Source organism: Mercenaria mercenaria, chromosome 10 (assembly GCF_021730395.1).
Source record: "Mercenaria mercenaria strain notata chromosome 10, MADL_Memer_1, whole genome shotgun sequence".
NCBI lineage: Eukaryota > Metazoa > Mollusca > Bivalvia > Venerida > Veneridae > Mercenaria > Mercenaria mercenaria.
Genome location: NC_069370.1, coordinates 78,427,828 through 78,560,970, shown reverse-complemented (window position 1 = coordinate 78,560,970; position 133,143 = coordinate 78,427,828). Strand labels below are relative to the sequence as shown.

General features: G+C 34.4%; 6 protein-coding genes and 1 long non-coding RNA gene across 10 annotated transcripts; all 7 read right to left on the bottom strand.

Annotated features, from left to right (window-relative positions):
- Positions 1-15,230: 15,230 nt before the first annotated feature.
- On the bottom strand, positions 15,231-21,965 carry LOC123561065 (hemicentin-1-like). Of its 2 annotated transcripts, XR_006688301.2 has the most exons (8): positions 21,711-21,965; positions 20,842-21,135; positions 19,895-20,203; positions 18,734-18,871; positions 18,202-18,238; positions 17,036-17,054; positions 16,758-16,828; positions 15,231-16,010 (listed from the first exon to the last, which is right to left on the bottom strand). XR_006688301.2 is itself a non-coding variant. In XM_053516759.1 (6 exons), the coding sequence occupies exons 1-6, from the start codon at positions 21,904-21,906 to the stop codon at positions 17,684-17,686; spliced, it is 1,116 nt and encodes a 371-aa protein (XP_053372734.1). In that variant the 5' UTR covers positions 21,907-21,965; the 3' UTR covers positions 17,074-17,683. The 2 variants fall into 2 exon arrangements, 1 of the variants encoding a protein (XP_053372734.1); XM_053516759.1 differs by lacking the exons at positions 15,231-16,010; positions 16,758-16,828; positions 17,036-17,054 and adding an exon at positions 17,074-17,825.
- A 626-nt stretch (positions 21,966-22,591) lies between these two features.
- Positions 22,592-25,541, bottom strand: LOC128546340 (pregnancy-specific beta-1-glycoprotein 2-like). Its single transcript, XM_053516758.1, has 2 exons — positions 25,349-25,541; positions 22,592-23,153 (listed from the first exon to the last, which is right to left on the bottom strand). Exons 1-2 carry the CDS (start codon positions 25,449-25,451, stop codon positions 22,843-22,845), a joined length of 414 nt encoding a protein of 137 aa, XP_053372733.1. The 5' UTR covers positions 25,452-25,541; the 3' UTR covers positions 22,592-22,842.
- Positions 25,542-26,500: 959 nt separating this feature from the next.
- LOC128546021 (uncharacterized) lies at positions 26,501-45,101 on the bottom strand. The gene is made up of 4 exons (XM_053517010.1): positions 44,947-45,101; positions 41,946-42,287; positions 30,685-30,890; positions 26,501-26,710 (listed from the first exon to the last, which is right to left on the bottom strand). Exons 1-4 carry the CDS (start codon positions 45,014-45,016, stop codon positions 26,501-26,503), a joined length of 828 nt encoding a protein of 275 aa, XP_053372985.1. The 5' UTR covers positions 45,017-45,101.
- Positions 34,705-36,687, bottom strand: LOC128546263 (uncharacterized). Its single transcript, XR_008365903.1, has 4 exons — positions 36,641-36,687; positions 36,040-36,138; positions 35,548-35,632; positions 34,705-34,941 (listed from the first exon to the last, which is right to left on the bottom strand). It is a non-coding gene; the product is annotated as an uncharacterized LOC128546263 (long non-coding RNA).
- A 14,865-nt stretch (positions 45,102-59,966) lies between the features above and the next one.
- LOC123560150 (uncharacterized) lies at positions 59,967-62,205 on the bottom strand. The gene is made up of 3 exons (XM_053516757.1): positions 62,066-62,205; positions 61,174-61,485; positions 59,967-60,912 (listed from the first exon to the last, which is right to left on the bottom strand). Exons 1-3 carry the CDS (start codon positions 62,199-62,201, stop codon positions 60,836-60,838), a joined length of 525 nt encoding a protein of 174 aa, XP_053372732.1. The 5' UTR covers positions 62,202-62,205; the 3' UTR covers positions 59,967-60,835.
- A 22,185-nt stretch (positions 62,206-84,390) lies between these two features.
- On the bottom strand, positions 84,391-103,238 carry LOC128545882 (uncharacterized). Of its 2 annotated transcripts, none has more exons than XM_053516563.1 (5): positions 103,085-103,238; positions 90,647-90,916; positions 90,008-90,165; positions 89,159-89,306; positions 84,391-84,731 (listed from the first exon to the last, which is right to left on the bottom strand). In XM_053516563.1, exons 1-5 carry the CDS (start codon positions 103,137-103,139, stop codon positions 84,406-84,408), a joined length of 957 nt encoding a protein of 318 aa, XP_053372538.1. In that variant the 5' UTR covers positions 103,140-103,238; the 3' UTR covers positions 84,391-84,405. The 2 variants fall into 2 exon arrangements, with proteins under 2 accessions (XP_053372538.1, XP_053372539.1); XM_053516564.1 differs by lacking the exon at positions 103,085-103,238 and adding an exon at positions 95,403-95,583.
- Positions 103,239-113,050: 9,812 nt separating this feature from the next.
- Positions 113,051-131,360, bottom strand: LOC123561063 (uncharacterized). Of its 2 annotated transcripts, none has more exons than XM_045353230.2 (6): positions 130,900-131,360; positions 122,104-122,367; positions 120,799-120,980; positions 118,778-118,925; positions 116,607-116,924; positions 113,051-115,158 (listed from the first exon to the last, which is right to left on the bottom strand). In XM_045353230.2, exons 1-6 carry the CDS (start codon positions 130,946-130,948, stop codon positions 115,091-115,093), a joined length of 1,029 nt encoding a protein of 342 aa, XP_045209165.2. In that variant the 5' UTR covers positions 130,949-131,360; the 3' UTR covers positions 113,051-115,090. The 2 variants fall into 2 exon arrangements, with proteins under 2 accessions (XP_045209165.2, XP_045209166.2); XM_045353231.2 differs by lacking the exon at positions 130,900-131,360 and adding an exon at positions 129,886-130,023.
- Between the last annotated feature and the right edge of the window lie 1,783 nt (positions 131,361-133,143).

Genomic DNA, 133,143 nt, shown 5'->3' with positions numbered 1-133,143 from the left:
GTAAAAACGGGGATTGAACTCATGACGAAAAGGTATACCGGTAATACAAATACAGTAACTGCTCAGCCAATGAGGGTTAAATTGTAAACTTAGTGTATTGACTGAATTCTATGTTATTGTTTTGTTTTCACTTCTAAATGCCATAATTCTGTGCGCTACCTATATTTTGGTTTTGCGGTGAGTGATGTTTGTGTACTTTTAATAATGGAACAGTCCGTTATTTAGGTAGTGTTATGTACAATAAGACTTAATGTTTCTTATCTAAATAAGGCAAAGTAAATTGTGCTTACTTCCCTAATCGGTAAACCAATTGACCAGTCAAATTTCATGCGCACTTCTGGTTTGCTGCCCACATGATGATAGCGTCTAAATTTACTGTCGCATCTCATTCTATATTTATCAATGTTTACAAAATAAAGTGTAACGGTTTATAAAAGTTCATGAAAAAAACTGCAAAAATTCGAATGTTCCTGTAATTCTGGAAACTATAAACTGGACAGCCATTTTCATGTAAATATATGAAATAGTGGCAGAATTTTGCCTAATTTACAATGTGTGGGTTAGTCGCTTTAACATCAACATTCAAGATTTCGTTTTTTATTGTCCTTTAATAATTGATGTAAAAATCAAGCACTTCATGGATCTATGACCGAGGGTCGCCACCAGGGCAGTTGTGTTCTTTGTTCCTTTTCGGGTTGGAGAACTCGCTAGGCAGTGTGCCCCAACATAAAAGTCGAGCCTAGACTTATACTGGTATGCTGGGTTGTTAAAACCAGTGTACAAATGTACAACAGAAGTATTTATTCTTTCCTAAAACTGGACATGGTGATAGCACACAAGTGTTGAAAGTTACAAAGCTATTTGACAAAATGTTTTGTCAAAATGTGGACTGGTCATTGATTCTACGTCGAGTCGTCAAATTACGATTTCACTTTTTACGCTTATGTTTAGTCATTCATCAACAGCAGTTACATAATTATATAGCCCAGTTTTGACCATTTTTGCCTGTCCCTAGCATAGTTGTATATAATGCAAGCTATTTTGCAAGGTCAGTGCGTACTGTACACTTGCGCATAAAGCCTGCAGAACTAAAAGAACTAGGGTGTGGATTTTAAAACAAAAAATCTTACTGTATTGAGTGATATCCTTTTTCATTTTCCGATAGTCCTATGTCCTGATTCTCAAATAAGATACGTTATGCAAATTTAACTGACAAAATAACCAATGATTTAAGTTTTATGGAACCTCATAAGTTTTAAATGGAACACACAGCATAGCTGTATATAGTTTGTAAGTTATTTCATAGTATCATTATTCTTTTTAGACCCAAGTAAGTTGATCAGCCGTCACTCAGGAATTCTTCAATAAAAACATGATATGTTATACAGAGTTTGTAAGAAAATGAAAATATCTGAAATGGTGACCACAAACCGTATTATCAAAGGCCTGAAGGGCCTGAGAGTCGGCTAATGATTGATGTACTGGTAGTATAGTCTACCAGTTTCAGTTTGGTTTTAGTTTTTTTCCCCAACTGAACAGAGATTTTGTTACAATAGATGAAATGGACATTCAATCGATGCCTAGTAAAACTTTGATTGACATTATACAAGTATTTAAACCAAATATATTTCTCTAAAATTGAAGAGTGGTTCGCAAAAATAAAAATGTTGAAAGTACAAACTACAATTTGACAGGTGACACTAAGATACTGCCCATGACTATAAATATTTTTCCAGTAAACATTTGCCTCCGGCATTACCAAAACAGGCAATTATCGGCTGGTATATATTCGCACATGATAAAATTTGAATATGAAAATTTATATATTGAAATTTTATAGCGCGGATTGCCACATACAATTTGTAACGGATGGACGAAAGAACTGTCCAGATATTTTACAGATAAGGGGCCTGGCAATAACCGTGGTCACACGCTAGGTATTGTTCAATCATATTATAAGGGATGTGAATTTAAAGTATACTTACTTTTGCGTTTAAAGATATGTAAATGTTGCTGAGTGTCAATATATAGTGTCACGAATGTTTACACTGACAGGAAAATTGCGCATTCGAAACTAAGAGAAGTTACTCGGACTAGCTACCAATTTCGGAAAAGATAACCAATATTAATAAATGCAGTTCTTTTTTAGTTAAAACCATCATTTATTGTATTTCAGACCTGTTAACCCCTTCAAAATCATGTCAGTAGTCCCCAAGTCTATGTACTTTCAATTATCCGTTTTGATTCATGTAGACAGACAGGCCCAGACTGGGCTGAAAAAATGTTTGAGCCATTTTTACGTGGTCGGTAGCAGGGTGGGTTTGGGGAGGGGTGTTCCTTCCCGCTTTGAACTGCAGTCAGATTTTGAAATGGGCATTGTGGCAGGTGGTAAAAGGGCAAATGTATCAAACTGTAAAGTGGCAATATGGGGGGAGGGTGTGGGAGGATACCCCCTCCTGCAATTAGGGTTTGGGGTATCACCACAAGGAAATTTTGAAAATGTAGATCCTTGATACAGCCTTTGGTGCGATTTCTGACTGAAAATTTTCTGTTTCAATTTCTAAATATTACCTCTAGATTCTTTTTAGTATTACAATATTCAAAGTATGAATGACTGTCACTTCATATTTTTACTTTCAGGTCATGCCTCAGCACTAGAATGTAAGTCTGATATTGATTCTATGTATGTATTATAAAAATAAATTCTAGAATCATTTCTGTTACAATAATATCTATCATGTCTGTTACTTTAATGTTTAAATTTCATAACACAGCTCGATATTTACCCAAAATATTATATCTGGATATGATTACACTTTCTTTTATACCGCCAAAATCTCCAGTTTCAACAATATGTTTTACAAATTGTGATGATATGAAGACAGTTTAGCAGCAATTGGCAGTATCTGACATTGAAGTTTACGGTGAAATTATTTAAATCATTTCATAAAAAAAATTGTTTCGTTTCGTCAAAGCACTCTAACATAGATGATCTACTTTCGATTTCAAAAACTACAAGAAAATACAATTTAATATTTCGCCGATTTGTTTATTTCTCGAAAAATAAGAAATAAAATCATTTTTAAAATCAGTAGTAATTAAACAAATCAGTAAGAGCTCTTTCTCGGGATAATTTATCCGCTTACTGACTGCAAAAATCAAGCCATGTGTCATCATGAAAAGCAGAATGGGTGACGGTTTCATTTTTTTGCGAACCAGAATCGTAAGCAAATTATCCAAACCAGTCAAAATTCCAGAAAGGTTACGATCTAGATTCTTTCTATTATTACAATATCCAAAGTATGACTTCACTTCATCTTTTTACTTTCAGATCATGCCTCAGGACTAGAATACCAGTCTGACATAGATTATATGTAGGTGTAATAAAAATAAATTCTAGAATCATTTCTGTTACAATAATATCTATCATGTATGTTACATGAATGTTAAAATTTCATAACACAGCTCGATATTTACCCAAAATATTATATCCGGATACGATTACACTTTTCTCCATTTTCAACAATATATTTTACAAATTGTGATGATACGAAGACATTTAGCAGCAATTGGCAGTATCTGACATTGAAGTTTACGGTTAAATTACCTCTTATTTAAATCTTTTCATAAAAAAGTTGTTTTGTTTCGTGAAAGCAGCCAAACATAGACGATCTACTTCGATTTCAAAAACTACAGTGCTTAGGGTATAGCGGATTTTAGGGTATAGAGGATAGATTGATAAATTTTATATTTAGACTTGAATTATTGTATAAATGTTCATATTATTCTTTTACTGGCATGCAAACAGACATTCTGACATACATTTTAAATATTTGCTTGTTGTGTTATTTTTCATATGTCATCAAATGTAAAATAAATCTATCCCCTATAGACTAAATCAGTGTATAAGTAAAAAACGTCAGTGAATGAAAAGTATTTGATAGAAATTTAAAAAGCTGAATGTTTTTGAGAAGAGAATACATTATTATTCTGATTTATAGTAAAGAAATCTTGGAAAGTTTGTTAAGATGTGGATTTTAAGCTAATAATGGAAAAAATGACCAAAACTATCCTGTACACCCTAAATCAGCTCATATGTAAACAATGGCTTGGAGAGAAAAAACATGAATTTCTATGAAATGCTGAATGTTTTAAGAAGAATAGATGTTTTCTGCCTGATATACTGATAAAAAAAACCCTACTATTTTCATTTCTTTGAATTGGAATGCAGGAAAAATTAGCTATCCGCTATACCCTAAAGCACTGTACAAGAAAATACAATTTAATGTTTCGCCGATTTATTTCTCGAAAAATAAGAATTAAAATCATTTTTAATATCTGTAGTAACTAAACAAACCAGTAAGAGCTTCTTCCGATAATTTATCCGTTTACTGACTGCAAAATTCATGTGTGTGTGTAGACACCCACGCAAAGTTTATAGAAATCATACGATGCGTGTATACGTTCAATGTGGGAGAATTAAGGCTGATCGGGATCGGCTATGTTACCTAACGCATCCAGACGATTCAGATTTTGTTTTTAAAAAAGCATTGTGTGCATTTCTGTAATTTTATATACGTTTTTATACGCTTAGAAATTATTAGACATGCGTATTTGCATTATTTCTATACGTAATTTACGCTAATACGCATCTTATCTGGAGCCCTGTGGAACTATTTTTTGTCTTTCGCTGGATGTTACGCAAGCTTTGTAAGCCTGCGCAATTCATAAAATGCACATTTATGCTTAATGAGTTACATTCGAGTACAATCTGACTTAAGTACTTGATCTTCTAAACGAAGATCTGAAAACGACCCATTCACATTCGTCTTCTGTATATTTTGGATTTCCAGTATTGCTATTTTTATTTTATCCAATCAGACGACTTGTTCGAATGTCAAAGAGTAAGAAAAATGTGCAATCATTTCCAGGGCTCGAACCCGGGACCCCTATCTTACAAAGCGAGTGGCCTACCGACTGAGCTAACCGGCTATTTGATACATTATGATATAAGAATTGTAAATATCAAAAGTCAAGGCTACAGGTAGATTTGCAAGATGTTGTAAGTTAGGCTCTGATTGGTTAGCGAAAGGGTCGTCAGAACGAGGCAATGAATAGGTCGTTCTCAGATCCTATGCGTAGCGTTATAGGATATGTACTTTAGTCAGATTGATTCGAGTATTGCACAATTACAAGTCATAAATATGACAGATTACATCGTATATTGGTCATAGCAAAGGGAATTCACACAACTTAACTTCATTCATGCAGTGAACTGTTTGAAGTTTGAGAAATCTAATGGAACTACATCCCTTCACTGTGTTATTTGGTCCATTTAGACTTAGAGAATCGCTGGATAGCAAGGACTCGTCAAAACGATTTCATCGTTTAGCCGACTCAATAAATAAGCCAGCTATGCCTTCTTTATATATGTGAAGAAAATGTAGTAAATAGACGACCTTTTTTATGTGGGGTTCAGTTTCATATAAAGCACGGTCGGCATTAAATTAGATCTACATTTATAACTTTATATGAACCTAAAATTTTAATAAATTGTAAGTGTGTAAACCATCATATTTAGATTTTCTTAAGAAACAATATGTGAATGAGATCCTGATCGTGACGATGTATTGTTAAAAAAAGTTGGAAAAACATTACCTGCGTATCGTTTTAAAAGTAAATTCGCTGAACATGTAATATCTAATTCTGAATAAATTGTTCACGTTTTTCCTTGCTTTTGTATGTGTCACTGAAGGTGATAGAGTGTAAATATTTTAAACAAATGAAAGAAAAGCTGTAACCAGTAATATTTGACTTTATTTAAATGGTTTTGGACTGTTGTTTTTTTTTTTTTGTTTTTTTTTCGTATTAGACAGTAATAATTATCTTTAAACAATTTAAGAAACATATCACATAAGGCATATTAGATACGTTATATTAGTGACAGTCATGTTATATCAGATTTGCAAGGTTTGCAGACGAGTTAAAAAATTTACTTTCAAAATACGCATTGCAATAAACGGATGCATCTTGAGTCTCGATTGATTTTGATATAAAATCATTGGATTGATGTATTTTTTCTTAAAAACAGTTTGTTTTGGGCTTAACACCGTTTTTCAACAGTATTTCAGTCATGTAACGGCAGGCAGTTAACCTAACCAGTGTTCCTGGATTCTGTACCAGTAGAAACCTGTTCTCTGCAAGTAACTGCCAACTTCCCCACATGAATCTGAGGTGGAGGACTAATGATTTCAGACACAATGTTGTTTATCAAATAGTCACAGAGAACATACGCCCCGCCCGATGATCGAACACGCGATCCGTAGACCGACAATCTACCTACTGAGCTAAGGGTGCATTAAAACTTTTAGAAATTGAAAGTAGATAGTTTTAAAAATTCCATCAATCAGATCTGTCAAATATGAAATATTTTATTTTTATTGTTATTAAAATTTCTTATAGAATTGTTCATTATAGAGATAGACCCTAACATTTTCATTGATAGAAATATGTTAAATAAAGTCTAGAAATTAATTTCCAAGTCCTTGAAATTAACAAAAATGATTTCACAAATGTGAAATGTATGATAATTTTGCTATTATCAATAACAGAAATTTTAATATTTAATTCAAAGTTGTGATCCGCAAAGAATGTCAACTCTTGCCTTGGGCTAGTACTTTAAAGCAGATATATCTGTTAGTTTACTTCCCTTGCAATTACACAATAGAGTAGAAAACGAAAACAGTTTAAGACAAAATATTATACATTTTTGCACAACAAAATCATTTAAGATTTATTAATATGTGTTTGATTTACACCTGAAACACTGGTTCCTATGATTTTGTCAACTTACTTATGGTAAAAATTAACTTTTAACAAGCCGATAATAAAATGAAATACCAGTAAGTATTTTATAGTGCAGATAATAGTTTTATCACACTTTTTATTGCGTTAATTTTCAAAACATTCTGAATTTGTAACAAAAATATTTGACTTTTGATACTATGAGCTCAGTGTGTTTTGAAAAACTAAAAGTAGTGGCTGATATTTTTCCGGGGCTGAACAAAGAGGGGAGGCGGTGCTTGACCCCGCAGTTGAACCACTATCGACTCCGCTTTCTGGAAAAACAATTTTTAGTGTCATGTGACAATGCGTGGTAGTGAGTACCAGTGACCCCAACAGGGCTCGAACCCCCGAACTCCGGCTTTTCCACTAGACCGCCGCTCCTCCTTAAATTTCAAGATTTAAAACGTAGTCTAATCTGCACTTTACACAGTCAACATATTGTAAATTCTGCATATATTTAAACTTTAAAAATTACCATTATCAGTTTCTAATTACACGATAAATTATAGTTATATACCAGTTCTAAAACATAATAAATAACATGTTTTGCATAGTTAATCGTACATCTATCAAAACAGAAATCAAGAATGTACCTTGAATAAGAAATAACGATACAGTCATCAACTTGTTCAACGATAACATGGTGTCCATTATTAAAACTGAAATGAAATCCGATGATGCGTTATATATCATCTCTTAACCCGCACCTCACTCCACACCTCTTCTATTTTTAGCTTGACGAATCCATGTGATGAGAGAAGGTAGAAAAAGTTGTAACACTGCGAACACAACATAGCAGTAACGCCGATAAAATACCTCAATATAAACGGATTCGTCCATGTTTTTATTGGATGACCTTATTTGTTTCTATTGTTTATTTACATGAACGGTATGACATCCGTATTTTAAATCATTTCAACATCGTAAACAGGAATGTAGAAGGATGGTCGAACCACTCTGTGTTAAAAATGAAACGTACATCATTTCGCAAATTTAGAGCAGGATCGTAGCTGGTCCTAACCCCCCAAGTAGATCAGTGTTTTAAAAATGTGGATTGATTATGATAAAAGTGTTATTTCGGCAGCTGTACTTGTTTGCATTTGGCCAAAATTTAGACTTCATCAGAGTCGTAGCTGGTCCAAACCCGAAATGTCCGTGGAAGTTAAAAATGCTGAACAAGCAAGGGCAGGATATTAGATTTTATCTTTTATCATGCATCTACTACTACACAAAGTGCCTGATATCACTTGCCTGATATTATATAGAGACAGAGGCAAGAGATATTGTAAATTTTTTCAGAAAGTGGTATCAGAGAGGATTGATTTTATGGCCAGGTGCTTTACATTTAATGACTCTAACGACTGATGCCAGTCTACAGTCCGAAAGCAACGCGAATATCTTGGAAAAAAGAAGCAAGCACAAATCATTTCTCAGCATTAAGCATGTATGAATGTCAAAAAGAAACACGCAAATATAAGATGCACCAATGGTCAATGTGCTAGACTACAAATCATAAACTGTTTTGATGTTATTTATAAATAAACAGAATGCCGAACGTTACAACGAATATAGGCGACCAAGTCTGGTATGATGAACTGTTCGATCGTAAGTATGAGTTTCATATTTTATAAGAATGCTAAACAAAAATGCCGTATCTTTGTGTCAAAACCAGCACTGCACCCTCACAGCGGTAAATAACTTTAATGTTGTTTCGAAGCTTTCAACTCATATTAACCGCGACGAATTATCTATATACACCGCCTTTAAAACCTGTTCATCCAAGTAAAATTCAAGAGGGCGCAGTAACAGAACGGAGATAACTGCATTATACACTGCATGATAAGGACGCCAGAGTTGTCTCCTCTTCCCGCTAATGTTACACATGAAATGTACCGGATGATATTGATGATGTTTTAGGTGGCAGGGTTCACTTAGATTCGAAACTTTTGGGCATGGACAGTCTTACATGTAGCGAGTCGCAATATTGCAGTTCCCTTATGAGCAGAATCAGGGTGGCCATTTTATAAATTGCGTGCATGTTTTGTGCTTTTAATTAATGGCAAGATCAGAATTCTCATACAAGAATAAAGAAAAGTATCAAAACGAAAGTTTTACACCATCCATTAAAATAGCATGCCAAAATCATCAATTTTGCAGTTTTTGAACAGCCTGCAATGATCCCGCTGCAAGAACAATGCCCAATTTCACTGCATTTCTCAATTTAATAGTCCTTACTGAACTTCAGGATATGAACGGAATGGGGGCCCATCCAGCTCGTTTTTTTCCCACAAAATAGCGAAAATGATCCTAAATACCAATCAACAAGCACAGAACCCTTCCGTGATTTGAATTTTTCCGCGAAAAGGTGTCTCATTGATTCACACAAAGCTAGCAGCAGTTAGTTTTACAACTGACATCAGAATTTTACATGTATCGGCTGTATAAATTTCCTAAAGAATTAACAATCATTATGTCTCATTTGAATTTACAGACATCCAAAATCACGAAGTTCTAATTATTAAAAATATTGACGGGGGCCAAAATTCGAAGTGTACCCTGATACCTTAAGATTTTTCAGTTAATGAACAAAAGAGGGTTTTACTAGTTCTGAACTTTTATATGTCTTTCTCAAATTAAACCAAATAAAAATGTTTTCAATAGCATGAAAAGAAATCTGTATGAGAGAGTCTAAACTTGCCCACCCCTAATGCGCAAATTTAGTCAAAATTTACAAATTGTCGCTACGAGACAAAGAACGTACAATACATCCGTTTTTACCATTTTCTGGCATGCTTTAACGTATTTTGTCATTAGGAATGATATAAGGGCAATTTTGTAGCATTTTGCGAAAATAAAATGTCCCCACCCCTTATTTCCCTATTTCATGGGGTCCCCACCGTCCGAACATCCCCCTGATTGACGAAGTGCATAGCTGGTGGGCCAAATATACGCTGTGTGGGTCAATAATGATAGAAATGATGTTTTTACAGTACCAGGACCCTGTTACTGGAGCTAAAATCTAAAAAAAGTCAGATGCGTGTATATTGACTTTTATGCTTTTATGTGTCCTCACCGTAACATTTTTGAGCTGCTGTGCCGTCAGGTAGCGTTTTAAGTCCCCAGAAAGTTTAGAATATCGAAGAAGAGGTTCTCAACTATTTGAATCTGCACAAGTTTAAGAGTTCCTTCGAAATTTAATTTTGGCAGATTTCCCTTAAGGTAGCAGGGTACACTTAGATTCGAAACTTTTGGGCACGGGCAGTTTTACATGTAGCGAGTCGCAATATTGCACTTCCCTTATGAGCAGAATCAGGGTGGCTATTTTATAAATTGCGTGCATGTTTTGTGCTTTTAATTAATGGCAAGATCAGAATTCTTATACAAGAATAAAGAAAAGTATCAAAACGAAAGTTTTACACCATCCATTAAAAATAGCGTGACAAAATCATCAATTTTGCACTTTTTGAACAGATCCAGTCATTTACAGCTTGTCTTTAAATGAGTGCAGTTACATGTATCTGGTTCCCATTCAGTATTAAGGGAGAAAACTCCTCCGGGCTTGTTTGCTTTGGTCGCGTGCAATTTGTGATGTCATAAATAAGTGACGACATCGAGATCAGGCGTGAAATTGTCCTTTTCCACGCTGGATTCAAGCAGGAAGGTCGACTATTTTCTTTCTCTTAAAATTTTTAACCCTCCCATCCCAAAAACCCATTAGTATTGAAAAGTTGCTTCGTTCTGTTTCTTTATATTTTCAGGATAACACGTTCACTTAGGTCTACTTTATGCTATTCGTCGGTACACTCATATGCAGTGTGTACATACCACGTGGTTTGTGACGCCATTTTCGGGTATTACGGCAAGAAAAAATAAACAAATCCGTCGATTCAGAACTTTAAAACACCGTAAGTATTTCATTTTTTCGCCGATTTTAATTATTCTTTTACGAGGCTCAAGCAAAGATAGTGGGCTATAAATACAAGACCAAGATTTTCTGAAATTCAAAGCAGTTTTTGCAAAGGTCCGTTCCAACCCTGAAATTCGACAAATTTTTGGAGGGTAATACGTCAAGAAAACTCCGTGTTTTACAAAATAATGCAGGATTGTTTTCCTTTACATTGTTGTGCCTTTCACCGCTGTTTATTTCGGCTCCAAGAAGGCCTGCGAACTATTTTACTTGAAATAAAATGGTAGGTTTCTCTGTGAAAAATATTTCTTCAGAAAATGCTAATACGACAATAATGATATCACGGCAAGCAGATTCGTGATTAGCCAGAGAGCACACATAAGTGCGATATTGATCTGCTCCTCAGTCATACCTATCTGTTGGTAAATAAAACATAGTAGTCGCCGAAGGAATCAAGGGTCGATGTAACATCTTCCAAATACAGGTCATGTAATGAAACAGTTGTTTACTAAGTCATGACCCAAGTTATCGTAAGGATCGAAGAATCATTACTGAAGATAACTTGGGCTTATCATAAAGCTTAAGAATAATATATCCAATCATATAAAGATGAAACCAGAAAGTAATAAAACTTTATGCCCTAAAAAGGGGGCATAAAAGTAAAAGTATGAAAAAGAAAAGCTGGTTTATCCTGTTCGCTATACGTAACATTATAAATTTGAATTTTCTTAAGATTTTGCTTAATTATAATCAAGAACATGTACACTGTACGTATGTTGTCATAGTATCAAATTATTTTTGATAAATGATAAATATTTTTTATGAACAATATTACAATCGTTCAAAATATCGTTTCAGAATCATGGTCGTAAAATGGAATGTAAAACTATGCCTATACAATCACTTTACTTAACAACAATATTCGTAAAAAGTATTTTCAAGTCGTGTTAAACAAAGAGACTTTGAAAGATAAAATATCGAGACGGCAATGACAGTCCTTCATCGCTCACATAGTACAACTGCTTGTACAGCAAACTCCCACCCTTCCTATGGACTGAAATTGCATGGAAAATTAACAATAATTTTGAAAACAGACCACTGAATTATTCTTTCCAATAAATCTCAGGCATACGGAATTATGTTTTGTCAATACTTCAAAAATGAAACAGGGCTTTACTGTTTATACCCGGTTCCGTAGTAGTTGAGAGTTTAAAGAATAAAGTCTCAACTGCTGTTAGGCACAATAGGTGTATTCATGAATCTGCTTGCCGTCATAACATTCTTGCCGTATTAGCACTTTCCGAAGACACATATTTCACAGAGAAACCTACCATTTTATTTCAAGTAAAGGAATTCGCAGGCCGTCTTGGAACTGAAATAAACAGCGGTAGAGGGCACATCAATGTAAAGGAAAACAATCCTGCATTATTTTGTAAAACACGGGCTTTCGTGACGTATTACCCTCCAAGAATTTGCCGAATTTCAGGGTTGGAACGGACCTTTGCAAAAACTGCTTTGAATTTTAGAAAAACATGGCCTTATGTTTATAGCCCACGTTCTTTGCTTGAGCCTCGTAAACGAATTATTAAGATCGGTGAAAAAAATGAAATACTTACGGTGTGCACAACAAAAATGAAATCAAAAGAAACATATTTATGAACAGATAATAGAAAAAAAATATATAGAAAGAAAGAATATGAAAATGTGTAAAAATACTAAGGAATGGGTAAGGGAGAGCAAAAAGGAAAATATGAAGAAAAAAAAAACGTCAATCTAACCAGAGTCAAAACGGCCTGTCGCTTCGATGAATTTCTGGGTTTTAGTACTATCACTTTATTTTGATCGAAAGCTAGGTGTTCTTTACTTGACAGAACGTTCTAAGCTGTTAATGGACAAGGAAGATGATGTCAGGATGTTGTGTCTTTGTTGTGTGTAATTAGGACAGGATGTTAAAAAATGACTTACTGTCTCCATTGAGCCACAGCTACAAAGAGGAGCTTCAACTAGAGATGCTTTTGAAAAAGGCGCATGTCTCCCACAACTGCCCCTATGAAAAATGACTAGTTTCTCTAGATGGTTTAGACGAGTGGATCCAATCAGATGGTCTGGACGAGTGGATCCAATCAGAAATTCAAGGGCCATAATTCAAAAGTACCTGGGGGATTTGGCTAGTTATCGAATTTGGCTGAGGTCTTATGGCCAAACACATTTTGTTCAAGTTTGGTGAGAATCGGATGAGAAATTTTCGTCTTAGCGAGCGGACAAGAATAAAAAGGTCGATATTTCGGTAATTCAAGGGCCATAACTCCAAAATGCCTAGACCGATTTGGTTAGTTATCAAACTTGGCCGAGGTCTCATGGTCAAACACATTTCCTTCAAGTTTGGTGAAGATCGGATGAGAAATGATTGCCTTAGACTGCGGAAAAGAGTAAAAAGGCCGATTTTTCGGTAATTCAAGGGCCTTATATCCCATAATGCCTGAACCGATTTGGCTTGTTATCGAACTTGGCCGAGGTGTTGTGGTCAATCACATTTTGTTTAAGTTTGGTGAAAATCGGGTAAGAAATGTTGGACTTAGTGTGCGGACAAGCTTTGTAAAAGACAGACAGACACACAGACAGACAGACACACAGACAGACAAACAGACAGACTGGAGTAAATCAAATCAAAATGTCTCCCACAGTACTGTGTGGTGGGAGACATAATGAGTGAGCGCCGAAACAGATCATGTTTGAGTGCACTACAGGACATTTTAAGGCGTGTATGAAGTATTTGTAGCTTCCACTGACCGATTTTAAACAAAGGGTTGGGTGGTGAGTTGTTGCTTGCGTTTAGATGATGTTTGAATGAATGTAAGGTTGTTTGGTTTGTGGTAGTGGATGGTAAATTGTTCTACAGGGTAAGTAATAATGGTAACCTCTCGGGTTGTCTTAGGTCAAACCTGTGCTGGGTACGTTCGGGAAATAGACTGCTTAAATAACTATGAGTTAATTTGAATGGATACTAATTCAGATTTTAAGTAGTCGGAGCAGATGTCCCATATAACATCCCCGTATTCCAGTAAAGGGCGGATAAAAGTAATGTATAAACGTTCAAGATTATGACTAATTAAAAGATATTTAAGAAAGCGTAAGAGTCCGAGTCTTTGCCAGGTCTTATTAATAGTGTATGCGATGTGTGCATTCCATTTACAGTTTTCAGAAAATATTAGGCCGATATGTTTATGAGTACTAACAGGTTGTAGCAAGACATGATCAAAATACAGATCAGGGTGTACAGGCTTCACTGTTTTCCTGGAGAAGGTCAGGGTATCAGTTTTTGAAGGATTAAAGGTTACTAGCCATGTTTTTGACCATTTAGAAATTGTTTCAAAGTCTTTGTTTAGGGTTAGGGCAGCTGAAGCAAGGTTATGTACAATGATATACAGGCTGGTGTCATCTGAACGTTTAAGAATAGTATTGGCCCTAGGATCGAACCTTGAGGGACATCAGCACTTATAGATGACCAGTCAGAAGATGTATTTGCAAATACTACCCTTTGTTTTCTGGAAGTTAAATAAGATTTAAACCATCGGAGTAGATTCCTACTTTTACCAATTGCTGAAAGTTTAAACAGGAGACCTTTATGCCAAACCAGTTCAAACGCTTTGGATATATCGCAAAAGACTGTTGGAATTTCCTTGCGTTCGTCCATCGCCTTGCAGATGTCATTATAGATATACACATTCTGATTAATTGTGGAATCACCAGGTATAAACCCTGATTGGTAAGTACTAAGTAGTTTGTTTCGAGTAAGGTAATTAACAAAATGCTTGTTGATACATCGTTCCATTAGCTTCCCAACACAACTTAGGAGGGATATTGGTCTATTATTCTGTGGGCCAGCTGGACTGGCTTTTTTATAAAATCGGGTTACATTTGCCTCTTCCAGTTTAAAGGGGAAATAAACTGATGAGAAATTTTTGTTGAAAACTAAGACAGGGGGTGCGGGCAAGACGGACATTCTTCCTTTAAAATTTTTAGGACTGATCAAGTCACAGGACTTAAGGGTTACTTGAGGATATTGTGTCCTTAATATCTTGTTCTGAAATGTGTGTTTAGTAAAGGATGTGTGGCGGCTGGTCGAATTGGTCTGGTATTGAGTTATTGCTTTCGTCAATGCTGCTGTTTATTCTACGACAAATCACTGTTTCAAATTTGAAGCTTTCTGTCTAACTGGAGTGGCAATGGCCGCAAATGCACAGCTTGTAAAGTTGGCTAGATAAGGCTCTTTTTGCACCTGTTCGGTCTTTATATGAATTCAGTTATGTACTAGGGATGTTGAATATACACCCTAAAAGTACTCTAATATCTTTATTTCTGGTCCTACTTTAATGAAATTTGAAAATGACAGATAAGAACATACTGAATGTGAATACTTAAACTATATATTTCAGGATATAAATATTATTTATATACCGCTCCTAAAGCAAGGTTACTATCACTATGGGAATTTTTAATTTTCAAAAAGTGACTGCAAGTTAATCTGAGCCGTTAGTCGTCATCGATACTCTCCCGCCTCTACCTCTGATTAAAAGTGATGTGATTTAAAGGCGCAGAACTGTTCCAAAGCAAAGTAAACTCTGGTCCCTTTGTAGAGCCCTTACTCAGAATATCAGTAAATTGTAAATCGTTCTGTAAAGGAATATATGTTTTACATCCTCCTTAACACAAGAAGGATACAATTCACATATTAGGCATAAGAGCACACATATTATGAACGAGAAATAACGATAGTGTTAACATAGGCATCTATATAGCATTGCTAGCAAAGCTAACATAAAACATTATAACTATATTGTTTTGAAAGGTTATAATTTTAGACATCTATACAGCATACAACATAACGTTACTCTTGTGCGGCATCGTTAGGATATAAAACTGTTTTTGTTCAATCAAATATTATGCTATGTTATTTTAACAGGTATAACTCGGGAGGTTTTTACACGGCAAATATAAAAAAATACTAATAATTACTTCTTAGAGAAGTATCAATCTGTAGTATTTTGCTCATATATTATACATTTCTATATAATTCTTGACTGCTAATAAATAAGTTGCTATAGACAAAATGTTAAAAGCTCAAATATTATTTCCAACGTAATCACAATATTCATTCCCTTTCACATTCTAGGCAAAGAGAAAGCTAATGACGTCTTTCTTTATTTATTCATTTTCATTTACGCATTCTTATCCTCCCGCTGCATGTAATTCTATTCTGAAAAGACAGACAATATTTGTTATATCAACCCCGTCAATTAATTTCATTTAATTAGCAATGTGATCAATAAAATTCAGAAGATATAATCATATTAACATTATATTTCTGCTTTAATTAAGCTATATTTTTCCATTTGGGTTTCATCTTTGCTTTTCAAATTGTCAGTTTAGAACATTCTGTATAGAACGCAGGGCATGTTCATGCTTCGATCCTTTCTCAAACACTGACCCGTTAATAATTGGATGCTCAATTTAGATCTTATACAAGCGAACGTAGGTGGCATTATCATGCATTATTTTAAAATGCATGATTTGCATGGCCTGATAATTTTCTAACAATAATAAAATCCTGCAAACCTAAAATGTACCGTAAAGTTTCAGAAGAATCTTCCTTTTCATAAAAATTAATGCAGTTTTATCTTCTGGCTTCAATAGTACCTTTTTTATTTCTGTACAATTTAGTTGCACCTCTTTGCTAAAAGGATGCAGTTAACTTTATGTATCACTAAAATAAGTAGTGGTTATACCTGAAGTTGAATTATAATAAAGTGATGTTTGCATTTGATTCCATTTGTTTTAGGAAACATTAGGGTAAACTATTTTATATTTTATGTTAAGTTTTATGTGATTGTGATACATATATAGTTTTAAGACTAGAAATCTGCATTTTACATCAACATTCTTGGCTAGCTTTCGGTTATAAGATTAAGTATAAAACTGAAAAATGTATTACCATAAAACACACCTATTTCATGATAAATATGTTCCTTCTTGTTATCTTCAATAGACTGGAGCTCTGTGTATGTTTCTTGCTGACTGTAAGGAATAGTACATATCAATAATGAAACAAGATAAGAAATGAATAACAATGAAACCATGACAAGGCTTCGTAGAGAACTGTGTTTGTGGATTGTTTTTATACTATTTTAAATTAATTCAACTTTTACTAATCAAAAGAGCTAACCCGTCATTTGTTGTTCTTAGCCAATAAAAAATATCCAAGGAACAAATTTATATTCATACCTGCCAGTTGAATTTTTACCTGAAATGAAATGATATTTTACAATAGTTATTTCTAAAGCTATTTCTATATCCATACAAAACAATCTTGTTATACTGCTACAAGTTTTACACTTCATCAGTTCTTACTACATTGTATAGAACTTATGAAATGGAATAACTTTAGCATTCTCAGAACTGTTGAGGGTTCAAACAGATTTATACGAGAGTTTCAATGATCTTCTGAAAAATACTGCACATGTAACATTTGACATCGGCAGAAACTCTTCAAATCAAATAAAGAGAAAACTAATGACCATAAGCAAAACAAGCAATGAACCAAGTTTTATATTGGTGTTTATGTAATTACTGGACCTAATAGCATGGTCTACTTTTAATGTGTTACTGCGTCTTTCGTAAGTTGATCACTTTAAGCGTTCAGTAAGTTGGATTTCTTGAACTATATAGCCAGCTCCTTAATTCAAATAGCATATTCTCCTACTTGTTTGCAAGACACTAGAACTTCTTTTTATTTAAAGTAATTTATTTTGTAACAGTTTAGGAGGCAGTGATTCGTGAGCACATTGAATATTGTTCGATCGTGACAAAAATGCCTTGTACTAATTTCTTTGTCTAGTATTCAAATTGAAATGAAACACTTTTTGTAGAGCTTTAGTAGTGTTTGCATATTACGTTTGACTTATTTGTTGATTGTATAACATAATAACAGAGTACCGTGTGAACATTTGCATACTCTGTCGTTGCCTTGGAACCCGTCTGTATGTTCTGCAGGTCAACAGGCGAACTATGATCACTGAAAGTGTTATAGTGTATAGTTCAGTATGCTATCTGTGCAGTAACTTAACAGTAAACTGTCAGTGTTTCTGTATATTTGGTATTGAAATGTTAATTGGATTATTTGTCGTGACAGTATTTGCATGTACTTCAAAACAAAAGAAAAAAAAAAAGAAAGAAAAAAGGGACACAACAAACAGAATAAGCAATCAAATAGAAAATGAATGAATGACATTACTAATTTCCTTTTGTTTATATTCGATTTATACAGACTCACATACTTGCCACATCACAAGTAAACAGTACTTCTGTGACTTATTTTGATTAAGAGCTTTCAGTAAGGTTTTAACACGCATGAGTGTTCATAGATTCATGTTAGAATAAAGCTGCATTACCCGAGTCTTAGTTCTTCTTTTCTTTCCAGCTCTTTTCCTGGAAAATTGAAAAGATTTATTAACAGAGTCGTACAGAATTATTATTTTCATTCGTAATCGAAACAAGTTTTACCAAGCCTATTTAACGAGAACTGTTTTCATTTCTTTTAAGCTCTTTAAATATTTACCTAAGACAACGATTTGCGCAGGTATATTGCAATTAGCTATAGCCAGCCCTCTTTTAAAAAATAGGACCTAGTCACCTTTACACTGACAGCAAGTTTGTCAATTTTAAAATACTAGAAAGTCGACATCACTAAAATATAGCAACAATTTGAAGATTTCTTTTCCTTCGGTTATCTAAACTAAACATTGCAAAGGAGACCACCGTTGTTGGTACAAGCACTGATAAATATAGACTAAAGCTACCGGTATGTTAAAAGCCATGATATCATGTCATTTATGCACATTTGTTCACCCTATTCATCATTTAAGTACTTCGGGAAGGTCTTATTCTTTGTGTTTTTCTAACGAAAGATCAATTTTCTCTTACTTTGGAGAAAACGCGACCTTCGTAATATACAAACAACCGCAACAGCTACAACAAAGATGATAACCACAACTCCACCAACAATACCACCAACCATACCACCATTCACAACTGCTTTAGCTTCTGTCTTCGTTGGTTCCGCTGAATTCAAATGTAAATAAGAATACTTTAACGAAACACCCTCTAACATTAAAATATTAATCTACATAAATGTATATTTAATTGTTATAAAGAGTGAAGACAAAAACCTATAGGTAATTATAAATGCTGTCAAGTTCTTCTCAGCATAAAAAACATGGGAAAATAACTTTCTAAAAGGCTTGATCACTTTCTTAATCTAGCGATTTCTGTTTAGTATCTGTGTTTCTTTGAATTTACTGATTTCGGTCTGTCTTTCAGACTTAACACAAACACATGCTATATAGCTTAAAGCACCGTTCTAACTGCAAATATAATTGTGACCAATTTTTTGTTTAGTTCACTAAACACGAAATCAATTCCATGTGTGAAAGATTTAACTGATATTGTGAAACCATAAATATTCTCGGATACTAATTTTCGTGGTTTTGAGAATGCATTTGGATTAACAACTCTATATTGTCCAACAAAAAGTACACAGCTCCGTTGTGTAGGTGATAGTACAGTTGATACCGTGGGAAGGGCCTTGAATCTAGTCTTAACAATGTCCAAATAGTAGCTTTCGTTTACGTCTTTACAATCTAACTTTTGTTATTTTCTTTTGATATTTTTTAATATATATATTATGCTTATGCATAAAATTTTGATAAAAACAACTGGCATACTAAGTATCATTTATCCAGCGTTTTTGTTGTCACAATAATTTCACTAATGTAGAAGCCGTATAGGAAACGGTTCATGTCATTAAGCAGTTTTAACTGTACCTTTTTTCTATGACTCTAATGTGTCAAGTCAAAACATCTTATACAGTATATAATTATATTGACCGAAGCAAGATATTGTCAAATAGCAGTAGTATCAAAGCAAAATAAGAACCGAAATACAGCAAGTCTTGATGCTGAAAGTGCAAGCAACGTTTTGCTAGGCAAACACTAAAACTTCCATATTTTATTTTGTTTTTATTACAAATGATTTGAGACCGTTGAGGTCTTAGAGAAAGCCAAAAGGAGAAGGGATTCAACAAACCTTGCCGCTCTAGAAAGAATTCTTGCTGGAATTGTCCAACACTGTTTCTTACGATCACTCTATATCGCTGAAAGTCAGACTCTTTTACACGCAGAAATATCAGAGTTGATTCCAAACCATGAGTGTTTATTATTTTAGTGTTATCGTTTGTCAATGTCTCCCATGTGCTCCCATTCCATCGGAACCAAACAAAGTCAGAATATTTCGGTACGGGAAATGCTATGACTGTTATCTTTATTCTTGTTACTTCATCTAAGGAACTTGTAATAGTGCTCTTAAAGTCTTCTGTAGATGATAAACGGGGCGAACCTGCAATTGACCACAGATTATATTCAATGAAATTCAGTTCATTCTATAGAATATTATATAAAATTATATATATAAACTGGTACGAATGTGAATAGATAGAAAATATTAACAAATAGTACATAGACATAATATGACACTATTTGAACAATTTAAAGACCTGCTTCAGTCCTGCCTTTAAACCTTAAATTGTCACTGAAAAAGCATGAAAATCCTGACTATGAACTATGAAATGAAGTGCGACGCGTGACCGTTAACTGTTACCTAATGTAATCATGGATTGCATACACACAATAGAATTTTAATAGCCGTGGAGCAGGGCTTTAAACCCACGTCGATTGATAACATATATGTTGACATAATGCTAGACTTCGGTTTTGACCATAGTTTATCATAATAACAAAAACACTAGTTGAACAAGTTAACATCCTATTTTGTGTAATACAAGTAACTTAGTGGTTAGACAGAATAACACGTTGAATGGACACGTTCCTACGTTAGACAGTTGTTACGTTCTATAGCAAACATTCGGCCTAAGATGTCTCGCTTAGATATCTAGAAAATATGCTGCTCCAAATATCATTTGCATCATTGCATGGAGTTCAAAATGTAAGTACTTATTGCGTTTATGTACTACTTACATGTAACAAAAAGTTTCAAATCCTTAGATGCTTTGTTTTCTTCCGTGTTGTATTCGTTAAAACCAACACAGCTGTAGATGCCCGCGGTATCACAAGCTACTTTTGAATTTGTAAATGAAATCTGACTTGTATTTTCGGTTGAGTTTTGAGTCTCACCGTCTTTCAAAATTCTAATTCTTGATCCTGGATAACTATCTACTTCACACTGCAGACGAATTGAAGAGTTTTCAGATACTGTTACTTCGTGCATAGTAGGGTGATTAACTTCAGTAAAACTTGAGACAGAAGCTTTATCTGTTATAAAGACATAATATTAAGACTGACACATTTGTTGAGAAGTCATCAGCTGGCTTACGGAAGGTCGGTGGTTCTACCAGTATTCGTCGTGCTGACCTCAAATTTATAATTTACACGGAGGGGCACCTGGGTATTCTTCACCATCAAAGTGGAAGTTGCCATATGGCCTATGATTGTATCGGTGCGACGTTACTGCATCTGTTGAAAACAAAACTACATGTATTTCTATTATTGCACGTGCAAAGATTATTATACATATTTTCCTGATAATCCATCTACTTCAAACTTTCAAATTACTTAAATTTGTTATCTAAGCATGTCATAGTTTCATGTACTATCAGCCTTTAGAAGTATATCACCTGATACGTAAACACAAAGGACAATGGTCTTATATACTTTTTCCCTTTTATAAGTACGGCAAGCGTTTTCAGCACTTGTATACATGTTGATGTAGCCCCACCAACCACTGGAAATAATTTAAATATGTACAAAATTTGAAAACATTAGTCATAGTCTTCAGTGTTCCCAACAACGTTAAGTTTAACTCAATCAAGCAAGCTAAAAGTACTTACATAAAACTTTGAGAATAAATGTCCGTGAGCTGAAACCTTCCTGTGACTGTCCAGCGGTTGGTATTATCATATTTGATGCCGTACATCTGTATGTTCCAGCATCATTCCTGTTTATGTTTTGTTTCCGTAGCTGACCGTCAGTTACAACTGCATCAGATATATTTTGCCAAGTGTTTCCAGATAAACTACTTGACATTCTCTGCCATGTGTAAAATGTTCTTGCTGGGTTACCGTAACAACGTTACATTCAACTGTCAGTGCGATCTATCATTAATAGGTACAACATTCACATAGGTGGACAGAGGGAGCATCTGTTAAAATGTAGTGTCAGCTATGTCGTTTGTGTTCTACTGTAAATCAGTTCACTTCTCGCATATGTATTCATCTTATACTTTGCTACTGCTACATTAGAAGTTTCAATTCAATAATGTTGTTGTTATAACCATTACAAATTTGGCTATGCAGATTCCTATAGTTTAGCGGAGTACTTTAACAATTTACAGTTACAAGAACAAGATTCCTCAGTCTAGTTCCAAACTTTTGTAGTGAATAGAGCTAAAGACGTAAACATAACCTTAAAATGAATAAATACTATGATGTAATAATATAATGTTTACGCACTCTACTTGTGGAAGTTGAAAAATAAATAAATATTACGTTATAGTCAGTTTTCATTTATTTTCTAGATAATAATGATCCTTTGATTTGTAAAATCCATCATTGATACTTGACAAGCACTTGAATTATACGTACGCAATACAAGAATTGTCATTATTTGCAATCACTGGTATAGCAACTATTCAAAAGGATCCTTTATTGACATAAAAAGAATTTACACAAATCACAAGTAAAATATTATTGGTACTTAAAAGGATTAAAACACCATTTGTAGCGTTGTCATGTGTTCTTTAGGTACTGCTAAATGCGTAGATCATACTAAATCTTTCAGATGGCATGAAGGACTGTCTTCTCAACCTCAGTGAGGACAATTTTACCAAAGTCAACAGCTAACTTCAATGGGTACAGTTATTAGAAAACTGTCTTTAACAATATTTCAGGTAAACTCAATTATAAAACCAATATGAATTTTTATATGAAAACGTAGAGCTATGCCTCATTGCTAAGTCTAAAGCTACATACATAAAACCTGTATCTGTAGACTTGTAGCACTTTGTCCTACTTCCTGTGTTCCAAACGTTCGTTCCATATAATTTCTAGCTGTACAGTTGTATGTCCCATCATGACGTTCTTGTATGGAAGTAAATATTAATGTTCCAGAACTTGATGTTTGAGGTCCTGTCCATGACAGTGTAGAAGGTGGTACAGAATTAGCTATACACGATACATTAAATGAGTCTCCCTTTATAACTTTTAATGTGGTGGTAACAGATATGCTGTTAGTTTGACCATAGTGACAGATTACTGCTGGGTGTGTTGGTCGAGCTAAAACAGCAAGAAACATGTAAAATAGAGATAAATTCAACAACTGCAAGATCTGATTTTGCATTTGGATTGTTTATTGAAATATGCAAGTCATGTTTATAGGTTGTTAGATTTGTATTGCGGAATATGCAAGAGATCTGTAGCGCATTCATATTGCGCTACTTTAGCAACGCATATTTCTCAGTGACAAATCTGATAGTCTTTTTATTACATACGCAATTACATCCAAAATAACCCAATAACAATAACAACAACAAAACAATAAACGGAGAACTATCATTTAATTTTCAAATATTATGTAATCAACAAGAAAGGGGTTTCCCCCCCACAATCATTTTGAAACTAGGAACTAGGTCTTTGTGTGTCAATACACACCAATAGAAACTAGGATGCATACTTTAAAGCGAAGACGTTTGGAGCAAAAACGTTTGAGGACTATTTATTTCATTTGAATGTGTAGATTGAGTACTTGGATGAGCAAGCCATGTTGTAGATTTTTTGCTTTTGAAGTAGCGATATCCTCTGCTGACATTTGTTAAATCGCAGCAGTTGCCTCTGGAACAAGTGGAAGCAAGTATAGTTGCAAACAGAAGTGCAGAATTCGTATTTTACGCATCTCGGCTGAGAAGGATTCGCCCTGGTTTATTTTCATCGAGATACGCTTTTTTATCCATTGAGAGTACAAAATCACAGGATGAAATATATTTGAGGATAAATATGAAACATTTTTTGTTTCGCGATGATTCTTTTCAATATTTCAACAGATTTGTTCGTTGGCAAACTAATATAACATAAAAAAAAGCTTTGTCTAGCCTGAATTTGCTTTTTCGGTTTAGGAGTACTGTCTGGATTTTTCATTTCTACAGGTCTTTTAGCAGAGTAAATCTTAAAAAGCTCAAGGATTTTTTCCTCTCCAGTTGAAAATATACTTGATGTTGCCTCACGATAATCTGGCTGCTTCCATCACGTGTATTTTAATTTGTTTCTCAATACTCGAGATAGTCATTTTTGTAATTGTTTTATTACTTTTATTACATTTTTATATTACATTGCTATGAATTTTAGAACTATGTTAAATTTGCTTCTCGCTTAAATAACAAATAATGTTTTTCAGACTATAAATTTGTAGTGTTTACACATTTACATATCTTATAGTTTTTGTATGCAAAATAAGCAATTTATTTTAAATCATAAACATTTGACGTCATTTCAATTTATCTCGCCATCTATAAAGGAGTGCTTTGAAATACAATTGATTTATTCAGTTCTATGCACCTCCTATGCATTCGATTGATTAAAAAAGTTGTTTTCGGAGTTTTTCCAGTACAGCAACCATTAAAAACTGGAAAAAAAAAAAATTGGCAGGGTACACACATGCATGAATACTAGAACACAGTTTAATCCTATAAATTATGTAAGCGCCTCTTCAAAATTGCTCGTTGCAGTGTTTTATCAAATCATCCAACGGGAGATATATAAAAAAAAATTATCCCATAGCAGATCCCCCCCCAACTAGCGCCGTGATATGCGATATTAAAATTTCTGGATAATAGAGATTAACTATCTGGCCTGAAATATTGCTTCACTGCGGGAATTGAAAATATTATCCAAGTTATCTGCAAGGGAATTTATGTGATGTTTAATATGAAAACTATTGGACGTTGAGGTTACATTGTATGTCAATGGAGAATGAAAATGCGTATGTAATAAAATCTATATCTTATTGTTTTCATCGATTTAAACAGTGATATTACACAATGAATGTATATTTTCTTATATTGTTAATGTGGTGGTTACAGATGTGCTGCAACTACACTAACATAATATAAAGTTATAACATTTTGGAAAGTATTAAAAGTTATACAGTAACATTATAGATTCTACTGTCTTTCAGCATTTCAATTTGTCAGAAATGTTTTCTATTATCAATAAGATATTTAAATTTGTTTAGGTAGTAAATCCCGTAATGACAGCCGGTAATTTCCGTTCTATTACGCATTTTTCGTACGCGACTTCGGCATTCTCCGGTATGAACGGAAAGCCAGGTTCTCGTATGAGCTACGTTATCGTCCAAAAAATGCCGAAACGCCATACAAAAACAAGTGATCACAAGAACATTACCGACTGCAATTACGTCTCCAAAAACACTATTATTTTAATTGCATGCAGGGATTCTATCAACACGTAAAACTTACATAAAACCAAGACTGACACAGTTGACGAAGAAGACCCAACGACTGTATTTAGGGAAGTTGGAATCATTGTATTTGTCATTTTACAGGTGTAAGTCCTGTCCATTGTTATAGCCGTTACAGGAATAACCTGATTCGAAACGTTTCTTCCATCTCCAGTCCACAGGTAATTAGGTGATGGGTTTCCGGCGTGGGAACAATGATGTTGAAGTTGTCTCCTTTAACTTGAAAACTTCTGGGTAGAATTGCTCATTTCTGACCGTAGTCAGCACGGTTTAGTGGTGGGACGATAATAAAGTGAAATGATGGAATTGGAAAACAAATAAAATGCCGTGTTCTTCAATATTGCTTTTAGAATGGATATAAGCTGTTCTTTCTGTATCTTATCCCACCGTTTTACAAGCCAAGATATTACTACTCCATACTCAGAGATTGCATATATTTAGGATGGATCAATGAAACTGGTCGCCTTAGCTGTGCTCCAGTAATTCCAAAGGTTTTTATACATATTTTTACCTTTCTACATACCCTTTTAACACCCAGCAACGGTTCGCTTGGATATTACATATTAACTTTACAAAAAATATACACACAAAATAAACCCATAGACGAGGACGGAACAAACAAATAAGAAGGCGATGAATGAGATCCCTGACATTAATGTTTACTCTTACAGTTTAACAGTTATTTTATAAAATGGTTGATTATAACAACGTATATATAGACTTACAAGTTTTCGTGCTTACGCTTGAAATTTTATCAGTTATCATTTTGAGAAAAAACCTTAAATGCCGTTCGTAACACGAGTCTCAATTGGATTCTGGTTAAATTTGGAGTGTCTGATTCACATAAATATTAACTCAGGGAATTTATCTGGTATAAAGTACAATGTTTCATAAATAATGAAAATGAAACTGGCGTGAAACAATGGAGTGTTTCTTTCCGATAGTAGTCCTATAGTGCCATAATTATAGTCACGTGTACTGAGTACTTGATCTTCATCCAGAATATAGAAATTTATGACGACTGTATGACATGATTCTGCTGTTAAAATTGGCAATATAACTGTAAAGAAGTGACTTACAGAGAACTGTAACATTAAGCTGAACTGTCTCCTTTTCACCTAAATGTCTCGAGATACACTTGCATGTTCCACTATTTGACGTGTACCAAGTCCATCTCTTGAAACAGTCCGACCAAAGCTCCAGTCTTCTTCACTTCCTGTGAAGCCGACCATGATAGTGAAAGACCAGGGGATGCCCACCAATTACGGAGCGTGGAGGTCTGTTGCATGTTTCGTATTGCATAGTAATTGTGTTGTTGGTGTGGAAGGATCATGATCAGAGGGGCTATGTTCTGGTTTGTCTAAATTCAAATACAATACTTATGTATACAATTTAGAGAAATATTGCTCATGTATAATAGGATGTTAACACTTCTTACACTCTTATCAAATACGGCGTGAAATGTCCGTTGGTTTCTAATTTCTGCTAGAAAATCGCTCTAAATGAAGGTCAGTGTATGATATATGCAATGTTATCTCAAAATGTGCTGGGTTTACTGACCCGTTTATTATTATAAAAGTGTGAACACCATTAAACAGATGAAGCTGTAATGTGGCGTTCAGTGCATTACACAGCTGGAAACCTAAATTCTTAGTACATATACAGTCAATAGCTGGTGTCCAAATCATGTTTGTCTGTACCTTTCAAACAATCATTTACTTTCTCTAAATTTTCATTGATGAAGTGTATTAAGTTAATGTTTTCTGTAGTTTATTGAAATATAAATCGAGGGAATACCCTTCTAAAGTGAGATGATAACGGTGGATAATATTTCAGAAACTATCATTGTTTCTAATGGCAAGGACTTTCATAATATTTTTTTTCAGTTACAGTACATTTGAATGCGAAAGAATATGAAAAAATAAATAAATCAGTCAGTAAAGATATAGCAGTGTAGATCTATAAACATATACATAACTATGCGATCCGTCGCATTAAAATGTAAAAGAAATCGAAAAATATCAACTATGTGACTTTATGAATTAGCATGTGACGTTGTCCAATGCAGTGACGTCCTTTGACACGGGTCAAACTAGTACAATTTGCAACTAACATTAAAAAATGCAATAAAAGAAAACGTGTTTGTTCCACATATACGATTGAAATATCTATCACTACTATACTCCTAAGCACCAAATTCTAAATTTGCACTCCGATGGCTGTCCAACGAACGAAAATATCTCTTCTGATGCTCACTTGGAGACAAAACTTCCGTTCTGGCACACCGGACTTGCGTTTCCTGTAATTTTACCAATGCCGGCAAAATAGATTTAGCATTCACCCACTTCAGGTGCCTCTCGTGCTGACAGTGGCAACTTACGATCAGAGCCACTGTGTGGTTAACCGATATTTGACTATGTTCTATTATACTTTCATTTTTGATATTATGTTTAATATAAGTCTATGAAAGACGACTTTCCACTGATTGCTTTCGCCAAATTGAATTAGTTATAACAGTCACCTTGTAACAGATCTATCACGTTGATGCTAGACTGGACAAGGTCAGGACTATGGTAAGCCCTGAATGCGTTTTCAAAGAGGTTACTCTGTGTCAGGTATCGTTGAAAATTGCAGGAATTGAATTTTACTGATGGCGTCACATATGCAATCCAGTGGCCAGGTGTTTACTGTCAACTGCCTTGCAGATTTCATTCGAGAAAACAACCCAATATCAGCTGCTTGCAGACTGTGAGGGGAGTCTTGCAACAAACAATAAAGAAAAATATCATACTCATGTGTAAATGTTGTATTCTGCTCAACCCGGGGCTAGAGGGCATAGACAGTAACTTGCATTTCCATTACCGTCCATGAGCATTCTCATTCAAACGAGCCTGCAACATTTTCGTTTTTGTCGTGTTGGGTGACCTGTGGTTTTCCACTTTGTTATTTTATACGTGTCCTATGTCCAACCACGAAAAGTAGGATGGGAACTATTATCCTCTTGGACTTAGTAATGTCATAGACCAACCTTGACTATGCTACAAAGGCGTCAGAATTCATCCATCCGTTGGTTATAGCAGCAAAAGGGGCCTATATGAAATTGGCCAGACCAATATCTCGAATGCGATCACCTGGAAACAAGATCATTGGTGGTGGGTACTCGCCAAAAGCTTTAAAGCCTGCCATTATGATGATGATGATTTGAGTTTCTGTGTTCGTATTAACTATATACACGTGGCAGGCACGTGCTGGTGCCAGGACCCCCCTTGTTCTGTATATTTTGTTTAAAAAAGAACCCAGATCTCCACGCCGTTAGTCATTCAGCAGATCTTCATAATCCTAAAATTCCTTCTCCATACAGTTAGGCACAACAGAGTACCAACCACGAACCATTTTTATACTTATAATAGCTTGATCATGTCCCAAAACCATATGCTTCCTTAGTGTTACGTCTGAATGCCGTTTGCAAAACCTCTCAAACTAGTCCCGCCTCGGCATATTCTTTTTTAAGGGAGTAGTGCGGTCATCCTTGTCTAACACATTTTTGACCTTTCGTAATATCTCTGTCATGGTCAGAAGTATATACACCATCACAGCGGTAATATGCTCCATGTTCCCTGTTCCCGAGAATATAGTATAACCAAGCTAGCAGTGAGAGACATGTGTCCATATTTGATCCTTGAAGCCTCCTCCAGTCAGCCTTTCTTCTATGATCGGAGGTGATCAGCCATCATATCAGGATAATCTCACACAAGCTAATTTATCAATCCAGCGTAGTCCTGCGGGAACCATAAGTTGGGATCTGCTGCATTTTTGCTCAAAGCCCCATACGAGCACATTGGAAAGCATACATAGCTTCAGGCTTATATTTGACCCTCTTCTTCCCTAGCATCTTAGCGGATATTTCTGTAAATCTGTAAATGCAGAAAGAAATGATAAATAGACACATATCGTGAATATAGGTGTCGCATCATATTTATAAATTGTTTTGATGTGTTCTATATGTATATTATCTAGCTTCTTTGATATTTTACATATAGAACGATGACTATGTATTTTATATTGCAAAAACATAGTGAAAAGGAAGGTCGAACATTTGATTGTAAGGCAATATCTACTCTGTCTGATATATTCAAATTTTGCAATAGAACGCCAATAAAAGGGTTAATAAACATAAACACTCTTCAAAACATTTCATGGTAAAATCCCACAGATTAGTATTGTTGCTTAAAATACAATCAAAACTTAGAATCCATAAAGGAAATCACCTACCTCTAACCAAAGTTATATTTACTGAAAACCATTGTCATGGTTTAAACGTAAAGTAGTCACAAAACTTGGCGTCAGAAACATCGTCACTTATGACGACATTGTTCTTGGATAACCGTAAATCAATTTGGTCGACAATTAGAGACAATTACCAATAATACAAGGAAAGGTCCATATTAAATGCGGGTCGACATCAGCTGACTTGCTCTATTAGAAATATGTGCACTTAAATTAAAAATCAAATACCACGACTGTTGGCTCCGTGTCCGTTGCAGCACTGTGGACACTCCATAGTTTTTTTACTACGAACAATAACGTTACGCGTACAAAAGATACCCATCCATTGGAATGTTTGGTTTTTTTGTTTCTTTGCGTCATTGAAACGTCATGACGTCATTTCTGTTTACGGACGTTCGCCCCGCTTTTTACCACGCTGCTATAAGAAAGAGTGCTAAAAAGAAAGCGTTTCATTTCTATAAATTGTAATTTACGGTATGCAAGAAAAATAATCGACTGCTGGTTGTAGGTGCAAAGCCTATTTATTGCCAGAAAAAGATACACTTACCCATCTGCATCTACAACTAGTGAAATATTATAATGCGATATAGGCATGAAAGTGTAGAAAATTTTATTGGCTGAAAGGTTTGTGAAAGGCAAACACAAGTCATTAAATTAATACAACTACAGGGATAACAACAATGAACGAGTAACAACTTCAACCAATGGATATCGTCATATATTACACATCCAATCACTGCTGTAAGCTGTTGTTCTTAAGACGCGACTATCTTTACTGAATATTTGTCTTGGTTTACATTTTGCTTTTAAAAGCAGGGATACTACATGAGGACGGGTCAGTTACAGAATATGCCAAACAATTAGTAAATAAATACTTAAAGTAAATAAGGTAATTGTCATTGTATATTTCTTACAAGTAACGTTTAGTAGTATCTTCCTCTCCGATAAGACAGTAAACCAATCATGGTCACTTGACTTGCAGAAGACTTATTTTTCCATTTGCAGGCTCTGATGGTTAGTATGTCATGACCATTGTAGCAAAGTTACCTTAAAACCAGCAGAGGTGACTGTGTGGACAACATGAGATATGAGTTCATCATCCCATCTTGTTGAAGTACCTCCATCTATAAGCCAGGAGACTGTAGGCACGGGTCGACTACGGGATGCTTTACACCCAAACTCCACGGACGAGTTTTCAGACATCGTTACTGAAGAGCTTCCGGGATAACTAATATTCACTGATGAGACAGGCACTGAACATATGAGTTATGTTAGGTTAATTATGAAGAATGTCCTACAACTTATGATGGAATTCATGGTCACAAGGGTATAAAAAAAGAGAAAATTTCAAACCAGTTTCCGTTTAAATTAGTCATTATTAAACTATAAAATAACAAAATATATCTTTTAAAAAAGGATGGTCGGCATGGCCGTATCAACCAAGCATAGTTAGATTTTGTGTTTTAAATCATATATATATATATATATACTAGCCAGTTACCTACAGATCACTTCCAGGCGCGTAACGCGGCACACTCAGTTACTCTGCTAATTGATGCGGACAGTTGCAGTTAAAGCCAAATTTCAAAAAGGTTTAACAATTAAAGGAAGCAAAAAAACAAATCGGTAGAGTCAGTGTTTTCGCATAATAATTTATTAGACGTTTTTGTAGTTTTGTAAATTTTAGAAGAAAAATACAGGGCTGTAACTTGCTGTTTCAAGTATTTAGTGTATGGGTGTATGGTATCGATATATAGAACTATAAATGAATGTCAGGTTAACATATTTTGATATTATTTCATGATTCAGACATTTAAGTGAAGTTCGAAAAATTTCCAAGATATAATACTGAATCATGTTTTGCGGTTAACGACTGGGTATTGTATTATTTTGATACTAAGTAATTCATGTAATCAAATACCCTTGTATCGTAATATTTATAAACAGTGTATCTACAATACTTTGGGAAAATAATCCGCTGAAAGATAAACCTTGGTAAATTAGAATTATACTATTTTTTACAATCACATATCCAGTCTTTTCAGCAAGTTTCAAGTTTATTCATATTTCTTGCATACCAGACGGGGATTTCCGGTATTTTTACCGGTGCTTGAAAAATTCATCTTACACCCCGGGGTGTAAGATGACTTTCGTGCTTTAAATGACGTATTACGAACTACATATATGTAGAAGATTTATGTAGTTATTTATATTTTATTTCGAAAAACGGAATAAAAATCCAATACCTTGAGAGTTCCTCTTTGTTCCTGATAGTATATTTCCCGATTCAAAACATGTTATTTTATTAAAAATTCATAACGTTACGCTGCAACTGATAAAACACAACCGGAACTAAACATTGTTATTTGTCTTTGAAACGTCATGACGTCTTTCCTGTTTACTGACGTTGGTTTCCCGCGCTTTGTTTGAATACCCTGCTATAAGAAATAGTTTTAAAAAGAAAGCCGTTCGATTGAATTTATTTTTATTATTATATCTTGATATCGGTATGCAAGAAAAAGATTCTGTCACTGGTTATAGGTGCAGATGGGAATTTCCGGCTCTCGGGTAACTGTTTAGGCGGTAACTCGGTAGGAACCTCGTTACCGCCTAAACAGTTACCCTCGAGGCCGGAAATTCCCATCTGCACCTACAGCCAGTGAAAGAATCTTATAATATTCCACTGGACTTTAAGTCCATGGTGGCAATATTAACATAATATATAACAAACAGTGAATACATATAAGTTGAGAAGGTATGACATATTACATTTTGACATAATAATACAGTTACAATTCATATTATATATCAATCTTTACAAATGAAGTATATCTAAATTGTTAGACAATATTTCTCACTGCTGAGAATATGGCTAATTATACCGATACTAACGTACGAGTGAGCAAAATTACTGAAACTTAACATTTATTTGCTAATAAGGTAAGTGTCACATTTAATGAACTTCATTTGTGTTAAAAAGTAGATACTATGATAGTAGGCATTGTACCTAATTTAAAGAATATTTAAAAAATGAAATAAAAAAGTAAATATTGTCATATATGATGCCATTGCATGATACAACAACTTTTATTTTCAATGTTCTGTCATCAGTAATGGAATAATGTTCAAAAGATGATCAACAACAAATAGTCCTACCTGTGTAAAGGGAAGGTAACTGTGTAACTAAATACTGGTTACTTAAGACAGTACTAGTTATCTCCCTTATCAATTTGCATATAAAGTGTTAGAATTGACCCTAAATTGACCTATGGTCTGTTTCATGTAGCAATCAAAGAAAACACTGATGTTCTTAAATATTTATTTAATTCTGTTTATATGAAATATAATGATTTATATAATGTTTTATGAAAATAGTACAAGTATGTTAATAAAGTGATAAGTATGTGGTATTGTTGACAGTAAAAAATATGAATTATATAAAAATGGACATTTTCATGAGAAAAAGAACATATAGCTACAATTCATTAAAAACATAAGATCATAAAAAATAAGCCAACCAATTTCTAAGAAAAAACAACTTCATAGTAACAGAAATAAAAAAGTACTGGAAAAGAGGTCAAATGTTGCCTTGTAGTACTACTTCTTAATGTTTGAATATGCCAGTTCAAATCAAAATACAACATTATTGGAAACTTTTATGAGTTTTTTATAAGTTTTATGAAGGCTGCAAAGACCAGTAGCCTGTAATATGACATAAAATCTGAATACAAAACGTTTGACTAGTACAGTGGTGACATCACTTTTAAAGTAACCATGCCACTATCAAAGTTGACAGGAACTTAAGGAAATTAACCTGCAAAGTTTCGTGAAGACTAATTAATAATATATTGTCCAGACAAACAAATCAGAAACAGGCACAGGCACACCATTTGGACAACTAAGTCTTCATTCCGTAAACTCGCCACAACAAAAAGTAATGACAATATAAAATACTGAAAACATACTCATGATAAGTACAAAAGGGCCAACATTTCTGAGTCATAGAACTTTCTGATCTTATGATGCTTAATGAGGTAACATGTTACACAAAATATTGCTATGGTAAGAAAAGGGCAATAATTATGAAAAAAGCCAAATGCAGTTATGTAACTAGTGCATTTAATGTCAGATTATTACAGTTTGCAATTGTAAGAAGTTTAATACATTTTTCATTAACAAAGTGGAAGGTGTTCTAGGTATTTTTATGACAAAACATGTCTCCCACCTATGTATACCTTTATGCTATGGCGGCTATTTTGTGCAGCAAAATGGAAAGTGTTGCTGATGTGCAAAAATATACTTGGTACTGATCACTCCTGTGAAGTTTCATCAAAATCTGTTAAGAAGTTTTGACCTGTGAAAGCCGACAAGATTTTTCTACTTTTAGCTCTGGCTGCAATTTAGTGCATCGAAACGAAACGTGCAATCGATATGCACAACACTATGCTTGGTACTGATCATTCCTATGAAGTTTTATCAAAATCTGGCCAGCAACTTGTCCTCTTAAAGCCAGACAGGCTTAATGCGGATAGACCAGAAGGCATAAACAATACCTCTCCCCACCTTTAGATGAGACATAATTCCGAGATAAAACCTTACATACAACACTTTACAAAATCAGGATGCTAAAAAATGGATGTGCAATACCTCTACCTATCCTTCAGTGAAACGAAAAATGACAAAACACAAGTAATATGGAGGAGTTATGGGTCATGACATGTACGATAAACAAATGTTTTAAGACTGAAGAAAATGCATTGAATAGTTCAAAAATATACATTAGCGTTTTAGTCCAATATAAACTTTGTCACACTAAAATGATATTGCAATTATAATGACCAATCGCTTTTTAGATTAATGAAGGAGAAAAACAATTTATGCCAACTTTAAACTTACAACTTTAAAAACGAAAATTATCAAACGTTTTACTGTGGTATTGCATGAAATTAAATTTTGTCACCATACAAATAATTAATGATTTAATAATACTGATAACTATGATCTTAAGTTTGATTTGTGAACATACTGTGCTATAAACTGAGACAAAACAGTACTGACACTACAAGACACAGTATTTTGAAAATTATAACAGTGTAATGTTTACATATTCTCAAAGTTTCTGAATCACATTTACATGCACAGTTGGACAAGACTTGTTGCTCTCTACATATGCGTCCTACAATAACAGCAAATATGTAACAAAAATTGATTCAGAAGGTTCCTCTATACTAAACTGTGCAAGCTGCAGACACTGATCTTGAACAATAGCTGAACGGTGACACTGAAGATTTCACAGGTATATATCTGAAGAAAGAAATGCATAATGTAGTAACTCTGTATTCGAGGTGTCTGCAGTCTTTAATATTCAAAATATGTATATTTCTGAATAACAGGTTAGAATAAAAGTGTTACTGGATTAATAAACTTCAACATATCTTATGCATAAGACCCATTTTAGTAGAATATATCAAGAGGCCAATAGTGACCCTAAGTCACTCACTTGACCTTACTATTTGACCTAAAATATATGTATGACACACTATATATTTTAGAATATTATGATGGCAGGCTATATTTTATTCTATATCTTAAATACTTTGAAAATAACAACCTTATACTTGACATTTCATAAGTTATATCTTACATTCACCTTTTAAGCTTATAACAATAGAATTGTGTTTACCTTTTTAATTAATTTCAGGAGAAAAATGTAAGATATTTGGAAAGTTACATTCATAAGTCTGTAATTATTTGGTACTGTTTAATTTCTTTTTGTAAGTGTAAAGTTTATATATCATACTTGACCCTTGGTCTCATGTGAAACAAACTTTACACAAGCCTCTTGAAGTGATATATGCCAAATCAATAACTGAATTACATTGTAACTCTTTGAATATTGTAAACAATTACCTGAAGGTATAAACATCTGTGTTTCATTAAGTCATACAGATCAACATTGGCATTCTCAACATATGAATCCACAGAACATTTTACACTGAAATAAAGAAATAACTTTCTACAAATTTTGTACTTCCATTACTGAAATTTACAGACTTTACATTAAATTAGGACTCTAATCCATTGAAAACATCAAGTGACAGATATCAAGAAAACATTGCATTAAAGATATTTAAACAAAATGGTTATTGCTATAGTGTGTTTAAAAGCTTTGAAACATGGTTAGTGGCCGACAATAGTAGTTCTTTTATCTCTGTATCATATGAAAGGCTAAGAGTTAAGGAGTCAGAATAGATATCTTTACCTAAGTCAAAATTTCTTGATTCAAAATGGTTGGCTGTACCATCCTTCATGAAACTTCATAAAATCATATTAATTACATTTACAATGTGTATCTGTTAAATGTTTATGGGAATGTAATTTTAATAACTGGCATTATATTACCTTTGACATGTTAAACTTGTTAAAGAGTATCATTTGTACATCATTGTACCATCAGACCATCTTTCACTTCTGTCAACCTGACTAACCATGCTGGACACCCTGAAATATATAAATGATAAAATCTGTGAAAAGACTCATCATGCAAAAACCATAACACCATCTTTATAAAATCACCTTAACCTAAAAAAAAAATATCATTATTTCAAATTATTATTGTCCATAAAAGTATAATGTATCCATCCATAATCATTACATGACTCCTTATGTAATTTACAGTTCATAGTTTGGAATGGCTTCCAGTCTAAATCCAGAAGTTGGAAGAAAAACAAATTATGAAAGTTTATTTATGGTGTCATTTAAAAGAATGACCTGCCTGTTAATTGTCAACTGTTTGCTCTTTTTAATATTGACAGGCAATTGCATTTTATCAAATGCTGTCTAATATATATATCAACTGTCAATAGTTTACAAGTGTTAATTAGATGTCACTGAATTGTGTACTTGTTTCAACATCATAAGAGAGATAAAACTACATGTAAATTGTAAAACATTGTATGAGATACCCTTCCATCATGTATAATTGCCTTTAAAAAGAAATTACATAGAAGTATTATCCCACAGTTTTTGACTGTCCCTGCTCTATCTAACTTTCAAGCTTCTGCAGCACTTTAATGTGTCATCTGTTCACTTGTACTTCTGTCTGAAATGAGGTAATTATATATTTCAATAACTTATAATTATAAATATATTATGTTATTCTTTTCCTACAATTTGCAACAGTTTCTTTTGAAAATTCATTTTATCTCAATTACATTTGTTCTGACTACAGCTAAAATACATAGACAGACTATAAGCTATTATAAGGTCAAAGGTCACCCTAAAGGAAAAATCGGTAAACTTAGGCCCAGTTAATCACAGATGCTTTAAATAACCTGTCATTTCACACAATAATTTGCTATAGGGTTATGTATCTACAAACAAAAAACAAGAAAAAACAAATTAATGGAAAGAACATTTTTGGGCAATTTAAAAAGCGACAATGAAAGTGAAAGTAGAAAGTCAATATTTTCTTATCGACTTTTCTTTCATAATATCCGTTTAACAGGTAACAGTTTACTTTCATACTGTATTGAATAATCCATAAACATTATACTTACCGTTTAAATGCATGAAAAATCCTCATGGTACCCGTAAACTTATAATTTGTCGATAACCTCTCAGTTTTCGGCCGATTTCACGTGAAAATACGAAACCGGTGTTGACATAAATGTTCTACTTCCGGCGGTATTCGATTGCGTAAATCGGCTCTAGTACTATGTCTATACTATGATTTGTATAGATCCAGGACTCTAGACTCAAAAACTGCCGCACTAACCTTACCGAAACGAAATGTAAGGTAATAACGGTCTAATGAATTAGACTTTGTAAATATAAACTAAGCCGCGTAGAGCCAATCTTACAAACTCGAAACATTGATGTAAGATTGGTTTCACGGTCGTGCATGTGTATATAATAATATTCAGCTGTATTTAAGTTTAATTGTTTAGGAAGTTGAATTTACTGTATTATCTGTCTGGTTTCATAATTGTGACACTTTTCTAATACAATAATACATTTATAATACTTTACGTGCACGTAAAGATACAGTCACGTTAAATGTTGTTTGTACCATACACTGCTTCATTTCGAATCACAAAAGCATGATAAACATATTTACCTAGGTTTTTGATTTGTAATGTATTATTACAGCTATACAGTTCTATCAATTTAAACATATTTGGATATTTCCAATATTTTTCATGTATATACTGTTTTCTTATGTCATTATATAGTTGGCATTCAAACAAGAAATGAAATTCGTCTTCTAAGACGTTGCACATTGAACATTTTCTGTCACTTACTGGTGTACTTGTCGGCCTTGTCCAGCGCCCATCTTCTATTTGTAATCTATGTGACGATACTCGTAATCTGGACAATGCTTTATTATATTTATCTACAGATATGATATTTAGATATTCATGAAATTTGAAACAAGATATTGTTCTGTAAAATAAATCACTTTTCAACATTTGATATATTTTATAGACATATTTCCTGTCATCACTATGAATCAATTCCAGCCAATATTTTATAATGTTATAATGCTGCATCGTTTGGAATGACATTCTATCTAGTTCCCCATATATAAAATCGTTTTGTGTATTTTTCTTTACCCCTATTAACTTTTTACAGTATTGCAAATGTACTCTTTCTATAGCATTACAATCACCAAATCCTATAACTTCGCTTCCATAGTTCAAGATAGGAGAGACTAATTTATCGAATAGATCTAATTTATGCAAGGGCGTTAAGTATGTAAATTTATGTAAATATTTAGTAAATGTGAATATTGCTTTCTGAGCTTGTCCAGCTAATGTAGTTTTTGCAGCACTAAAGGAACCACCACTAGAAAAAACAATTCCTAAGTACAACACAGTATTTACCCTAAGGGGTACCAAATGTTTAAAGACTCTATAGTTCTCACTCAGTTTTATTAACGTTTCGGCTATAAGGCCTTTATCAAATGACAAATTCCGAGAATTACTCTACATCATGGCGTCTCATAATATAACAACATTTGAAATACAAAACCGGAACTGACGTAACGTTATTAAACGTCAACGTCAAATCCCGCTAAAAATTCTGCACATTAAGTCTTTTATTTTTTAATCATAACTTCATTAGGCCAGAAGACAGTCCTTGTGGATCATAAATGTGTATCGATTTTTAGCGGGATTTGACGTTTAATAACGTTACGTCAGTTCCGGTTTTATATTTCAAATGTTGTTATATTATGAGACGCCATGATGTAGAGTAATTCTCGGAATTTGGCATTTTGATAAAGGCCTTATGGCCGAAACGTTAATAAAACTGAGTGAGAACTATAAATTCCTAAGTAGGTAAATCTGTTGACAATTTCGATTTCACATTTATTATAATAGAATTTAAGGTTTTGTGGTAGTCTGCCGCCTCTTCTAAAAATCATAATCTTCGTTTTTTCTGTGTTTACTTTAAGTTTCCATGTACTACAATAATCTTGTAAAATCAATAGACTATGTTGTAATTCTTCAGCAGAATTTGCAAATACAATTATATCGTCTGCATATAACAGAAGAAACATCTTAAACATATTAATATCTAACCCTTCAAGGCCGCTATTTATAAAAGTATCTTCTAGATCATTAATATACATTGTGAATAAAAAGGGAGATAAGCATTCCCCTTGTCTAACACAGAGTACACATGTAAATTCTTCACTCAGCTTATTTAAGTACTTTACTCTTGACTTAACAGAAGCATAAATTGATTGAATAATAGCTAATAGTTTACCCCTTAAGTCTAGTTTAATAAGTTTGTACCATAAATTATCTCTTACAATGTAATCAAATGCCTTGCTGTAATCTACGAATAAACAATAGAGTTGCTTCCCTTGATTAAGTATATGAGATATTAAACCATGTAGAACAAAAATATTATCGATAGTGCTCATATTTGATCTAAACCCTGCCTGCGCTTCGATATATACATTATACATTTCAGCCCAATTTTTCAACCTATTATTAATAATACGTGTAAATAATTTACCAAGGCAACTTAATAACGTAATTCCTCTGTAATTATCTACATTGTTAAGCAACATTCTATCAATACGTCGCCATACTCGGTGACTTATAATTGTGTCGGTGCGACATTAAATCCAACAAAAACAACAACAGCAAAAATTCATTAAGCTACTAATCTATTCATTAAGGATAAACGCTTTGTCTGACGATTCACTCAGCCTTGCACAATCAGTAAAGAGAAAAAAATAGACACTCTCGTCCAGTCAGGCAGATGGTTGCATAAATCTTTCATTTTGATTTATTATCTATAATGCGTTATCAAGTAATCTCTGATTTGCAAACGTAAGTTACGTGGCATGGGTCAGTCCTGGTCACGAATTCGTTCTTAGTATTGCATAAAGCTATTGAATTAATAGCAGATGCTTTGATCATACATATGTTAATTTGAAGTCGTGTAAGAAAAAATCTTATCACATGCCTGACGTTGTGGGAGTGAAATAAAGTCATTACATAATTTTGATATTACTATAGTGTAATGAAGCTTTGATGTTGACGTAGTTTTAAGTATAAAAGACGTTGGTGGAATTTATTTGGTAATAGGTAAACGAAGATAAGTTTTAAATGTTTCTGTAACCGGTTGACAATTTGGTATCTTTAACATTACTTGTTCATATTGTTTGATTTAGGGGTGTCTGACCATATTAAGACATAGTTCCTTCCCTTTGACCAAATAGTTCTGTTATTTATTTTCCCATTAGAGTTACCTTACTTGGAATAGTTCCCGCCGTAGGTGGCGTTTTCAGTCATTTTGCACAGAAGGCTTGTTGAAATCACGCAGAGTGGTTGAAAAGTTTTGTGTTCTGTGTTTTAATTTAAGTTTTAAGGTTTTTTATTGGAATAAATTATGGTTAGTATCTTTTGCATTGTTTTGCAATTGCTTAGTCTGCGTTTGAAGCAAATTATTATGTATTTGACTTCGTAATACATGTATTTGCTTTACTTTAAAAATCTGAAATTTTGAGTAAGAATTGCAAAACTTCAAGATGGCAGCATTATTTTTTAATAAACTATAACATTCGCGGCTGTCAGAAAGCATTCATATCTATTACACTGTTTTACCATTGTAGGCAGTAACCTGGGTATTATGTGGTAACCGCAGTTTGGCTGTTTTCTTTGTAATCAGCACCAGTCAGAAATAATGAGTGAAAAAGTAGACATGACAGCCATTCCATAAATGGTAAGTTTCATGTATTTTGTATATTTTTGTTATGCATTGTGTAAAGTATTGTTTTGTTCTATTTTCTGTTTATATGTTTTATTTATAGTGCAATTTATTAATTGCCACTAGATCCATTGAATAAGGCATGTAATAAGGTATTTAATGAATATGCTATATTGTGTTTATTATTATACATTTATATATGTATTTCAGGACGTAATTATATTCTACACCGTTAACTGTGATCCTACGATGTACGTTACGGCCTGTTAGTGTTCTACATTACATTGTATTAATTCTGCAAGTATTATCAAAATTCAAAAGGAAACTGTGAATCTACCCTCGCTCTAGTCGTTTCTACAACACAGAACTTTATGGACAGTTAATATAATAGTCGCAATTTGACCGCGATGGGTGACCTATGGCTGATTATTCACATCGATTATTTCATTGTAGAAATAAGGGAGTGCTTACGGTAGCCGTATATGTTTATATAAATTAGTTTGTATACAATGCAGTATCAAAGTACATGTATGTATACTTATATTTGATCAGTTAAAACTTTCCAATACACTAATTTATATTTACACAAATTTATAATTCTATTTTTTTTTTCTCATGCAGCTCGTGTTTTTTTTATGCATAGAGGTGAATCGTCTTATGTACATTCCTTTTCAATAATAGGTTGTGCCTCATTTTTTATTATAATACAAAGGTCAACCATCGGGGTCAAGTTGCGTCCACTATACCCAAATAAACGATATGCCAAAATGCCCAAGTTATATTTCTACGATTCAGAGATCTATTTCTTTAACAGTATGCGTTACTGGGTCAAATAAGTCAATTTGAAATAGAGACAAAACAAAAATGTTACTATTAGGAATGAAAGGTGGAAGTATTTACCATCTGGATATAAAATAAATTGGAATGTATCAAGTACGCGTGCAAACCGTCGGTCTACAGACATTTTTAACAGCCCAATGTATTTTATACATATAGTTACTTTGAAACCGTCATATGACCGCAATTTAGACATTAAGTGCAGGCTACTAATATTCTTTTTCAGCGAAACAATAAACACTAACCTTTAACGAAAACTGTTGTTGAAGCCCATTTAGTGTATCTGCCGTTGAAAAGTAGACAACAACTCCAGTACGCCAAATGATCATGTTCCTTAATAGTCAGTATAGTCAAAACAAACGTACCATTTTCTAGACACTGTACATTGTATAATGAAGTATCGTTCAAAAGGTCGAAAGCAACACACTCATTGTTTACTTTTCGAATGTACCCAAGGCTACCATTTATTGCCCAGGCACTGTATGTTGAAATGTTGCCATCTGAGAAACATTGAAAGGTAAGGTTCTGGTCCGTAAGCGCATAGGCTCGTGGGTAAGGAAGAATATTTACATTTTGACAGCAGTAGCCTGAAAATAGGTAGAATATGATAGTGATAATAATAACAATGATGATGATGATAATAATACTAATACTACTACAATTAATAATAATATAATAATGATGATGATGATGATGATGATGATGAGTTTATTTTACTTTATGAACTTCTTATCTTATAGGTTTTCTCACAAACAGTAGTTATGATAAATTTGTTTCGTCATGAAAAATAATATTTCCATAATACGTGAGAGAATAGTGATGAAAATCAATACTATCTGGAATTTAATTAATTAATTACTATTGGATTTTAACAATTTTCAAAATATACATTGCGATATTTAGATATATTAAATATATTTATTTTCGTTTTATTTGCACGAAGCTATATGCTTGCAAACGATTTTTCCTTAAAGGGAAATTATATGGACTAACGGTCATAGCTCTAGTATATAAGCCGTTGCGCACGAGTTTTTGTCATTCGAGGTCTAAACGGGCATTGGGAACAGGTTTACCCTCCCATCCACCCTTATGTGTGAAAACAGTCTGTGAATGCGGAGATATTCAGGAAGATGCTGAACATGTTTCTTTAAATGTCCAAATTTTGTGTTTCAACGTCGACAATTGTTTATTAACACGCGACATATCATCCCATAAGTACAAAAAAAAAAAAAAAAAAAAAAAACCTTTTTGGCTGGGATAATTTACCAGATGAACTAAACGCTATAATTTTTCGTCAAGTACATAACTATATAAAGCCAACATTGTTGCATCGGGGGCGTGCAGAGCGAACAGAACATACATTTAATTTTTTTTAAATTAAACTCGATATTATAATTTCATAGTTTATCTTTGTTCTTTTTTCTTCTTTTTTCCAAAAGTAAACAAAAAATTGCATATATAACATTTACTTAGTATGTATTTATATTGAACACAACTCGGATCATTTTGTTACATTACTTATTTCAGGGGAGGGCCGTCATTAATGTTAGTAAAACTTGTGGCCCAACCCATTTGCTTTTTACCTAAATCATCTTTATCATATGTGTGTTTGTTTTAATGTGTTATACGTATTATATTTTGCATGTTCCAGATTAGCAATAAAATATGATTAAATAAAAAAAACCTTCTGTTTGTAGGGCTAAAAGTGAAATTATGTTTTGGATAAAGAGTATTTTGCCGCCTTCGGGTTGATAAACAAATACCGAGGTACAAACTATTACTTACAGACAATTATAATCTCTTTCCACAAAAATGATATAAGCAGTCTTCGAATATGGCTGGATTTGATTTCCATTTATTATAATAAACAAAGTAGCATATTTAAGAAATAATATATCTCATCCAGTGATTTGTCGTTGAATAAATCATTGTTTGGAGTTCAGATGAGAAGGAATTATATCACGAAGGCGCAGCCCGAGTGATATAATAATACGCATCTGAACGACTTCAAGAGCAAATCACTGAATGAGATATATTATTTCGATTCTAACACGTTATCAAGGATTTTCAAGTACATCCTTGACAACCTTCATTAAATATTTGCCCGTTTTCAATCGGTTTCTTTTCCAGCGCGCCGCTATGCCGTTTGACGCCATGACGTAATAATTGTAACGTCAGAACAGTGATTTGTTGTATAATAATTCACTTTTTTCTGCCTTCTTTGTTTAATAGGAAAATGAATCGGATCGTGTTAGAATCTACGATAAACAACGTTTGACGCACGGACCGGTAAGAGAGCATTATGGCGTCAAATATGACGTCAAATTGCCGTATAACGTCCAGTTTATTACTACTTGAATAAATGAATCATAGGGAATTTTTTTGTTATAAGACTTCAATGATCTAGTAAATTGAAAACAGTCAAGGTCTTCTTATGGTTTGTCGTCTAATTTACCACGGTTTATCGTTCAGATGCTTAGAATATTAACCAGTCGGGCTAACGCCCTAGTGCTTCAATTCCTTCGCATCTTTACCCTGAACCGTGATAAATCTGGTGACAAACCACTCGGAGGCCTTGATTATTTCTTAAATAAACATTTTACGAGCTCATTTGGTAGTTACTTTGTAGATATAATGATTTATGTAGAAAAATAGGATATTACTGATTGATAAGATATTTTGTTGATATAAATCAATGAATTCCGGATTCCCATCCCCGGATTGCTCCGGGTGTGTCAGAAAAAGTGGATTTTGCGAATTTGTTACGTTATAGATTTCTAATGCAGTCGTAACAGAACCTTAAGTAACCTTACTTGAACCGGAATAAAATCGTAATAGCTCGTTTTTTTACCACAGTGATTGTCTTCCGGACTGTTCGATATTTTAAGATGTGTTACGATCTTTTCAAAACTGTTACAGATTTATTATGATTCCTAAAAGGTTTACTGTTATCCGTGGCAAAATTTTGAGCATGTTCAAAACTTCGCACCCTTGTCCCCGAATGCCTCCGATTTATGAACGGATACACCGGATGACTCACGAGTGAGTTTGGAGTTTTGTGCGGAGGTGTTACGGATGCTGAACTCTACCCGCAAGTCAATCCGGGGCTGTGTGATTCTAGCTCACAATACATTTCAAATATAAAATATCTACTGGATTGAAACACTGTTCAGCCTTAACGGCCAAATATACATTTAAATATATGACAACTACAATTATGGATATAAAGAGGGAATAATACATTACCTGGAAGCATGATAATTATTCCAAACAATACAATAAAATTAATAGATATCCATGACATTGTACCTGCCATTATAATATTTATTCAATTTCTGATTAATTACAAATAGCAGGAAATATGAACGTCAATGTTTACGCTAATTAATGTGCAGGATGCATCTTAATTAATTTTTACTACCGTTTTGTACGGTGTACTGTTAGGGCCATTGTTGTCTTATCTCTTTGCTTTGTGGATTGGTAAGGGCACCAGTTCGATCATAATACGATGCGAGGCTACGATGCGAAAACGAAAACACAGTGCAAAGACGCGATATGAATATAACACTTTTGCATCGTAATTTCATGTGTTCGCATCGTATTATCGCGATATCGCCCTTCACCTTAAGGGCGTAAATACGATATTACGAATTAATATTACACTATTGTACTTTCGTAATGTTGCCATTCGGTTGAAAGGACGACTATGTGATAATATGATGCGAAAACAAAGCGAAAATGAGATATTAACATCGTACCTTCGTAAGGAGCGGTAGTGCTATAATTTCATGCGAAATCATGATGGAAAGTGTGTCTTCACCTCGTAGTTTCGTGTTTTAGCATCGCATTATTGGCCATCGCATCGTATCTTCTCGTCTTCACATCGTATTATACAGGGCAGAGGGACGTAAAAATGGTGTTTCTAACGAAACGCAGTAGTTTTAAAAATCTAATGAATATATAACTTAAGAAACTGGAGGAAAACCATGGTATACCGGCTAGAGTAACCCTTTAATTCTTTTTTTTTGTCTACATATGTACTTTTTTATGTACCCTTTTGAATACTGGTATCCGCAACTCTCTAACAATGTCTTCCTTTAAACGTAATTCAAACAAAAGAAGCGACGCACTCCAATGTACTATGACGCGGGTATCTGAAAAAAAAACTCAGGTGCTCAACACGCGCCGTGCTCAACACGCGCCTCTTTACCAAATGATGTGCACTAAATCATCATCACTTGTTGCTTCGAAATAATAACAATTATCAATATAATCTACGGAATTTCGATATAGACTTTGATACTGTTTTTTTTTGACAACTGAGACCTTTCTGATTAGGATAACATGACTATATGTTTCTTGACGTACAGCCCTACATATCGGACAGTAATAGATCTTTATATCTCAGTCGACTCTTTCATTTCAGACAACATTCTACCCTTTTTATCTTTACAATAAATACTGATACGCACTAGGTAGCATTCTTTAATTTTCACTATATCCATCAATACCTAACATCTTGTGTTAACTTTTCATATCTCTTAAAAATACTGACGACATATGTTTTTTTTTTTTTTTTTTTTTTTTTTACTTTTTTGCCGATTTTCAGACTATTGTTTTCTTGTCCCATTACAGCTTTAAACGCACCATATGTCTAAAAGTTTTTCCGCTAAGAAGACTTTTTTAAGACTTGCTTAAGGTATAGTGCGATCAATTCGTAACAGAAAATGCCAAAATACTTCAGAAAATGGGAAAAGCACAAAAATTGGCACAGCTATTTATTAAAGCATTAAAAACATTTTTTTCATGGGACCCACTTGATAATCTGTCAAGATGGCTGATATGGCGGCCATTTTCCAAAATGGCTGCCAAAACTCAATATTCCTAGAAATCTAATGAAAGGTCATTATATTTACATTCACCCCAAAATGCCTAAAATAAATGTATATAATAAAATAAATCCTAAATTTGCATCAAATGCAAAAATAACAATTCAGATGATGTTAGTTTCTTTCTGTTTTTCCCTGGTAACGGCAAAAATCTAACCTTTAAACTTAGTTTAATATTATCATTGTGTAGTTTTCATATTTTAAAGAATATTTTGTTTTATATATTAATTTATATTATTTCACTTGAATTCCCTCCACAGCAGCATATTGAAACATTGTTGTTATTCTTTACCAGTATTTAGCCAGATGGTCTTATGGGTTTGCCCCGGAAAGCATGTCAATACGTCAGCCATGCAGAGTGGGATACTGCAATAAATTTGAAAACTACAGCAGAATTTTTCATGATACATGGTAGATGGATAGATGGCAATGCAGAGAATGCCAATGTCATTTAAATTTGTTCCTATGGCAACAAATGTTGTTGCTATGGCAACAAATAGTGCACGAATATGACACAAAGTGTCATCCTGCATTTCTTTCAAAAAAAAGGAGAGATTGTTTCTTGAGAATTTACATAGACCCGAGGGACAATTAGAAACATGCTTGTTATCTTATTTTTTCCTCTTTTACATCATTCTGTATGTCGGTCCATCATTTGCCAAAGGCGGGTTCTTCAATAACTTCAAAATTGCAAATTCTAAAGACTTCTTTATGAAACCTTGTTTTTAGATGTTAAGTAAATGGAGAATTGAAGGTCAATTAACTTTGTTGCTATATAATATTGTAGTTTTTTGACACCAAGTACGACAACTACCCCTTTCAGTTTTGGGGCTTCGAAATGCAAGAATAGATTTTAGTGACGGGCTGTAGGGTCAAAAGAAACAATGTTCCTTATTATGCACCCGCAGTCACCCAAAGTCCCGTAATAAATTGCTAACTGTGTAACAAGAAGAGTAAGGCTGAAAATATAAAAGTTGCTTTATGGACAACACATAGTAACTATTCTGTGAAATATATTACTCTGAACAGTCAGCTGAAATCTGAAATAAGGTACATGTCAGATACTTTTTTTCAGTACATCAACCCCGAGATTGTCGACAACTTTAGTTAACTTGCATACGGCAGTGCAGAGCATTTCAGCACGTTTGACAAATTACGTCTTCCTTGAAAAGACTTTATCGAGGTTGCAAATGGACTTGAGGAGCTATTTTGGGACGAGACTCGGGTACTTGAGACAAAAACTATTGGAAGGGTTTCCAAAATATCAAAGATCTCTCTGGTCAGCCTTATTTATCTTGACTAGGAATTTTAGGAAAGTGAAGAACACCCGAAAACCCATATGTGCCCGACCTAAAGGGCAACTTTTTTAGTATGTTCAAGAGGTGTAGTAGATGATGCAGGAATGCACATTTTAGCCCTAATCTATAGTGAACAGATGGTTGACAAGCTACCTGACATGTTTTGCTGTAAAGAAGAGTAACGAAAGCCTCCCTTTATACCTAGAAATATATTACGAACAGTTTGCTTGTAGGAAGAGTAGAAAATGCATTTAAAAGCTTGATTCCCGGTAAGCGCGAGCTGTACTGGTTAGTTTTGTTTGACAAGACAGTGTTATTTTTTACATTGGAACTGCTTAAATGGAAGTACACAGTGGTAAATAGATAATATTTGTCATCTTAAAACTAGTGATTTAAAATTTGGGATTAAAATTTTGCTTCGAATTTCCTGTGCTCATTAGAAAAATCCTCAAGTACCACATTTAATTTAATTTTAATTTCAGTAAAATGTCCAGAGTAGATATTGAGCACATTTTTCTTGTAGAAATGATAGATTCTGCTCTTAATTTATACCCCCGTTTCACTCAGCCACGTTTTCCCCCTACGGGTTTTAAAAACTAGCAGGACACAGTAAAACTTGTACAATGTAGAAGAAATACAGTAGACTCCGATAAGAACTGATAATTAATAATTATGGTCTCCATGAGTGTAGAGAACGCGGTCGAATTTTGGACATGTCAAACAAATGTAGTGAGAATGGCGGTCTAATCAGGAAGGACGTATAATGATTAACTAAAACCTAGTAGGACATAGTACAGCGTGGTGCGGACGGGAAAGGCTGCATGGCATTCTCACTGCGCTGTCATTGGGTTACATTGCGTTCTTGCTACGTTTAATGGAGTTCTCACTACAACTTATCTACGCTGTGTGTGCTATACATGCTACGGCAAAGCCACATTGTAGTTAAATGCATAAGGTTATTAATACGTTCTTTCGTTCTTAACACATCTGTGTCACGTTTGCAGCAGGTTCTCGCCATGATTGGTTCAGATTCTGAAAATTAAGTATAAATACGGATCCGATTCCCAATCACTTTCGTTTTCATACAATGGGTATCGAACATCATCAGGAATTGCCACATAAACATGGACTCAGCAGCACTGGGAGCTTTTTAGTGGACTTTTGGGCCTCCGTATATACTTCACACTGCTTTTGCTTATTCCACCGCAGTCTCTCTATAAGACTGCTCTTTTTTTTTCATTGGGGGTTGGGGTGGGGTGGGGGGTGTCGTTTATTGTAATTTATGGTTGTTGAGTGTAGATGCGGACACAGTTATGTCAATATAACTTGCAGAAGGAAGGAAAAAAAGAGGCGCATGGCGTAGTATTTATAAGTAGCCTACAATGCAGTGAAAAGGTGATAAGCATATGGTTAAAGCATGGTAAGCGAGAGGGGCAATCTGACTGATTGTACTAAGAATTAGTAAAACAACACTGGACGTTTAAGAAGCACGTGGTAAGAAAAATTTGTGTGAACGTGTTAGACGCCGTGGGGAACCTGGCAAGGATGTTAAAAGCGCGCAGTATGAACTTTTGAACTGCACATTTTTCGATTTGATCCCTGTCCCCACCGCGTCAAAATTTTCAGGAAGCAGTATGATCTTTATGGTCTTTGCCTGAGAGTGATCAGGGCATTAGTGACTGTACATTATATGCTTATGACATTAAACTTAAAACCATTGTTATGGCACAATGTGCTACAATTTGACAAAAACAGAAATTACAGGGACATTTCAAATGTAAATTTGATTACGCTGATCAACCGGCAATAGCTTTTTCCCAAAGAATCATGATGACTGACAGGCCTGGGATTTCACATGGTCTATCACATTAACATAATTTATGAATTATATAGTTTAATTAAGTGTCATTAGTTCTCTTAGTGTAAATAAATTGAAATGAATACAGCAACACTTACAATTCTAAGTCACGAAAACTAATGACAAGTGAAACACGTCATTTATTCACTAATACACATTACAGACTAAAACTTTGTTTTGGGTCAAACTCTGATAATTCGAACACCATTCTTCAATTAATCTATCGTCAGGTCCCAAACAAATTCCTTTATAATATATTTTTCCGATCACTCATAAATACTGATAATTCGAATAAATTTTTGTCGGTCCTGATGGGGTTCCAGTTACCGAAGTTCGAATGTATTTTTAATAATTAATTTACAATTGTTGTAAAGTTTCTGCACAGACTGTTGCCATTTTAAACATTCTTTATATGCCAGTTACCATTATATAAATTAATTTTGATTCATATAAATTGCATTAATGACTTTTCTTCTGCTTAATAGCACAAATTTTATCCAAGGGAGACAACTTTTTTCATTTTTGTTGGAAGAGCGGTATTTTTGTTAATATAATATGTTTGGATTTATTCAGGCAAGTGGTTTTAGCTTTTAAGTGCTTGTAAGTGTCAATAGAATTTTTTTATATAATATTATGTATTTTTGAAAATATATACATATATGGCGGCCATCTTGGATTTTTCGGCCATATTGGATTTTTCAGAGTGGGTCTCAAACTCATTTTAAGTATTTTGCCCTAAAGTAGTTAACTACCAAGTTTCATGCTTTTCCCATTTTCTGAAGTATTTTTACACCATTTTACTGTACTAGTAAATGAACAACTAAACTGGACGTCTTTTTCTCAAACGCCACGACCTCATGTCTGACACGATTAATGTTTAGCCGCCATTGAACCGAGGACGCGTCCACAGAAAGCATTGAAAGGTCCTTAGTTTACCGAAACTGAGATTTTTATTTATTTTTTACAGCAAATGTAATATTGCCGATGTATAGCTATTGACCTTGCCTTGCTTATTTGGTTTATCGGGATGACATCTTATAATGTGATATTTGACCTTTTTTTGGTATCGTACACTATATATGTATCCGCTGTATTTGGCGTATTTTCATTTTTCTCCCCTTTTTGGGCAGAACGCTGACCTGTCAGCATCTACTGTTTTGTTTATCGAGTGGCCCTGGTACATGCTTAAATAAAAATGTGCATTTACAGTGCGAGCGCGAGAACTTCTCCGTTAATGCGTGTTTTCTTCCTTGTAAATGCACCCCTGAGAACGCACTTTTTATGCAAGAATTAGGGTTTGCGCGGGGAGAAATATTGGAACAATTGTCTATGCCTACACTGTATAGAGCATACGTTCAAAAACGTATTCTGTAACATTCATAAAGAGTGCACAAGAAATGCTGAACTTAAAAAAAGACTTTGAATTTGGTCTGATGAAATTCGGCTTTGTCAGTATAGGTAGACAGAAGGTTCTTTTCCAGCCAAAAGAAGTTGAGCGGCAGGCTTACAGCCTCCTGCTGAAATAGGAAATGCAAACAGTATTTCAATAGGACATTTCTTCTGCCAAAATACACTTAACATAATGTTCCCTGTCGGAAGATCACACGCACTTACATAATCTAATATATTGTTATTTTATAAGATATAATGTGTAAATATGTTTTCATAATATACATTATATATAAAATAAATATTATTTCGGCCACATCCATTTAACCTTTGTTTTTAATGCCGTTCAACAGCTGAAGAAACAAAGCACTTTGATAATTATCGCAAAAAAAAATTTTTTTTCAGCAGTTATGTGGGAAAATCCAATAAAATCAGGTATTTTTGCATAACACTATCTGTATAGCTTTACATAACACTCAACAATGTATCTCCAACCTAATAGTAAACCACCTAATCACTACAAGCAAAACATTTATAACTTGGGCACGAAAATAGCCGAAAAACACCTTAGAAAACATTTTTATATGAAATAATTGTAGCATTTTGAAAATAAGTACATCTTTAATCGAAACGTGGTAATGTGATGTTAATGTAATACTGCTGTACTGTCGACCTCAAGCTACGACAGCACAGTTCTATTGTGCGATATTAATGTCGTACTTTCGACCGCGATACCACGATAAAAAGATGCGACAGTAAAATACGATGCGACAGCACGACAATTCGATGCGATAACACGATATAAATGCCGTGATTTCACATCGTATTATCGTACTATTGCATCATGCTGCAGTATCGTGTTCTCGTGATGTGATATCGTGTTATCGTGGTGTCGTATCGTGGTGTTGTGATGTCGTATCGTGTTATCGTGGTGTCGCTCTTACTTCTGCTGTGGTCACGATAGCCCTATCAGAACACCATACAAAACTGCTGTGCATATGTCATATGATGTAAGCAAACAGTTTACAAATACTTTTATAAAGTATAATATATGGGCAATAATCGTTTAATCCATGATGCGTTATAATGATATCACGTGCTTAACAAAGACACAATCATTAAAGCGTATCCAGCGTACGATGACGCTGTTTGCATAAAATGTCCTGAAAGATAAATTAGGTAGTATTTTTTTCTGGTAGATATTAAGGAGTTTGCTTACGAGTAAAAGGATTTTTCTTTAATTAATTAGTGTCTTACGGGACAGGTGGAAGACTCAATGAGAGGCATTTTTAAAGAGATGTTTTAATACTTGTATTTTGGTCTGTTACGTCTGGTTCTCAATGATGTTTATTTTGTTGCTTTGAGTATATACATACATGGTAGGCACTATTATTATAAATACGAACTTCATGTAGCCACTACTTATCTTTATGGTTTGTTAAAATACAACTTGCCTAATTATTTCTCACGAGCCTTTGCTTGTTACTTTTATCGTGCCATTTGTTATCAAAGTCTGCGCGCGCAGTTACAAAACTGTTTAAAAACCTCCAATGCATGCCTTTGGTAGTGTTGTTGATATGTGGGCCCCGGTTTTGGATATTTAAAACATGTTTTCCGTATCCAAGAGCAACAGAATGGTACTTAAAAACTGTAAAGTCATCTCATACGAAAACAATAAATTTAGTCGTAGTGTAATGTTATTCCACAGGAGTTTGAAGCTCTATCAATAAAATATATGTGCAGGTTAGATCTCTTGAAGAGATCGTAGATCTCTGAAAGAGACTGTACGATTTCATAGTATATTAGGTGGGTGGGACATGGTAATGCATATATTTATTGATAGAGCTTCAAGCGCCTGTGGTTATTCATGCAAGAACAGCGACAATAGACGTTTGTTAAGTGTATTAAGGTCTGCGGAAGCTCTTAGGACGTGTTTCAGTCTCGGTCACAAAAATCTGCGGGATTCTGCAGACGTTCATATACACAAAAACTATTATTCTCTTAATAGCTCGTAATTTTGACAAGTAAAGGTTAGACGTCTATGTAATGTAAGTTAAGCATTTTTCGACATTTTTATTCACATCGCCGACGACATGTCATAATATGGGTGTATAGTTTTGATTAAAAACAACCGATATTTTCCACAAATCTTGAAATGCGACATCGTTCAGCTCGATTTTAATTTCAACACATTTTGAAAAAAAACCCAAACAAAACAAATACTTTCCCAACTTCCCATATACGCTTATCTCCCCTAAGCCCTGCAACAATCACTACCATCCACATGATACCGTTGGAAAGAAATTCAAATATCGTTTTATTATTTTCAGTTTTGTTTTCTCATTTTATCACTCACATTTGTTCTAGATATATCATAAATATTCAAAACAAGTTCAATAGCTAAAATATAATATAAAATGATGAAACATAAACGATTTATCTAAATCTTCATAAAAAAATGTTTGTTATGGCAGAGGTCTCTGTAATGTCAGACCACTCCGCGGGAGATCGAAACTGTTTGATCGGCATCAGTTCGCCAACATGGAACGTACACACGCATTGAATGGTACATTATAAACCTATGTTAAATCTAACCCTAACCTTTAGTCAGTACATTATACGCTCAACACGTGCGTGGATGTTTGCGTTTGTTACTCTGGGGTTAAGATTGCGATCACGCACAGTACTTTTTTTGTGCCGTTATGTTTGGACCTTATTAGTCCCCGTTTGGTAGAAAACCCGTTTCTGAGACTATAGAATTTCGCTTTTCCGCCCGTCCGTCAAAGTTCAACAATCCAGGAAGAGATTTTAATACTACTTGGCACAAGTTTACACCAATAAGACGATGACGTGTCAAACTCCTGGCTTAAAGGTCAAGGTAATGCTTGGCAGTCAAATGTTAACATTGCATGAACAGGGTCTGTTTCGTGTCCGGTCCATCCGTCAAGGGATTAATATATAAATATTTCCCGTAATCATACAACATGTCCTGCGCAAAATTCAGACCCCTAGCTCAAAGGTCAAGGTTACACTTTGAGATCAAAGGTCAATAGAATTTGTTCCAGTCTGGTCCATACCTTTGTCATCCAAAACAGGATTTAAATATCAATTAGCACAAATATTCCCCTGGATAAGACAACGTGAAATGTGTTTACTGGAAGGTCAAGGTCACACTTGGAGGTCAATAGCCAACAGGGATTTTTCCATAATGCCGCAATGAGACAACATGTCTTACGCAACATCCTTATCCCAAACTCAATGGTCAATTAGACCTTCTCATGACGCCTTTACATCTTTACGTTTAAAAGAAGTGGAATACTGTGTTACTATAGCAGTTTCAAATTTGTTGGATTGAAAACAAAAACAAATATTACAAGAGCCACTCAGTGACGTGTGCTTTGTAGCATACGTGGCATGCTGAAGAATTTATATTGTTCAGTAAGAATGAAAACGTAGACTTCTTACATTTGCAGATATGCTTTAAACTTAATTGTTGCTTGTCTTGTATTGTAACATATTTTACTCTATTTCTGATGCAAATATTGAGCATTCCGACGGGTTCTGAACACCTTTCGATCGCGACAATGATCGTCATAAAAGGTAACCGTACATACAGAAGCTTCATATCTTGTAATTTTTCAATTGATCGACCTTTCGTGTTTTTTTCTTACTTTAATAAATATCAACTCTTTCGTTAACTGTCATTACCTGATTCTGGTTTAACAAGCTTTTTCAATCAATGATCATAATATATGTATTTATTATATGCCTTTATAAGTTCTGTAAAACATCGGCTTGTATTTCACAATCAAATCTGAACAGGTAGAAAAAAATCCGTGTTGTACCTTTTGAATTCCGTATTGTTCCTTCCTTATTGTATGCTGCCGGACTACTTTCACTAAAATACATGACTTGACACAGTTCTATAAATAGCGCACATAAAAACTTCATTAAGTTTCATTTTAATATCGATAAATATTGAAGATGTCGTTCAATAACAATCAGGGATTTTGCAAGGTGAGATCCGATCTGCCAAAAATCCACTTGAGCCGAATACAGCATTCCAGATCGAGCTACTGTTATAATTCTATAAATTTGAACAGTGTCAGTCATGGTTCTGAGTATAATCTTTCTGTTTTAAAACCACATCAGCGTTTTTGTGCCTTGTTGCAGCTGTAAAAAGTCTCCCTGTAAATTCCATCATGTAATGTTATTAATCAAGCGGGTTCATATTGACATTGTTATTTTCCAAGGGATGTCGTATTGTCGAAAGGCCATAGGCCGTTTGCCAATACGACTGCCCGAGGACTAATACTAGCCAAATATGAAATCGAATACAGCATCCCAGATCGAGCTACTGTTATAATTCTATAAATCTGAACAGTGTCAGTCATGGTTCTGAGTATTCACTTCTTTCTGTTTTAATACCACATCAGCGTTTTTGTGCCTTGTTTCTCCCTGTAAATTCAATCATGTAAAGTTATTAATCAAGCGGTTTCATACTGGCATTGTTATTAAATTTTGTCCATAGGTTGTCGTATTTTCCAAAGGCCGTAGGCTGAGGGCCAATACGACTGCCCGAGGACTAATAACTAGGCCAATATGAAATCGCTTGATTAATGATAATTTCTTCTCCTGAGCTCCCGCCGCGCGCACATCGCGGAGAAGGCATGCAGCTCCACCGGAAGTCGTCATAAATATTATGAAGGTCAGCTGTTGGAGTTGCAGCGAAGGGCGGGAGCAGTGGTCCTAAGAAGGGTGGTTTTACCTCCTCAGTTCAGAGTTGTCTACGAACGCAGAACATGGTAAATCCGAGAGGATTACGACCGATCAGCATGAAAAGACGCCCGTCGACACTCTACGATGAAGACGATGGCGCAGATATTCTCGCTCATATGGAACTCCCGGCAGCGAGTATAAATAAACTTATACGAAGAAAAAAAATGATAATTTTATTACTCAACTTTTGGACATTGACGGTAACATAATAAGAACTTTTGTGTTACCTTACGGAAGTCATAAATGTTGAAGATAAAAAAATGTGTTTTAAGCATTATCATTTTAGCTAGTAAAGCAGAATGGATTGTAAGTAGGTATGTGTGAATAATTTTAAGAGATATATGTCTTGACATAATCAGCAATAACTGGAACTTGCTGTATTTTTTATTTTTATTATGTCTCCCCCAGGAGACATATTGTTTTTGCCCTGTTCCCTCCGTCCCTCTGTCCGTCCGTCCGTCCTTCCGTCCGTCCGTCCCTACGTCACACTTCATTTCGAGCAATAACTGGGGGAACCATTTGACCTAGAACCTTCAAACTTTTTAGGGTTGTAGGGCTGCTGGAAGTAGACGACTCTAATTTTTTGGGGTCACTCTGTCAAAGTCAAGGTCACAGGGGCCTTTAAAATTGAAAACCATTTCGATCAATAACTAAGAAACCACTTGACCCAGAATGTTGAAACTTCATAGAATGATTGGTATGAAGAGTAGATGATCCCTATTGATTTGGGGTCACTCCGTCAAAGGTCAAGGTCACAGGGGCCTGAACATTGAAAACCATTTCGATCAATAACTAGAGAACCACTTGACCCCGAATGTTGAAACTTGATAGGATGATTGGTCATGAAAGAGTTTGATGACCCCCATTGATTTTGGGTCACTCCGTTTAAAGGTCAAGGTCACAGGGGCCCGAACAATTGTAAACCATTTCCCATCAAAAACTAGAGAACCACTTGACCCAGAATGTTGAAACTTCATAGGATGATTGGTCATGAAGAGTAGATGACCCTATTGTTTTTGGGGTCACTCCGTCAAAGGTCAAGGTCACAGGGGCCTGAACATTGAAAACCATTTCCGATCAATAACTAGAGAACCACTTGACCCAGAATGTTGAAACTTCATAGGATGATTGGCCATGCAGAGTAGTGGACCCCTAACGATTTTGGGGTCACTCTGTTAAAGGTCAAGGCCACAGGGGCCTGAACATGGAAAACCATTTCCAATCAATAACTTGAGAACCTCTCGACCCAGAATGTTGAAACTTCATAGGATGATTGTTCATACAGAGTAAATGACCCCTATTTTTTTTTGGGGTCACTCCATTAAAGGTCAAGGTCACAGGGGCCTGAACATTGATAACCAGTTCCGATCAATAACTTGAGAACCACTTGACCCAGAATGTTGAAACTTCATAGGATGATTGAACATGCAGAGTAGATGACCCTTATTGATTTTGGATTCAGTCAATTAAAGGTCAAGGTCACAGTGGCCTGTTCATGTAAAATCATTTTTTGGAAATAACTTGAGAACCACTTGACCTACAATGTTGAAACTTAATAGGATGATTGGACATGCAGAGTAGATGACCCCTATTTATTTTGAGGTCACTTGATCAAAGGTCAAGGTCACAGGAGCCTGAACAGTGACTTGAGAACCACTAGGCCAAGAGTGTTGAAATTTAGCAGTATGACTGGACTTGTTGCCAAGTAGATGATCCCGATTGCAGCCAACCATCAGTGTCTCTTTGACTTTCGCTCCTGACCCCTATTGACTTCTTGCCTATAGGACTTTGCATTTGGGGAGACATGCGCTTTTTTACAAAAGCATTTTCTAGTTTTCTCTAGTGAGTACACAATGTATCTTACCATTTGAGCTGTGATAGACACTGCTTTAAATGTCATTTCTTTGTAGGGTGCAGGCTACAAGACACAAAATTGTACATATATGTATTGATCAAGATAATACAACCAACCAATCACATATTATACATCCCCATATCTCGTTTTATTCTTATCCGAAATTGTTTGCAGTCTATAACTGACATTCAAGTTCGCAGTCAATAGGCTACATGTACTTTTCATCCACTTCCCAGTATATGAATCGCAATTATTATTGCACAAATAATCCACACTCTCTAAATGTCTGTTTAAGATAAGTCTCATCCTTTCAATTAATTTGAGTTTCGCATATTTTCTCAATAATCCTAACAATATATATTTCCTTGAAAATTGTCAAATTTATGACAGGAACTTGTTTGTTCACAATAACGAATAAGCCGAAAGTATCGTTATAATCTACAAAAAAAAAAAAAAAAAAAAAAAAAAAAAAAAAAAAAAAACGTAAACTTGTACCGACATTGCCTTACTTAGTTATTATATAAACATGTTAGATAATATTTTTGTCAAAAATGTAAAAACTACTGTAACGTATAAGTTTAATGTAAAACAAAATGGCGTCATTTAAAGGGAATTCCGATAGTTTTTATGCGCATCTTTCTGCGCAGCCGACACTTTCTATGGAAAACTGAACTGAAGTCAACATTTGTTGAAACATGTTACAGACAGTCTTAAATATGAGGAATCTTGAATGAAATAACATTTTTGATAAGTTTTATCAGTAATCAAATGTTGATACTGGTTTATGTTGTATTGACAAGTATCGTGCCTGACAGGTATCTTGCTATTTTTGTGGTTGTGTTTTCACATCGCATTTTAGTACAAAGACAGTGTTGTTCATATAATGTAAGATAATTGACTTAGTACTGATATGACAATATCACCTTTCAGATTATTTTGTATTCAATTATAGAAAGAATTAAGAATTTTTAAAACATTTTTTTAACTTCTAGCAGACATACATGTAATCAATTTGGCCAGGTTCGCGCCATTTTCCGTCCGGACAGGTGTTGTATTCTAGCGGTCTTAACATAAAATTTAGCCTGGTGACCCATATATTTTTAGCCATTTTTATGCTCACAATACAATTATCTACACACAAGAAAAACAGGAAAAAATTCTATGAAAGAGTTTTTTCAAAATTTAAAAAAATATTCTTCACTATGGGTATTTTTCACTGAAAAAAGTTCACAAAAGTAAATATTAAACAATATTTTTTTTTCATTTGTACCCATTATTGTAAGGATAGAGTATTACCAATATGACTATGATATCAAATAAGTATATAATAAAATCTGTAAAAAGAAAAAACTTTATTGTGCTGTCTTGATGTATATTCTGGTTGGTATTTATAAAAAAAGCAGAAAATTATGAAAATGTTGAAAAATCGCTAGCAGTTTCAGCAACAGTGGGTGTGTTCAGTACAATTTTTCACAAAAACAAGCCTGGTGACCTATTGTTTTATTTGTTCATTGTTTTCAGCACAAAATTTCCTATCATATATGTGAATTTAAAAAATTTCTATGAAAGGAAAAAAACTATAGGAATTCTCTTTAACAATCTAACGGAAGTGGTGACTTCTCCGTATTGGCCCTCTCTTTTGAACCAATTAGAATGCTTGAATTCCATATTGGACCTGTTTTCTCGTATCGGCCCTGCTTTCTCATAATGGCTGAGTTATGCTTTGTATTAGCTCTATTTTTTCATATGATGTTTGCAGTTGATCTAATACAGTGTGTAATATTGTAAAGTTGAATAATAAAAGCTGCTATAACGGCATTCAGTTTGTGCTAGTGGTACTGTTTAGAATTTTTCATCTTGAAACATTTCGGCTCGGATGTTTCCATCACTCTCGCTTTCATAGAAAACGCACATTTCGGTAACTATGCATATTGAACAAATGGTAATTTATACTATAATGCACCAGTCACATTGTCTCAATATTTCATGTCACAGAGTTAATGCTTTCGTCAACGTTACACAAAAAACTTTGATATTGCGATATGAAATGTACTGTGGTTTTTTTTCTTACAGGTCTAGTGCCAGTGTGGATAATCATTATTTTTTTGAAAAGGACTGCATGTAATTTTGTTCGTTTAAGTTATATAACCTTTCAGCAAGTCGTGAATTGCGCCGAGCAATATGTATGTGACTCTTTGAAAGTCCTAACCCATACACAAAATGAAAACGGAAATTTTTCCATAGTGTTGGTATTACAGAATATGGACAGTGATGTTTTATATATTATAACAACTTGGCTGATACAACCAGGGCGATAACGCGTTTTTACAATCAAAGTCGATGCATTATGAAAGTTCATTATTAAGAAAATGTCCGTAGTGTGAAATTCATTTCGATATATAAGAAAGCTAACGCAGTTATATTATGCCTAAATTTAATATTCAGAAATATGAACATAGAGTTAATATAAAATAAACATGTTTGTCTATATAAACAGTAATATATTAAATGCAAAATACTACGCATTGATAAATATGTCAGTAAACAAAGTATGAATATTTTATGTCACTATAAACACTGAGCAGTAGTTTTACAGATGCATGTTATCTATGACACAGCTTGCTTATATACACACTTATGCAAATTACTTATGCAAATTACATACGTTTTGATATTTAAATGAATATTTGATAATAGAATATTTAAGTGAAAGATGAGTATAGCATATCTGTAATGTAAATATTACATACATATGTGATTTGATGAAAGGCAAAATAGCAAAAGGAGGCATGAAATAAAAATGTATCCGAGAATGTGCACATTTCATTTCCGTAAATAATAGTATACCGGTACACTAGAAAGCAGGCTTATGTTCCAACAATGGGATATTCATTTACTATATACCGTGCTTCACAAGGTCTCGGTTGTTTAATTATCCTGTCTAAAACTCATTGAACTGTTTAGTATGATACAATAATCAACACGTTTTGAGAAGACAGAAAACTAATTTAGGATGGAAAAATACACTTTGAATACAGTTCAACGTTTACACATACAGCAAACCACGCTAGTTCTGTAACTGACTGATGAATATTAAACAGGCAACCAACAAAGTCATCCACGCTGTCACTGTAACACCGGCAGCTGAAATTGAAAGAAAATATATAGATAGAACACGCTCGCTAGACTGTTGAAATATTACAAATCTGTTTCTTATATCGAATTAACTGAGATTCACTTTAAATCAGTGATATGTGATAGAATAACTTATTTCCAAATGTTGCAAAATTTTCTAGTTTCATCGCACCAGGGTGGAATAAATTATATATAACTTTGTGTGTGCATGCGATAGCTTTGTGTGTGCACGTGGTCTATTAGCGTTTGCATGCGCCCGTGATTACTTACATGTCGTATCTATAGCCAGTATCACCGAGTCGCAAACGTCGTCTGCGCAACAGGAAACACGTTGCCCATTCATAGCACGTGTAACTGCTAAACCTAAATTTTGCGAGATATTTTTGCCATTGTACTCCGCGTCCATCACAACGGGTGCAGTATTATTGTTAATGACATCGTTTTCGTTGATGTCTGTCTTTGTGCCCTTTCTCCACTCTAACGATGATACAGGGTAAGACGAATCTGTTGAACAGGTCAAGGTCAAAATTGCTCCTGTTTTACTTGGTTTATTTCCAGTGATTTTAACCATAGTGGGCGGAACTGAAAATATCAAAACAAACAAATAGACTAATAGACTATAACTATATCAGATAAAAAGTTACAGTATGAAGCATTATTAATGGAGTATACTTAACAAACGGGAGATATGTTAATGTTTACTTGTTAGTTATTTATCTGGGACATTTATGGATTTTATTATTCTATATTATAATGTAATAATTGGCGATATACTTGTGCTTTTTGTGTATATATATATTATTAACTAAGGCGGGGGCCTCCGTGTCCGACTGGTTAAGGTCGCTGACTTTAAATCACTTGCCCCTCATCGATGTGGGTTCGAGCCTCACTCGGGGCGTTTGAATCTTCATGTGAGGAAGCATCCAGCTGGCTTACGGAGGTTGGGGTTTTACACAGGTGCTCGTGATGACATATTGCACGGAGGGGGCACCTGGGGTTCTTTACCTCCACAATTAAAGCTGGAAAAGTCGCCATATGACCTATCATGTGTCGGTGCGACGTTAAATAAAAAAAAAAAAAAAAAAAAAAATAACTAAAGCAAATTATATCTTCACTTGTCTGTAAACATAACGTATGAAACTGTAATATCAAATTTACATACAATTAAAATATGCCTTCTTTGTAAGCGTTATTTGCGTTACGTTATTATGCATGAATGTGCATGTCTGTTCCTTCCCATTGTCTTTTTTCCACATGTACCAGACTGCGGTAACACTACAATAGTCTCGATTTTCCATAGCGGGGTCCTAAAAATTAAACCGACAATATAACGTTGGCCGAGTCAATATATTTTTGTCGGCAATAACGTCCGGTTTCCAAGTTTGGGTCCTGTAAATTATACACAAACTTTTATGCTTGATTGGGGATTCTGTGAGGTTTTATAATTTCTGGAGTCTAAGGTGTAGTCTTCACCCTGAGTCTATTATTGGCTGCGTTGATGCATAATGTATAGCCTTTGTGACTTCATCAAAAGTTCAAGTGAACCCAACACGGTTGAATGACAAACAAGGACAAATGTCCGACAGGAAAAGCCACATTATTCTAAGAACACAGCCTCCTCGATACGCAGGATGCACAAACAGACGCACACAAAGTCATAGACAAAGCAAAATATGCAAACAAAAATGAAGCAAATAGTTAAAGAATCACAGTGGGACACTGCCTTGGAACTGTCAGTGGCAAAACGCATCGGGGAGCTTGTACCCTATATGGCGGGCATCAAGTCCCGCTGTGACTTTAATAAATTGTAATCTATTTGACTTTTGCGTTTTTATTTTTTCAAAGTTGGAAGTACAATATTATATAAAAAAAAAAAACTGGTAACGTATAACGAAACATAATTTTTACCGGGTTGACATCCGTTTGTGTTATTTTAGCATCCGAGTTTGATGATCTGGATTTTGGTGACGTGCTCAGGTGTGACTGGTATTTTGAGCAGCGGGTTGCTAAAAGCACCAGCACGTAAGGGTGGTCCGGTTGTTGATCTCTGTCAGCAATGTTGATAGAAGGCTTTTGAAATTTGGAAAAAAAGTAACTGTCATTGTTCTTGGTATACGTTGAAGTAAAAATAATGAAGAAGTAGACAATGAGATTAAAATACACCGACAGATTGCATTTTAAGTAATAAAATCTTTTACAAGATTCTTCGGAGGCACACAACGCAGTTAAACAAAATTACAGCAGACTTGGTTTGCGAGTCTGTTCATTAGAGAAATGAGATTGGAACACCCTCCACTCCTCGTAGTACCGACTATAGCGGACTTCTAATGTACGGATACATTGAACGGAACCATGATCACACAGGACCAGGGTTATAACAACACTGAGTCTATTTCGAGAATTCTGTAAGCCAAGCAAGAGTTAAAATCTACCTAAAATCACATTCTATTTATTCCGCAATAACCTTGATATGGCAAAAGAATGAATTTTACGACAGTGCCAATCCACGTGAATTATTTGTTAAACAATTATGAAGGAATTGTGTAGAGGCGAATGTATAATTATGCAAATGAAACAGAAGAGATTTAAAAAGTAACTTCAATGTTTAGTAGGGACAAAAATGCATTTAGTACAGTAAGTCATTGCACATAGAACAGTCATTATTTGCGTTGCTTTTTATATGATCTTTCTTCAGGTTTTATGTAAAAAATTGCACTTATAAACTTATGATAGAATGAACTATTTGTGACTGATTTTACGACAGACAGATGGACAAATGGATGTATAAGTGGAGGAAATGAAATAATATGTTTGTTTTTTTTTTCAGATTTTTTTTTATCAAATTCATAATAAAGTCTCTTATACTCTTTTATCATAGTTTGGAATATTTATTCTATAGCAAACACATTTTTTCCGAAACAACAAAATAAAGGTATGTGCATATTCTGTATATTGCCATCTGTATATGTATGCACTTTTACAGTTGTGAAAGAATGCACCATCTGTGACTTATAGACGGACAGACTGACAGATGAACAAGCAAAAAATATTCTCCAATATTGTCTTCTACCGATTTACTATATTTCCTGAAAAAAAATCCCTTTTATTCATAGCAACCACATTTGTCGCTTATATAGCAAACAATGACGTGCATATTCTCCATATAGCTATCTACCCAGTCACCTAGTTTCATGAAAATATATATCTTACTTTTAAAGCTATCGTAGTGTCCAATCTTGCTACATTTTATCAGTTTTTAGAATTTGTGTTGCCGATAGTTACAGATAAATATAACAGAATTAATATGTTTGGAATAATGTGTATAGCAGGTTTGGTATGCAACGAATAAATAGGTCAGGGTTGTCCTCGGGAAATCAATCCGCGGGATATATAACACCTTCCTCGATTAAATCAATAACAATTTTCTTTTTCCATTACCACTGCTTTCTTAGATATCCAAAGTACTTTATCTTTATTGTCATAAAATTGATGATCACGTTTAATGTTATGTTGCCGTCGGGAACAGCTAAATAATCAAAGGTCGCTGCTCGAATAAAGAATAAACGTTGTTAAGTTCGTTGACCGTAAACGAAAAAAAAGATGCAAGAAGAAAAGCACAAAATTGACAAAAGAATGACAACAAAAAGGTATTAAAGTTGCAGATATTATTAATTGTACTACATATAAGTCGTAAGCATAATTGTTTAACATTGCATCGACTTTTCCCGTATATGGAATATTATGTTTTAATTTGATACGATAAAATTAGGTTAATTACCAGTTTTGCGAAAACGACTGGCAAGCAGGGTTTTTTACTTTCATTCAACCATTAAGTTCTACAGAAGACTTTCTGCGGCGTGTCTTGACATGTGTACAGTTCCATCATGTTTTTAACACAGCTTTGTAATCTTTATATCTTGAAGCATATTGTCGGCCTTTGTATATCTTGCTCCGTAAGAAGTTTCCAGACATGAAAAGGCGTCGCCAAATTTCGGGTCCTGTCCACATTGGGTATCCTATAATTGCCGTCCAGTGGGCATATCAATAGTTCACGTGTACATCTTCCATGACTGATACAGCAGATACTCCCACTGTGCTTAAACAACAGATGCAAAGACGTTTTTGTCTATTTTACTTTTACGCTTGAGAATACACAGACAAGTAACAGATAAAGATAGACTGAGGAGTGAACTATAAACAGATTTAAATGGCTGGAAGTAAGAAAACTGAAATGCATGAAAGTCTCTAGCATTTTAAAATAAATTACACGCGATTGTAATTGCTTAGTTTTAAGCACATAGGGCTGAATTAGTTTTAAAAAAGTGATTATGACTGATCTTTTTAAACAAGAATTTCCTAGGTTTGGTTGCGATCTGAAAAGTATAGAAGCTCGGAGGTGTAACAAGGGGTGGTGTTCATGTTTTTACCCCGTGGCTTTAGACCACGAGTCAGTGTCTCGTTCCGAAGAGGTACTATCTCGTTACCACGAAATAAAGTCTCATTCCACGAGTTAGTTATCTCGAGTCACAAGATGAAATTTTGTTTCAACGAGTTGGTATCACATTGCCACGAGATCGAAAAAACACACCCACTTGTCACATGGAGCTTTCGTAATGTGAAAACGCGTCTTGTTGCGTAACTTTTGTATTTATTTCTAACCAGCATAAGTACGAAAACTACAAACAGTATTATAGTAAAGAGAATATTGTTCTTAAATTCACCCCATTTTGTTTTATACTTGCTATATAGTAAATAAAATAAAGATATATATATATATATATATATATATATATATATATATATATATCAAATCACTTTACCTAACGACAGCAGAACTATAATACGGACGATATTTTTATCCATTTTACTTTATTAGCCTCCTCAAACACTAAGAGCAGCATGTGCAGTATCACCGAGATGTCAAGCAGAAAAAAATACGTGATGAATTTTGATCGTACTTTTTCTTGTTACACGCCACCACACAATTCACTTGATTTCCTTTTTTATTACATTTTATCGGTGAATCGAAAAAAAAATGCTTGTGGCATTTCAGTAAACCGCAAAAATTACCTACATATAAACAAACTATACTTTATCAGTAAAATAACTTAGTTACATTGATAAAACATGAAAAACTTGCATACGGTTAAATGCTAATCAAATTTAGGATGACTCTCTCTCCCATCCAATCTTATTGCGTTAGTTTGTATTGACAATTATTAGTAGCCCAAACATATTTTAATGATTTTATCTTGAATTACATTTTAAATACATTTCTTTATTTGTTTGGGTTTAACGCCAATTTTCAACGTATCATGTATCGGCGGGAAGTTAACCTAACCAGTGTTCTTGGATTCTGTACCAATACAAACCTATTCTCCGCAAGTAACTTCCAACTTCCCCACATAAATCTGAGGTGGAGGACTAATATAATTTCATGATTTTTTTCTGCTATATGTTTCCTCCTACATACAACGTGCAATTATGACTTTTTTTCTGCTACATGTTTCCTCCTACATACCACGTGCAATTATGTTTTTTTCTGCTACATGTTTCCTCCTACATAACAATGCAATCATGATTTTTTTCTGCTGTATGTTTCCTCATACATACCAATGCAATCATGATTTTTTCTGCTATATGTGTCCTCCTACAGTGCAATCATGATTTTTTTTCTGCTATATGTTTCTTCCTACATACCAGTGCAATCATGACTTTTTTCTGCTATATGTTTCCTTCTACATCCCACGTGCAATTATGATTTTTTTCTGCTACATGTTTCCTCCTATATACCACGTGCAATTATGAATTTTTCTGCTACATGTTTCCTCCTACATAATAGTGCAATCATGATTTTTGTTCTGCTATATGTTTCCTCCTACATACCACGTGTAATTATGATTTTTTCTGTTATATGTTTCCTCCTACATAACAGTGCAACCATGATTTTTTTCTGCTGTATGTTTCCTCCTGCATACCACGTGCAATTATGATTTTTTTTCTGCTATATGTTTCCTCCTACATAACAGTGCAATCATGATTTTTTCTGTTATATGTTTCCTCCTACATAACAGTGCAATCATGATTTTTTTCTGCTGTATGTTTCCTCCTACATACCACGTGCAATCTTGAATTTTTTCTGCTATATGTTTCCTCCTACATACCACGTGCAATCACGATTTATTTTCTGCTACATGTCTCCTCCTATATACCACGTGCAATTATGAATTTTTTTTGCTACATATTTACTCCTACATAACGGTGCAATCACGATTTTTTTTTCTGCTATATGTTTCCTCCTACATACCAGTGCAATCATGATTTTTTTCTGCTATATGTGTCCTCCTACATAGCACGTGCAATTATGTTTTTTTTTCTGCTACATGTTTCCTCCTACATAACAGTGCAATCATGATTTTTCTGCTAATGCAATTTAAACCTGTTACATTTGAAAATTAAAGCAGTGAATAGACAAACGGGACGATTTAAGGGTGTTGTGCATTTCTTTACCTGTAATGAACAAGTTCTGTTAAACCGAGTCTGCAATTATGTTCTATACCGCAGATTTTTTTTTGCTTCAGAGTGGGAAAAGGAAACGGATATTCAAAAGCGCATTCTCCCCAAAACGTACTAGTACAAGGATGCACGTGTACACACACATGCGCGTGTTCGCACGCCCGCTCGAACGGACGAACGCACTCATGCACGCACAAAGCTCTGCAATAAACAGACAACGAACGTAGACGGGCACCGTCTTGGAAAGCCCGTGACAAATGAACCACTGGACAGCTTAAACTTGTGATATCGCTCTTAAAGACCCACCACAGCTAGAATAACTACCACAGCTAGAATAACTACCACAGCTAGAATAACTGTATTCTTTTGTATTTCCATGACGGTAAGTATACATGATTTTCATGAAAAAGGAGGATTTCAAGTATCTCGTTACAGATTGACAGTGACATAAGTCAGGTCAAAATAATGTGTTTAACATCTAAACATTTTATTGAATGAATGTTCCAGTATGCTTAGTATTTGATGTATTAAATAGAGTTTAGACCACACTTTGTTTCTACAGTGTAAGACATTATTTATCTATGTTTTTAAACTATACTGAAAAGAAATTGACTGAAACGGTTTACAAATGAAGTTGTGAAAACACAATAAATCAGGGAGGGCCTAAATTTTCCACCTGTCATCTTGTATTAGCAGTATTATCAGAACAATTTTCACGAAGTTCATGTGGGAAGAAAAAGTAGGTCACTCGGTTGTGGTTGGTCTTTGAATTGTGTGAAAACGTCTGATTGTACAACTTCGCTAAATGATACAATTGGCATTAAATGATACTGAACGGACTCTTATAAAAAAATAACGCCAAATCATGCAACATGTTTTGGCTGCCTTAAAGTTGTAAAATCATATATAAATTAAATAAATGTACGTAGAAACAGTTCTGTCATACTTGATCTAAATTTTAATATAAAATATATATTAGAATCGAAATAATTTATTGCAAAGCGTTGTTTTAACACTATTTATACACTCGGGCGGTTATACGTCGTTCGAAATAATTAACTCGGGCTGCGCCCTCGTAAAATTATTACGTCCCACGTATAACCGACCATTGTGTATAAATAGTGTTAAAGCACCGTTCTGCTATAAATTATTTCTTAATTTTATGAAGTGACAACATGAAAATGGCAAGTGCAAAATTAAAAATAAGAAGTTTGAAGCATTGTTGCAGTCGTCATCACATTCATTCATTACCTTTAACTATTAATACGTAAAATTCATCACTTTGCTGTAAACTTTATTGTATTATGTCAAAATGTGTTGAAATAAGACAGCCACTGTGCCGCTTGCTTAGTCTTGATCCTGTCGGCATACAGAGGATGACTATCTATTCGTGTCTCTTGGAAATATAACCGCACACATATGTGAAATTACTTCACACGAGTGTGAGTGAAAAAACGGGAATGTTTAAAACTTCAAAGAACTGTTTAAATGCAGTCTGTCGAGACAAATATGTTAACATGACAACCAGTTACAAGTGTAGTGTGACTTAAGTTAGAATGTTGTATGATGCTGACTCGAATGTTTGTACTAACACAACGAACGTATAAAACTTAAAATCATTTTGATATTTCAATTTTGTTTTTACAGTTCAATAATTATAATATAACGACGATTTAACAATTACTGTTGACAAGCAAGTCCAAAGCTAACGATAGTCTGTCCTTCCATCAATCTCCTTTGCCATCTCAAAACAAGAGATCTGCCAACTGGCAGTTGGATTTGTTTTAGTGTCGTTGGATACTTTCAGTGTTTTTAAAAAAATCGGGACTAAATTGGCTTTGCGATTAGCCTTACCATTTGTATAGGATTTAAATGATTTTTCAGTTTGCGAAAGGATGACGTTGAAACTCAAAGTTTTAGTAATCGTGTAGCTGTTTGCAGACCATCTTTCAAACATTACACGATCTAAGGCTTGTACAAAGTCAGTTTCCAGTGTGCGGGTTAGATATTATTGAAGACTCATTGCAGTTAATAATTTGATATGATTGAGCGTGTTAAAAACATAAGTAGTGACGCGCCACTTCTATCCTGTGTTAAAAAAACAACAACAATGCATCATTAAATTACTTCAATAGCCTAATTATGGGTGTACGGTAGTAAAAAAATCTATAAGTTCTATATTAACATAAACAAACTTCTGAAGCTGTAGCACATAGCCTCGCACATTTTAAAACAGAATTACAAGCTTGTGTTTCTTGAATGGCTATAAACACCAAAACACATGACAAAGTAGGGTTCTTGTATCTTCAAAGACAGATTTTTGTTTGACAGGTCAACAATATGGAATATGTTCTAAACTGGTAGCTCAAAGGTGAGTATGACCACATTGAGTAATGAGGTTTGTTTACATTGTATTATATATTGCAAAAAACCATCTCTGGAAATGCTACCAAATGTCAAAATAAGGTACAACAATGACTAAAAAACAGAAATTGACTTACCATAAAACATGATAAGCCACTTAAACTGGCGCAGGAAATAAGCTTTCTTTTCCCGCCAATTAAAACTAAATAATCCGAAGTGCTGTTTTGTTTACCTAATTTAGTACAATTCACCCTTTAAGTCAGCTTTTTTTTTTTTTAGGATTTCACTATACTAAAAGTATCAGGAGTGGTAGCATGCTATAGACATCAGACATTGGACTTCAAAATGCTATTCACTTCATTGTAAGGTGTGTAGAGTTACAGTATATAATGATGAACATGTTTATGAATCTTATAAAGATTGAATCTAATAAATCCTGGATAAAGGCTTGAAAAGTTCTCGAATTTAGTATTGGCAGATCCATATGGACTTTGCCTTCCTGTATCAGAAAAAAAAAAACAAAAAAATACCTGGTGGGGGTATTAATCAATTTAGTGATAGCTCTAGTTTTTCTAAGATGTTAAATTGTTCAACATTTGAAGTAGAAATAAAAATTGTAGGTATACTGCTGAAGCACACTCTTATTTTACTGCCATTTTACTATAGATAATCAAAAGATCATATGTAGTTACTTATCAAGTTACATAGCTTGTCCTGTAACAAAATTTAAGTTCAGCTCATAAAATATTATTTTTCTTTGTGTGGTTTGCAATGCTTTAGCCTACCTTAATGATATACTCATAGCATAGACATATCAGGGATTTTTTTTATATAGGTGCTCGCTGGAGGGGCATACACGTTTTTGATGCATTCTTTTTGTACTGTTGTTTTATTTTCTTACTTGACCTGTTAAGCCAAAACATAAAACAAGTCAAATTTCTTTGTGTGTTTGCAATGCTTTAGTATACCTTAATGATATACTCGATAGCATAAGACTTGTTCAGGGATTTTTTTCTTAAAAAAGGTGCTCGCTGGAGGGCATACACGTTTTGATGCATTCTTCTGTGTACCGTTGTTTTATTTACATAAGTGGTTATGCGTTAATAATGCCTATAAAATGTTTCTGCTTTTGTTTCACTTTATTTTTTTTTAGCCTCAGCTCAAACTATTTGATGAATAAATAGAGCTATTCTACTCTTATAATTCTTCCTCTTAAGATCCTTCATTATGAAAGATTAAAATGATATAATGAGGTTTCACAACGTTTTAATTTATATGATTTATAACACTTAAATCCTTGAAAATAAAAACAAACAAGCAAAAATACAGTTCCGGAGTGCAATGACGCTATGGAACCTTATAAGCCATTATTTTAACATTACGCTCGGGTGGCTCTATTTACACAATAAAGTCAGGCGGGTATGCTTCACGTGTCTATCTACTTTAAAGCACCAGTGCACTTTCGATAGGGACTGTTTTACCTCCCATTGTACTTTACGACTTGGACTGTTTTACCTCATTTGAGGTAATTCCGATCTCTGGTTACCTCACTACTAATATACAATACTGAATCTAAACACATTTCAGTTCAATATACCGTCTTGAAATTTTTAAAGGCATATTTAAAGTCAGCAAAAGTCTACATTAGTTTTTATATCCATCCTCGTATAAATATCGATTTCTTGTCTGAATAATGAGCAAAACTTTTGCCTTGTATATTTTGGCTTCATCATCAGCTGTTACTGAAAGACTTAGGTCATTAAGAAAGATTGGTAGAGGAAGGCACCTCTGAACATTCGGCAAGGTACAAATGTATGACATAGAATATTTCAGCGTTAAAGTTCATACTTTAAGGGCATTACCGGGAGTTATTACTGCGCACACTTTCGCGCAGTTGCCGGCCTGTTACTGGTTTTCCTCTTGGGTTAAATATGAAGTTGAGTAGTTGACAGTATTCGGCCAATTTGAGTTAATCGAATGAAAATGTTTCAGAAGGTAAGAAAAACCCAAAAATGCCAGTTTATATCTAATAGAAAGGCAAATGCAATATAAGACATAGATGTCTGCATACAAGTAGTGCAGTATATGTTTGTTACTTTTTTCAGGATGTATGCATGTTATAGTGATAGAATATCTACATATTTCACGCTACTAAACGCTAGCGCAACCACCAATTGTGGTGATAAGTGAAAAGAGCTATCGACTTTTCTTGGTGCAGCTATTCGCCCGTTTTACTTGGTTAAACAAGTGAGTAAAATTTTCATATTTATCTTATACTTAATGATAGAACACTTTTTCGAAAATCGGAGAATGTAGTTCCGTGTAACAAACACTTTAAAAAAAAAAAAAAAAAAAAAAAAAAAAAAAAAAAAAAAAAAAAAAAAAAACAAAAAAAAAAAAAAAAAAAAAAATATAAAAAAAAAAAAAAAAAAAAAAAAAAAAACTTACAGGTTGGCGTAATTTATTAAAATATAATGCAATTTGTGTGCAGGAGCTTTTCTCCCGAATCTGACCGTGACACATTTTATATCGGCCAGTATTCGAGCACCAGTCCGATGAATAGACAGACTGTAAGTATATACCTGCATATGCAATGGTGTAGAGAATGGAGTACAGTATTTCCACACACCAAAAATGACGAAAAAAACACAGTAAAAAGAAAAAAAAAACCCACTCTTTTTGAAAGTGGTGGCGCTGTCACTCTAGTGGTGGCGCTATACTGTAGTGGTGGCGCTGTTGTGGCTTAATTATTCAATTTTAATGTATGAAAATCCACAGCGGGTGCTTAATATGGTTGTTGAATTCGAGGACTTGAATTAATGTAAAACTTCTGTCGTGTTACAATGTAAATACGTAGCATCTTTCAATTTACCTGAGCGGTCTAGCGGTGCCACTTGCAGTTTATCTTTTACCTTTCTGTGATAATTTGTGAAAAGACGCTTTAGACAATCGGACCGAAACCGACAAACATGACAGCAGACTCGGTTGGGTCGTGCATGAATTGATAAATGGATATGTATCATCCCTCACGTCTTCTGCAGTAAAAGTTAAAAGATACAGTGTCTTTAAAATAATTTTATATTTGAGAGGGAATTTGGTGAGGACTATTTTTTTAATTCACACGTTAAAACTAATTTATCCTGTGACACAAATCTTTGTTTGAAGATAAATGTATTGTACAATTTTCTTGACTGAATTAAAACGTTACATGTTAGTATTTAAGTAGAATATTTAAGGTTAGAATAAATTCTACATTACTTTTTAAAGGTGGATAATCAGATTTCGGCCATGTAACGGATTGTTCGTAACTTTAGCATCTGATCATTTACACTCTTTTAGTTCTCTTAACAATTAATACAAATTAGTTTCACTTTGAGGTATTTTTAAAAATATTTTCCTATCCTGGTTGCCCAACAGATAGAGTTATTTTATCATAAGTTTACAAATTTGATAAAACCACACTATGCCTAAGGACAAATGTATAAATAATTAGACATTTATTTTGGGTTTTTTTAAATATATTTATATAATATTTGCATTAAAACTACGTAATTAAGATGGGAAATTCATTAGAAACGCAAATATGAAAAATTATTATTACCTCCCTTTGCCCTATCTTGGTTGCGAAACCAAGATTAGATTGGAAATAAATGAATTCAGAAAGCTTAACACACAGCTTTAAAACTTGCATTTTGGTTCAGATTGTTCAATAGTTGATATGTCTATCAAATACAAAATGTAAACTAGACATTGTATCGAAATGAAAAGAAATACCCAGCTTTTATTACTTTTCATAATTAAAGGGGGTAATTACAAAATTTTATAAAAATATAAAAATATACATTTCAAATAGGAATCTAACTCTATGTAATTGCGTCTTTTAGTTCCTTAAATAATTCTCTACTAGAATATACAAAAAGTAAAAAATTTCATTAAATGTTGATTAAATGTGATTCGACACCTTTACCAAAGGAAAGTATTTTACTTTGACTACAAAATCCCTACGGGTCTGTGAGTATTTCTGTTCTTATTTTTTCTTGTGTGTGTGTGTGTGGGTGTGTGTGTGTTGTGTGTTCGGGTTTTTAACTGTCTTTTTCCAAGATTTCTGTCATATACGCCGGTCTCTTCTTGTAGCAGTGAGCACACATGACCAATTTTACAGTGCTGCCTCACTGGAATATCACGTCGTAGACACGTTGCATGATATAACACCCAGTCAACATTATACTGGACCACGCGAATTAACCAAGTCCTAGCACGATCCTCTTAATGCTTAGCGCATGTGAGGAAGCTACTAGTCCATTTTTCGTCTTTGGTATGACGCGGCTGCGGGTCTCGAACCACGACTTTCCACGACTCGGATAGCTGACTATATATCACTAGGCTACCGCAGGCAGTTTTCTTTTTTTGACAGAGGATGTTTCATAAGGGTAAATAACCTTGGATCGTGTTTTTATTCTTTAATTACGTAATTTCCTTGCAGGAAATTACCAATTAGAGAATATTGGTGTTTTGTTTTGTTCCGGTTGTGGCAGCAGTTGTATGATTGAATGCCGTAACAGCGCCACCAACTACTGTTTTCTGCGCCATCACTAGAGTTATAGCGACACACTTTTAAAATCATGGTATATTTCTTACTATACCAAGATTCTATTATTCTTGGTGTGTGGTATATATTTATTAATCATTTCTACAACACTTTGCATATGCATTCGGTATGTTCCTTACAGGTGTGTCTATTTCATCAGATTAGTGCTCGACATTACTGGCCGATATAAATAGTTGTGTCACTGTCAGATTCCGGGAGGAAAAGTTCCTGGCACCACAATTTGCTTAATTATTTTAATGACATTACAGCCAACCTGTCGTTTAAAGTGTTGTTAAACGGGAACTACATTCTCCGATTTCTCCGAAAAAAGTTCTATAATAAAAATATAGATTAAAATGTAAAATTTTCTCCACCTTGTTACAAGTAGGAACGGGCGATAGCTGCACACGAAAATGTCGAATAGCTCTTTTCTTATCACCACAATTTGGTGGTGGCGCTAGCGTTTAGTAGCCGTGTATATCATTAATGTTATCGTTATTATCCTTATTATGAATGTAGGAAATCATATTTAATCATTTTTAACAACTGAGGCTGTAGAAGTTATGGCAAATGCAATACAAAATACTCTCGTAAATTTATACAAAAAGAAACAACTTTAAGAATATTATAACTGAAGCTGGTACAGACAATCTGTTATAAACTTTTAGCTTGTATATATGTCTAGACACAACAATTCCTCATATTACTTGTTGCAATTTTTTTACAGGAATTTTATTTCAAACTTTACGTAAACGACAGTCTGTATGGATCATAACTAAAATGTTTAAACGAAGATCACTACTTTAGCTTGACATATTTGGTCAGATTTTCATTGATATTTGCTAATTTTACACGTGTTTTAACTTTGGAAGAGACAAATAGAAGTTTAAATTCTGTGTGAAATAAAACAGGATTGTCAACCTATGCTAAAACTGAAGTGGAATTTTCAGATTTTTTTCTGGAAGCATTTAAATGTTCGCGTAATGCAAAAAACTTTCGAGAACAAAATTTTGCGAATGCAGTCCTTTTACTCAGAAAGAAAGGAAAGGTTTCGCGAAAATATTTTTATCGTATGCAGTGCTTGTAACTAACGCATCCCCTGTCACACCAAATAGTGAGGTGTAAAGTAACTTGGAAAGTAAATATATTTTTCCAGGCAGTTTTATGTTAACTGTTATTTATGCTAAAAAAGATAGTGTCGGTAATATTGGATTGAAAACAGTCTTGATTTTCATCGTACGAATGTGGTGTGTTCTAATAACTTTTCAATGATGTACTACATATAATAGTGTGTTTAATAAAACTATACGGTGACAAAGATAAGCTTTGATTATCCGATGTTTTCAAACTGATTTAATGAAGGCGAAAAGCATTTTCTTTAATTACACACTGCATGTGTCAAAAAGGTTTGTATGGCCGCTCAAATACCATTTTCACAATGTTTTCGTTCTAAGACGAAAATTTGCACACTGGTTCGAGTGTATGACGTAACGATTCTGTAATTCTACCGAGTAGACCTCAGTTTTACCGTCGCAAAGCGAATTTCAAACAGGGTTTGCTTCCCTATTTCTGATTTTGTTCTCGGTTCTAAAGTCACAAAGCCAATCTGGTCGCCCACTTCTTCAGGTGGCTTATCAAGGGCAATCTTCGACGCACTTCCAAGAGGCTGTCATTGTCCGGGCACGTAGCTTAAAAGTATCATCCCGCTAGATCACATCATCCGATATATCTAGCTTATCCATGTAGGAATCATCAGTGTCTGACTATTACAATTGGCCAGCTCTGAAGCTAATCGGTGTTCGAGGTCTCAGAAATACCAGCGAACCCTAATGTCGGGAAATTATCATTAGAAAAAAAAAACATACAGACTAAGTCTAACTGATTTCTTCTATCTATTTTCATGTTATCGTGCGAGAAAATAATTTTATATTTCACATGTACCTTTTAAACTGGTGTAAATATTATTCGATACAAACTTTATGACAAACAATGAAAACTATATTTCAGGTCCATGGGATTACACAGGTACTGTATTTGGTTTGAAATTGTTAGCTATAATTCTCTCTGACTGAAATAGGGGCCGTGACCCTTACTATCGACTCATTGATATCGGACAAATGATCTTCCTCAGGTGGTGCTTAGCCAAAGTGTTAAATGTACATGTATATTACATTTTCTGGGCCTGAAAACGAACATGTTAACCTATAGACGGCCGTAACATTTAACAGTTATATTCATTCAATGTCAAAAGCATTATACCAATTATAAATGATATATAGTTAAATATGTGTAAAGCTCATCCGCTTAGCTCAATTGGGAGAGCTCGTGGGGTCGTGGGTTCGATTCTCTGACGACTCGTATGTTCTCCGTGACGATTTGATAAAATACATTGTGTCTGAAATACTTCGTTCTCCAACTCTGATACATGTACAACATGTGCTGAAGTATGCAGCAGGAATGTTAAAGTATTATCGGCAGTATGTTCTGATATCTTCTCAAAATAAGGGTTGGTCATCTACATACATAGCAACATGTGTAACATGATTGACATAAATCACTCATCTTACTTGATCATCCCAAACATCTTGTATGATAGTCAACGAATGTATCAGTTTAGAATGAATGTTGACAACATTTCTAGACGCGTCGGCATAACATTAAGTATCTTGGGACAAAATAACCGAAGAAACCTTTTATGAAATGATCAAAGCTTAGGAAATTCTGTTTTTGATATAGGAAAGGCAGAAACTGGTAAAAAGTTTCAACTATATGTAAACTAGAAATACATTCTACATTTTAAATTGTTTTTATGAAATGATCAAAGCTTAGGAAATTCTGTTTTTGATATAGGAAAGGCAGAAACTGGTAAAAAGTTTCAACTATATGTAAACTAGAAATACATTCTACATTTTGAGTTGTTTTGACCAATTATAAAAAAATCTATAAAATGTAAGTCAACACACGAAATTCCTTACCAGGTAGAGATAGGTCAATATATACCTAAAATTGGATGTAACATGCATCTTGTACCACAGAAAAGTGGTCTCAATTTTTTCCCACGGCCAGTAATAAAACAGTTACGATACAAGCTATTTATAGTAATAACAAGGGGAAGTAATTCTAAAACAAGGTTACCTTTTGGTGTTGAGCATACATGCCAAGTTACATTAAAATCCCCTTATGCATGAAGAAGACATTGCTCCAGACAATGTCATTCTTTTATCTGCCCTTTGGCCTCTAAGTGTGACCTTGACCTTAGACCTAGGGACCTGATTCTTGCGCATGACATTCCATCTTATAATGGTGAACTTTTATGCCAAGTTTCATCGAAATCTCATCATGCATGAAGAAAAAATGCTCCGGAAAAACTTCAATTTCACTTTTGACCTCTGTGACCTTGACATTCAAGATAGGAACATGGAGTTTGCGCGTAACACTCCTTCTCATTGAGGTAAACATTCGTGCCAAATATAAACAAGATTGGTCCAAGCATGTCAAAGTTATGGTTCGGACAAAATCGGATAGACGCACGCACGCATGCACGGACGGACGCACGCACGCACGCACATACACCGACCCGCCAAAAGTGACTAAGTCGAGTTCATCGCAAGAGGGCTGACAAAAAAATATGAAAAAAGACCACGTGCCCTGGCGACCATGGTTTTTTGATGAATCGAAACAACATGAATAAGCTTTGTCGAAGGTCTCGCAATAAGCATATTTGTGAAGCTCCTTTAATAAGGCAAGCGTTGTACAAAGTAATATTTGTAATGTTCTGCTATGCCACGAATTCATCTGTTGTCGTGTCAATTGTGTGTAATTGTTTTATTTATTTTTTACAACTCCAAACAACCACCAGTGCGACCCACGAGGTAACACTGGATCCAGCAGCTGAAAAAGATAATTTGGAATGCTACTACAAGTATATATTCTAACACTGAAATACTAGTATTTCTTTGTTTAGAATATACTGTGCATAATAAATCTAAGTAATATCATATGTACATAACTTCAGGTTTTTTTCCTATCTCTCATTTCAAACTATCCTGTAACATTGCGGCGCGTGACATCTTACAATAACGCGTAAATGGTTTCCGCACAATGCATTTGATATTAACATTATCTCATTCGAAAATGAAATAAAGAAGTATTTTTATAATATTTATGGGCCGTTCAATAAGAAAACATGTATTAGTGACAAAATTGAGGTTACAAAATATTCATGAAGAAAATTTGATCTATTGCAACGTCAAGAAAGCAGTATGACTGGTGTAAAAGGGTCTAAGGTTTCACTTAGTCTTCTAAACTACAGCAATAACAACAACTGTTCTCTTCTATAACCACTATTTAACATTGTACTAAGTTCTAAGATAATATATACACATCAATGTCTTTCTTCATAATTCTCTCACGTAGTTCTGTAACATATTCTCAGTTATTTAAGGGGACGCATATTGCTACATTCACAGTTCATACAGAAATTCGGAGGGGTGCAATATTCAAGAAACTGATGGTGGGAAAATAACAAACATATTCCCTAAAATGATTTATACTGATGGGTCACATGTAATATTCAGTATTGTGTGGATAAGGATGTATGTGGTACTATAAATTAACAGGAAACTGAGGTTCTTATATGCACAAATACACATTGATTTCGACCTCTCAAAACCAAATTTCATCCTTATTTAGGATTTTTAGACAATCATTTTCAAAAGTTTGTTTGAATGTTGTCTTTGTTATTTAAGTCCATTGTAGTTCATGAATACCAAGTTAAAAATTATAATGGCAACATTTCTTGGCCCTTATTGTAGCCACTAGACTTCTGTAACGATAATGTTTAATGTATTAGGGGATTGAATATACTCTTAGTTTGAGAATGTGGCATTCCTTGACCACAGTATCTTTTCTTATGCAATTCTTTGTAAACAAAACTAAAATAATGTGTTTTAGCTTAATATGCGAAATGAAAAGCAAGACAGTGACCATTATTCACATTCTTTCTTTAAATTAGAATTGTAGGACATTGATAAATGTTTTGGACAAGGTGAAGCACTATTATTTTTCGCACCAAAAAGTCTTAATTGTTGACTTTGAATGGACACAATAAGTCATATGTAATTCAACCAATAAACTTTCTTCTTTCAGTTTCTCATTTCTATTTTAGTGAGCAATTCATTTGTTGTACTTATAATAGTTGAAAACAGTATCCATTTCATGTACAAAAACCTTGTACATTTTTTGCAGGTAAATTTTTTCATACCCACCCACTTTTTTCTAATTTCAAACAAGTATGGTCCCTTAACAGAACTTTCTATTCTTCGACATAGATACTTCAACGTTTATCGCCTCAGTCCTAATCTATCTTATTCGATGCCGCCTGGAGGCGGCGTCGAGTGTTTGGGATACACTTCTATTTTGGACCGTATAAAGATGGTTACCGTAATGAATAGTTTCGAAACGATAAATGGTGTGTTAAAGGACCCGCGATATTGCACAATAGATTTAAGTGAATAAACAAAAATATCAGAAAGAAAACATCAAAACTGTATGTAATGCAAATTATTATGTGATATAAAACAATGTTATTTGTCATTCTCCTCCTTATTTGTAGAGCAGAAAATATTTTTTTCTTATCTAAACAGTCGTCAAAATGTTGGTCCGATTTATTAATAAGGGAGGTAACCGCTCTAAGTTAAGTTTTACGAAAGAGCAATGTTTTTCAAATATCCAATTAAATTGTAGGAAATGACATTACTTTTAAAACTCATTATATTTTGATAATAAAAATAATGGTTTCTGTGAACCACAACTCTGAAATAATTAACTTTCAGCATTTCCTCATTTACAACAAACTGATTTTTGTGACAAACTTCATTACACATGCACTAAAAGAACTTTCCACAGGCTGACCTTAGTTGATGAAATTAATTAATATAAATTTTGTATGTAAAGGGATTACCTACTCGCAATGTCCAAGGACATTGCAGGCTAAGGATTTGTATTGCATGGCAATACTTTTATCATGTTTATGCTTGACTGTTTCAACAGTTTATAACTTATATTGTGTTGCTAATGTTGATAATCTGTAAACCAGTCAGTCTATACAGTAATGCTTAGGTAATTTCTCATACTGCAGTAAATGTACTTCAGACGCAACTATTGGCGGCGTCGTTGATGCTTGCATCAATGAATTTCCTTATTTCGTATGGAGTAACAGCATACGTATCTACAACTGGGCAATGCAAGAATGATACTGAAGTTCTTTCTCAAAATTAGCGGTATTTAAGGAAATCTGTCCATGTAACCATCGGATGACTAAATTGTTATTCCCGGAGAAAACATGCAGAACGTCCATTAGTAAATAAACATGTTATGATTCCTATTTAGTCAGCTTGTCAAAAAAAGTAACTGGACAAAACAACAGTCGGTACGTGGCCAGAGGGTAGTTAACCTGGGCGAGATATTTTAACCTGTCGGATTTTCATGTGACTACATTCAGAAGCTATATTAAAAAGGGCATTGCTAAATACTTTTATGTATGACTTGTCACTGACAGGAAAACTGGATGAATAATGATTAACTATTTGGTATAATGAATCATTAAATTCATTATACCATATGACGTTGTCGTGCATGGTGTGTATTTTTCAAGTCATTAATGTAACATATTAAACTAATACTAAACATCATATATTTGATTATTTAGAAACAGTTTAAGATGATTGTACTAATAACTTAATCGTTTATTTTTGTTTCATCGGGGACCTTTAATCTATTTTCATGATACATAGGTGCTTAGGAATTTTCGTTGCCATGACAACACAAGTAACATTTATTTGTAAATATGGTTGAATATGATTTGTGTTAGATAACTTTATAACAATATACATGTTTCCAGTCTCTGCAAAAGTACAAGCAAAACTGATTTTCGAGCATTTAAAACTACTCATTCTGTAGATCAAATGATATCACTAATACAGGTTTTCTCAAGGTATGGCCCATATCTATATAGATTGTGTTTTGGTAATGTAAACTTGAGCGGTGGCCTAGTGGATAAGGTGCCGGCCGCTCAATCCTGGGGTCGTGGGTTCGAGCCCCACTGGGGTCACGACCATGAGTTCTCATATGACGACTAATACTGGTTTTTCCAGGACCAGCCGCGACTCGAGAGTGGCTCCACCCCCCCCCCCCCCAAGCTTGCAGCTTTTCTTCTCAATCGAGCTAAAACAAATTAGTATAATAATAATAAAAAACAAGAGGGCCATGAAGGCCCTGTATCGCTCACCTGGCCTACTGACCTAAAGGTCATCAAGATTAACATTCTGACCAAACTTCATTAAGATATTGTCATAAATGTGGCCTCTAAAGTGTTAACTAGCTATTTCTTTGATTTGACCCCGTGACCTAGTTTTTGACCCAAAAATGACCTAGATTTGAATCTGACCTAAAGATCATCTGGTTTAACATTCTGACTAAGTTTCACGAAGATGAAGTCTTAAATGTGGCCTCTAAAGTGTTAACAAGCCTTTTTCCTTTGATTTTGACCTAGTGGACTAGTTTTTGACCACACCTGACCGATTTGAACTTGACCTAAATTCATCGAGATTAACATTCTGACCAAGTTTCATTAAGATATGGTCCCATAACATGTGGCCTCAAAAAGTGGTGAACTAGCTTTTCATTTGATTTGACCGGTGACCTAGTTTTTGACCCGACTTGTAACGATTCCAACTTGTCATAAAAGATCATCAAGTTTAACATTTGGACTAAGTTTCATGAAGATATAGTATAAATGTGGACTCTAGAGTGTTAACAAAGGCTTTTCCTTTTGATTGAACTTTAGTGACCTAGTTTTTGACCCTACCTGGACCCAGATTTGAAATTGACCTAAGAGATAATCAGATTACCATTAATCAAGTTTCATTAAAGATATGGTCTTAAATGTGGTCTCTACAGTGTTTTAACTAGCTTTTCCTTTGATTTGACCTAGTGACCTAGTTTTTAATCTACATGACCCCAGATTCAAACTGAAATCTTAAGAGATCATTAAGAATAACACTATGGACCAAGTTTCATGGAGAGATACCAGTCATAAATGTGCGCCTCTACAGTCAACGTCAACAAGTTTTCCTTTGATTTGACCTGGTGACCTAGTTTTTGACCCCAGATGACCTATTATCGAACTCGTCCAAGAATTTATTGAGGGATAACATTCTGACCAAGTTTCATGAAGATTGGGCCACAAAAATGGTGACCTCTAGAGTGTTTACAAGCCTTGCCTTTGATTTGACCCTGGTGACCTTGTTTTTGACCCCCAGAGACCCTATAATTCGAATTCCTCCCATGTTTTTAGTAAGGGTAACATTCTGACTAAGTTCATATAAAGATTGGGCCCAACATATGTGACCTCTAGAGTGTTAAGCTGTTCCTTTGATTTGACTGGTGAACTAGTTTTTGACCAATTTCGAACTCGTCCCAAGATTTTATTAAGGGTAACATTCTGGCCTAAGTTTCATTAAGAATTGGGGAAAAATGTGACTCTAGAGTGTTTACTAGCTTTTTCCTTTGATTTGACCTGGTGTGACCTAGTTTTTGGACCCAGATGACCCAATATCAAATTCGTACAAGATTTTATTAAGGGTAACATTTTGACTAAGTTTCATTAAGATTGGGTCAAAAATGTGACCTCTAGAGTGTTAACAAGCTTTTCCTTTGATTTGACCTGGTGACCTAGTTTTTGACCCCAGATGATCCAATATCGAATTCCTCCAAGATTTTATTAAGTGTAACATTCTGACTAAGTTTCATTAAGATTGGGCCAAAACTGTGATCTCTAGAGTGTTAACAAGCTTTTCCTTTGATTGACCTGGTGACCTAGTTTTTGACCCCAGATGATCCAATATCGAACCCGTCCAAGATTTTATTGAGGGTAACATTCCGACCAAGTTTCATTAAGATTGGGCCTAAAATGTTACCTCTAGAGTGTTAACAGTCAAATTGTTGACGGACGACGGACACAGGGTGATCACAAAAGCTCACCTTTGAGCACTTCGTGCTCAGGTGAGCTAAAAATCTATACGCATGATTTAGGTTCACTTTCATATTATATCATTCGACTTCTGATCTAAACTCAGACGCAAACTCCCAGACAGCGTACTGTTTGACGCGGTAGACCATTGTCTTACTACGAATACAAGGATCGTTAACTCAAGCCACGTTTCTTTGACTAGAATACCAACATCCTAACAAGTGCCACGTGACACGCTACAAAACCAGGAAAGCATCATGAATAGGAACGTTGGCGACTGTGAATAAGCTAAGCTCTCTTTTACCCATTCAAATACAGGAACCCAATATGTGCTTCAAAATACACCAACCGTAGACACAAGTTCGTTTTATTTGACTTGGTGGGGCGGAGTTTATCTCTGACTTATGCAAATAATGATAATCTCAAAAAACGAGCAAAATAGATAGAGCGATATCCGTAACCAACGACTAAAATTCAACGCCACATTAGTTACAATGTAAGGTAGATGACCACTGAATAAGAAAATCAGGTTGCAGAATATACTACATATCCTGCACAATAATACAGTGGACTTTCGCGAAACCCCGCCCCGCCAGGTCAGTAAAAACGCACAATAGCTTACTCGATATATCATGATTACGGCAAGGCTCACTCATGCACTGACCGACATACAAAGTATTGTTGAAGAAGTATCTTCAATATGGCCAGATTATCATGATGAACCTATATCTTAACCAACGTATATATAGTAGCTATTTAGCTCCTGAAACAAATATTGGACAGTATTTATATAATCAGTGCGAAATGAAATGTGTGTTAAATTTCTTCTTTCCAGATTTTGAACTGTAATTATCAAGTATATGAAGACGTTACATCAGCATTGTATTCTCTGGTGTGTTCCACTAAGGCTTGCTTGTGCAAACGGGGTATAAATATTAAATATGAATTAAAACAGACACAAGCTGAAAGTAGTTCCTTCAAATGCGTTCCAAAATCGAAAAACTTATTTATACTCACAAGTCGTCTTGTAAATGTCCAAAGATTCACAGATTTGTTGATCCCTATGTTTGGCGCAGCAGAAGACATTCTCTCCATTTTTTATATTGTCTCTTCTTATATTGATGGACTGTGTAATGTTTTGACCATTGTACTTTGCGTCCATGGCATAACTGTGATAACTACTAGATATCTCCTCGTTTGACGTGGCTGTCCCATTTGTTCCTCTATACCATTTCAGTAAAGAGACTGGGTTTGACGAATCGGTCGAGCAGGTAAGTTTTAACAGGGATTCTCTTTTCTCAGCATTGATATTGACATTTGTTGGAGGAACTTAAAGAAGAAAATATTCACAATTATAAAGTCCTTATTAAATGCATTCATATATTATATTATAAATTCTCATTTTCTGCATTTGAGGAAATAACTGACATTTCGCTGAAGTTGAACATATTTGCGGGAACCTTCAAACCCGAAGTAACGGTCAGTTTTTCCCAGGTCAGATTTCTGCCCGGCGATAAAACAACCGGTTGTTTTCTTCCCCGGGAAAAAAACAACTGGCTGATTCTTTTTCCTAGGAAGTTTTTGTCCACAAAGAAGGGAGAAAAACTGACCGGTTATTTTTCTTCCCCTACCGGTTAGGTTTTCTCTCTACAATTATCTTTTCACAAAACAAAAAAAAAAAAAAAGAGAAAAAACAAACCGGTCAGTTCCCCCCACCCCACCCCTCATGGTTAGTTTTTTTTCGCCAATTATTTTGGGGTACACAAAGGAAAAAAGAACAGTTGTTTTTTGTTTCGCTCCTCTTTCCCTCCCCCCACCCCCACCCGGTCAGTTGTTTACACCTTAGTTTTGGTATAAAAAATAAGGGAGAAGAAACTGACAAGCTGGTTTTCTCCCCTTAGTGTGTATGTATCAGCATGTCTAAATAATAGGTAGTGAAGGCGGAAGAAACGGACTAGTTGGTTCTTTTTCCCTAGTATGTATGTATCTACATATATAAAAATACACAGTGAAAGGGGAAGAAACTGGTTGGTTATTTCCCCCTTGTATGTGTATATCAACATGGAAGACAGTGAAGGGGAAGGAAATGACTAGTTCCTGCTTTCCCCCTAGTATGTATGTATCTACATGTGTGAGTAATACACAGTGCAGGGGTAAGAAACTGACTAGTTGGTATTTTACCCCCTAGTATGTGTATATGTAGCAGCATGTATAAATAATAGACGGTGAAGGGGAAGAAACCGACTGGTTTGTTCTTTCCCCCTAGTGTGTATGTATAAGCATGTCTGAATAATAGGCGGTGAAGGGGAAAGAGACTGACAGGTTCGTTCTTTACCCCTAGTGTGTGTATCGGTGGCGATGAAGGGGAAAGAAACTGACTACTTGGTTCTTTCCCCCTAGAGTGTATGAGCGCTGAAGGGGGAAAGAAACAGGCTGGTTGGTTCTTTACCCCTAGTGTGGATGTATCAGAATGTCTGAATGATAAGCGGCGAAGAGCGAAGAAACTGACTGGTTGTTCCTTTCCCTGTTTGATTCTACATTTCTGAATAAAAGACGGTGAAGGGGGAAGAAACTGACTGGTTAGTTCCCTCTACTATGTATATATACCTAAATAAATGATTAGCTGGTTCTTTCTTCACTGTATTTCTAGTTCTAATATGTTTCCCTTAGTTCAGCAAATTTGTTGATCAGTCTGTCTGGTGAGATTGCAACACACTGTGTACAAAAACTAAGTGCATATAACTAACCATGGCGGAAAAAACACTATTTTTGTACTGGGGTGGGTGGGGGTGTTAAACAACCAGAGTAGGGAGAAAAAATCAAGAATAACCAACCACTGTTTTCTCCCTTTAACTGGGAGGAGGAAGAAGTGCGGGGGGGGGGGGGGCTCGAAACAACTAGTGTGGGAGAAAAAAGAGCACCCTCGAGTTTTCTCAGTGTTCGACTGTGAATTAGAATTTTGCCAGTGAAAACTTCATAAAACCTTAACCTAAAAATTTTAAGTTAAAAACGGGCATAACCCTGTCAAAATTTAAATCAGCGTTATGGGGATTGTTTTTCCTGGTGTAGACTTTGATAGTTTACTGTAAATAATTATTTCAAGTTTCAAGTCAAAAGCTTTGATAATAACAGAGATATTTGACTATATCAAAACTTTAATCAACGGGAATTCCCATGGCGACGCCGACAAATAGCTCTTCTTTTCCTTCGAAAAGTCGAGCTAAAAACCAACTGGTTAATTTTTTCTCCCTTTAAAGCAAACTTAGGGATGGTGGGGTAACCATGAAGGGGGAAGAAAAAACAACCGTCTAGTTTTTTCTCTCTTTTTTGGTACAAAAGGTAAAAGGGGAAAAATGGAAAAATCGGGGGAAAAAATAATCAGGGGAGAAAAAACCAACTGGTTGGATTTTTCTTCCTTTTGGTGTTCAAAAAGGAGGGGTTGGGGTGGGGGACAACTATGGGGAGAAAAAAAACAATCGGTTGGTTTTTCCCCAGGGAAAGAACTGACTGGGGGAAAAACTGGGCTGTTACACCGGGGCCAGCTGACATATTGGTTCTTCTATATGAATTAGCTGACTCTTAAAAATTTAAAACATACGTTCAGTGTTTATCATAATTAAAGCCTTGTGCTTGAATTGCAGTGTTCACTATGCATGCAGTTTCTTGTCTACCGGCCGACAATGTACACGTATAAGTACACAATATACATGTACTTTGCATTTTAGTTATTATAGTCTCATAAATTTTTTTAACATAAATGAAACACATAACACTCACACTACAGTACTTGTACCTTGCCAATTACTTATTTCATTACAAGGATCTGACCAGATAAACAGAGTGAGATAAAGCCCTAGAACCAGCGTGTCCAACGTATACGTCGCATTTACGGTGGGTACGCTAAATACACGGTATATTGTACGTTCCATTACCGGCATTTCCTGTTGATTTTGTTAACATCCTGCATGGTGATGTAAGAAAAAATACTTATTTTCATTGAGGATGAACGTGTTTAAAGAAGCGATTTATATTCAGTACGAGCGACAGATCATTCACGCTTCCCGTGGTAATGTGGTTTTGTTCCGTATTTCTCTAGTTTCTTCAAACATTCGAGTAAACTGACGTGTGGAGTCGGTTTCGAACTCGGACAATCACTTTCAGGTTTGTTTTCTGTCTCTCAAAAACATTCTATTGACTTTTCACCTGTTTAACGAGAGAATAGTAGAACAAGTTACTCATAAAAGTATTATATTGGCAAACATTACTGACGTAGAGGTGATATATGCCAAAATTAGTGTTGTACGTCCCATAAAACGACGCATATGAAGAAGCAAGTCATATAAAAGGGTCATTCTCTGTAGCCATTCAGTCAGTAGTTACTGATTTTCTTCATTTGACAGCAATTTCAGTTTGATATTTTTCTACTTCATGATACAAGTTTTGCCGCATAGTTTTCTCTCATTCACATACAAAATGTATAATATTCACATATCAGTTGTTCCAGGTGAAAACAGGTAGTTTTTTTTAACCTCACTATGCAAAATCAACAGGAAATGCCGGTAATGACGTACAATATACCGTGTATTTAGCGTACCCGCCGTAAATGCGACGTATACGTTGGACACGGTGAGAACAGATAGAGAGAAATTCTTTTTAGATACAGGCCTGTCCGGCTAACTTAGCCTACCTCTTTGCGAATAGATAGCCTGGTTCTTTAACATGCCCGGTGTATAGCAGCGATACACGCGAAACCATCTTTCCTGGGAAGAACCAGTAGAGGTCTCTAAGTTAGGTGGAAGACACTCAAGGGCATCTTAGAAATTTTAGTGGCTGGATCAAGATTCGAACCCAGGACCTCTGGATTGACAGTCAAGCGTGTTATCACTAGACCACCGGCCCACACTGGGCATACCATACTACACGAAACAAAGTCACAACCCAGTACTTTGCATTTCATATACGCAAGACATTCATATATGTCTTTAAAAACGCATTGTAAAACTAGTCACGTGCACGAGATAAAATACTTCAGTGTCCCAATTATCTATGATTACCATTAACCATAACTTATATTCAACAAAATTCTGCCACGTAAACTTTTCTGCCGGGGTTCAGTTTTATCAATCTGATAACTATGATTTTTCAAATTATAAAGGCGGTGTCAATAGAATGGGAGCGGTGGTCTAGTGGATAAGGTGTCGGCCGCTCAATCCAGGGGTCGTGAGTTCGAGCCTCACTAGGGTCACGATCATGACTTCTCATATTACACCAGTGCTGTTTTTCCAGCATGCGGAATCGAGAGTGGTTACAATTAACTTGAAGCTTTTATCACAACCGAGCTAAAACAAATTAGTATAAACTAATAGAAACATTATTTTTTACGGGAAGTGATAGAAAATTGAAGTACTCTTTCTGAGCTGACAAAACGGTAAAGACGGTCTCGCAGGGAAATCTACTCCAGCTTATATTAAAAAAGAATTAAAACCCAGTCTTTCCAAAGAAAATGTGGCCTTAAGAAAGAGGTTCTGAACAGCAGAGTTTGCAAATGAATCTTTGACATCATTATACAGTTAAATTTATGTCTGTTTTACCGACATTTTACCGATATTTTCAACTTGTTCCAGTAAGGATTCAATCCGGTACATCTCTTACTTTAAGGTTGTGCTGTCAGGGAGCATCTGTCTCTAAGTCTGGGAAAATTTTCTATTACAGAAGAAATCATGTTACTGAAATGAAAACGTATGACTTATACTTACAAAGAAACTTCACGTCCGGCGACAGCGTGAGTTTTGTTGAGCCCTTATATTTGAATATGCATTTATTTTCCTTGACCCCGTTGTCTTCCTTGGCAACGGGTATTTGTGAGGTAACGTTACATTTTGTTCTGTTTTCAGTCATCGGGTCCTGTAATACGGGTAGTATTTTGTTCAAATTACAAAACTTTAAAACATCTATACATCACAGTAGTTTGTGTATGTATTCTATTTTAAGCACAGTGTAAGGAGTCAAACTTCTATATTTTGCTGCAATTTGTACGATGGTTTTAAGTAATTCAGTGCAGCATCCCCGCCGTTTTTCCTCATTGCATTCTGGGTAGGTACACTTGACAACATTATTAAAGTGCAGCTTTCAAAACCATTAAAAGCTTTCTAATCATGCAAAAAAACTTATAGATTATCTAGTAAAAAAATGTTTGTTTGTTGTTTTTTAGGGGGAGGGGTTTATACCTTTGATTTATGTCTAGGTTTCAGGCAACTTAATTCATTTTAGTAATTAACGCTGATTCTATTAATTACCCATACTTTTGGCTGTTCCATGTATACATTGTTTTAACGTGTACATGTCGCACGCTGTTGTTCATTTCACCCAGGTGTGTGTCAGTAATTTTTTAATGTATACTTTGTTAGTAAGTTTTATTCACTGATACCGTCCGGGCTTTTAGATCAGCTAGATCTAGTACGATCTTTGTCCATCGTGTGAAATTTTTATCTTAAAATCTATAGACATGCACCTTCAATTGTTTGGTGTTCTCTGTTCCATGGCAACAAGTAAAGCATAACAGTTACCTTTCATATATGCGTGACCAAGTTTAAAATTGCACTTACAGGGGCACATGGATAAAATGTCGTCACTGTCTTTAGACCAAGTGAACTGCCCACTGTCGGAAGCATTGTACATTCTGGGTTACTGTGGCACCAACAGGTTAAAGTAGTCATTGCGTTTTCAGGTGTAGCAGTTGTATACTCCGCCATGCCTGAAAAGTCTGAAAGTATGAATGTTTAAAATTATTGCACGACTTATTTATTTGAAACATTTCATACCGCCGGATAAATTTTTACTCCAAGATAATTCAGAAAACACAAAACTCATTTATTTAACTTATCCGTTGGGGTGGATAAAATATTAAAATAAGTATTTAAAATAAATACAGAACGACAAAAAGTATGATATTAAATACTGTGAAATCATTTAATTTCATTGGCAATTAATTTCGTGGTTGCCCAGTTTGGTTACTTTATAGGCAAATGAATTCTAGGATTTCGACCTTAATGATAAAATCAATCGAAATTATGTTTAGTCATTGGCCTTTAATTTCGTAGATTGACACGACCACGGAATTTAAGAAAATCAGTGCCCAACAAACATTAATGATTTCACAGTACATAGATACAAAAGAAAAGTAATTTATTGACAAGATAGTAATGAAAATTTCAGCAGCTGTATACTATAATGCGAACTCTTACATTGAACATCTAGTTCCACCATTTTACTGTTGCCATTGCCGTCAGAACACGTGTAATTCCCATCGTGTTTTAACATTACTTCAGTAATTTTCAGATCCTTCTTATTAAACCATTCAATTCCTGGTTCTTGTATTGTCTGTCCGGTTGTAAGTGGGCTAGCTAATCCATCCGGGCCTGTCCATGTTGGGTATTCTACGTCAAAATCGCATTGAAGAATGACTTCATGATTTTCTTGTACTTCTCTTATCATACCATATGCAATCCCTGAAACTATAAGAACTAAAATCATATTCAGACTCAACCAAACCGGTCTGTAATTATTTTGCTAGGCTGCCGCGGGTCTTTTCATTCCCAAATATTAAATAGACATATTTAAAGCGGCATGCCTCCAGATCGATCGACAAAAAAAATAATTTTTTTTTTAGATATCTTGAAATAAATGCTATATTTCTTAAGAAGGCTTTAAAACTAAATTACTGACAAACTTTATGTTACGAAACACATGAGAATTTGCTGTTTTTACTACTTTTTACGATGAAAATCGAAAGGTGTTTGTCATGCTTTTACTCCAGGTAAACTGTCTCGATTATAAATATCTATATTTACGACGACGGGAAAATGTCTTTATTGCCGCGGCGGTCCGGGGTTCGATTCCCGACGCGATCATCTTTTTTTCTCGATTTGGAACTTTTAAAATATTTTAGAAACAAAAACTCATATTCTAGTGTTCATAACATGACCAAACTTCAATTTGAAAGAAAGATTATTTTTAGCCAAATCTGGAGGCATGCTGCTTTAATATATATACAGTGTGTTTATAGTAAAAACTGGTTAAGCTGTGTACAAACCATTGATCGTTAATTAACTGCACAGTTACACTGATGACAGTGAATCAGAATAAAAAATATACTTCTTCCATTTTAGGTTGAGTTGACTGACAAAAAAAAATGATTTGACTTTGTACGTATGTCATTTTTGAAGGTTAAAAACACCATCAATATCTAAAAATAGATAAGACGAAAGCATTGTAGCCACAACCGTCGAATAAAATGCCGGACACTAAGACTTTGACAGAGTAGCCGAGATCGTCTTAAAAAATGTAATATTAAAATTTGTGTTAATTACTTTATCATTTTATAGTTTTATTTTACTAGAGTTAGAAAGTGGATTTTGACTTTGATTAGAGATTTACACGTAGCTGATAGCTTGCTTCACAGAGAGTGGTTGAAGGATTAAAAAGTTTGGATTAAAAGACAAGGACGTTTGTGTGTGTGAGTGTGTGTGTGTGTGTGGGGGGGGGGGGGGGGGGGTAACACCTCTTACATGTACGACAACATGCACCACAATTAAAGCGAACGGGAAAAAAGTAAAAACAATAACAAAACAAAGGAATCCACCTTTAAATGAACAGTAATATTTATAAAACGAAATGGGGCTTAAATGTATTTGGACCATGCCAGTCACATACTTATCCTAAATTCCACTTACATGATACTACTACTTCTACTTCTACTACTGCTTCTACTAACTACTACCACAACTACTACTACTACTAAATACTAACTACTACTACTACTAACTGCTATTACTACTACTACTACTACCTACTACTACTACTACTTCAAACTACTACTACTACTAACTGCTTCTTCTACTAACTACTACTACTAACTGCTACTACTACTAACTGCTACAACTACTACTACTGCTACTACAACCACTACTACTAATTACTACTACCACTACTTCTTACTACAACTACTGCTACTACGTCTACAATTACTACTACTACTACTACTACTACTACTACTAACTACCACTAACTACTACTACTACTACTACTACTAACTACCACTAACTACTACTACTGCTACTACTAACTACCACTAACTACTACTACTAACTACTATCACAACCACCACTACTACTACTACTACTAAATACTAACTACTACTAACTACTACTACTACTACTGCTACTACTAACTGCTACTACTACTACCACTATTAATAACTACTACTACTACTACTACTACTACTACTAACTACAACCACAACTACTACTACTATACTAAATACTAACTACTTCTAACAACAACAACTACTACTTCTAACTACTTCTACTACTACCACAACTACTACTACTACTACTTAATACTTACTACTACTACTACTACTACTAACTGTTATTACTACTACTACTACTAACTGCTACTACTACTACTAACTACTACTACTACTTAATACTTACTACTACTACTACTACTTAATACTTACTACTACTACTACTACTACTACTACTACTAACTGTTATTACTACTACTACTACTACTAATAACTGTTATTACTACTACTACTACTACTAACTGCTACTACTACTACTAACTACTACTACTACTACTTCTACTAACTGCTACTACTACTAAGTACTACTACTAACTACTACTACTATTAACTGCTACTACTACTACTACTACTACTACTACTACTACTCACAGCTACTAATACTACTAACTACTGCTACTGCTACTACCACTATTACCTACTACTACTACTACTTCTACTAACCAGATACTACTACTACTACTTCTTCTACTAACTACTACCACAACTACTACTAAATACTAACTACTACTACTAACTGCTAACTGCTATTACTACTACTACTACTACTTCTATTACTACTACTAACTACTTCTACTACTACTTACTGCTACTACTACTACTAACTGCTACTACTACTAACTACTACTACTACTACTAACTGCTACTACTACTACTACTACTGCTACTACAACTACTACTACTACTAATTACTACTACCACTACTTCTTACTACAACTACTGCTTCTACTTCTACAATTACTACTACTGCTACTTCTACTACTACTAACTACCATTAACTACTACTACTGCTACTACTTACTACCACTAACTACTACTACTACTAACTACTACAACAACTACTACTACTACTAAATACTAACTACTACTACTACTACTACTAAATACTACTACTACTAACTACTACTACTACTACTGCTACTACTAACTACTACTACTACTACCACTATTAATAACTACTACTACTACTACTACTAACTACAACCACAACTACTACTACTACTACTACTAAATACTAACTACTTCTACTTCTAACAACAACAACTACTACTACTTCTAACTACTTCTACTACTACTAACTACTACCACAACTACTACTACTACTTAATACTAACTACTACTACTACTAACTGTTACTACTACTACTACTGACTGCTACTACTACTACTAACTACTACTACTACTACTACTTACTACTACTACTAACTACTATTACTATTAACTTCTACTACTACTACTACTAACTGCTACTACTACTACTAACTACTGCTACTGCTACTACCACTACCACTACCACTACTACTATTACCTACTACTACTAACCAGTACCACTACTACTACTACTAACTACTACTATTACTACTACTATTACTACTACCACTACCACTACTACTAACTACGCACAAGTACCGCTAGCGGCGAACCTAGCCTCACTCGAAGTAAAAGGAGGTGGAGCGTAAATGCAAGGGGTAGTAGGGGAAGAAGAAATAAATATCAGAATCAAACAGGACAATATAATAAACATGAAATAGGAAACCTATTAAAAATGTTGAAAATAGGGGCACCGCCTAAGAAGGTTGAGGAACCTATAATATACAATTTATTTATTTAGTTTAGTTTAGTACTGTATTTTAGGTCGATGGTGAAGCAAATTCTAAAACTTATATTTATCGCATTCGACACCTCATTTCTGATGGAAACCGTCACCGCGTGGGTATGAGAGAAAAGAAGCTTAAATGTATTAACAATAATAAAAAGAAAAGTCTGGAAAATCCAGAATAACCCACACTTCTAAATAGTATTAACACTATTTATTAAATCTCCTACATTATGCTTCAAAACTAGGTCAGTCCTTAAAGTAAACAATGAGTCATCAATATGAAATATCAAAAAAGAAAAACATAAGGGGATATGACATTCACATAACACAACTTATCACTTAAAATCTTTGATATTTAACCTTAATTTACTCTTTTTCTATTCAGCTTCAATATTGTTTATAGGACATAATATACATTATGGTTTGGTTTAAATTAATAACTCAAGTTCAAAGGACTATCAGCTGCAAGTCTTCTATATTCATTTAATTTAAAGATATATCTGACCCAAATTTTGTATATGAAAACATGGACACTTATATTCAACATTTCCTCCGGTGTATTAAAGGACTGAAGTTTATGGAAAATATCAATCTACTGCATAAATGAACAAAAGTCCTAACTGATCAATAATTTTATCTATTTTGTCAAATAAAAAACTGAACAGATAGTAAGTGAAACATTACTTTACAGAAAAAAAGGACTGAAGATATTATCTGATCATACTTTCACTACAATTCTCACGGTAGTATTTACAAACATAACGTGACCTTCATTCATAAAACTTCACACGCAGTGCAGTTGGAGGTCGGTTTTATTGCGGAATAACCCGAGCTGCAAATATGTAGGTTATTAGCTGGTCGTGTAAGAATTTGACAAAACTTAAATATTGTAGAAACGACATAACTGGAACTAGGAAGGGCATCTTTTTATTTTTGTAAACACGTTGTTGCTGCGACTTTAACAACCTAACTTTTTTCTTAAGCAGTAAAAGAATTTGCGGGGACAAAGAGACGTAATACACAAATGTCTTACCTGTAGAAAGGAGAATTAATATACCAAGGCATCTCCTGTTCATATCCATTTATCATTCAATTCAAGCTACTTTGTTTTGAATATCACGAATCAATGTAACACACTTCGTGAAAACCAGGCATATATTTAAATTTCACAAAAAGCTAGCGACGCGGAACTTTGTCTCATGTGCATCATGTTGACTCATAACTTCTAGTGGCTACGTTTAAGATACTAACTAGACTAGCCGCTAGAGTGATAATGAAGTTTTCTTTTATTATGTAATGGTGAAAAATGCAAGTCTATTTAAAATTTTAGATATTTTTCCAGAGAAGTGGTTGTAATATTATTATGATATGGGACAAAGGATAGTCTGGCTACATTCACATTTTTAAAAAAATAGAAAAATCGTATCGTATTTCCTGTTGCCATTACGGGTCATTTAGCTAAATGCATTCTGGCATTGTATAGTAATTGTTTGTGTATTTGCACATAATGAATGCTAGTACGAAACACTAATTTATGATTTTATTTGAGATACGATGTATAGAAAACGTTTCAAAGTTATCAATACATGGATAAAGGTTATACGTCCGCGGAATAGTTTGGTGATGTACAATCGATTCATTCTACGATTGTTATGAACAGAACAGAACAAAAGTTTATTCAGTAATTTGTACATATAGTACCTCATTACATAATATACATTTACATATAAGATATGATCATGTGACAAAGTTGTTGAAAATTTATAAAAGGAGAACGGATCGTAACGGGCTGTAACGGGCGGGTCTTTTACCAATAGACACCAAAGAGCGCCTAAAATCACCCCAAAATACCCATAAAACAACAATCACCATGCCAATCACGTAATTTGATATTGTGAGTGGGTAACTATAGAACATGATAACTCAAGGGGAACAACACAAAACCGCTTAACTGTAAATAAAGGTGTTGCAGTTATTTCCCTCTCAATTGGTGCGATTAAAGTAGTTGTTATTTAACAGACACACAAACCCAAAAATGTACACAGGGAGGTCCGGGGGCAAAAAGACCCACCGGATCGTAACGGTCTTAAGAATAAAGATGATGATGTTATTAAGAAACACAAAAAGCGTTACAATAAAAACATCAGTGATTTCTATTCAATATTAGTATGGTAACCTAAACTGTCTGAAGAATGAACTATGTATAATTCCACGGCTACTAAACGCTAGCGCCACCACCAAATTGTGGTGATAAGGAAAAGAGCTATCGACATTTCCGTGGTGCAGCTATCGCCCGTTTCTACTTGTAAACAAGTGAGTAAAATTTATATTTTATCTTATACTTTAATTGATAGAACTTTTTTCGAAAATCGGAGAATGTAGTTCCGTGTAACAACACTTTAACTACAGGTTGGCTGTAATTTCATTAAAATATAATGCAAATTGTGGTGCCAGGAGCTTTTCTCCCGAATCTGACAGTGACACATTTTTATATCGGCCAGTATTCGAGCACCATTCCGATGAATAGACAGACTGTAAGAACATACCTGCATATGCAAATGGTGTAGAAATGGATTACACGTATTTCCACACACCAAAAAATGACGAAAAACACAGTAAAAAGAAAAAAAAACACCACTATTTTTGAAAGTGGTGGCGCTGTCACTCTAGTGGTGGCGCTATACAGTAGTGGTGGCGCTGTTGTGGCTAATATATTCAATTTTAATGTATGAAAATCCCACAGCGGAGCTTTATATGGTTGTTGAATTCGAGGACTTGAATTAATTGTAAAACTTCTGTCTGTTACAATGTAAATACGTAGATCTTTCAATTTACCTGAGCGGTCTAGCGGTGCCACTTGAGATTATCATTTACCTTTACAATGTGATAAATTTTGTGAAAAGACGCTTTAGACAATGGACCGAAACCGACAAACATGACAGCAGACTCGGTTTGGTCGTGCATGAATTGAAATGAGATATGTATCATCCCTCACGTCTTCTAGCAGTAAAATTAAAAGATTACAGTGTCTTTAAAACTATTTTATATTTGAGAGGGAATTTTGGTGAGGACTATTTTTCTAATTCACACGTTAAAACTAATTTATCCTGGACACAAATCTTTGTTTGAAATAAATGTATTGCTACTATTTTTCTTGACTGAATTAAAAGTACATGTTTGTATTTAAGTAGAATATTTAAGGTTAGAAATAATTCTACATTAACATTTTAAAGGTGGATAATCAGATTTCGGCCATGTAACGGATTTGTTCGAAACTTTAGCATCTGATCATTTACACTCATTTATGTTCACTTAACACTTAATACAAATTAGATTTTCACTTGAGGTATTTTTAAAAATTCATTTTCCTATCCTGGTTGCCCAACCAAGATAGAGTTATTTTATCATAAGTATAAATTTGATAAACACACTTTGCCTAAGGAAATGTATAAATATTAGACATATTGTAATATATTTGTAAAATATTTGCATTAAAAATTACGTATTTAGATGAAATTCATTAGAAACGCAAATTTGAAAAATTATTATTACCTCCCTTTGCCTATCTTGGTTGCGAAACCAAGATAGATTGGAAATAAATGAATTCAGAAGCTACACACAGCTTTAAAACTTGCATTTTGGTTCAGATTGTTCAATAGTTGATATGTCTATCAAATACAAATGTAAAACTAGACATTGTATCGAAATGAAAAGAAATACCCAGCTTTTTATATACTTTCATATTAAAGGGGAGTAATTACAAAATTTTATAAAAATAATAAAATATACATTTCAAATAGGAATCTAACTCTATGTAATTGGTCTTTTTGTTCCTTAAATAATTCTCTACTAGAATATACAAAAAGTAAAAAATGTCATTAAATGTTGATTAAATGTGATTGACCACCTTTAAACAAAGGAAAGTATTTACTTTGACTACAAAAATCCCAAGGGTCTGTGAGTATTCTGTTCTTTTTTTTTCTTGTGTGTGTGTGTGTGTGTGTGTGTGTGTGTGTGTTCGGGTTTAACGTCTTTTTCCAAAAGATTTCTGTCATATAAACGACGGTCTCTACTTGTAGCAGTGAGCACAATGACCAACTTTACAGTGCTGCCTCACTGGAATATCACGTCGTAGACACGTTGCATGATATCCCACCCAGTCACATTATACTGACACCGCGCTTACCAGTCCTAGCACTATCCTCTTAATGCTTAGCGCCAAGTGAGGAAGCTACTAGTACCATTTTTTCCGTCTTTGGTATGACGCGGCTGGGGTTCGAACCCACGACTTTCCACACTCGAAGCTGACGTTATACCACTAGGCTACCGAGGCAGTTTTTTTTTTGACAGAGGATGTTTCATAAGGGTAAATAACCTATGATCGTGTTTTTCATTCTTTAATAACGTAATTCCTTGCAGGAAAATTACCAATTAGAGAATATTGGTGTTTGTTTTGTTCCGGATGTGTCAGCAGTTCGTATTATTGAATGCCGTAACAGCGCCACCACTACTGTATAGCGCCATCACTAGAGTTATAGCGCCACCACTTTTAAAAATCCTGGTATATTTCTTCTAAACCAAGATTCTATTATTCATGGTGTGTGCGTATATAATTATTAATCATTTCTACACCATTTGCATATGCAGGTATGTTCTTACAGTGTGTCTATTCATCAGAATAGTGCTCGAATACTGGCCGATATAAAAATGTGTCACTGTCAGATTCGGGAGAAAAGTTCCTGGCACCACAATTTGCATAATATTTTAATGAAATTACAGCCAACCTGTAGTTAAAGTGTTGTTACACGGAACTACATTCTCCGATTTTCGAAAAAAGTTCTATCAATAAAAATATAAGATAAAATGTAAAATTTTCTCACTTGTTTACAAGTAGGAACGGGCGATAGCTGCACCACGGAAATGTCGATAGCTCTTTTCCTTATCACCACAATTTGGTGGTGGCGCTAGCGTTTAGTAGCCGTGAATTCACTATGACAAAAAATAACGAGTTGTTAGTACTGCTGATACTAATGTTTCCATGTAGGTATAATTGCCACTGCTTTTATAATAACAATATGGGATGAGCACAATTAATAATTTCAATTGCTTCTAAACACTGGAAACAATCATATCGACACTACAAATAGAGCTGCTTTTAAGAAAAGGGAATGTCTCCCACAACTGCCTAATCATCTAAATTACAAGTCAGTCTTTATACTGTTTACTCACTACAATTCAAGGGCCAGAACTCCAAAACGCCTGGACTGCTTTGGCTCATTATCGAATTTGTCCGAGGTCTTATGGTTAAACACAGGTTGTACAAATTTGGCGAAGATCGTATTAGAAATGTTCGACTTAGTGTGCGGACAATAGCTAAAAGGCCTGAACTGATTTGGCTAGTTATCCAACTTGGCCCTTCTGGTCAAACACATTTTGTTCAAGTTTGGTGAAGATCGGATGAGAAATGTTCGACTAAGAGTGCGGACAAGAGCAAAAAAGCCAATTTTTTCGGTAAATCAAGGGCCGTTACTCCAAAATGCCCGGACCGATTTGGAGCCGCTAATTACTGAACTTGGCCGAGGTCTCATGGTCAAACACATTTTGTTTAAGTTTGGTGAGGATTGGATGAGAAATGTTTGACTTAGAGTGCGGACAGGAGTTATGAAAATACTGTGAAGCACAACACATTTATTTCGATTATCTGACACAAGATAAGATAAAGTAGCGCTATTTCGTGGTCGCAAAAATAAATAAATTGACGTCATCGTCCGTTAAGTTGGCGTCATTTTAGCATAAGCGTGTTTTAGCAGAAACAAGCATATTAACAGAATTTATTAAGAAATAATTTATAGCAAACCCGTGTTTTAACATATTTGTTCATAATTGGCGGTTATACGTCGAGCATTATAATTTCACGAGGGCGTAGCGTTGAAATTATTTTGTACGACTTACAACCGTCAGAATGTTTATTTTTCCATTTCATTTTTTCAAGACGTTACTGTTGTTAGGCTTTTTCCTATGTATTAACATTTCTGTGATTTACACCTAGTGCCTACTATATAGAACATAACATGTTTAAAGACTTTTTGCCCGACTATAGAGAAGACTACGATTAACTGAGGATAATAGGAAAATGTTTTCCTTACTCTAAACCAGTTCACATCTGCAAAAAAATAAACTAAACGTTATTCATGTTCATACATTTTACATTAGGCCTTAAGTCTACAGTACAACACTGATTTCCTCATGCCTGATATAATTACTGTTGACCCTCGAGCGCAGTCTTTTTTTGATCACCGTTGTATGATTTGAACAAATTTTTAACGAATTGGACAACAAGATTTTCAAAGTTTTCCCTATATAAGTCTACATAAACCATGTGACCATGTGGAGCAATAATTGACCCTAGGGTAAAATTCTGAACACCCTTGGTAGAGGACCAGACTGATGCTACATACCAAACATTAAAGCCCTAGGACCTGTGGTTTTGGACAAGAAGATTTTTAAAGTTTTCCTCTCCGTTGCGATGTAAACCAGAGTTCTAAATTCAATTCGTTGATTCATTTTTAAAGAAAGCTATCCAAGAAATATTCATGTGAAGTTTTATCAAATTTGGCCAGATGGTTTAGGAGATGTTGTTTAAAGGAAAGTGTGGACAGACGGACGGACAACTTCGGACGCCGGATGGTGTGCGATCACAAAAGCTCAACCCAAGCACTGTCTGTTCAGGTGAGCTAATAAGCCAATGTAAAAACTGTTGACCCCAGGGCGCAGTCAAGTTTGCCCCCAGGGTCATGATTTGAACCAGCTTGATAGTTGACTACTAGACGATATTAAATACCAAATATCTGAAGTCTTGGCCTTATGGTTCTGGACAAGAAGATTTTTAAAGATTTTCATACATTAGTCAATGTAAAACAAAGAAACCCCTACCCAAGACGGGGCCAGTTTTAACCTCAGTGTGATAATTTGAACAATCTTAGTAAAGGACTACTACATGATGCTACCTACCAAATATCAAAGCCCTAAGCCATGTGGTTTTGTATAAGAAAATTTTCAAAGTTTTCCCTATATAAATATTTATAAATCATGTGACCCCAAGGGCGGGACCATTTTTGACCCTAGGGGATAATTTGAACAATCTAGGTATACGGCCGCAAGATGATGCTACACACCATATGTCAAAGCCATAGGCCATGTGGCTTCTGATAAGAAGATTTTCAAACAAAAACTCTATATAAATCTAAATAAACCATGTGACCCCCAGGCGGGGCCATATTTCACCGTAGGGGAAAATTTGATCAATCTTGGTAGAAAACCACCAGATGATGCTACAAATAACAAAGCTCTAGGCCCTGTGGGTTTTTACAAGAAGATTTTCCTTTTTTTTGACCTATATGTCTGTATAATAAAATCTGTAAAAAGATCCTCTGGAAGCAACCAAGAAGAATAATAGGAAATTTGGTTTGAATGAGTCTGTTCATGAGAGGTAATGAAATGTGCAACACCTCTCACGCACCCCTAGCACCGGCTTAAGCGGAACTCTACAGCGGAACTCTATTACACATATGTTGAATGGACTCCATGATCCCAAAGGACCAGAAAATATAAAAACACTGGATCCAAGTACGGGGAGACTTTTACAACCGCCACACGGCACTTATATAATTAAAGATTGATGTTGTGATAGTTAATAAAATCTGTAAAAGGATCCTTTGGAAGCAAAGAATGCAACCAAGAAGAATAATATCAGACACCCAGCACGGGACAATATTTGACCCTAATGGATAGTTCAAAGAAGCTTGGTATGAGTCTATATAAACCATGTGACCCCCAGAGCGGGACCATATTTGACCTTAGGAAGGATAATTTGAACAATTGTGGTACAGGACCAAAAGATGCTGCTACGTACTAAATATCAAAGCCCTAGACCCTATGGTTTTCATATTTTTCTTTGTAAGTCTTTTAACAAGAAGAATTTCCATTTTTTTCCTATATATATAAGTCTATATAAACCATGTGACACCCGGGGCGGGGCCATATTTGACCCTTATGAGATAATTTGTAAAAGCCTTGTAGAGGACTACTTAATAATATAAAAGCCAGATTTTTCAAAGGACTCTGGGTGTTGAGTTAAAGCCCTGCTCCGCAGCTATTCAAATTCTAGTGTGTGTATGCAATCCATGATTACATTAGGTAACAGTTAACGGCCACGCGCCACACTTTAGCACACAAAACCATTGGTATTTTATATAGAATTTTATATTAAATAGACTCTATTTTGACAGACGTCACTGTTCATATTCAGGATTTTCATGTTTTTTCAGTGACGAGTAGGACTGGAGCAAGTCTTTAAAATGCTACCGTGGATGCGATATGTCAACATACAATTATGACACAATTATTGATGCGAAGCGTTCAAGGCCGGCTATAAATAGTTACAGACGAAGGACGTTCAGATATGCAACATGTATCTATACAATCAACTTAACTTTATGCACTAAGGTTGCAACACGATATTTTAATAATCGTAATGATAATGATTAGAGCTATTGTAGAATTTTCTTTGTCTAAATAATGGTTGAATATAATTGTTTATATCTAATAATCGGCTTGAACTCCACAGTGGATGTAATGTCACTGTCAGTTATCTAGGGATGTACATGATGTACAGATGTATATTTAAAGAAAGTTAGTAGTACATATATGTCTTACCTGTAGAAATCAAAACAAATATGCAAACGCTTAAAAAAGTATTCTTTATATCCATTTCTCACTTTAAATGTAACGAAGACTCACGAATCAATGCACTGTAACAAGAGAGGAGACTATTCTTGATGTTAAGTTATTCAGAAATTGCTTCCCTTTGACCAAATGTAGGTTTATTTTTGTATGTATATTATGTACTATTGTTATCTTTTTCATATTTTATGAGTTCTACTTACTTTGTTAAATAAGCGCTCTGCCGGCCACTAGACAGGAAATACCAACATCCATTTGTTCTACATTTCTTGATGATAATTATGTTAAAAATTTAATGTATGATATCATTAGGCGTAAAACAGTTGTCCGTTTCCGGTATCCCGACTGGCCCGACCCTAGATGTTCCATGGCATTGGAGAATATTTTTGCACTGCACATTTTATGATTTAAACATACTTAGTGATGTTAGAAATCAACTAATATAAATGATGCTCTAAAGACACAATCCCCTTGTTTGTATTCTTTTTTTTTTTACATAAAAATAATTTCTGAAGTCTCCCTTGATAAAACAATCCAAAACAAAATTTCGACCTACCTACCCTAATTTTTTTAGCATGTTACAGGAAACAAAGATTATTTTTTAGGCCTTATTGTAATATTTGAAATATTAGATTTTAGAGCTTGAGATTAGGAGAGAGATTAATAGAGAAATAAGCAGTTACTAGTGAGATATGCATGAACTGTGAAGTACACGATGTTTACAGTTACAATATTACTTGTTATTATTAATAAGCTTTGAGATCATTCAATGATAGACTGTTACCGTAAAGTATATAGTCGAACCCACCTCGTTTTTTACTTATTCCTTTAAGACAAATAATTATTTATAAAGTAGAGATGGTACCTATCCAAATAAATCAGAGGGGGACAACTCTGAATTGATCAATAAACTGAAGCCAACATTTAACATTGATCAAAAGTGAAAGAAAAATCAGATAGGTCCTTTTTCAAACAACTTATCAGGCAGACAAAATATGACCTACATTTGTTTAAATCCCTTTATATTCAATATACAATATGCACGCTTTTCTCATGACTTACACTGACAGTTATTTTGTAAGTTGTAGTGAGGCCCTGATAGAAAGTTTAGTAATGCATGAAGATTATATAGAATAATGCATATATACATTCCTTTGAAGAAAACTAACGATATTAAGAAACGTTATTAAGTTTTGATATTTTAGCCAAAGTTGTTTATTTATTGTTCTCAATGGTGAAACATTGGTTTACACAACATTTATATATCAAAATGTAAAATGTATATATCCAACAATGAGAAATAACAAAAAAAGTTAAATTGGTAACACAAAAATTCATTGTTGTCAAATATAATTACAACATTTTAAGGTAGTGGTTGTAATTACTACATGTTAAGGTAGCTGACAGGTAATGACTCTATGTAATGTATTTTAAGCAATTCTCAATTTAAACATTCTCTGGAGGGAACTAGCACGATCATTTGCGTTCCTTGAAAAACGAATAAATGCTGAAAAAGCATATGGAGATTACTCTATTTGATGATTTTCGTTACAGGTCAACTACCCTAAACAAACTAAAAGGTGTTTTATTTATTGTTGAAAACAAAGTAATCGGATAATTTCAGATATCAACATTAATTTAAAAATTTGAAAAAAGGTTTTTGTTGGGGCCTCTCATTTACAAATAATCAACAATTATCACCTGAATTGAGTGCATTCATGAGTGGAAAATATTGATGGTAAAATGGTGTAGGGGTTTGTTTACAATATAAAATCTTTAATAACTTCTTTAAGGTACATTTTTGGTATGGTTTTGGTAAGTTTATAATAAAGAGCATGTCATTCTCTTTCACTCAGAATTTTTTCAAACGTTTTAGACTCTTGGCTAGTCTTGGAATTTGACTTTATTAAAAGACAAAAGGAAGTTCAGTATAGGCTCTTTCAAAATGTTGAAAGTAGAGTAAACTTACCTTATACTCTATTGAATTTATTTAGCTGTGGGAGCTTTTGATATAGACTATAATTGGGGAAGTCCTAAAATCTTTGAAAAACGGTCAATACAAGAGTTGTCCATTTTGCTTCAGATATTTTGAGAAAGTCATTTTTTAGATTTCAAATATTTCTATTTTTGACATGGAGAAGAGGAAAACCATAAATAATTTTAGAAAATTGGTGCACTTAGCTATAATTTCACTCCGAAAAAAACCTATAAAGATGAATTTGAATTTTTTAGGTACCATCTCTATATAAAGGGCATAAGTAAGGCCAGGTAACAGTACCACATATTGTCAAATGCAACTTTTACAGAAATGTCAAATGTTGGTAACAGACGTAAGGCTTTCTAATGTTGCTGCAGCATTACGACACAAAAAAATGTTTCACTTCTATTATATATACTATCAGTTCCTGAGAGCAGCTCAATATAAAATCATAACTTATATTTAACTAGGTGGGGCTCAGTCTACCTGTTCTTCATACCCATACTGTTTTTATTGTCTTTCGATCGTCATTTTCTTACAATGTGTTCTTAAATGTAAACAGCTGCCTTTAACAATCGTGCTTGCGTCATTGAAAGAATACTTTTTGTTATAATTTCATGGGGTCATCATTCTATTAGACATTTGCGAATTAAGTCTACGTGGACTGTGGACACCTAAGACGATAGATTTTTCAAGGGGACCGTCTCAACATAATTTGATTATATTATGCGCGGTAGGAAATTTTGATAACGGCAATACGGTTTGAGTTATTATATCATCACTATGCGGTAGGTGATATAAATTCGGATGTGCCTGTTTTTAGCTCGACTTTTCGAAGAAAAAGTAGAGCTATTGCACTCGCTTCGGCGTCAGCGTCGCCGTTGGTTAAAGTTTTTGATAAAGTCAAATATCTCTGTTACTATCAAAGCTATTGACTTGAAACTTATAATAGATATTTATTATCAAAGTCTACACCAGGAGAAATAATCTCTAATAACTCTAATTTGAATTTTGATAGAATTATGCCCCTTTTTAACTTAGAATTTCTGGTTAAAGTTTTTGATAAAGACAAATATCTTTGTTACTATCAAAGCTATTGACTTGAAACCTAAAATAGTTATTTACTATTGAAGTCTACACCAGGAAAAAAAAAACAATCTTCATTACTCTGATTTGAATTTTGACAGAATTATGCCCCTTTTTAATTTAGAATTTTTGGTTAAAGTTTTTGATAAAGTCAAATATCTCTGTTACTATCAAATCTATTGACTTGAAACTTAAAATATTTATTTACCATCAAAGGCTTCACCAGGAGAAACAGTCCCCACAACTCTGATTTGAATATTGATAGAATTATGTCCCTTTTTAACTTAGAATTTTTGGTTTAAGTTTTAGATAAAGTCAGATATCTCTGTTACTATCAAATCTATTGACTTGAAATTTAAAATAGTTATTTACTATCGAAGTCTACACCAGAAAAAACAATCCCCATAACTCTGATTTTTGAATTTTGACAGAATTATGCCCCCTTTTAACTTAGAACGTTTCTTTAAAATTTTTGATAAAGTCGAATATATTTGTTACTATTTAAGCTTTTGACTTGAAACTTAAAATACTTTTACAATGATCAAAGTCTACACGTGGAGAAATAATTCCCATTACTAAGATTTGAATATTGACAGAGTTATGTCCCGTTTTAATTTGGAATTGTTTCACTGGCAAAGTTCTAATTCAGAGTCAAGTACTGAGAAGAGTCGAGCGCGCTGTCTTACCGACAGCTCTTGTTCCGTGTTTCTGTCCATCAGAGAGAAGTTATGCTACATATATCGCCAAAAGTTTTAAAGCGAGCCATGCGCTCTGCACGTTGTCATAATATGGTGAACATTGTGCCAAGTTTCTTTAAAATCCTTCAAGAAGTTCAAGAGTTACACATTGCACTCGAAACAAAGTTATATGACCTTTGACCCCACCCCTAAGTTTGACATTGACCTTGTCTCGATGTGGTGGACATTTGTGCAATGTTTCTTTTAAATCCCTCAAACAGATCAAGAGTTACAAAGCGGACTCGAAACAAAGTCATACTTGACACCTAAGTGTGACATTGACCTTAAAGCGAGCCACCTGATACAGGCGCTGTGCACGTCGTCTTGATGTGGAGAACATTTGTCAAGTTTGTTTAAAATCCTTTAAGGAGTCCACGAGTCGGCAAGAAATTGCTAACGGACAGACGGACACACAGACAGACAGACGGCCAGATGAACACCTGTGGTATCCTAAAATTCGTCTCCTCGGGCGTATAATAACATCAAAGGAATGGAGACATAAGCTATTACGTTTTCCACAGATTTCACAATGATTTACCTACTGACCTACATTTTGATCCCAGCTGACCCAGTTTAGATTTTTCATGTCGGACGACGACGATGGAATACGGATACATTGCGATCAGACTAGCTCATCTTTTCAACTTTGACGCAGATCTATGCGCAACTTATAATATTAAAGAACATTTCAGGAAGGTGTTATGACACTCGATCAAATACCCTTTGCTATATGTATAATAGAACATTTCTCTGGTGAACAGACGGACGGAAAGACAAATCCAGATCTTATGTTGTTCGGTGACATAATAAGCCAGACCTTACCATCATTATAGGAATGTTTTCCTACCAAACATAAATTAAAATTATCATGTTGAGACGGTCCCCTTGAAAAATCGATCGTCTTAGGTGTTCACAGTCCACATAGCCTTAATTCGCAAATGTCTATTTGCAGCACGTGTTCGATAGTCATTATGGGTCTATTGACTTTATGTGTTCCAGCATTGTATAGATCGGTTGATCATTACTTTTATGTTTGCACTACAAATACATTCATCTCTTTCATGATTTCTAGTGCGAATAAGAATTAATTTAATGAAGTATAAAACGTCACATGTTAATAAATGTAACGAAATAAACAACATGTAAAGACTGAGTTGTGTTTGTTTTTCCTTTTCTTGTCTTACGGACTCTTGTTGTTAGGATTTTTTACAGATTATATTAACATCGTGTGCTTAACACTGAAGGTAACGCATCCGACTTAAGGCATGAATATGATAATCTAAAATGAAACCTACATACAAGTTGTCCAAATACTAAACCTAATCAGTTCAATGACGGATACATAATTTCACTAGATCTACGCGCAAAATTTGAACTAAATATTATTCATTTTTATAGACTTTAATCTAAACCTAAAGTCAAGACAAACCTTGACTCTTCATTTACCACCGAATTTTTCTTCATGTCAGATATATACTGAATAATATTGTAACAAAAATAATCTTTTAGCGTTACACTTGTGCACATCGTTAAATTAATTACCTTTTAAATATGTTTACAAAAATAAGAAATGAATAATAAAACTGTGTGAATAATATTAAATTATGGTAGGAGGAGCAGACTTTTTATTTGTATTGAATGAGAGGGGAGTGTCGCAAGCCGGTAATTAGATGCGTTTCATTCAATGTGAATATAAGGTGTCGGATAAATCACACATAAAAGCTGTGCAATTTAATGTCAGTTAAATCGGGATAGTCTTTTTGTACGTCATATTATTTACTTACTGTTGTCTGTACCACTATAATGAATACGAATATCTTTATTAGCATAAAACATAATAACAATGTTTATAGCCATTTCAAAATGAAATACAGTGAAAAAAAAAGCATTTGCAGAAGAGCAAAACATAAAATGAGCAAAGTATATAGGTAATTATTTTCATATATAGTATATTCGTGAATTGACAATATATTAAAAAGTAATGCTGGCAGATTTACGAAATGCGTTTTTTAGTAGCAAAATATATATATTTTGACAAATCAAAAATAGTCTTTCTAGATTTCGATGACAAGAGAGTTTCAAATTTTTTCATTGTTGGCCAGTGACAAAAATAGGGTTTAAAGTATTTATTTCTTAGTTCACGAAATTTTGGGCAGACGAGTAAAAAATGAAATTCATTTTCAACTTTATTCATATTGCAGGACCTACATATTCTTTGTTCTCGAGGGGTATTATCATATCTTCCTGTTTCAATTAGTAAGCTATGAGAAGAAGTTCTAAATCTTGACAAGGCGAATCTGTATTTGGGTTCAGTTAAAACATCTATGTATTTTTCCATTTCAAAATCGTGTTTAAATATACAATATGATTGAAGTCGATTCGAATTATTGATGTCTGAATACCATTTTTGTAAATATGTATCTAAAATTCATTGTTTAATAAGTTGAAAAGGAATGCATATATTTGATTGTTCATTCCACATATATGAAAGTCCGTGTTGCTGAAGGATACATTTCACTTGAAAAGCCCAGTTCTTTCCATTATATGAACAGTTTTGATCAGCGTCACGTTTTAGCATCAAATATGTTATTTTAACAAGGGATGCATCAGACTGGCATAAAATCTTAATCCAATATTTTATTATATTTATCTTACGTTGGATTACAAATGGTACCCTTCCCAGTAATAATAATAATTCAAATTTGAACATAGTTTGTTACGAATATCCCGCTGTTGGTTCGTTTTTCTCCCCGCTAGATTTTATATAAGTTCTACAGTAAACAAATCAGTAAACAAATAAACAGATCTGAATGACTAGATATTTTCAGACGTTTTTCAAAGTTAGTCTCTTTAAAAATACAACTTTATTTTCATCTGTGGTGTAGCCTCTACTTAATTACCTGAGATGTTGTTATTTAAATATCACACTCATAACTATGTGAACAAAACAGAAGTCAAAGGGGAGGGGTCAGGACAGGTCCATATCATTCCTGCACACCGGATTGGCGTTTCCGGTATTTTTACCCATGACGGTACCCCCATGAAAGATGTCTCTCGTGCTGTTATTAATGACAACTAGCGATTCATGCATTGATATATATTGTTTTTTTTTTTGTAAAATACGAAAACATCAGGTACCTTGATAGTTTCTCTCCAATTCTTATACTAGTATATTTATCGATTCGAAATATGTTATTTTACGGTTAGAACGTACCTTTACGCTAAAAACGATAAACTAAAGTGTAACTTTGTTATTGTGCGTCATTGAAACGTCATGACGTCACTTCTGCTTACGGACGTTAATTTCCCGCGCTTTGTGCACATACTCTATTATAGGAAGAGTGCTACATAGAAAGCATAGGCGTAGGAGCAGGGGGGGGGGGGGGCAGCGGGGGCCAGGCCCCCCAAAGCTAGGAGAGGGGGGGCCAAAGTATAGTTTGGCCCCCTGAATATTTTGGAAAAGAGATATAAATTGCAGTCTAATATAACATTTACTTAGCATGATATAATTCTTTTCAACCCGATTTCTGATTTGCATTTGGCCTTCCCTTGTATTCTGACTAAAAATGTCTCTTTCCGTAGTGTGAGTACTGAAATCTGTACGCGCCACGCAAAGAATTTTTTACATTTTATAAAAATAATATATCACTGAGCGCAATCACTACAGTTCTGGTTTGAGCGTCTGCAAAATCAATGTAGGCCTAACTATTAAGCCTGTTTACGCATGTAAACGTTATGTATTTTTTTGTTTTTCATTGTCCATTCAAGGGAAATGATATTTCCACAACTTTATACCACAATTAGACAAATGCAGTGCTAATTGATTGTATGTCCAGAACTTCAACAGAAGAATGTAAAAAAATGGCACACTTAATTAGAACAATACATAATATGACTGATTAAGACAGTTCAGTGCCTAGTCGTATGTGTATCATCAGAATAACTCAATGATTGCTAAAACATAAAGGTTTGAGGGGTCTATGGCCCAATTAATCCCTGTACAAGGCTTTGAGTCTTTGTCACGAATAATGCACCGAGGATACCTTGCCGCTACCCCCCCCCCCCCCACAAACCGCCGGTCGAAAAGGTTTGGCCCCCCCCCCCCCCCCCCCAAAGTTAAACTTGCTCCTACGCCCATGGAAAGTATTTCTATTTGCTCTGTTTATTTCATTATATGCAAGAAAAATAATCTGTCAAAGTAAAATGCTTATAAATATGTATATGAGACGTAAAAAAAAAATATCATTCATGTGTTAACGAATTGGATAGAAATGTCCGTCCCTTGGTCACCTGCGCATAGGCTTTCATTGTGTCTGGCGGAAGAGGGGGCTCTATGATAAGCAGTTTTTAAATCCCACCATGAATAAACTGTTTTGATATCTGTCTTCTGGCCTGTTTCGTCGGGCCTTTAAGAGGTTTTCTCTTGTTGCTCTGTCCTCTGCAAAGGCATTGAGTAATGTATACGTCGTTTGGTTCTTAAGGTTTGCTTTTTATAGGCCTTCATTTATACACGAGCATTTTTGTGTTTTACATGCCATGCCTTTTTGTTTCCATTACGTGTGTTAGAGATTCACCTGGCGGGGATTACTTTTATTTACACTGTCCCGTGTCTTTGAACATGGTGGGAATAAGAGTGTAGTTGGGTGCGCACAATAAACTGGTTTAGGCTTCCTAGTGGTGTTTTTGCCACTGACCATTCCAAGGCGGTGCCCCAGTGTGTTCCTCTATTTGATCGTTTTGTCCTCGTGTGTTTGCTTTGTATGCGAGTGTGTGTTTGTATTATGCACGTCTGCGTGCTGTCGGTTTCGTTTTTGGGAGGCTACATTTTTGGAACACGGCATTCCCTGTTTGGAATGGTTGACTGTATCAAAGGTTTTTGTAGGTCACGTAGGACCATACCAGCAAGGTGACCTTTATCCATCTCAAAACGAATATAATCTGACAGGTGTATGAGGCAAGTATTTGTTGAAAAACCATGTCTGAATCCTGATTGAAACTTAAAGAAGATTATTCTGAACAAGATATTTCTGTAACTGGTCAAAATAACCCTCTCGAGAATTTTGATACAATACTTAAAATCGAGACAGGACGGTAATTCCCAACATCCGTCTTGTCGTTCATTTTAAATAGGGGAACTACCCGTGCACACTTCGAGTCATCTGGAATCACCAAGTTAATAATATGTGAGAGGCCCAGAAATTAGTGAAGCAGAATCTTTGACAAAACGTGCGTGAAGGGATCCCATCTAAGCCTGTTGCCTTGCAGGTACAAAAAATGTTTAGGTATTTAAAAACTTTACCTACATGCACAGTAGAAAATGAAACACTGTTTTGTACTTATTCACGACATAAGGTAGTTTACTAACAAGCTCATCTGCAACTGTAGTATAAAAATCATTAAATTTTACAGCAATTTTCAATTTGTCAAAACATATTACTCCATCTATGTTCAAACCAATATTACCTGGGCACTGATCTTTCTTACTTGGCAGATCTAAGTTTTGAAGACTTTTCCACAAGGATTTAGAATCGGAATGATTACTTTCCAATTATGACTTTGATAAATTCTTTTTAGCACTCAAAATAAGATTATGGATCGTCCAGTAATTTCTTATTCCGCCCATTTGTGCAGTTTATCGGTTGAGAAGAAATCAGTCTGTACCGTTAGGCACCTAAATTCCGTAAGAATTTACGAAAATGTGCCAGAATGTTCGAGTGTCGTTATTTTGTGTCTCCTAAAAAAGAAACAGTAAACAGCGGTCATTTTAACTTTTAAGTTTTCCGCTCGGTGTGATGAAATAGTTCTGTAATACATGATACCCATATCATTTAGTCCAGTTTAGTAGTACATTTGTTACAAAACATTATTATTTACATGGTTTGTAAGTAAGACTCGCCTTTGCTTGATACGGTTTTGAGACATGGTCACTGGCTACATTGTAGCTCTTGACTTATGCAGTTTAAAAGAAAATAAATACAGTCCAACCTCCCGAGAGCAAACACGATTTGGACTGAAGGAAAGTGTTTGTTGTAGAGAGGTTGTTGCTCTAGGGAGGTTCAGCTAATCTGACTTGTAGGTGTTGCCGGTTCGAATAGTTTTCAAGCATAAACTGCTTAATTTCACAAAAGGAACAACAACCAATTTTAACTGCTTTTTAATACAAGTTGGTTTAAAAAAATGACAAAATCATGAATTAATTTTCATAAAATGACAGTACATTCTACATAACCATGAAATGTTTCACAATATTTCTATTCAATCAATAAGATAAAGACAACATTTTCGTTTTGGGATTTTTCCTTTAGGTTTATGTACTTTCATGTATTTTCACTTGTCTTTACACGTGGCGTTTTCCATACATTTGTTTCAGAAGTTTTGGATTTTAATTTACCTGAATTTGTGTTCTTCCACATTAACCGAAACTGATCAGCAATTGCCGTGGCAGTTTTTCCAGACTCTACAGACTCTAGTACTTAGAAACCCAAGAGTAAAAAATATTTTTGTAGACATTGTAAAATTTAGTTGAATTCAGCATACAAGCTTTATAACAGAGGCATTGACGAACACGAATACGAATTTTATTAAGCATAAAACATATTACAACATATTACACTGTTTATAGCCAATATAACTGTACAATACAGTGAGAAAATGACAGATCTAACGTTTTCTGAAGAGTACATTAGTCAAATGGAACATTATAGACATGTTATAAATTAAAAAAACAGGTGGCAAAAGTTTAATAAACCCACTGTTTTAATTACATTTGCTAAACTTTCAGTTAAGGGGAAATTCAAATCTGTAGACTTTTAATTTTACATTTTTAATTGGATTTGAATTTTCACGTTTCATTATTTCAGCAAACAAGCGAATTGGAAAAGCAAATGGCGACCATGGTTTTTTGATGAATCGAAACAGTATGAATAAGCTTTGTCGAAGGTCTCGCAAGAAGGATTTCTGTGAAGTGCTTTTAAAATCAGACAAGCGACTTCGGAAGAGATGTCTTTTAAAGACTTTTCTATTTTAGTTCTAGTGGTTTGAACAACTTTGGATGAAGACCAAAGTGTTAGGAAACATTTTGGGTAGACTGTCATTGTGAACTATTTTGTACAAGGAAGACTGATTTGGGTAAACTACTCTGTGCTGTGCACATGTGTGATAAATGGCCACAGAAAAACTATTTGGGTACATTGTGAAGCATGTGTGATAAATGGCCACAGAAAAACTATTTGGGTACATTGTGAAGCATGTGTGCTAACTGACCACAAAGCAAAGCATTTGGGTTGTGTGTAGGAAAATGTGTAATAGTTGGTCAAAGAGAAAACTTATTGAGTACAGTGTAAACCACTTTGTGCAAGGAACACTAAATGGTGTCAATTATAAACATGGGCATTAGTTTGTTACAAACTGAAACTGAATAATTTGATTAAACGCCTATTTTTATACATTGACATATTCAATGGCGTTGCACATAACAACAGTATTAACAATGACAATAACGAAATAACAACAAATAGCCCTATTTTAATAAATAGTCATGACCGCATCCCTCCCCTTAATGTAATTTTACCCTTATTGCAAATACCAGGCATACATTTGATGTACATATATTTGCAAACTATTGGGAGAAGATGTGTTTAATAGTAAGTATTTTGAAATCATATTTATAAATAACTTGTTTTTTGTTTATGCTTTATATTTACAAATATTTATTTATATTTTTCTGTTCTACTGCAAGCAAGGAAAGCGTTTGAACAAATTCCCAAAATGTAACAATATTTAAAATGTATTTAGGACTATTAGCTGCAAACTGGGTCCAGTTGTTTGAAACTTTAACAGGCGATTAAACTAACGGTTGGTTAACTTTTAGAGTTATTTTTCGACATTTCAGAAGACTTAGAAAAACCAATGTATGAGGTAAGAATTATGAACACTGAAAAATCTTTACAATGAAATCAAAATATCACACTAGTGTTTCCCATCAAGTCTAGTATTTTGAATCAAAATTTAGCCGCCGGTTAGTTTAACATCCGATTAAAGTTTCGAACAACCGGGCCCAGATCTATAGGTAACCTGTTTATCATCACATTTCAATTGTGTTTTTTTTTCAACGTTCATATGCGTGTAAAATTGTATCTTATAATGTTCTGATATGCACCAGATTCATTCTGTTGAGTATCAAATTGCGAGTAATGCTACTCCAACAACCACCAGTGCGACCCACGATGTAACACACGAACCAGCAGCTGAAAAAGATAAAAGAAAATGCTACTAAAGTATATATTCTAACAACTGAAATACTAGTATTTCTTTGTTTGATATTTCAGTGCATAATAAATGTAAGTAATATCATATGTACATAAATTCAGTTTTTTTTCCTATCTCTCATTTCAAACTATCCTGTAACATTGCGGCGCATGACATGTTACAATAACACGTTAATAGTTTATGCGCAATGCTTTTGTTATGAACATTATCACTTTCGAAAATTAAATAGAGAAGTCTTTTCCAATATTGTGTTTTGGTAAAGTAAACTATACGCGCGATTTAAGTTCACTTTCATGTGATATCATTTGTGATATCATTTGACTTCTGGTTTTCACTCGAACTGATGCAAACTCTCATACAGCGCACTGTTTGACGCGGTAGGCAGGCGGTAAAATTGTCTTACTACGATTACAAAGATCTTGACCTCGAGCCCCGTTTCTTCGACTAGAATACTAACCTCGTAACAAATGTCACGTGGCACGTTACGATCAAAGCCTTGAAATGTCTGATGGTTGCGGGTTTTTGGTAGATTTATTTTCTCTATGAATATACATGAATGAGAAACTAATACAAATTTAATGTGCCTCATATCTAAGATGAACATTGCATGACCTACCCTAGCCTGGTTTGTGATGTAACCACTGGGCAGGAATTTATTGGTAGATCTTATATAATCAAAATGGTCAGTGTGAGTGGATACAGGTTGAATAAGAACTGCTTCTTCATTGATAATTCATCCGTTGTTCATGAATGGGACTATGTTGAGTAGCAAATGAACATCCTTTGGATGTGATTCGGAATAAAATAAAGATGCTATACGATTGTCAGAAATACACTTATAACTCTAGTAGCGGGATAAACCCTCAACCAAAAACAGGAAAACATCATGGATTGGAACGTTGGCGACTGTAAATAAGCATAAGCTCTCCTTTACCCATTCAAATACAGGAACCCGATATGTGCTTCAAAATACACCAACCGTAGACACAAGTTCCACTTGTAGCACACTCGAGACCTCATAATAAATTACGGCAAGGCTCACTCAAACACGTACATACAAAATATTGTTAAAGAAGTACCTTCAATATAGTCAGATTATTATGATGAACCTATATCTTAACCAACGTATATACAGTAGTTATTTGGCTCCTGAAACAAATACTGGGCACTGTATTCATTAAAATCAGTGCAAAATGAAATGTGCATTTCCTCATTCCACATCTTGAACTGTAATTATCGGGTATATAAAAATTAGAAAATTGAGTATATAAAACATTACATCAGCTTTGTTTTCTCTGGTGTGTTTCACTACGACATCCTTGTGGAAGAGGCGTATCAATATTAAATACAAAGTAAAACAGACAAAGCAAGGTGCAAGTAGGTCCTTCAAATGCGGTCCAAAATTGAAATTATTATTTATACTCACAAGTCGTCTTGTAAGTGCCCAATGCAAAAGATTCACAGATTTGTTGATCCCTGTGTTCAGCGCAGCAGAATGCCTTCTCGCCGTCTTGTATACTGTCTCTTTTTATATCGATGGATTGTGTTATGTTTTGACCATTATACTCTGCGTCCATGACATAACTCTGATAACTGCTCGATATCTCGCCATTTGACGAGGGTGTCGCTTTTATTCCTCTATACCATTTCAGTAAAGAGACTGGGTTTGACGAATCGATCGAACAGGTAAGATTTAACATTGATTCTTCTTTCTCAGCAGTGATATTGACACTTGTTGGAGGAACTAAAAGAACAAAAAATACGTAATTTAAAAAGTCCTTCTAAAATAATTCGTATATAATATTAATTTGGTCGACCATAATGTCAGAGCTCGGATTCATTTTCTAAACAACATCAACGTAACCAGAATCATAAGGGTTTATGCTCACAAAATTAGACAGGAAAAAGTATGCATTAAAGTAGCTACGTTATCGGTTCGAGAATCTTCAAACCCAGGACCAGTTGACAAATTGGCATAGCACTCTTCTTTATGAGTCAGTTAACTCTATTAAAAGACACATTATTCACCAAAGCCTTTTGCTCGAGTAGTCGCGTTCACCATGCATGCAGATTCTTGTCAACCGACCGACAATGTACAAGTATAATTACACAATACATATTGCATTTATTATTATTGTCTAATCAATAATGATAACATAAAGAAACACATAAACTACAGTACGTTGCCAATTAATACTTAAATTACAAAGGGCTGGTATCAGTTTATAATCATCGATAAAAAAATCGTATATCTACATATACCATCCAGTATCATGGTACTCCGTGAGCACGATCTTCGTAGCACTTGCCCCTCAACTGTGAGTTCGAAACCTCGTTCTTTCATGTTAGTAAGTCACACGACTGGCTTGCGGAAAGTCGGTGGTTCTTGTACCTAATAATGCTCGGATGAGCACATATGGTCTTCCTTCACCGTGAAGAACCGGAAAGTCGGTAAATAACCAACAGTATTGGTTTGATGTTAAACCACACGTTACACAACTGATATACAATGTGGTTCAGACATGCAAATAATTGGCAATGGTCTTTTGAGATAATAATTGATACTTGGTAGGTACATGTCATCACAGACACGAATAACATTTTCAGGAGGAAGCACGATCTATAATGTCGTAGTTGTTGCTAAAATCCAGTTGTTACTTAATATGTATAGGTTCATTTGATATGTCATGTTAACTTATATGTGTCAGATAAAAAACAGGATGTTGAAGGGTACGTCATCGCTATGCTAGTATTCAGGCAATTGTTGGCTACATGCATTATCAAGCATGCACTTTTCACCTCGCAACTTACAATTAACAAATTTTTACGCAGGACAGACTATGCCACACGACACAGTCATAATATTTCGCATATATCCCCGTACTTTGCATTTAATATACGTAAGAAATACAAAAGCAATTTTTGCAGTATCTAAAAATTAAAAATTACTAGTCAAAACCGTATAAAAACTGAAACATCTTTTCGGAAAGAATTATATGATACGCAATGTATTTAACATACTAGTAGTAGTATGTAAATGGTTTTAATTAACATTATTTTGCATAAAAGACCAGTCAAGTGCAATTATTTATGATTATTAACCCTTACTCAGCAATGATCTGCAACGTTAATGTTTCTGTCGGGCATCAGTTTTAACGGTAACAATCTGATAAGTAGGATTTTTAGATGATTAAGAAGGTCAATAGAAATACATTCCGGATATATAAACATTAGTCTTAACGGGAAGTGAAAGTAGACTGAAGTACTTTTTCTGAGATGACAAAACGGTAGATACAGTCTGGCATAAATCTGGTCACAGGAAAGTCTACTCCTGCTTAAAAGAGAATTGAAACCCAGTCTTTGCAATGAAAAGGTAGCCATAAGAAAGAGGTTCTGAGCAGCGGAGTTTGCAAATGAATCTTTGACAGCATTGTACTGTTAAATTTATGTCTGGTTATACCGACACTGTGAACTTGTTCCAGTAAGGATTCACGCCGGTACATCACTTAATTTAAGGTTCTGCTGTCTGGGAGCATCTGCCACTACGTTAAAGAAAAAAACATGTTACTGAAATGATAACATATGGCTCATACTTACAAAGAAACTTGACCTGTGGTGACAGCGTGAGTATTGTTGAGTTCTTATAATTGAATTTGCAGCTATTTTCCATCACCCCGTTGTCCTCCTTGGCAACGTGCATTTGTACAGTAACGCTACATTTGGTTCTGTTTTCAGCGGTTGGGTCCTGTAGTAGGGATTTTTCATATTATAAAATCTTACAACATTTATACATCCCATCATTTTGTATATTCATTTTATTTGAAGCAAAGTGTAAAGGAGTCAAACTTTCTTTATATTTTGCTATATTTTGTAAGATGGTTTTAGGTAAATCTGTGCAGTATCTCCAAATAGTTGCAGCCGTTTTGTCTCTTTGCATTCTGGGTAGCTACACTTGACAACCTTATTATATGAAAGAGCAGCTGTCAAAACAAAAACTATAGACTCTCAGGTAACGTGTTTTTGTGTGTGTTTTGTTTTGTGTGGAGGAGTATGTCTTTGTTTTATGTCTAGATTTGTAGACAACATTTAATTCATTTTAGTATCATTACTCCGATTCTATTAATTGCCCATACTATTGACTGTTCCATGTATACATTGTTTCGAGGTGTACAGTTTGCACGCTGTTGTTCATTTCACCCAGGAGTGTGTCAGATGGTTCACACTATTTTACTGTATAGTTTGATAGGATGTTTTATTCACTGACACTAGACATTGAAATTCAAGAGCTAAACCTATTTTCGGTAACTATTCTACTTTTGGCTTAACGATTTGTAAACTGAGATGTTTAAAGCGATTATATGCAGCATTTTTTATTCAATACTGAAGTTTATTGGCACACATATGTTCATCTTCACGGTTTGAAACTCAAAAATAACCGAATATTTGTTTTGTTCTTTTTCTGATAAATTCCTTGTACAATGTATTTATTTATTTTATGCAGCATTGTCTCAATTTTTGAAGAAGATAACATAAATAAAATTAAAGTTTTAAATTTATCAAATTTAGGTAACTTTGTATTAGTATTATATATAATTTATGTGTTTTTTTCGTAAAGCTAACTGGAATAAAAAAGCATTAGGTACCAGACCGAGTTCAACTCCCTGTCTATTTAAAGTCAAACCATGGGACCGAGATCGTGACTGTATCTCATAACAATATAGCCAATGATCGCCATCCCAATTATATCAGAAACAAGCCCGAGTTCCTTGCAATATTAAATGTCCATTACAACAAAGAGACAATTCTGTAATGCAGCTGTATAATATGCATCTTCATTCATTGAACAAAATGTCGTTTGGCATGGCTGCAGGTCTAGCAATAACTGTTATATCCGACAGTCTTGTATGTATGGAAGAAAGTAGACCAACTATCTAGTACGATAAAGTTTCTTCCATTGTGTTACGCTTCTATTTTAAAAGATTACCCGGAAATGTTATGTATAGGTCATTTTCTTCTGAGGCAAATTATTGTTTACTAACCTTGTTTTAAGACATCATCCTGTATTTACTATAAAATTCTACTTTATTCCAGAATATTCTACTACAATACAGCTAAACAGTGTATGACAGTTATTTTTAGAAAAGATTGTCCTTGATTTTTCCAGAATTTTCTTTTTATTCAAAGTGTTACTTGAAAGTTCTGGAACGTTTCCTGATACTTTATGTAGAAAACTGTGTGTTGTCAGATTAGAACGTACATAGCAGATAATGATGAAACTTTCCTGTATTTCTTAATATCAAAATATTACCAGTTTGGATTATTCAATATTTTTAAGGATTATTTGAAGGATTTACTAAAACTTGTGGATTTAAAAAGCTATCTTTGAAGAGAGGAATTATAATTTTTGGATTATTAAAGTTACTTTTGAACTGTGTGAAAGATTGTGAAATTGCTTCTGATTTTATTTTATTTACTGTAACAAGAAATTGTTACCCTTTGACGTAACAAAATCTAAAGACATGCACCTTAAATTGTTTGATGTTCCCCTTTCCATATGAATATTAAAGCATAACAATTATCTTTCATATTTTCATAACCAAGTTTAAAATTGCACTTACAGATGCACATGGATGAAATGTCGTCTTTGAATCTAAACCAAGTGTACTGCCGACTCCCGGTCTTCCATGCGAAACAGTTTCCGGAACTATTGTACATCTTGGGTTACTGCGGCACCAACAGGTAAAAGTAGTCATTGTGTTTTCAGGTGTAGCAGTTGTAAACTCCGCCCAGCCTGAAAAGTCTGGAAATATGAACATGTAAAATTATTGCACGACTCATGTATTTGAAACATTATTTTTTTCGTATCGTCGGATAATTTTTCAACTTGTCCTTTGGAACGGATAAAATTCTAAACAAGTATTGATTAAAGTAAAGACAGAATGACAAAAAGTATGACAAGTACTTTTATATTGCGTTTTGTTTATAACTTTGTATAATATAATGTATGTACATTGATGAGACTCAAATAAAGATTATTATATATACTGTAAATAGAGAATATTAGGTTACTGTCTGATAGATTTAAATTTATTAGGCGAGTTGAAGAAAATATATTAGGCGAGGCTCTGCTGAGCCTTATATTTCTTCGCAGACGAGCCTAAAATATTTGAATTCTTCAGACAGTAATCTAATATTCTATTTATCCTACCTGCTCAGAAAAGTGGGAAAAGGGTAGTTGGAAAGAGCAACAGCGTGCAGACTTGACGTTATATATGACTAGCCAGTGCAATTCAATTTGTGGATAAAATTGAAAAATTGCACTAACTATTTTGTTTCTGGAAAAAAGCTTTTGATATTACCAATTATTTTCTTAGTTAGAACATTTCCAATACAATGATAACAGTTTCAATGAAAAATTCGGAAAAAAATGTTTTCAAAATTTTCGGCTGAAGTGCTGTAAAAGTGACAAATAGCAATAACTTTTTCTGTTTCTGGATAAAAACCTATGATTTGACCACTCATTCTCTAAGTTCAAATATTTCCGATACAACGGCAACGGTTTCAGTGCAAAAATTTGATAAAATCTGTGATTTCGAAATTTCCGGCAAAAATGATATCTTGACACTGACTACATAAAGCAAAGTGCTATATCTTGTATGAGGGTAGGATAAAATAATTCATTTCCGTTGGCACACAATTTCTTCGTTGCCCAATTGGGTTTCTTTATAGGGAAGTGAATTTTAGGATTTCGACTTTTAATAATAAAATCAATCGAAATTCATTTTAATTTCGTACCTAGGAATTTACGAAAATCACAACAAACATTAATGATTTCACAGTACATAGATACAAAAGAAAGCTCATTTCCTGACAAGATAGTAATGAAAATTTCAGCAGCTGTATACTGTTATGTGAACTCTTACATTGAACATCTAGTTCCACCATTTTACTGTTGCCGTTGCCGTCAGAACACGTGTAATTCCCATCGTGTTTTAACATTGCTTTAGTAATGTTCAGATCCTTCTTATTAAACCATTCAATTCCTGGTTCTTGTATTGTCTGTCCGGTTGTAAGTGGGCTAGCTAATCCATCGGGGCCAGTCCATACTGGGTATTCTACGTTAAAGTCGCATTGAAGAATTACTTCATAATCTTCTTGAACTTCTTTTATCATACCATATGCCATTCCTGAAATCCAGAAAACTGAAATCATATTCAGACTCAACCAAACCGGTCTAGACTGCGGTCTTTGCTTACAGTTAAACCACTTACAGTTAAATTTAAAATCTTTCTTGCAATGGTGAAGAGCGACCCATTGAACAGTGCGTTTACAGTGCTGGGTAAGCTGTACTAACGTTTGGTCGTTTGCAGGGAAATAAATGATAAAAGCTATAAATTGCACATTAACAGTTACACTGATGGCTGTGAATTCTACCATATTAGGTGGAGTTAACTGACAAAGAAAGTTGAATTTTTTGTATGTCATGTTCTAAAAGTTGAAAAAGCAGCATAAATATATAAAAAGAGATAAGACAGAAGCACTGCGCATTGCAGCTACAACCGTCCAATAAAACACCGGGCACTAACAATTTGACAGGGTAGCAGGGATATCGTCTTCTTAACAATTGTAATCTTTTAATTTCTGTCCATTATTTTATCATTTTATAGTTTTTATTTCACTACAGCGAGTAAGCGGATTTTGACCTAAATTAGAGATTTACACGTAGCTGATAGCTTGCTTCACATACCAATAAACTTGCCATTATTGTAAAGAGAGTGGTTGGAGGATAAAACGTTTGGATTAAAAGACAAGGACGTATTTAAAAGTACAAATCTGAAATTATTTCGAATAAGTTCTGCGTAATTTTACATGTAGATTTGTCAGCGATTATCAGCTTTGTTTTTACTTCTGATGGAACTTTAGATTATGCTTCTATATCTTCATGATGTTTCTATCAATGAAGTACAACAAAATAAATAAGGAAAAATACGTTCATAGAAAGCAGTCTCATTAAAACAATACAGAATGTATGCATGGGCGGATACAAATAAATAAAAGGTAAGGGTGTATCTCCAGGAAACACAAACCACCCCAAACACAGCCGTATAGCCGACAGAAATATGGTCGGTACCTAACCTCACTCAAAGTCAAAGGAGAGGAGGCGTAAATGCAGGGGGACGATGGGGTGGAGTGGGCGAAGAGAAATAAAAATCAACATCATACAAGACAAATACTAATTTAAGAAACATAGAATAGGAAACAGACAAAAATGTTGAATTGGAGGCACCTCCTAGGAACGGCGAGGAACCTACATATTTAAACGTGTTTAGGGCATGCAAACATCGCACTTACCCTTTTTTCAACAAATTAGACGAGACAGTGTAAATAAAGTAACTCAACGCTGAGAAAGGCTGTAGCAAAGTAACCTGAGGTATAATTACATCAATGTACTCAACAGCTTGTCTTAAGCAAATTTCCACGATTTTCGCATTGTATCCTAATTCGATAACTTGAGCTTCGTACTAGAAAATCTTCATCTTTTATTTCTGACCAGTTCTCTTACATACTCCGATTAGATATTGTTCATCTTTATAACATCTTTATAACATAATGTATATAAGCAAACGGACATAATAATGTAGAATTTGAGCAGCTTTGGGAGTTATACCCCTGGGGCGAAACAAACATACGAATAAGTCGTAGAAAAGAACGTCTGCAAACATATCATTGAAGGTACTTGTATACTAGAATCAACTTCCATCTTCGAAAATATTATAATTATATAGTTAACATATACATGTAGTAATAGCCTGGGAATCCAGTCTGACAATTTCTAACTTTTTTCTAGTGAATGTCGTCTGCTGATACGAGGCATTTGATTGGAACGCGCACCGCTAATAACCAATCATTATCACTTGTATGTCATCTTGTGCATGGTTGGTCAATTGCACTTACGGAAACTTACGAAGTTTTGTTTTGTAATGCGTTGCTTAGATACTATTGCTGCGACCAATGAAACAATTGTTAGATCTTTTTACGCGGTAAAATGTGCATAAAATGTGTAAACGATGATTGTTCGAGAGGGTTCTTTCTCTCGCTGCACAAGCGTCGAGTTCCCTCACTTGCTAACGTTAACATGTAGGATTTATACATTGTTAATATGTACATTGTATATTAGTTGGGATAAGACACAGGTTGAATATTAAATGTGATATCTACTTTTGAATTGTTGATTTACTTTAAGGTCTGAACTTTATTCCCGAGTCGGATTCGAACCCCGTACTCGTATTTCTCTTACCAACTGATCTTGTCCCCGAAACCCCGGCTTAGGAAGGCGGTGCCCGTTACATGCAAATTGACAATATCAGAAACTCGATGAATGCCAATTAACACTAATTAGCTCAAATTAAGTTGTAAATAATTATAGGGGAATAACTCTAGTTAGTTGTATGTCTAAGTTATTTACTACAATATTAAATAATAGAATTGAAACATTTTGTAACAATTATTCAGTAATTTCTGATTGCCAATTCGGTTTTAGAAAAGGAAAGTCTACTGTTGATGCTGTATTTATTCTGCACTCTGTTATACAACATTACCTAAATAATAACAAACGCTTATATGTAGGATTTATTGATTTAAAATCCTGTTTTGATAGTATTTGTAGAAATTCACTATGGTTGAAAATGTACAAGTGTGGCATTCAAGGAAAAATTCTGCGCATTATAAAGGATATGTATGATAAAGTAAAATCATGCGTAAGATGCTGTAATTCATATTCTGATTTTTTCCAGTATGCAATAGGCTTACGTCAAGGGGAGGTAATTTCGCCTATACTCTTTTCTCTCTTCGTAGAAGACCTTGAATTGTACTTACAAGGCAATTTTAGTTCTGGTTTATTGATTGACGACATTGTATTAATTCTATTACTTTTTGCCGATGATATTGCAATTATGGGTAAAACTCCGGAAGATCTGCAGAATAGTCTTGATTTATTACACACATATTGTATACAATGGGGATTAGAAGTTAATGTTATGAAAACTAAAATTGTTGTATTTAGGAAAAGGGGAATTACTTTCGCTAGAGAAAGATGGTTTTACAATAACCAAGTTCTAGAGATAGTACCTAAGTTTTTCGAATCATAGGTTTGAAGTTAAAAAGCTTTGAAATGAAGACAAATGTCCATATATTTCTCAAAAACAGAAATATAGACAATATTTTAACCAGAAGTGCAGAGTTATGAGCATTTAATATTTTCATGATAACGAAAAGTTTGTGATCAAGGACATGTAACTCTTCTTGAACATGGAGAGCATAAACATCAAAGGGACATAATATAGTCAATATTTTCTAATTGGGTGCATTTGATTTAACATTCAACTTTGATCTGGATTGATAAATACTGATCCATGATACTGTATGCTAAAAATTTAGAACATCTGGAACAGTCTATTAACAGAAAAACTATGCTTTAGCAGAATCTAAATAGTTAAGCTCTAACTGGGACTCGAACCCAGGACCTCTCACACCTAAGGCAGACACTCTACCACTTCCCTATAACAGCAGTAGCTAATAGCTATGCAGTTTAATTGCTGGATTACATTGCGTGAACTGGAACAATAATCAGTGAACTCCGGATTATCGGCGTATTCGCTTTGTTACCTAACGGCATTTTTTTGTGTAAAGAAAAAATATAATCTAATGCTGCCAACGTCATACTTGGTCAAATCTGCCCAAATTTCTCTGACGTGTTGTTTAGAGTATGAACTTACTAACTGGCAGTACCAGTGAAATATTACTTACACTGAATATTTTATATTTGCCCTTTTTGCAGCTGCCGAACGGCAAAGACGATAAGATTTGTCCAAATATAAGTAATTATTTTACCAGTTTTGAGAGAATTTCAATTAATGGGAAATTACAGTTACAAACTAAATACCTTTCTGCAACACATGGAGTCATAAGCATTCACTGTCAATCAGTATTATGACTAAGATCGACTGTCATTCATTCATTTGAAAGTTTCATAGACAGAGTCCGTTGTTTACATTTTTTTTATCGTAACCGGTGTACTTGTAAAAATCACTTTAGTTTGAAAAATCAAAGTATGCGAAGAGCTATGGTACGGTCTCTAAACCAACCGATAGAAGTTGTAGATTATTTTAATTATCTTGGTACAGTTTTTAACTATACAGGGAGTTTTGTGTTAAACCAAGAACATTTGATTGGTAAAGCATTAAAGGCTTTAAACGTTTTATTGTATAACTGTAAAGATTTTGATTTTAAACCAAAGTTATTATGTCAGTTGTTTGATTCTTTTGTAGGCTCTATTTTGTCATACTGTTCTGAAATATGGGGCCACAATAAGTCAAAAGATATTGAGCGTGTACATATTAAATTTTGTAAAAGAATCTTAAATGTTAGAAGTAGCACTTGTAATGCAAGTGTTTATGGTGAGTTAGGTAGGCACCCTCTATATATTGATAGATATGTGAGAATAATAAAATATTGGTGCAAATTAATAAATACTGATAATATTATATTAAGGAAAGTCTATGAACTAGGTGTATCTCATTGTAATATAGGTAAAAGGAACTGGGTATCGAATGTTAAAAACGTATTAGATATGTATGGCTTTTCTGAATATTTCAATGATACTAGTTTGATAGATTGTAAAATGTTTCGAAAGATTTTTAAACAAAGACTTATTGATAATTACATGCAAGAGTGGTTTGCATCTGTTAAAAATAGTGCCGTGTTAGATCTTTATAAAAATTGTATAACAACTCTCACATATAGATGTTACTTAGATTTATTACCTAAAAGTTATAGATTTTTTGTTACAAGAATAAGAATATCTGCACATACTCTTAGAATTCAAACTGGTCGATACGGACAAAATAGAATACCACGTAATGAACGATACTGTTTATGTTGTAACACTATAGATATTGAAGATGAATATCATTTCATTTTAATATGCCCATGTTATATAGATATTAGAAGAAAATACATTAAGAAGTATTATTATAATAGACCATCAATGTACAAATTCATTGAACTTATTACTACAATTAAAAAGAGTATACTATTAAATCTTGCAAAGTATATTAAAGAATCTGTTAAAACTAGAAATATGATTATGAATGCTAACAATTAATATTAACATATGCGTCTTCTATTAGCAACTTTAACAACACATTTAAGCCTACTTGTTGATAGAATTATTATAAATATATTATGAATGTTATATTATAACTGTTCATCCTCCATCATTAATCATTACTTTTTGTTGTTTAATTATTATATTATTCATAATTATCATATGTTTGAAAGATCATGTTAACGTGACATTGTATTATCAAAATATGTTGTTTATTATGCATGACGATGTACCATGTACAAGTCTTAAATAAAATTCTGTTCTGTTCTGTTCTATTCTATTATTATCAAAGGCTTCCCAGGCTAATGTAGTAATTATATGTAAACATAACTTCAAGAAGTCATGTGCATTAACAGTACTATACATTATATCTAAAATAGTACATTAAATTTCTTTATACATGTGCGAAACAGAATATAAATGTGAACAACAATTAAATACCTGGAGGTGTTTGAACAATCTATGGAACATTGTGACATTTAATTAAAACTGGAGTTCTACATATACAATTTTTCTTATTTAGTTTGGAATATAGTAATGTAGTTTAGGTCGATTGTGAAGAATATTCTAAAACTTATATCAATCGCTCTCGACACCTCATTTCTGATGGAATCCATCGCCACGACGGTATGAGAGAAATGAAGTCAGTTCCCCTATGTACAATGCTTAGCGCCACGCAAGGGAGCTGCTGGTACCATATCATTTTTACGCCTTTGATATGACGCGGCCGGGAATCGAACCCACGACCTCCCGCATTCGAAGGCAACGCTAAAACAGTAAGCTGTCGATGAAAAGGTATTTAGGCAAGGTAGGACTTATTTTTACATTTGACGTAAATTTTTAAATATTAAATATTTAGGTGAAAGATGGTAAATGGATATCTTTAAAACCAAATATTTAGATGATAATAAAAAGAGCGTCATTTTGTACGCATGGCTGCCGCTCATACTCCCAGTTTAAATTGTGTGTTGTGTCTTTATTTCACAGCTGTTGCATTTATATTTTGTATAAGTTTTACTAAAACGAAGCATTATTTTCATTATAAACAAGATATTGGTCTTGCCTTGACAAGGCTGATACCTGGGCAAAGAAATTACAAATGTTTATCTAGCCTGTCTATGTCTTCTCTTTATTTCGGCAAGATACATCGACAAGCATGTGTTAAATTAAAATTGTTAGAAATTATATTCAATCATTTTTTCTGATACAAATAGTAAACATTCACTTGGTCATCTCTTAAAATAGTTGTTGTTTGTAAATGGTTTATATTTATACATGCATATGATTGATGGTGCATGGGCTGGAGGCCTAAAACAAAATAAAGATTTGAATTTGAATTTATCAATGCATACCGCGAAGTCACTTACCATGTTTCAGTATCAATAAAATATGTAATGTTTAGATCAATTACGCTTCAGTAGTCATGTTATGCAACTGAAAATCATGCCAGTTTACCTGAAAATGAAACAGGTTGAAACCCGCATACATATTAATGGTTTTGTAGCGGCAGTCGTAAAAGTTTTTCTTATTTTGACTTTTGGCAGTTTATGTTATGTGCAGGCGCCATAACCGCAGATCACCTCTTTAACTTTAAGTTCATTTAGTTCTTCCCATTTTCTTCTCGTACTGGACAAACCCTTATTTTAACTGAAGACCATACTTGCTTTTCCTGATATTGCCCTCTGTCTCTGTGTATAATTAAAGCGTCATGTTCACCGCCGTATGAATACATATGCAGATGTCTCTAAATGTTTTGGTAGTGGTGAAATTTGCAAATGTGGAGTTCTGCTTAACCTAAGGCTAGAGGGCGTGGACGGTTGCATGCATTTCACTTCCATCACAACATACTCACAACAAAATATTACCAGTTTGGACATTTAATACATTAACGTTGTGGATTAAAAAAATCTTCGAAGAGATGATTTGTATTCTTTGGATAAAATTTGGAATTAATAATGTTTGGCTTCAAATTTGATATGGACAAGATTCCTGGATATTAGAATTGGACTTTACAGCTAGTTAATAATTTTAAGGTACTTAAATTGTTACTTTTCATGATAAAACTTGTTAATAGCTGTTGAAAGGTCAGGAGTAGACCCCCCCCCCACCCCCCGTCAAAAACATCCTCTACACACGCAACATTAACCAAAAGAAAACATTTAAAATACAACATATTCACATGTAAATATATATAAACCAAAACCCATGGAACCTTAAATATATGTACTCGAATAACACTGAAGTAAGAGCATAAATGGAAACACTATTAAGTGCACGAAGAAGCAGGGCGGGGGATAAATATAAAATTAATCCACACCAAGACGGGCATTTAAGAGCTAGCTACTATGGTATATACTATACTACTACCACCTGTCCCGTCATGGTTCAATCGATTTCAGAGAAGAAAGCGGTCACAGTATGCCTCCGGACAATACGGCCATAGCTTCTTGTAATAGAACGTTTCGTACTTGTGATACGTAATGATGTGTATATTTAAAAGAAGTGAAAGAGGATAGCACGTAATACATAAATATCTCACCTGTAGAAAGCAGAGCTAATATCCCAAAGCTTTTATTATTCATGTCCTTTAGTCACTAAATTAAATAGATGCTATCATTTAAACTAGGAAATAAATGTGACACGAGTCTTGAAATGCAGCTGTATTTTCAACGTATTTCTATCAACGCCTTCGGTCTTACACGAAGTAACAGATGAATTACTTTCCAATATTACTGCAGCATTACGAATCAATCAATATGTTTCATAGATATCAGTCAATTAGGATAATGGTTAATCGGTTTAAACTCACCCAGTGATATTATTATTATTGTCACTGATCAACACGAAACTCCACTCTGTTCCTTTACTTTCTTCTTTTTGTCTTTGTTGACTGTTTTACATTGTCTATATAAATTGCGTAAATATATTTACATATATATATAAATATAAATTTGCATCCATATACACAATTCTCTATCTGTTCGTTTGCTTGGAGGCTGGTTTCTTGGAATGAGGCTGTTACGTTATATTAATAGACAGTGTATTATTTACCTGATATTCATAGTGTATTATTTATCATAAAAATTATATTAAAAGCGTATTATTTGCCAGTATCAACCTTCTATTATCTACCTTATATAAAAAGTTCAATGTTGACCATACCGGTATATCAATAGCGTATTATAGTATTTCATTTACCTTATATCTATAGTGTTTTATTTACCTATTATCTTATATCTACAGTGTATTGAACCTATTTAGTGTATTATTCACCGTATATCAAAAGTGTATCAAATGGTTCATTGTTGAATGTCCTGTTTCATAGCGTATTTGAGAAAAACGTTATTTTAAAACAATAAATACAGTAGGTACTACAATATTATGCAATTATTGTAGAACGACATAACTAGAAAGGAGACCTTTTAATTTTTATAATCATGTTGTTGAGACTAAGCCTCCTTTTTAGATACGGGATGTATCGATACGTAATTAATGGAAGTACACATTATCTAAAGCTACATAGAGACGTAATTATTATACACATATGTCTTACCTGTAGAAAGGAGAACTAATATGCCAAGGCTTCTCATGTTCATATCCATTTTCACTAATTTCAAGTTACTTTTTTAAAGAAAAATCACGAATCAATGTAACGCACGTCGTGAAATCCAGGCGTACATTTAAACAACTTCACAAAAAGCTAGCGATGCGGAATTTTTTCTCATGTGCATCAAGTTTAGCCATTAGTTCAAGTAGGCCAGTGTTTGATAGTAATAGACGAATGACTTTCTAATGTTGCTACTAATGAATATTTCAGTCTGTTTTGTAGGTACAAATAAATGAGGATAGAGGATCAGTTAAGCAGACCATCATAAAGGACATATGAATTAAATTATATTTAACTTAGTAGCCGTGCTAAGTGCTGAAGGAAAGTGTAGATGTATTTATTTTTCTGTACAATTAAAAATATCTAAATCCGTTTAACACTCTGTTTATCTTTGTGTACTGTATTAATAGTTTAATATTTTCTTTGCCGCTAACTCTTCCACAACCCAAAAAACCAACCTATTCGCCTAATCGGAATACGTAATAAAATTCATGAACTGTTTTTTTTCGTTGCTATAGAAACATCAGATACTGTAGAAATTATCTGTTTTCGCTCGAGGACGGAAATCAATATCTGATTACTAATACACGAGACTCACCTGAGGTTTCCGATTAATGTTTATCTTGAAAATACATTTAAGGTAGTGGATCGGTTATTTTCGTACGATGACGTATTCTTATATGCAGTTTCGGCATTCTTCGGACAATAAAAAAACTCATACGGGCATCTGGCTTTTCATTCATATAGAAGACGGCCGAACTCGTATTTGGAGAATACACTTCCTATTGCCATTACGGCTCCTGTACCAGTAAAAGCATATGGCATTGTATAGGAGATATCTGTGTATTTGTGCTCAAAACACATTCATCCCTGCAATGAATGCAGAATGAGAAACAAATGATTCTATTTATAAGTGAATTATCACTTATTTATGAATTTGCAAACAATAACACATTGTAAAGGCTGAGCTAAGTTTATTTTTTTTCTATTTTTAAGGACGTTACTGCCGTTAGGCTTTTTATGTCATGGAGGAGAAAACACGCTTAAACCTTTTTTTCCCGATTATGATTAACCGAGGAAAATGTTTTTTCTACCGATGGATATAGACCTTCACTATGCAAAAAAAAAAAGAGAAATAATATATTGTTCGTTTTTACAGATATTTTAGACTTGGCCTTAAATCTACACAAGCCTTGTAAACGGTCTGCTTCTCAACTGTACACCACAGATTTCTTCATGCCTGATGTTTACATAAATATCATTTTGACTAAACTAAATTTCTAGCGTCACACTTAAAGGTGGTCAATCACATTTAAACAACATTTAATGACATTTTTTACTTTTTGTATATTCTGGTAGAGAATTATTTAAGGAACAAAAAGACCGATTACATAGAGTTAGATTCCTATTTGAAATGTATATTTTATTATTTTTATAAAATTTTGTAATTACTCCCCTTTAATATGAAAGTATATAAAAAGCTGGGTATTTCTTTTTATTTCGATACAATGTCTAGTTTTACATTTGCATTTGATAGACATATCAACTATTGAACAATATGAACCAAAATGCAAGTTTAAAAGCTGTGTGTAGCTTCTGAATTCATTTATTTCCAATCTATCTTGGTTGCGCAACCAAGATAGGCAAAGGGAGGTAATAATAATTTTTCAAACTTGCGTTTCTAATGAATTCCATCTAAATACATAATTTTTAATGCAAATATTTTACAAATATATTACAATATGTCTAATATATATACATTTCCTTAGGCAAAGTATGTTTATCAAATTTATACTTATGATAAAATAACTCTATCTTGGTTGGGCAACCAGGATAGGAAAATGAAATTTTAAAAATACCTCAAGTGAAAATCTAATTTGTATTAAGTGTTAAGTGAACATAAATGAGTATAAATGATCAGATGCTAAAATTTCGAACAAATCCGTTACATGGCCAAAATCTGATTATCCACCTTTAAGCACAAATTACATTTATTTGTAGGATAAGTTTGATAACAATATAATTATGGTAAGAGATGCTTACAATTCGGGAATGTCACCAAACCGGTTATTGAATATATTATGAAGTGTCGAGATATATTTGGCGGATGAAATCACATAAATGAGCCGCGCCATGCGAAAACCAACACAGTGCGTTTGCGACCAGCATGGATCTAGACCAGCCTGCGCA

Bases quoted from the DNA above. Each gene is read 5' to 3' on its own strand.
- LOC123560150 (XM_053516757.1), bottom strand. From the start codon at position 62,201: ATGGAAAATCGAGACTATTGTAGTGTTACCGCAGTCTGGTACATGTGG. The intron at 61,486-62,065 runs GTATGTAAATTT...TGATATTTTCAG, and splicing joins AAAGAAGGCATATTTTAATT to TTCCGCCCACTATGGTTAAA. The intron at 60,913-61,173 runs GTAAGTAATCAC...TTTCAATTTCAG, and splicing joins ACTGGCTATAGATACGACAT to CTGCCGGTGTTACAGTGACA.
- LOC128546340 (XM_053516758.1), bottom strand. From the start codon at position 25,451: ATGGACAGGACTTACACCTGTAAAATGACAAATACAATGATTCCAACT. The intron at 23,154-25,348 runs GTAAGTTTTACG...TTGCTGTTTTAG, and splicing joins TGTGTCAGTCTTGGTTTTAT to CTCGACCAACACACCCAGCA.
- LOC123561063 (XM_045353230.2), bottom strand. From the start codon at position 130,948: ATGGATATGAACATGAGAAGCCTTGGCATATTAGTTCTCCTTTCTACA. The intron at 120,981-122,103 runs GTAAGAGTTCAC...TCATATTTCCAG, and splicing joins GGTGGAACTAGATGTTCAAT to ACTTTTCAGGCTGGGCGGAG. The intron at 118,926-120,798 runs GTAAGTGCAATT...TCCCTACTACAG, and splicing joins CATTTCATCCATGTGCATCT to GACCCAACCGCTGAAAACAG.
- LOC128545882 (XM_053516563.1), bottom strand. From the start codon at position 103,139: ATGGATATAAAGAATACTTTTTTAAGCGTTTGCATATTTGTTTTGATT. The intron at 90,166-90,646 runs GTAAGAGTTCGC...TCATACTTTCAG, and splicing joins GGTGGAACTAGATGTTCAAT to ACTTTTCAGGCATGGCGGAG. The intron at 89,307-90,007 runs GTAAGTGCAATT...CCCGTATTACAG, and splicing joins CATTTTATCCATGTGCCCCT to GACCCGATGACTGAAAACAG.
- LOC128546021 (XM_053517010.1), bottom strand. From the start codon at position 45,016: ATGGCAGGTACAATGTCATGGATATCTATTAATTTTATTGTATTGTTT. The intron at 42,288-44,946 runs GTAATGTATTAT...ACCTATTTTCAG, and splicing joins AATAATTATCATGCTTCCAG to GCTACTGCTGTCAAAATGTA. The intron at 30,891-41,945 runs GTTAGTGTTTAT...TCATATGTTCAG, and splicing joins AACAACAGTTTTCGTTAAAG to TGCCTGTCTCATCAGTGAAT.
- LOC123561065 (XM_053516759.1), bottom strand. From the start codon at position 21,906: ATGTCAAGTAGTTTATCTGGAAACACTTGGCAAAATATATCTGATGCA. The intron at 21,136-21,710 runs GTAAGTACTTTT...TCTTTATAACAG, and splicing joins ATTTATTCTCAAAGTTTTAT to ATAAAGCTTCTGTCTCAAGT. The intron at 20,204-20,841 runs GTAAGTAGTACA...GGTCAATTGCAG, and splicing joins TTTGAAACTTTTTGTTACAT to GTTCGCCCCGTTTATCATCT.